The sequence below is a fragment of the Brienomyrus brachyistius genome, chromosome 1, assembly GCF_023856365.1.
Source record: "Brienomyrus brachyistius isolate T26 chromosome 1, BBRACH_0.4, whole genome shotgun sequence".
Lineage (NCBI taxonomy): Eukaryota > Metazoa > Chordata > Actinopteri > Osteoglossiformes > Mormyridae > Brienomyrus > Brienomyrus brachyistius.
In genome coordinates, this window is record NC_064533.1 from 36,181,512 (window position 1) to 36,299,466 (window position 117,955).

The window sequence follows — 117,955 nt, forward strand, 5'->3', positions numbered from 1 at the left end:
TTAATTCAGTGAAAAGAACATCACTCTTTCCACTATTTAACAATGATGTGCTTAGAGTTTTCTTCCAGCCTAGTTAATTGCTCATCTAAGAAGACAGGCAGCTTTTTGAGGATATTTTAAGGACAGGAGAACTGTTAAGACTAGTCTGAGCTTAACTTACTGCGCTGAGAGTAAATGTTTTGTTTTATTGTCTGGAGAGAACATAGAGAGGAAGTATATAGAGTTTTTCGTGCAGTTTCAAGTTTGCTGCTTGGTGTATGTCTTGTGTCAAAGACAGTTTGTTTGTGTGTGAGTGTTTATGTATGAGTTTGTGTGTGTGTGTGTGTGTGTGTGTGTGTGTGTGTGTGTGTGTGAATGAGAGAGAGAGAGAGACTCACTGAGACACCTGCCATCAATTATTTATCATGATTAGTAAAAACTTCAGCTAAAGCAAAGCAAAGCATCACCTTTGATGTGGAGGAAAATTCATTCATCACAGGGTTGCTGGAGCCAAACCCAGGCAGCACAGGGCATGAGGGCGGGCTGCCCCAGGTGGGATGCCAGTTCGTCACAGGGCATGTACACAATCAGACACTATGTGTAATTCAGGTCCCCCAGTTAGCCTAACTACATGTCTGAAAGGTATCCACACGACACGGGGATAACCAAAGATTGCTGGCCACCCGTTTGCTGATAATTATTATATTTCATCTTATTATTTAAAGAAAAGTGTTAAAAGTGGCTGTAACATTTTATGACACATGTACTGTAGTAGAAATTGTATTACCCATAATAATAGTTATAAAACGTCATGTTTTCAGATAGCTCTGTATCTTTAGCTCAGTTGAATTGATTGGGAATGATGAATTGAACTCAGCCTGATTAAATCTAAAAATCTAGAACTTCTAGGGTGGTTCTCAGAAAAAAAACATAACGTACTTGCACATAAGAGGGAGAGGAAGCAGGTGACAGAGTCATGAATGCGGGATTTCCTGTTTATCTAAACCCGTTTTGAAGTTCAACTAAAAGATCCCTTTTGTTGAACTCAAAGGCCATGCGGTATTTTTAGTAATCCTTTTATAACTCTACGGCGCCCGGTGAATATTCTAAAACTTCTACTCATTCATAATGTGTCAAAGAAGTATTTAATTTTTGCAAACATACATTAACACTAAACATGTATGCATTTGATGGATTTCTGTATGTAGGCGCCACGGGATTCAACATTTTCTCGTCGGCGTGGATACAGATGTGGGTATGAGACCCACCCCTCTGCCCCCCTTCAAATCTCAATCCATGTCATGAGTTACTGACACTGAGAGCAGCAGTAAACCTTGCTGTACCTCAACAGAGGAAACCACTGTAGGAAGATAACTTTTCCTCACTCGAATATGTATGTCATAAGCCCAGATTATAAAAGCCAAATTCTTTTCTACCAAATGGATGCTTCCTGCAGCTATGCACTGAACCACCATTTTACACCACACAGGTAAAAGTCCACAACTCTGCAAACCCTGCAAAATAACTGCATTCAATTCAAAATCAGCACTGAAATTCATTAAGCGTCAGGAATATGGGAGAATCCTTCTCGTTAACATTTTGAGACATATCCTCTGGATTTTTTTTGTATAGAAAATGCTATTAGCAAAGTGAATATCTATGCATGATCATTTTCATGCTGGATTGTACCTCGATTTCCCTGTTGTCAGGTTAGACTGCAGTGATGCACATCTTTCCGGCTGCATACACAGCTGCAACCAATGCTCTGCAACTAGCACACAAGGCTGCTGCTCAAACCAAATATAAACTGCAAAATTGCACTGCATCAGAGCAGCCAATGATTTAAAGTCCCTTAAGAACTCCATTCTAAAGGCTGGGCTTGCATTTATTTCTGAAACATTTACAGTTTCAGTTCTCTCTCGTCTCTTGAAGGTTTCTCAGTTTTCAGTTCACAAGAAAGAAACTGCCTGGTTATTCTTGAAAAGGCAAAAACAACCTCCACTAAAATGAAATACTTCATTTTTGTTTATCATGACCTTACAGCTTCCAAATTGTACAAATTCCAAATGTCTAAAAAAAACATTCCATCCATTGATCTGCCATCTGCTTATAATGATCAGGGTCACCCAGGTCCATAGTCTGCCTATGTGCCTGATCATTGACAAAAACATGTGGGGGGTAGGGTTCAGACCCATTATTTAAGCGAATGGTGCATGCCCAACGCCTCGATTGGCCTGGCTGTATGGCACAGAGCACTATCCTGCCGTAAAACCCAGTCATCACAGCTCAGGAACATGGTCTGAGAATATGGAGGCAGTTATTCTTGCAGCAACCTTATATGTTGCTTGAGTTACGCATCCCAGAGACAAATCTGCCTGATTCTGGCCTTGCTGAAATACCCCCAGATCATCAGCTATCTGCACCAATTTTCATTTTAATGTGTAAATACTAGATTGGGATGGGGGGGGGGGGGGTCCAACCCGTTATTTTACTATGTGGCTATGTGTCTGGGGTCACCTGAAGACTATTCCAGGCAGCTTGGGCCACCGTGCGGATACATGCTGTACTGCATAGTCCATTGCAGGGCACATATGCAACAAGCCATTTAGAGATGCTGATTAGCCCAACTGCATGTCTTTAGAATGTGGAAGGAATCCAGAACGGCCAGAGGAAACCTTTGGCACGCAAAGAGGGCATGCAAACTTCAAAGAGGCACTACCACATCACCCCTAAATGTACACACAGTACTGCAGTACAGAGAAGAAAATGCAGGTGTGAGAAAAACAGCATCCCTTTGCTTGATGGCAGATGTAACAAGTCTGCAAATGCTGTAATTTAATTTGGCAAGTTGTACGCGAATATCACGGCAGAATGTCCTCTCTCATCCATCCATCCATTTTCCAAACCGCTTATCCTATTGGGTCGCGGGGGGTCCGGAGCCTATTCCGGAAGCAATGGGCACGAGGCAGGGAACAACCCAGGATGGGGGGCCAGCCCATCGCAGGGCACACTCACACACCATTCACTCACACACGCACACCTATGGGGAATTTAGCGATTCCAATTAGCCTCAGCATGTTTTTGGACTGTGGGGGGAAACCGGAGTACCCGGAGGAAACCCCACGACGACATGGGGAGAACATGCAGACTCCACACACATGTGACCCAGGCAGAGACTCGAACCCGGGTCCCAGAGGTGTGAGGCAACAGTGCTAACCACTGCACCATCATGCCGCCCCGTCCTCTCTCATAAAAACATTAAATCACCAAGGACACAAGAATTCAATTCTACATCATGTAACACAATCATTAATTTTGATGGCAGTTTAGAAGGAACAAAGTAGACGACGTAATCATAAAATAGAACTTGTAGCATTTAAATATATATTTTATATATCGATATCATGTTTATGAGAACCATTAGCTGGTGCATATTATTATTATCATTATTATTATTATTATTGCATTGTATTAATAATTATGATTGGGAGATTCATAACAAATAAAACTAAAAAATGGGTTAAAATTTCAAGTGATTTCAAATCTCTCTGTGTATAAAGGTAAAGGTTCGAACACAGAAATTAGATATATATTTTAGATTTAACAAAACAATGTCTATTGGCTTAATGGCAGCATTGCTGCTGCCGCTGGGACCCCGGCGTCCTTTCATCACAGGGTACGGCGGCCTCGTCATTTTTATTAGCTCCGCTGATTAGTGGAGCCGGATTTCTGGGCCGGACAGGAAGCGAGACGTAGGGGAAAAGGCTGGAATCCCTGGCAGTCGTAACAGTGCTGGGATCGGGAAGCAGAGTCTCAGCGTGCGGCGTGCGGAGTCACAAAGGCTCGCCGCCGCAACAACTGTGTGCTTATGCGATCGCCGGTACAAGTGGACTTTCCTCAGCATTCATTTTTCCTGTTAAAGCTTTTTGAAATCAGACATCAGGAAAAGAAAAAACGTCCCCAATAAATAGAGCGTCAGTGATTTTCTTACAGTGAGTAGCAAATTATTTATATATATATATATATATATATATATATATATATTTATACATATATATATATATATATATTTATTTTAATCGATGCATCATTTATTCAAAATGATTATTGTAGCTTATACAGAAAGGTGTTTTATCAGTTTAGTTGCTAAAAGATGCTTAATGCGCTGTGATTTTCAATAAATGGGTTTGGGTTTTGGACGTTACATTGAAACAGGAGCGAAAACCTTTGGTGTGGTCGCATGTAATCTGGAGATGTCCGTGTTCATAACGGTGAGCTCGCGAGTGCCCAGTTTATAACGATAGCGCTGGGCAATTTTGACAATTAAATGTGAAATGGCAAACGTGCTGCTGCCAGTAGAATGATGGGAGTGTTTCTGGTTAGTAAAACGACGATATGAACATGCATGGGTGAATTACGGTGTGTCCTTTTCCATGGGATATGCGGGATGTGTGCCATAGGGAGACACAGGAATACGCCGCGGATGTTTGGAGGCCTGTAAAAACTCACCGGTATGAAATAACGGACCACTTATTAAGCAGTATAGCGTATGATCGTCATGTTCCTGCAGATGCTTTTTTTAAATTATGGAAATGTGCATGGGGAAAATGGGCAGTATCAGAAATAGCCATTTTTTGAGTATGGGCGTGTTCCTTATCTCTCGTTTATGATTTTTCTTTTAAATGAAATTGTTTATAAGATTTTAACCCGGTGAAAAAGCAGATACACTATGCTGTTCTTAAAGAGTAAGTCATTTCTATATGCGGTTTTTACATGTTAAGGCGAACAACGGTAGCAGGCAGGTCTCAGGGCGGAGCCAGGTGACGCTGGTCTGCATGTGGGGATCGCATCAGATCAGGGATGATCGGTCTCTGGAGCCTTTCTTATCGCATAGCTGTTGTTTTTGTGTATGTGAGGTGTAGATGTATATCAGCTGCATGGGATTTTCACTGACGTGCGTTTCCAGTCTTCTGTGGCAGGAGGCCCTGGAAGCGCTTTGCAAACATGCTGTAGGCGTTTGTCTCTAATCTGACCATGGTACGACATTGTACGACAGTGTTGGGCGGTAACTAATTGTTAAAAGTAAGGTATTTGATAACTAGTTGTAATCACCAACTGTAATGGGATACATATTTATAACGAGTGCTATTAGATATGTGGTTTGTTTTAATAGAAAGGACTTCTCCATTTTAGGGGTGTTGTAGGGGTGTACATCGTCCATTATAACTGTATTGCCCGTCCATGGGTAAGTAAGGACATACCAAAAAGTTGAATCCCTGCTGATCAACAAACATCGTGAAGTATGCAGTTATTTAAATGCAGCTGTCAGAAGCATCTCCCAAATTACTGACAGCGGTGTCTCTGTAATAGCCCTGGCCACAAGGGAACTGTGTGATGTTGTCTGGGTCCTTGAGCTGCACCTATATAATGCTCTAATTTTGTATTGGGTTCCTGTTTCAGAGTGTAAAAGATTATTGACTTGCACAGCTGAAACATCTAGCTAAAGAGCAACAGGTTGAGTAAAAATCCAATGAAAGTTTCAAAGGACTTGAAAATTTGTAGTAAAAAAACTTAACTGTAAACCTGTTATTGTTATGAGGGAAATGAGGTTTGTAGCCATAGTTAAAATATTAGTGTGTCTTAATAGTTCCTCATTGGTAATGGTAGTCAGGTTCCAAATTTCATTGTTTATTCACCCAAGAGTCAAAGCTGGTTATGATAGGAGGTAGGTAGTCTTAATTACTGAAATTGTATTTGTTAAATGTGCTCTACTGGAGAATAAACATATAACCTTTAGATGCCAAATGGATGATTTTCCGATATTTGCCTTGGAGTTTGAAAGAAATGATGCTAGATTGGCATTATATACATTGGAGACAGACAAAGGCTCTGGTAGTTATGGACAGTGTTGGTGGTTGTTAGCAAGACACTTTGGAGATATAACAGTATAGCCTGTCCTCACTATATTTGATAGCTCGGCCACAGAGCTGAATATTGCTCCTTCATGTTGCGAGGAAATGTCTGCTTCAGGAAGAAGTGTATTTATACAGTTGTGGTGGTAATTTGTGTGTGTGTCGTGGGCTTATCCACGAGCGCTCCTGTGCTCTTTTCAGCGGCCAGGAAGTAGAGAGCAGCTAAAAGTGGGCCCCCCTTCTCTTTGCCTTCTGCCCGCCTCGCCCTCCTCTCACACTGCCAGTTAGCTGGCACCGTGTGGGTAGGCGTGATGCCAACAAGAACTGCGTGCCTCCTACCACTGGTGGCCAGCATCTAATAATGGACAGCCAAGGTGTCCCGGCTGAATTCCCTTCCTAGCATGGCCAGGCTGATTTATAGAGCTGCTGGGGGCTACTGGTCATGCTGAGATGAGATGGTTCACATCTTCACTGTTTGCAGTTGCTCCAGGTCTCCGTCTTCACGCAGGGAGAGCATTCTTAGCGAGCCCCATTTCAAGTATAGGAACTAAGTCTGTTTTTTTTTTTTTGGTCTTTGCATTTATGTAGGTGATGTCATTAAAGAAATACTTTAACCAGGAGCCAGTGGCCCACAGGGCTTTGATGAATGGAGGGAATTGATTCCACGCACCACAAAAACAGTGCCCAAAGGTGCTTGCTGGCCACAAGTTGGGCTCATTTGGAAGGCAGGACTGTTGTTTTCTGCTTTTAGAATGCCAGGCTGTTATGACCCAAGTATCCACCCATTCGTTTCTAGGAACTGTTTAACCACAAGCCTGATAGTTTCCCTTTGATCTGCGATGATCATAAGTTAAAGAGCAACTTTTTGCCCCAACACCCAAACACACAGTCGCACATAAAGATCTATGTAGAGTCATGATTTATTCCATATTATGTATCTTTGAATTGCAAAAAGGAAACTGCTGTAATACAGGGAATTTGGATAAACATGGAAACAACTCTGCGAAGAGAGGGCTGGGGTCACTGGATGAACCTCTCAGCTGCCGCTATGATTAAGGATTAAAAAAATGAAGAATTCCTCAGGAGAGCTTGTCGCTCCCCGTCCTGTGGATCAGGTTCAGGTCACTTTATGGAGTCTTTACTGGCTGAGCACCAGTTGTTCCCCAGCCTGTGCTACCAGAGTGGTGCCTTACTGGTGTCTTGTTACCCAACTGTGTGCCTCATAAAAAGAAATGTCAGTTATCTTCTTTAGTGTGAACGAAAGCCAGCAGTGGTTGAGAAACCGGAGCTGGGCTGCTGGGCTCGAAGTCGTGCACTGGAGTCGGCTGTGTGATCGAGGCTTGTGTGCTAGTTATCTAGACCAGTGTTTCCCAATCCGGTCCTCGGGGACCCACAGACAGTCCAGGCTTTTGGAGTAAAATTGTGGACTGTCTGGCAGGGAGTAAAAACGTGGACTGACTCTGGGCACCCGAGGACCGGATTGAGAAACACTGATCTAGAATCCTGAAGACAGGACGAGGTACCTCCATTCATAAAGATGCTGGATAAATATGTTATCTGGTTAGTTTTATTATCTGGCAGGTCTGCTGAGGGTTTGCTGCACTCGTACCCTAGTTTGGTGGTCAATGGGTTGTGTGACTGAACATACTTCTCACAGCATAGATGGTATTGACTGACGTAGAGACTTCAAGTAAGCGGCCAAGTAGGGTTGAGCCGTATTTTCAAATGATAGCAAAATGTACCATGTGGGACAACTTTACCATGTAAAGCACAACTATAGCATGTATGGTCAAAATACAAAATATCCTCAATATAACGTTTGGCCAAAGCCACCTATCAACTTTACTCTATTCCTGCCCCAACAGACTTTTTTTTTCTATTTGTAGTAATATTTAATTTATTGGCTAGTGGGGACTGAGGTCTATTTTCCGAGAGGCATTTTGAAGGGAGGGGGTAACAAAGTACCATGGGCAGCGAATTGTTACACTTGAAAGTGAAGTAGCCGGTGGAAGCGTGTGTGAGAATTTAGCGTGGACTGAGTGTAACATTCCATTGTTGAGAATTTTGCAGGAAATGTTGATTAGAAAATTGTTTAAAATCATTGCAAAAATGTTCAGTTACGTAGTCCACTAAACCAGTGTTTCTTACACCCCCCCCCCCCCTATTGCAGTCCACGTTTTTGCTTGAAAGATGAAACATGGGGTGACTGTGGCAGTGAGATGAGAGAGAGCTGTACAGCAACTAACTTCATATAAGGCCTGCCATTGTTTTCATTGTTTTCCATAGCATAGCGCAGTGTTTCCTAACCCGGTCATTGGGGACCCCCCTAGACAGACCTCGTTTTTGCTCTCACCCATCTCCCCTTGAACAGCAAAGGTCAAAGGTCATCATTCTCCCTGAAGGGGATTTTTTTGTTGCAGTTCCAGCTGGAATTTGGATCTGGAGTTTGGACATGGAGGCTTGTCTGGTTGCCCCCGCAGCTACCATGTCTTTCTGCTGTTTCTACATCACTTGTTGGTCTGTCTCAGGAATAGGCCTGGGTATCAAACTTTGGTACTTTTGTGGTACCAACCAAAGTGCTCCAACCCTATTGAATATCGAAAAATTCCAATACCCAAATAGTAAATCACAGCATCTACGAAGTATTAAGCATGAAGCATACTAGTGTAAAAATCTAAAGTCACTGGTGATTGGCTGTCTAGCATGTTTCACGAACACGTCATATAGGTCGGGCGGAAAACGTATTCCCAGAGGCAAACTTGTGAACTGGTTTGCATGTGTGTGTTGTTCTTGTTTGTCACCTTGTGTAAAAAAAATATGCCTAAGAAATCAAGTGTGGCTCCACAGGGTTCCTGGCTACTAGCATTTAGCTGCATTTTGCGATCGTTTTTGGAGATGGCTCTAAAGCTTAATCCCCCATATAGTGACTTACCACAACATCATACAGCACGTGAAACACCCAGAAAGAGTGAGAATTGGTGTGGATGTGTATGCATGTGTGCGTGAGCAAGATCATTGGTCCGATTCAGTAACTCGGAGGCTCTTGCAGTGATTAACTTGCTGACTGCTTGACCACAAGCACCGGCGCCAACATGGAAGTTACACATAAGTGTAATTCAATAAGATCGGATACCTTTTGCCTGCGTTTCCAGTTGGTGCCGGCGCTTATTAGCAGGATAACGTTACATTGTTTTTTATCCTGTGGAAAATGAAAGATCGATCTGCTGGCCAGATTTATTTATGATTTATAAACATGTCGTATGTCATATCAATAAAATCAGGACTGTCAAGTCTCATGCATTAACCAGTTCACAGGCTCACACACCACACCTTGTATTTCTCACGCTGAGAAGTAAGGGATAATGTCCACTGAGGTGTCCCACTATATAGAATGAATGGATGATGTGCAGGCGTACTGAGTGCAGTTTTCCGCCGAGTTCATAGCTGTTCCGAGTTAGTTAATAACCACCTACCAGCCAATCAGAAAATAGCATCCGTTGCAACCACGTTATTACATGGATGCGCCCACAGATGCAGTGACAGAGAAAGATGGGATGAAAGCGGTAGGCAGGGCTCTACAGTGTCACACATTGACCGTGAGATACGCTAATAGATGTAATCTCACTTCAAACTTTTGATGAAACTTGACCATGGTAAAATATAACTAAAAGGGTGTGTGATTGCGATCGATTCCCCCCAGTACCAAACCAATAATTAAAAAAAAATGTTTAATGTAGAGATGCACCGATCCAGACCTATTTGACAGATCAGGTATCGACCATGCGTGACAGTTCCATGTCCTATACTTACTCATTTAGTTTTTGGCAGTCTCTGAAAAGATAGCTAATATTTCGTGTTAAGTCTATTTGTACAATCAATTGCACGACGGCTCTTTCCCATTTTACATGTGTTTTTTGCGGCATTCAAATCGAACGCTAACACAACCTCTCAGTCTTTTTTGCTACTCAGTAGGTGTGAGTGCAGTGACTTCCGCCTGCTGTGACGTCATGCGCATACCCTTCGCAGCACGAGGAGCGTTAGATAAGACGTGGCGATCTCGGGAGTATTTTATGCTTTTAACAGAAACCAGTAGCACAACGATTTGCAATCTTTGTAAAATGAAGTTTTGAGTGGTGGGAATAGAGTTTAATGGACAACCCCACTTAACAAATCGCACGCAACTGCGCGAGACAAAATAGCAATGGATGATTTGGAAGTCGCTAACTTGGACTGGTTGGCAAACTCACTGCAGCTTGTGATACAAGAGGGGCTGCCATCGCAACAAAGTATAACTGAGCCGACGCCAATGGGAGAAAAATTGTGTTAAAATTGAAAGCATTCGCCACGTGTATACTTGCTTTGAGGATATTCATATTGAACTGCAAAAACGCTTAAAACAAGACGTACAAACGAGGTGGAAAAGTGCATTATGTTTGTTTGTAGTAGCTTAATTAAATATTTTATCTTTTTTTTCCGTCTGTATTTACTCGCTTAAAAAATTAATATATAAAGTATAACAAAGTAAAAAGAGCTCTTGTATCGGTATCAGCAGTTGTATATCGGAATTGGATCGGAACTGAAAAATGTGGATCGGTCCATCCCCTCTTGTTGAAATTGTTTAAAAAACATATTGGTATAGAAAAAAGTATTGTTTGGGAACCAGTATCAAAATCAAAGTATCGTTCTGGTACTGGTATTGAAAAATTGTAAACGATGCCCAGCCCTACTTGGGAAGGAACTCCGATTACCGATGTCTTAAAGAAGCACTGGCCTTGAAAGGTCATAACCTCAGGCTTCTGGCCTAGCTGTCTAGCACAACAGTACACACCACACCACACCACACCACAGCAAACTAACAACCAAGAGCACCAATGCAAGCTGTCTACTTTGGCCTCCTTTCTGCCCATGTCTGACGTATCATTCAGGTAGAAGTTGGTGGTTCATCATCATAGCCTATGTTGCAATCTGGGACCTTGGAGTCTGGACCTTGATCTCCTGTGTGTTGTGAGAAACCACTGAAGCCAGAGACTGAAAGAGGGATGGTAGCAGAATTAATACAACGGAGTATTTTAGTGAGGAGAGAAACTCTATGGAACTGGTGGCTTGTACAGCGAACACAGTATAGCTGAAATACAGTAGTAAGATCATACATTTAACAGGAAATTCAATGCACAGTCTGCAAGGAATTATTTTTCAGAGTTTGTTGCAAGTGTCTGTGAATTGCAATTGGAAATAGTATATCAGTGCACTGGATATAGGGATTTTACCTTATGAGTGTGACAAAAAGATTTCTACAAATAAATGTGTAAATGCAATCATAATTTGTAACATCATGCCGAACGTAAGGAGTAACCTAACAGCCAACTATTATTATGCCATCCATCGAAGCTCTCCAGCAGATTAAACTCATCGATGACGGCTTGTATTGACTTTAGCAGACTTTCCCTCCTTTGACACCTGCCAGTATCTACCCGAACAACTGAAAAAAGGGAGGCTAGGTTCAGGTAACTTTATTTGTACCCATAGGTAAATTCTGGTTTGTAGTAGAGTCGTCGTCATCCATCTTGACACAATTTTTAAAACACAGACAATTGACACACATAATACCAGCTCAAGGTTTCAGGCCTTAGTAGCAGAATTAAGAGGAAGCAGTATTTGATACAAATTTGGATGAATGAATGACAGAAAAAGGTTTTCTTCTAGTGGATGTTCCGTTTGTGTTGCTGCATTGGGACATTTCACCTTTGAACTGAATGTGTGCTTTGCTTTTTCTACGTTACTGTTTTACCTTCAATTTCACCAGGGAAGCATCAGGATTATTACAGGTGCATATAGATGTATGGAAATAGAGAGGGTGGCTTCCTTTGGATTATCAGTACAGCAATCCCCTTTGTCATAGGTGTATCGTATGGTAAAGAGAGAAATGAAATGTTAGTGTAGTTGATTGGTTAGATGGCTGGCAGGCATGAGGCGCCTCACACATGTTCTGCACTGAAATCCATACCTGCATCTGATCTGCTATAATTGGCAGAAAGTGGAAACATGGGCTGCCTGGGAGACCTTGATGTCCAGTAGTAAAAGGATACCTTTGAACAGAAGCATCCCTTAAAATAATATATCGTGGCAACTGACATCTTAACGTCAGATTTCCCAGTCGTTATTAAGCTCCTGTTTTTCTTCCCAAGAGGCACATTTCTTGTCCATTGCTTGTGCTGCTGACAGGTGTAGAGGATTATGGGAGTGAGTGTTTCACCGTCTTACTGACGCAGCAGAGATCATAACCGTGAGGCGTTCATCTCCCTAGGGGAATATTAAACAATTGGTTCAGGTTGGAGAGACTGTCTAAACAAGGTGGATGGTATATGCCTGTAGGCTGAGATCAATATCCACTGGTTTATGTTGTGGTGTTTATGGTGTCGGTGTCGTTTTCATTGTATCGCAGAGCAATAATGCTTTGTGGAGCTTGAATACACGGTTAAACTCGGGAGGCTTCGTTCTGTGTATTAAATGCACTGCGGTGACATTGCTTCCACTGTTTAAAAATGTATGTCATCATTAAATAAACTGGTGGGGCCTCTCAGTGTTGTTTCGGTCTTCAGGGAAGGTTTATGTGTACAGTCTCCTTTAAAGATTAAACTGTAATTCTGGGGCCTGAGAGAGGCAGAGTTGTTAGAGGTTATTGAACTGGTGGTCTTTGCAGCATGTTATGGGATGTGATGGGTGCCGGTTTAAATCCTCCTCCTCTTCTAGAGCTGTTGATTCTGGTATTTCCTGTTCTATCTGTGTATGTGACCATCCGGTCTTCTCTCCTGCTCCTAAGTACCAAGACATCAGAGAACAACAGCAATATAGATGTGAAAAAGGAGGGCAGGTCTCTGCAGAGTGTGTGAGGTCTCCCCTCAGTTCCCGCAGGTTTTGCTGATACAGCTGTTAGTGAGACAGCTCATTAGCTCAGCTTTTGCATTACAGTGACCCTCTCTGACAGCATGTCTCACCTTGATATCATCAGGATTTAGTCTGAAATTTCAAAAATAGGTCTTGCAATGAATGAAATTCTGTGACAGGTTGTATAAATGAACTTCAATTTCCATTCACTCATGGCCCACACACTACCACTCTCACAGATCATTTGTTCTTTGGAGGTAACCCAGTCGACTGTAGAAGTTAGGTATTCATTGGCAGATGTCCTGTTGGGTCTAGTTCCTGCTCCATGAGAGAACTGCACTAGTCCAGGCTGAAATAGTGTGACTCGGGTTGGATCCCCAGGCAGCGACACATGAACCCCCTTCGTTAGCCATGATCTGTCATTTTTTTTCATTTCGTCCTATTTTGCCTGATTCTCTCGAATGAGGTCGTATGAGGACAGGGTTTCTTTGTTTTTTCAGTCAGGTTTACAGGCATTTGTGAAAGAATGGGCTGTTCGGAAGAGCTGTGATTTGAAGCATGGTATTGTCATAGGATGCCAACTTTGCAATAAGTCAGTTCGTGAAATTTTTTCCTTGCTAGTGTCTCATGGAATGGGCTTCCATGGCCGAACAGCTGCATCGAAGACTCCGCTTTTTTCAGTTCCGATCCAATTCCGATACAACTGCTGATACCGATACAGATTCCGATGGTGAGGTGTAAAGCACGCTGCCACTGCACTCTGGAGCAGAGGATATTCTGTGGAGTGATGGATCACGCTTCTGTCTGGCAGTCTGATGGACGAGTCTGGGTTTGGCCAGGAGAAGATTACCTGCCTGACTGCATTGTGCCAACTGTAAAGTTTGGTGGAGGAGGGATAATGGTATGGGGCTGTTTTTCAGGCGTTGGTTTAGGCCCCTTGGTTCCAGTGAAGGGAACTCTTAATGCTTCAGCATGTCAAGACATTTTGGACAATTCTATGCTTCCAGCTTTGTAGGAACAGTTTGGGGAAGGTCCTTTTCTGTTCAGGCATAACTGTGCCCCAGTGCTCAAAGCAAGGTCCATAAAGACATGGTTGGGTGAGTTTGCTGTGGACGAACTTGACTGGCTGCATAGAGCCCTGACCTCAACCCCACTGAACACCTTTGGGATGAACTAGAATGAAGATTGTGAGCCAGGCCTTCATGTCCAACATCATTGTCTGACCTCACAAATGCACTTCTGGATGAATGGGCAAAATCCCCCAAACAAACACCATGAACTTGTATAAAGCTTTCCCAGAAGAGTGACAAAGGGGGGGGGGGCAACTCCATATTGATGCCTATGGATTTATCATGGGATGGATGTCATGAAAGTTCCTGTAGGTGTATTGGCCAGGTGTCCCAATACTTTTGTCCATATAGTGCATCTTCGGGCCCCTCTTTGTCAATGAGTTCAGGTGTCGCTGAAGCCGTTGCCATCTCTTCAAGTCCTTCCTTTGAACAAAGTGTAAAAAGTACCCCGCCCTACCTGCCCTCCCTGCCGTCGCTCACGGTTGTTTCCCACCACGTCACACATCACTAGTGCAATGTCACCGCTGTCAGTGATGAGATTAAAGAGACAGATTCTTTTTAGCCAGATCAAATATCCCTTCTCACAGGAGTATCCATTTTGTTTCAAAATGCTGGTATTGTACCGTTTTCAAAACTCTATTAGCGCAGTTTTGTTCAGCACTGGTTTATCGTGCAGCCCTAGTACTGAATGGGTTGACAGAGGGTGAATAGCCCCCTTCCATAGGCAGAACTGGGGGGTCAGTTGAGCTGCTCATGTCATCGTGGGAACATTCCTGCCATTGCGTGTGGCCTGATTCCTACCATATGTTTGAGCGCATCTACCCTGACCTGACGTCGTTGGGTCTGCACAGGCAATCGACAGTAGTCTCATAAAATCTAATCCCTGACCCCGATATAGTGATATAGACCACTGCAGTGCCGACATTAGATTAGAGTCGAAGTTTGTGTGAGCGGGAAAGTGGGAAGGTGTCTCAGACCACTGTAACTGTCATCATCTCGAAGTGTGATCTGGGTAAATCTGGGTTGGGGTGCACTCTGGCCCCAGTGGGGTGCGGAGGGACACGACCCATGTGCCCTCACAGCCTCCCCGGGGTGCAGCTGGTTCAGGCCCTTTAAAGGTATCCAGCAGATCAATAGTAACACTTTTCTCCACCCTACATCAGCTGATTGTTCCTATTGATTCTCTGTTCACATTTTTCTGTTTTTTTTCCATATCTATCTTGTCCCGATTCACCATTACGTTTACAGTTATTTTAACTGAGTGTAGCTGTTGCTCAGACTTGATCAATATATGTTGCGAGACCAAAATGTTGCCATATTATTATGCAGCTTGCTGTTGCATAAAGGAATGAGTGATTACCCCCAGTGGCGTTAAAGGCCATGTGCAAATGCCCTTGCATGAGTCATCTACCAATCAGGCATTTACTTCCTGTAGCCCCTGATTGTAAATAGCAAGTGTATGCGTCTGATTTTTTTGTGGTGATGAAATTAGGTTAAAAGAATAACCAGAATTCCATACAGAATGTGAAGGCTTTGAGAGTTGGGTCCTTTGACCCTCTGAGATCTTTTTGATTTGTCCGCATGCCTTCCCAGAGCACTGGGGTCACCGAAGCTGGAAAATGTGCATAAGCTAATGTGGCTTTGGTGTGACACATGTTTAGTGTAGGAATTTACTTGCTTAGCCTGCAGGTTCACAAAAGAAAGACGGTGACATTCATTCTCTCCTCATTTATTCATCCATTATTTCATTACTCGGTAGATGGGAGTAACGTGTTTTTTTTTTTTTTCTTTCTGCTGTTGATCTTAATGTGTTCCAGTTAAGTGGTAGTTGGTTCTTTTGGTTGAAGGTGTTCAGCTATGTGGCCATGTGACCAGTGGGCTGCAGGACCACCATCTGGTCCTTCCGATGGACTCTTACGGTCTGTATGCCCCCTGAGGTGGGACTGGGGGGCTGGTTGTCACTCTCACATTTGCAGTGGCCTCCATCGCTGTAATTTCCCTTTCCACGTGTCCCCCCCTTGCTGTCCCAGCTCCGCCTCTGACCCCCCGCAGGACTCACGGTGAACAGGCCCCCTGAGTCTCGATCACTCACGCTACAGGGCTGGTCTGAGGCCCTGCCAGATGGCTGACTCTTAAATGTGTTTTCGGTCATGCTGTGTAACCTCAAACTTGTTCTGCTCATTAATTCTGGGTGATTACTTGGTCCAGCAAGGCCGAGGAATCTTCTGCATATTAGTTTAGCTTATTGCTGATGCCCCTCTAAAATTTGGCTTAGCTCCAGTGGACTTGTCCCAGATGAGAACCTATAAGACTTTAGAAGACTAGGTCTGAGCAGAAGCTGAGCATTTAAGGTCACCTGGTGCCATGGTGCTAAGTCAGTATAATTGCTCTTCAGCACTTGTATGTTTCCATGAGATGTTCAGTTATTCACTGGATCCCTTCAGACCTACTTAATGAAGTGGTGATATCCTCAGCTGTTGCCCCAGCTCAGTAAATGCATAGTAAACTCTAGCATGACATCAGAACTTTGGGCTCTTGGCTCAGAAGAGGAAATGGAGGAGGATGATGTCATGGGACACTTCTGTGGGCTGGCGACTCTCAGCATAAAATGCAGGAACACCCTGGCTGTGTAGTATATTCCTCGATATGCCATCAAATGTGTCGTCTTTAAATTTGATCAGTTATTGATAGAAAGAAACCTTAAGTTCACATTTTGTCTTTACGCTTCATTGCCTGGGATTTTCAAAGTAGTTACACCTGTCAGCAGTGAAACATTTCCTTTTTTTGTCCGCTTGTGCTATTCTTTAGCAAAGCCTCCTGAGGATTTGTCCCCTTAACCTTGTTTTTCAGCCTGTAGTGAATAATGACTGAATATAACAATGTAGTGTTAGAATAGCCACCAAACCCATGGGCTGTTTTACATTACAATTGGTAGTAAAACAAAGAATGTTGCTCTCTCCATCGCGCCAAGATGAGAAGCGTCACGTGAAGTTTTATCCTGAGTGCCCTCTGATTGGCTCTGAGCTGCAGTCAGGGGGCGGTACCCCTTTGACACCCCCTTTTGAGCACTGTGTTCTGGACCTCCAGGGCCGGGTTGACTCAAACTACCCCACATTCTCACACACTTCTGGCTTTTTCATGGTTCTTCCTTGGTTGTATACTTTGTTCTTACTGCATGCTTACAGAATGACTTGCGAAATTGGTTAGCAAAATATTAATGCTGGGAGAATGAAATGGTGTGCATCTCTCTATATCCTCTCTGCCTCCTGCCAGCACCTCAGTAACGCTTTACTCCAGATGAGTTTACGGCCTGTGAAATTGGCCGCCCTTTAGACTCTAAACTGTATTCCCGTTGAACTCTGGGTACTGGTGACCCATGATAGTGCTGCTGGCTGTTGTACGATCAGAGCTCCCATTGCATGGGGGGATGGGTGGGTAATATTCCTCTGGCATGGCCTTCCATCCGGTCTCCTGTCCGACGTTCCTCCCCTGTTTTTTTGTTCTCCTTGTCTCCCTCTCTCCCGGCAGGAAGCCCTCACCCTCACATGGCCATGGCAGGAATGTTGTCATGCGTGAGGATTCACAGCTGCTGGGTCCCACAAAGGGGCGGCTGACAGCTTTAGTAAGAGATGGACGGAGAGACAGACAGACAGACAGGCATGGCCGGTCGTGGGTCTGCCCGATACGAAGCGGCCGTCACACGACCACCAGAAATGCTGATAGCAGCACTTACAGCAGTAGCTGTGCGGTGAACCTCCCCACCAGTGTCTTTACTGGAACTTCCGCCAGCGGTCATCCGCAGGCTGCTCTGCTGATGGGATTTGTGTATTTTGCTGAAAATATCAAGTGCGTTTCTTCCAAGCAGCAGATGCATGTTCCGCATGATTTCCTCTTAGATGAAGTGCAAGCAGTAAAATACCTTTAAAAAAAAGTGGAAGAGTGATTGCAGAAGTGTGTGTGTGTGTGTGTGTGTGTGTGTGTGTGTGTGTGTGTGTGTGTGTGTGTGTGTGTGTGTGTGTGTGTGTGTGAGAGTGAGCATATTGTGTTCTGCTTCCTAAATGAGGAGGGGACAACATATAAAAAAAGACACAAACAGCCTGAATTCCTTCCATTGTAGCTAACTGTAATTCAGCTGTAGTAACGTGATAAACATGGATACATCTCTTCCTTGCCAACCAAATTATTCATTAGTGGTTCTATAGTAGAAGTGACATGTAGTAATATTACCCTGATATGTATTACATGTGTATTATCATTTCTAGTGTCACAGTGCCCCCCCAATGCACATATCCTCCCAGTAAGCCAGCCCTCTGTTCATTGGTGGTTCTCTCCAGATGCATGCTGGGAATAGCAGCCTGAGGTGAGCTTACCTTGGCACTCCGCTGCTGCCGCTGCCCGTCTTAGGAGCTCAGCGGGCTGCCCGGTGGGGTGTCAGCGTACCGTCTGGCCCCCAGCCGTGCCTGCCTCCGTGTTATTAATGTTGTCGTGCCTGTAATGACGAGGGTGAGCGTGCTGTGCTCTGCAAGCCTGTACTGGGGGGGGGGGGGGGGGGGGTTGGCCTCGGCTGCATGACTCCGTAAACACTGAGTTATGCACCCCCCCATCCTGGTGGTGTGCTGATAGGAATTCTTGAAATGCCAGAAAAAAAGCACATTCTTTGTAAATCTGCCTATCTTAATGGGCTGTTGGCGTGCCAGTGAGCTATGCAATCCTGTTTGCCTGTCCGTGCATCCAAATGTCCATTAAATGGTGGCCGTTACTGGAGCCAGTGAGGATGTTCGTATATTTATTTCTGATTTACTATAGATCAGAAGCATGCTGTGAAATCCCAATATGCCTGAATTGTGTGCGGTGGTACATTAGTTGCCTTATATATGTGTATGACTGATGGCCTCCTACATTATTTCTGTACGGTGGGGTGTCCTAATTTTCCAAAATTAACTGGATGTAGAGCAGCCGGTGTGACTGGGGGTGGAGCATGTGCCCATGCCTGAGCTGCATGTCTCTCGGCCCTGACCATCAGCACACATGGAAGCAGGAATCGGCACGAATGTCTGCACATTCAGGGATCGATTAACGTCGGGGATACGCTCTGAGATGTCGTGAGGCGATTTCGTCACTGTGCGAACATCACTTGGACAAACCTAGATGGTATAGCCTACTGCACACCTAGGCTAAATGGTATAGCCTAACCAATAAAAAGTACAATATAGTAAATACATAAAACAGCACTATAGTTATCATTATCAGGTATTATACAGACACTCCTGCTTACGAATCGCTGTTCGTAACTTGAAATGTTCGTAAGTCGTTATTCAACATCATTTTAAGGGCATACACAAGTACAAAGAACTAGGATGCTGGGAGTACGCACGCTACGCTGCTGAGCGGCGGGAGTAGCGGCCAGAAGTCGTACTAGGCAGAATTGGAGCGCAAATGATGTTGAGGACAGGAAACGGGAGCCCAATGAACGCAATTTGGATTTAGTCCTCTTCGTTCGTATGTCTCAAAGTTCATAAGTAGAGGAGTGTCTGTATACTGTACATAATTGTATGTGCTATACTTTTATATGACTGGCAGGGCAGTAGGTTTTTGTACGTGAGCATTACCTTGAACGTTGTGCTGCCACGTTACAGCGGCTGTACTAGGTGGTAGGAATTTTTCAACTCCATTATTGTTGTATGCGGCCAACGTTGTATGTGCAGTGTGTTGTTGACTGAAACGTTGTTATGCAGACTGAGTGCAGTCATTCACGGTGTGGGGTCTCTGATGTCCTTTACATCATCCAATTAGCTAATGTAGCTGGAATGCACTTAGCAGTCACTCCGCAGGTTCAAAGGTCTGAGGTGCTAATCAGATAGGGGGGCTGGGGGCAAAAGCTATCCCTTTGTGTCATCCTCTGCTTTGATTAATTTATTTGTAATCTTGTGAATAAGGCTGGCATGCCCCAGGAGCGTCTGGGGTGTCTTCATCATGGGGGAGGCGTGGGGGGATGGTCCACAGCTGCCTGAAGGGGGGGGGGCTAGCTGGTGATATGTGGTATTATTAGAGATGCAGTGTTGTTGACATATGGACAGTTTGTTTCCGTGCTCAGCTTTCCGTACTTTTAACGTGACACTAATCAGCAGCTGATGGAACCCAGAGACAAAGTTTATTTATCTGTTTGGCAATATGTCCAGGAATGAGTGCAGTTACGTTGAGATTCCTTGGTTTTCGGTATAAGCCGCCTTGCACAGGATCCTGAGAGACTCCCAGATACGGGCCAGAGTGCAGGGTCAGCTATTTGCCTGGATACCGTCGGGTAGTTTTTGGGCTGAACGGCCCCGTACAGTGATGTGCTCACGCCAGCCACTGGATTTCAGCACTGGCACAGATTTCGCACCCCACAGATCCACGCGGCGCCCGAGTCTGCGTGCCGAGGGAGCAGCTGTGATGGAGACAAATGTGGCAGCTTGGGGGGGGGGGGGACACGTGGGAGGCCTGTGTGAGAGAGGCACATCGCAAACGTTCATTCACACGCCCTGATTATCAGCATGACCCTCCCCACTGTGGTAACTAAGGACGGGCTGGTGAAGGGGAGCAGCCCGCCCTCAGCCATGCGAAAGCCTCCCACATCCTGCAGCGAGGTTCTGAGGTGCTGTCAGATAAGTGCCATGCTAACAGCCGGCCTCTGCTCTCACTGGTCGCTGTTGGGCAGATGTCCTTTCCAGGGTTGCTCAGTGTTTTGCCTCAGAATGGTTTTGCCTGGGCTGAGGGGGCGGGGGTGGGGGGAGGATTATGAACACCAGGTGGAATTGTGGGACTTGATAAGCATGTTTCTTACACCTTGAGCCAGAAAGCAGCCCGACACTCAGCGAAGGCTCATACAGAGGCTCTCTTAGTCTGCGTTCCTTGGGCAGTGATGATACTGCTGCTCTCCTTCAGGTTCTCTTTGCCAGCATCGCAGAATTCTGGGAGCCTGAGTATCGATTTTCAGCATTTGCCATCAATTTTACTGCAGATTAGGTTCAGGATCCTCAGCAGTTGTGTTTTTTTTTATTTTAATTTTCCTGTTTTTGCCCTTTTTTCCAGGGACTGCATATATCTGAGCTGAACACCTGGCGTTTAAATTTTGAACAAAGAGGAGAACCACACAGCATAAGGTAATTATGGCTAAGATCTTTGTCCCTGTGGGATCATATGCTGAGTGCATTCTTACAGACATGATTGCAGATCCTTACAGAATGCTTGCAGAAGTGACCGTCATAAAAAGATAGAGCCCAGTTTTGGGGGGCTGCTCTTTAAACTTGTCAAAACTGCAGCCTGTTTAGATACTGCAAGCAACTGCAGCCTTGCCTCCTGTCATCATATCTCATCTCAGCCTTAACTGAGGTTCTGCTTTGGTTTCTTATGCTGTTCTGTGTCTGTGTCTGTTTTGCGGTAATTCCACTCGGTTCCACATCCTGCTGTGTTAAATCTGCCTTATCGTGAGGAAGAATGGACCAGTTTCACTATCGGTTAAGTCCTACAGAATGTAAATCATGAAGTGAATGCGAGAAAGCAGAATGTGTTTCTAGAATCTTGTCAGGACCATCTGGATTGCATAATGTTTAAGTAAGAACATGTGACGCTTCATGGATGTCTGACAGGTGGTTTGATTTGTAAACATGGTGCTCTGGACTGTCCTGGGCCCAGTGTCACGAAGTAGGGTTTCTTGTCATCTCGCTATTTGTCAGGGGGGGGGGGGTGCAGTTCCTAGCCCTAAACCACCAGACATATTAGTTTCACAAGGTCTGTAGTCCCTGAGGGTCTTCACTGACTGACACTGTTCTTCAAGACCAGTGACTAGACCAGCCCGGTTTCCCTGAATAAGATCAGTAGGGTTATGATGTGCTTTGGGAGACTGTCTAAACCAAGGTACTTGGTTTAATAATTATTGATTCTGATTGGCCAGAGGCTTCACACCTTGTTCCCACAGAAAAAGGAGGCTGGAAAATCAGCAGTGTTCGATCCTTGAGGACCGTGATTTGAATAGTCTTGGTCTAGACTAAGACCCCTTTTAGCAGATTGATATCAGCTGTTCGCCTGTATGGTGGGTTAGTTTCTTGGTAGAGGCCTTTCTAGCCAGTTTAAATATGTATTGCATTATGGGAAATTTATATAGATTTATTGATGAAGAAATAACACAGTTGGGTGTCTTTTGATTAAAGATTATTTCACATTGAATCAGACTACACAACGTCCTCATTGCTAAGGAAGCTTTTGCAGGTTTTAATCTCATTTGTGATATTGCCTGATCTTGTGTGATTTAGAATTTCCACTACTGACCTTTGAGCTGTCTGGCTCTGACGTTTAGCTTTTCAAAGTTCTTATGTTTAATGGAGAACTGGGCCTTTTTCTGTTTTCCTGTAGAACTGCCTGGCTGTAGAGGCTATGGGGCAGTGGAGTGGGCAGCACATGGCTCATGTGGTATTTTACAATTTCACATTGACTGTAGGTTATATGCTTGTTTATAGGCGTTTGGGTGTTTGTGTCGTGTCACCTGTGTCTGGTCATAGCAGACCATACCAGATGTTCTCTTTTGTCTTTACTGGTGCTATACAAAGAGCAATACGAAGAACGCGTCAGTTTAAAGTCCCGCACATTTATTAAACATAACTCTATGCCGAGTTTATACAGGTCACTAATATTTTAGGCACACTTTTAATCCACTTGCTAAATTGTGGGCGTAAGTAAACGTCCGTATGGTACCGAAACGGCTGGTTCTGGACCAATATTTTGCCCATCATCCAAAACCCTGGTGATTATTGCGTCTGCATGCTTAGGGTAATGGGTAAACAGCTAGTGTTCTCTCTTGCTGCTAACTACCTACCCAGTTTCTCACTGTATAGGCCTCAGCCCCAGTTTAGACATCTCACTGCTGGCCTCCAGTTGTGGTGGTGCAGTGACACTGGCGCCGCCCCCTCCATCTGTCTGTGTGTGTGTCCCTTCTGCTGTCCTGGGCTCGGGGTCTCCCATGTGACTGACAAGGGGCACATGTGTTAATCCTCAGAGTGGGCTCTTCTTTCAGGGCAGGCTGTCTGCTTTTGTCTGCTGTCCCTTAAGCAGACTGTATCCTGTTATTTATGTTTAAAAGACCTAGGGTTAAGAACTGAGTGGATAATGCAAGAAAATTACTACAGTCTTCTCATTTAATAGTACTTCTTACCATTGTAAGTGTTTTTTTAAGCGTTTGTTGTAGTATCACCCTTGTCAGACTCTCTCTTGCGCTATTTTGTGTCTGGGTCTGTTTCGCAATAATTCCACTCAGTTCCACATCCTGCTATGTTAAGGCAGATTTATGGTTGATTTATGTGTTTGTGGATATCGATGTGCGTTTTTTTTTTTATGCGATTTTCCTACCTATTGTAGGAAGCACAGCCCTCACTGAGGCAGTCTGGAGAGGGACTGCGTAATATTGTATTTGTTACATATAAGACAAGCTTATTTATGAGAGCAACAGGTAATTCGGCTGCGTAGTGAACATTTTCATAATTTGCTTTGTTCCTAAATAGCTGCGTTCTGCCACATTAATTGGTGTCTAAGTGATGTGCTTAGTATTGACGGTTGTAAAACTGTGGGGCTTAAATTAGAGACAGGGTTGCTGACTGTTATCCTGGGCTAATTAGATGATTATTCTGGTAAGTAACTGCAGTGTTGCTTGTGGTAATGCTGGGTGATGCCATTTCCTAGATTGCTGTCTCCCAATCCGGTCCTGAGGGACCCACCAAGGGAGGGAGCAAAAATGTGGCCTGTCTGACAGGGAGCTGGGAGGGAGCAAAAATGTGGCCTGTCTGACAGGGAGCTGGGAGGGAGCAAAAATGTGGCCTGTCTGGTAGGGAGCTGGGAGGGAGCAAAAACATGGACTGACTGGGTCCCCGAGGAGCAGATTGGGAAACACTGTCCTAGATGGACAAATCACCCCACAGTTCCTCCTCAGCTGTGGCAGTTTGAGCCAATAGAAGGTGTCATTCCACCCCCTGCCACCCCAATTCCAAGCTTTGGACTAATGAGTGTCTTGATTCCTGTTTTGACCCCTCACCCCCGTGTTCCATGTTCACGCGCTGGAGTGTTCAGGCAGGCCGCACCCTGTGGACTTTGTATTTGCAGCTGTCAGGTTTGTGCTGCCCAGATGCACGTTTGCTGCGTACTGGTGACTCATGTCTTCTGGGACCTGCACTACACACCGCACCCTGTTGACTTTTGGTTTTATTTTTGAACGTCTTAGAGAGTGAGTGTTTACCTAAGGAGGAGACGTGGTCAAGTCTACAGACGGAAGACGTGTACGGTGAAACACCTTCTCGGCCTTGAAAATGGCAGCATGGCTCTGAGTGGAGGGGGGGCTGCTGGTGATTTAGAATTGCAGAAATGACTCTTTGAAAATATAATTCTGGGAGTCTGGATATCAGGAAGTTTTGACCCCCTATTGTATCTGTGCTCCTGTTCTTCTGATGTGGTGCCATTTGTGACTCGGCGTCACCAGTCTGGCCAGTTTGGGAGCGGAGCTTCCTGTGGGAGAGATGGGCAGCAGTTCCTGGCCACTTTCTGCTTTTTTCTGCAGCCTTCTCTGTGACTTTGTTCTTACTGCCCAGAGCAACCTTTTGCCGTCGTCTTCGATGCACGTCCTAGAATTGACTTTAGATCCATTACATTTTAACAGCTGCTTTGCCTAATACGGTAGTTAATATGTATTACTTATGACTCAGAAGTGAGGTAGACATGCTGTATGGACCGGACACAGGAGGTGTGTTCGTGGATATCGATGTGCGTTTTTTTATGCGATATCAGAGGAAGTGTTTTCCTAGCTATTGTAGGAAGCTCACTGAGGCAGTCTGGAGAGGGAGTCTGTTGCCATAGAGACTGCTCCACCAGTCAGAGTGTGAGGGCTGTGTCACTTTGTACACCGTGTCGCCCCAGGCCTTGGCTGCTTAGGGGTCAGTCGAGGGAAGGGGACACAGAGGAGAGCATTGAAAAGGCTTGGGTGGGGTAGTTCTGGTCACAGCTGCATGAAAGGAGTGGCTTTTTAGGGTGCGAGGGGTGGGGGTCTGTGCTGCCAAAATAGCCCGTGCATGAGTCTGTGTTTTAAGGGCTTTGTGTATGGAAAAGGGTGTTGCAGATTGAAGTACGATTATGCATTTATTAGCTTGATGGTTATGTTTCCATGTTGCGTTTATTCTTGACTGTCGTAAATGTGAGCCCATTTTTTTCAGGTCAGAATTAACAGACTGGCCAAGCTCTGTAGGTAATATCGCTATGGAAAGATCTGGGTAAGGCACGCAGAGTGCAGATCTAGCAAGCCAACACTACAGTGGAGTCCAGAAGACACAGATGGAGGGATGTGGAAAGCCTATGGGTTTCGAAGGCTCACATGGGGAATGTATGAATGATTTCAGTAGGACAGCACAGATGTAGGGGAATTCCAGCTGATAAAGCAGAACAAATGGCCCCAGAGTTGGAGAAGCATCTCGGCATGCATGCTGGCTTCTGCCGCTGTCATTAATCCTCACCAAGTGGTAGCAAGTACTGGGCTCGCGGCTTCGAATTGCATGTGCGGCTCTTTTTGGTTAATGGCGCTTACCAGATGCGTGTTCATCGCAAAGGCAGCTAAGCCACTTAGACACGTCAGGGAAAATGTGTCCCTTTGGCTTGTGGTGTATGATGCAGTGATTCCTTTGTAATTATTGTTCCCACGTTCGCATGTTACATGGCATCAGTCCATTACTGTCTGTTCTGGGAATGATGTGAGTTCTGTGAAATGCTCTTTGTTTCTGTACTCCTAAGTCAGTCTCAGGCGATTGGGACGCGCGTCTCCCCTTAAGCTAAGAAGAATGGGTGGAGATGGTCGAATGTAGTCCTGTCCATTCTCATCCTGGAGGGGTGAGTCTTAGAGCCTGGCATAAAAAGCAGGGTTTCTTAGCGCTTTGGGAATGTAGCTCATGAATTTCTCCGGATCTGTTTTGCATTCTGAACCAACTGTTCTGGTGTTTCGTCCCGTCTCTAAAAAAAGCCGGAGCAGAACTTCAGTCCGGCTTTACTGAGGCATCCCAGCCTTAACCATAGTGAAACGTAATTGACTGGTAGTTTGACCAGGTGCTCATCTAATCTATGCTTTAGGACAAAACATCAAGAGGTATTTTTAAGTTGCAGCGGTAAGAAACTGTCACTTTAAACAGAGGATTCTCTGCACAGTGCACAGATTCTCTAAATGTGCTAACAGCCAAACTTTATGACTTTTTCAGTGTATTTTCAAAAGCAATGCAGCATTTTGAAATCTTGGTGATTAAAACTAGCAGAGCAGTGAGGGGGTTCTGGCTAATTTTGTCTCCAAAATTTCAAAATACCACAGCATACCATATTTATCATAACAAATAGAAAATAACGTCTTGAGCAGAGATTGGGCCCGACCTCTTCTCCTTTTCTCCTTGATCTCGCATACTGAAGGATGGGTGAAAAGAGAAATACTCACCAAAATACAGCTGTAATACTACATACCTAGCTAGCTAAATGCCAAAGTGAATATTAAATCAATTTGTCTCTCCTGGTGATCCTTAGGGGAACCCCAGTGCATCTCAAATCACTGAGTCCAAGACACTGGCCTGTACATATCCAGTCTGAATCATAAAAATAGTGACCTGAGTCAGACTCTCTTATCCAAGTCCTGCACTCGAGTTATACAGCATTATAATTGACCCTTCTAGGAGATATGTACTTCTAAGGTGGGTCCCTTGTTAGGAATGGTGCCATTGGGTGTATTGTTGGTGGGGAAAGGTTTTGAGAAGTACCTATGACACAGTGTGAGATACTGATATGCATTCCTGCTCTAATCTTAAGTTAAAAGACATGAAGATGGATATAGGGAGTATCTAAGGGAAGCAAAGGTGTTATAGTTGATACGGGTTATAAAGACCTTGACTATGAAACTAAACCATGGCATTTTTGTGGGGTTCCCCTCCAGCCCCCTGACCAACTCTTGCACTTTTGCCTTCCTTCCCAGTGCTTTCCTGTCTTTATTTTCACATTCACGTGTCTGAGCCCAGTCCTTCCCAGCTAGCATGAGCTTGTGGTTCCTGTGGTTAATGGGTAGTGATTGTCATCATTGTACTTTATAATCTTGTTCCCTTCAGTACCGGGAACATATCTTCTATCTCACTGTTGCTTAGGTTATTTGTATGATCTGCAAGGTCTCCTTTTACTGTACTACTGAACTCCCAAAATACCAGCATGTGATCATACCTTTACATATTCCCATAGAGGATGGGAGCTGAGCATGGGCTATCTCTAGTAGGTAACCCAGGATGGCTAAGCAATTGTGGTGTTTGGGGGCCATCTTGCCCTTGAGGAATGACTGTCTAGCTAAGACTGGACATGGCAGAGGAGGGCAAGGCTCTTTAGTTGACCCCCTGTAGCTGTGTAAGAAAAAAAAAACAAGAGGAAGTAGCTGAGGTCATCTTCCCACAGCTGCAGTCGGAATTTTGTCCAGCAGCAAGATAGATAAATAGCTTCATATTCTGAGAGAGTCTATAGCTTCCATTGACTGTGGTCTCCTGGCATCAAACTCCATTTAAATGCAGTGAAAGAAATTCTATTCATGGAGCATAAATCTCCAAAAGGAGTATAGAGTTGGGGGCTCGTTCTGTTAATCTCTCCAAATAACATGGTGGGTTTGAAGGGCTGGTATATCTTTTGGCTTCTGATGATACTTTTGTGATTTTTTTTTATTTTTTTTATTTTTTGTTTTTGTGGTGTGGCAGCCCCCTGACAAGCACATCAATGTCTTTCTCTTCCCACATTAGTAGGAACTACGTGCTCTTTGGTCTGAATCATGTGTCTGTCTTAAAGGCTTGAGGTTTGTGAATGATGTGGTTTCAGTGGTGTGATACTAAAGCTTCTGTAGTTTGCAGTCAGGGTCAGACTGACCCCACACTCATACGATGTTGCAGACCAGTCAGTAATGTGTCAGTCTTATGAGACTTTGCAGCTTTCCAATATCTTCGGACAGTTTTTTTTGCCTTATTTACTGTGATGTGGCGTTTGCTCGCACCTCTGTATACGGGTAGTGAACTAGGCAATGAGAATATCAATACCAACAAACTGCGTTGGGTTCTAATTTGCATGAATTTGCTAGGGGGATCTTGCATGTGAATTTCACATGAATCTCCATTAGTTAGCCAAATAGTGAGTGGAGTTTCCCATTAAAGGCTTCACTGTAAACAGTTGAGCAGACATCTGTGGGGCCTTGTCATTGTAAGGGTCATAGTAGATTTTTTTCCCTATAACCCATCTATGGTGTCTTTTTGAAGGTTCTTCATCTTGGCAGATGCTCTTTCACCGCAAGTTATATCAAATTTAACATTTTCAGTTATTATATAAATGTATTATGCTACTATGTATCTGCACATGTAAAAAATTACCCAGATCATTATCAAACCAGAACCTTTTCCTGAGGCTTCTCCATGTTCCTCAGAGTCCAGTACTGTACTTCCCTATGCTTTGATTGAAGCTATTTGCATCATTAACTGATTAACTTGACAGTGATTTTCCCCTTCCAGGATCTGCTTTCATTGATTGCCCATTTCACACTTGACGTTTTAAAGGATGTTTATTCTACAGCTCTGTTTGGACCCTTAAAATTTAACATTTAACATACATATATAAAAGCAGAGGTGAGTAATTCAGTTCGAGAGTGTAAATCCAGACCAATATTTTGTTTCAATCAACCAGCTGAATATAAAGAGTCTGTCAGAAGTCAGTCAGAGTACTCAACTGGTTGGTTAACACAAAATCTTGGTCTAGACTTTTACTCTCTGGACCTGAACTACCCACCTCTGTATAACGGCACCCCTCTCAAAATTCACTGGCACAGAACATTGGACCCAGAGATGGCTTGGAGAATGCAAGGTGTCAGAAGCACACCAGGTTCATCATTTTCTAGGCAGAGCCTGGCATTGGATTAAAGTTAAGGAGATACATGCTAAACTCGCCCTGCAGGAACATACACCGAAATGGCCTCTATTTTGCAGAACTCATTGGTTCGAGAGATGACATCTCCATGCTGTCAAATCGGTCATGGCCAGGAAAGGAGGTGGTGAATCCGGATATGGTCCTCCTTGTTTGCTACTTGCTGTCACTTTCACCCAAAAATATAGATGGTACTTCCTGCCAGACCTTGGTATATGCTTTCACAGTATGATCATTCTGTATGCTGTATTTAAGTATGTTTACTGTGGCCATCCCAGCTTAGGCAAAACCTGCATCTGCTTATGGGTGACTTTTCCTGGCTTGGAAAACAGTATTTTTCCTGATTTGCGATCTGTTTTTATATGGTGCCATTCACAGGCTTGCTAAAGGAAAGAAGGGCATTACTTCTGTCTGTGCTGCTGAAAGACAGCAGGAGGAAGTGGTGATGGAATCGTCTGCCATTCATCTGTCTGTTAGACTTCGTGTGCAGGGGAAATTCAGCTCAGCACATCCTGAACTTATCGCTTTGCACTGGTTGTAGAACCCTTTGTTTTCTCTCATTTTCCAGTTACATGTTATGGAACACATGGTAGGATTTCCCAGCAACTGAGATGTTTCTCAGAAGAAGGCATCAGATTTTTTTTGCCCCAGCCTAATGCAGTGCTATCTCTCTATCTCTCTATATCTATATAGATCTATATCTATATAGATCTATATCTATATATCTATCTATATATCTATCTATATCTATATATATCTCTCTCTATCGCTCTCTCTATATATCTATATAGATATATATAGATCTATATCTATACAGATCTATATAGATATATATAGATCTATATCTATACAGATCTATATAGATATATATAGATCTATATCTATACAGATCTATATATCTATCTCTCTCTATCTCTATATATCTATATAGATCTATAATTTGAAAAGTAGACCATTCATAGTTGTGTTTTAAATATTTCTGTGGTGATACTCGGAACTAGTCTTGGGTGGTATGACAGTGTTACTGTCACCCCGGTGTTTAAAAATTCTAGAGGGATTATTTTTAATACCATTAAAAATACAGAAGCTCCTCTTTCTATTAAATTGATATGGTGATGCTATATTGAGGTGGTGTAGTGCAGTGCACAGTACTGGCCACCAGAGGTCAGTCTATTGGTTAGAAAGATGGGGCTGTGAGTGGTAACAATTATACAGGATTCGTTAAAAAAAAATGTTTCTGTTTGGGAGCAATTTGGATTTCTTCCCGATGGTAAAGGTGAGCCAGTTAGTCAATTTGTTTAATTTTCATTCTACATTGAAAATATTTGTGGACATTGTGTATGTATCAGTCCAATATGTCATTCTTGGCTAATAGTTTATCACCATTCAAAGTTAGCAGCACCAGAGTTTGACACACTGACTAAAATAATGCAGATGATTGCTCTGAATGATCAGCCATTTTCCGCAGTGAAGGGATTTTGTCGGCTCATTCCCCATGTTTATAATTCCCTGTCAATCTGCAGGCCAGCTTTCATCTTTTGTTTTCCTCAGAGAATTAAACGAAAGACGTAATGTCATTTCCTTAATCTGCCTTGGCGTGCTCGACAAGTTTCAGCGCTGTGAAGTTTGCGTTTAGGTTACCAAAATAGAATTATCGATTGATGGAATCGTGGTAGGAATTAAAAGGATTTCTGACGCATCTAATTATTTCCTAAATAATCGTAATTGGATTACCTAGGCACCCCTAATGGTCTGTGTGATGCTGGTATACACTGTCGGTAAGCAGGATGGGGCCCCCGCCTGCGGCTTCTTCCTTCTGCTGGGACTCCTTCCCAGCTCCCTTGAATAGTTTGCTTTCCAGGCAGCCTCACAAGTGCTCCATGTGCCTTGTGTCCCCCAGCCCAGCCTGTGAAGAGGCATTGACAGACTCACAGTGCCGGTTGTTTCTTTAGCCAGCTAAGAAGAGCCCTCTGGTCAGACTCTCTGTACTGTGTTGCTTTTCACATGCTTCCTCTGAGACAGTCCTCTGGGATCCCTGTAAGACAGATGGGAGATTCTTTGGGGATCTGCTTCCTGTGTGTGTGTGTGTGAGAAGGAGGGAGAGAGAGAGAGGGAGAGAGAGGGAGGGAGAGAGAGAGAGGGAGGGAGAGAGAGAGAGGGAGAGAGAGAGAGAGAGAGACTTGTAAAGTTAGGCATTAAACTGTGTTTTTGGAGAGTATCAAATCCAAATTTACTGGTTTGCTTTACCAGCAGCAGTGTAGCCTGATCTCAGTTAACTGACAGAAGGTGCAGCCTGTATGTGTCGTTGAGTTGATTAAACTTGAGGTTTTAGCAATTTCAGTTTGCTTCCTTGGAAGATTGTTACTAAACCATTCTCCACTAGATGGCGCCTTTTCTCTGCCGTTTCAGCTAGAATAATTAAAGTTCACTGCATTACTGCTCAGCACGTCCATGGTCCTTAGCCTGAAGCCATACTTTGTTTTAGCTGTATTCTATGTATAAAATGTTGGAATCTTTTGTGCATGTTGTTGCTTCTAAAGTACTCGATTATCAAAGCACTACTTTCCCATGATAATACAGCACGGTTTGTATGATAATATACATAAAGAGATTGTTAAAGATTTCTGGGTTCGGATCGCTGTACTCTGCATTATTTTTAAACTGTGATGTACTATACTGACTGCTCTCGTTCCCTTCATCTACAACTTTTACCTTCAGTTACCATAGCGACATTCCGTGCTGCACTGCACCTGATGGAGCTAAGTGCGTCTGCTGGCACTGTGCATTTCAGATGGATCAGCTTTCTGATGAAGAGCTGGATCATGCCGCAGAAGAGGACAGTGACAAGGAGGACCAGGACCTGGACAAGATGTTCGGAGCCTGGCTGGGGGAGTTGGACAAACTGACCAAGGTATGGGGGTATGTTTTGTAACTGGAAAAATTGACACTTGACACAAGTTGTGACACGAAATGAGTATTTCTGTGTGTTGCGGGGTTTTGCGTATCAAAATACACAGAATGTGAGGGTAGTCAGTGATGCATTGCGGCTACAGATAGCGATAGCATCTGTTTGATAAGCTTCTGTGAGCATCCGGTAAAGCTGTCGGCCGCATTTGAGAGTTCGCTCAACCCCTGCAGAGTCTGGATGATGGGAAACCAGAGAAGGTGCAGAAGGCCCCACTCAGACAGGAGACCAACTTGGCCAACTTCTCCTACCGCTTCTCAATGTACAACATCAACGGTGCGTTGGTCTTTTGTGCTGGCATCAAAATGCACAGAATTGGTATTTCCCCCCATAAATTGCTTTCTCCCTTTATATGATTTGCCATGATGATGTGGTCATTCTGATCCAACATGTAAGCTCTAGGAGGTCTGTGCCTATAACCTGGGTGTCTTTATCGCTCTGCTTTCAGAGGCTCTGAACCAGGGAGACCCAGTGGACCTGGACGCCCTCATGGCAGATCTATGCTCCATCGAGCAGGAGCTCAGCAGCATCAGCAGGCCCAACAGTGGCGCCAAGCTGAGGCAGAAGCTTCCGGCAGGCCGTGGCACTGGGGTCCGTCACGGCAGCGGGGGTGGGGGCAGCGGGGGTGGCAGCAGCGCAGGCAGCAGCAGCAGTAGCGCCCGTGCCTCACCAGCCTCCACGGTTCGGGGGGGCAGCTCTCATAGCCGGCCACTGGCCTCTAACTTCTCCTTGGATGACATCACGGCCCAGCTGGAGCAGGCTTCGCTCAGCATGGACGAGGCGGCCCGGCAGACCTCGACCTCTTCCTCCTCGGCCTCGCCCTCTTCCTCCTCCTCCTCCTCCACAGCTACCCTGCTCCGGGCCGCATCCTCTTCGCACCAGCACCGCAGAACCGGCTCTGCTGGTGCCATCAGCAATCATGAGGTCCGCTCCCTAGGGCAGTCGCCCCGCTCCAGCATCAACTCTGCCTCTGCCGGCAGCATGGATTCGCTGGATATGGACAAGCCTCTGCGTCCCCCTGAGCCTGAGGCCCCCCGGCGGCCTGACGGCCCCCCGGGACCCACCGCTCCGCCCACAGCCCCTCAGGACCTGAGCCCGGGGCAGTCCAGTTCAGAGGTGCGCATGAGTGTCCTCCCATCTTTATGACGGAAGCCCTCTGTGTCTAACCCTAGATTTCCTGATCCATGACTAGCTTTTGAAGGCTTCACTGAGCCATGTGACAGTGTCACCAGCCAGACCCATCAGACAGAACGGCAGCCAGTGGTCTCAGTGTCTGCGGATCACATCCAGTTCCCCAGTGCAGGATGTACCCAACTCTTTTGGCTGCATTTGTTCAATCGATCTATTGTGGATAGAAAATGCAGGAATATAGATGGCCAGAACCTCAACCACAGGCTCAGTGAATTTTTATTAAAGTCCACAGCTTGAAATATGCCTCCTCCTTCTGGAAGATGGTACAGGCAGAAAACGTGTATAGGAGGTTAGGGTTGTGCTTTTTTCTCTTTTTATTGCAGCCATGCGTAGAAGCTGACTGTTTTGTGACAATTTTACTTCCTAACTATCTCATGGTGGTGTGGCCATTGTAAATGAATGCTTTTTGTTGTAAATACGACAGGGGTTCAGATGGAAGCGGGGGCACCATATTTGAAAAGCAAACGGTCTTTTCTGAAAATGCTGTAGTGAAATCTAAACATCTAGTGCTGCTCGTTCACGCTCGCTGTGGACATCTTACTGTAGTGCCCACTCCCCGTCAGGAGTGACCAGTTCAGCTGGCTCTGAATATGTCACACACACATCTTAGGTCCCGCCGACATCCTCATGCTAGTGTTTAAGCAGAGCTGCATGTATGACTCCTGCAGATTTGAAATCATGCTCTGCTTGCTTGTTTAGGTATCGAGTCAAAGCTCAGGTCAGCGCATGATGTAAGTAGTCAGTCTTTGACTCAGTGAGGTTTTCTCATACAGTGAATAGCACTTTTAGTGTGGGATCTTGCTGTGTGCATGGTGGACACACACCTCTATGACAACCCCCCCCCCCCCCCCCCCCCCATTTTAAAAGTCTCGGCACCTCTCACTGACTGTCATTTGTGTTCGGTACATAGTGATTGTGTATTTTCTGAAGACCCTTGAAATCGGAAAACCCAGAATGGTATGTGTGTGGTTTGGGGGGGGGGGGGTCTACATCACAGTTTTTGGAGTCTGGTGGGACATTGTGCTTTTCTTAGTCCCCATAGATTGTGAATGTTGGGATGTTTACGTGAATCAGTCATGGATTTGCTGCAGTTGAACATCACATGCAGAGCGGTGAAGGAGCAGCTCTTAGGTTATACTAATAGGAAAGATTTATTTCCTGTACCAAGGTAGTTTATCACCATCTATGAGGACAATAATGTAAAAAACCATTTAAATTGTTCTAATTTTGGATGCTTAGCTGTTAAATTGAAACTTAGAATACTTTGGCTTCTGGGAAACTGTGCTGCAACATTTTTACTTCTGAAATGCCATTTTACCGATTTTTCCACTGATCACTATTTGATGCACAGCCATCCTGCGATTCTCTGCTTCCACGCCTCAGTAAAGGATCAGCTGCGGTTGTTTGTATTCTTTGACAATCATTGCATTAACTCTCCTCGTGTTTTTTTCTTCCCTTTCGTTTCTGCACCAAGCACTCCTATCTGGACAGGGAAACCTCCCTCATTCTGAAAAACATTGCGGGAAAGCCCTCTCACTTGCTGACAAAGGTGACGCCCTCTTTTGCTTGTTTGTCTTTCCCCCCCCCCCCCCCCCCCATGTGCTGCTTTGTAACCACCTGCGAAACAGGCCCCTTTTCCTAATGCTCGTTCATTCTCTCGCTCCTTCACTGTCCCCCTGTCCACCCCGCATGATCTCCTGTGCCTGGTGCTCCTCTTCTGCAGCTTTGAGCATTTCCAGAATCTTCCTAATGCATCAGTCTGCATCATGCTACCACTGGGGGGCACTTAAGAGGTGGTGTGTGCATGTCAGTTCAGTTCTTTACGTCGTGGCGGTGCGGTCTCACACTTTGGAGTACATGCACAGGTAAACCAGTGTAAAGGGGCATGAGGGCATGCATGTGCGCATTTGTGGGCATGCATGTGCGCATTTGTGGGCATGCATGTGCGCATTTGTGGGCAGTGCCGGTATGGACTTCATGCGGGCGACGTGCACTTTGGACCTACAGGTATTCTGTGTTTGGATAAGAGTGCAGAAAAGTGTGTGGGACACCATAGATTGAATACTGTGGTCTTTTAAGTTACTGTGGATTTAGCAGAATCTTTCATGACTACATCACAGACGGACAGAAGCAGATCAGAGGTATTTGTGCATGAGGTGTCGTTAGTGTTCCTCTGTAGGCCTCCTTGGATCGACCATGCAGTAATAACATAATGTGGCAGAGATCATGAGATGGACAGTTTATTAGATTCCTCTAATGGGCCTTGTGGTAGATACAGAGCGTTTCTTACAGTCCGCGCTTACTGTACAGGAGAGTGGTGGGCTCCCATATTCCCTTAATGCAGTCCTGCATTAAGGTCCTGCCCAGTAATGCGTACATATGTGAAAGCTGCTGTCTAAAGGTTATTTACCCTGCTTGAAAAGGTAAGTGGATGTCTTGGACTGTCTGACAAATTGACCTGAAAATACAGGCTGAAGGCGTCCCATTTAGCCAAGGGGAGGGGTCGTGTTGAGTCGCACTCATTATACAGGTATGTCAACAGGCGTCCTAACGACTGACGTCTGATCATATATATGTCTGGGGTTCGTAGTAGATAATACACACTGATGGGGAGACGCCTGAAAGCGGATGTCGTAGGACCTTGGCGCGCGTATCACTTAGTGCAGGATGATGAGTAACGCTGTCTACCTTGTAATACAGTTTGCATTCAGCAATGCGAGTGTGATGGACAGCTACAGTAAGCAGATATGATACGGATACAGTAATATACTGTGCTGTTTCATTGTATGAACAAAAACTTACTGTACAGTAAAACATTTTGCTGCAGCTTCAGGTCTCTTCTCAGCTCCTGATTTCGTGCTGCAATTCCTGCCTCATGTTCCCTGAAGCTTAAGTGCAATCTCTTTTTATAATAGTGTTATGATTTTATATTTCAGCTATTAGCTGTAGAGTACTGTGTGTATATCTCAGTACTTCATGCCTGTAGCTATGGAGCCTGGCGTCTGGTCTTCCTGCTTCCATATGCAGATACCTGTATATACATGCAGTTAAGGGCTGTTCTGTCTAAATCATCCTTTGTTCTATCATCTCATCCACAAAAAGGTCTTAAACTTCCCCTAACTACTAGCAAATATGTTATTGCTGTTTTAGTATTATTCTCATTGAATGTGGCGCTGGCTCAGTGGGTAACACTGTCGCCTCTTGCATCCAGGGTCTGTGTCTGTGCCCTATGATGGACTGGCCCACCATCCAGCCAGTGCCATTGTCTGGTACCCTCTGCTGACTTAAGCTTTTTTTAAACTTGGCTTATCTAATTCAGTTCAGTCCTTTTTGTGTAGCTCATTTTTACATTACATTGTCTCAAAGTGCTTAACAGTATTCCTGCCCAAAGCCCCCAGAGAGTAAGCCAGAGGTGACCAGTGATAAGGAAGTAACATTGGGAGGAGCCAGACCTAAAAGGGAAGCCCATTCAAACAGGACGTCCAAAGTAACAAAGTCCTGATTTATGAAGCAGAATTGTGAATAGTCCAGATATAAATGCAGAAGGTCCAGTGGAGTTATGGATGCAATAGATAATATTATGACGTAATTTGTAGTGCGGTGTGGAGATAATTTGACCTGCTGGAGACTCCTTAACTATGGCAGCTTAACTAGGCGGGAGAGGTGGGAGGGAACAGAGGCATGAGGAATCCCTGAGCACCAGCACTCAACACATGGGAGATGTAAAGCCAGAGTGACAGCACTGGGCACACAGTTCATCCAGTATCAGTGACACTGATCCCCAACCAGCTCTGAGCTAGACACTTACCCTGGCTGAGGTGAAACCTAACTATCAGCTTTGTCACCATATGCAAGACTAAACAAGCAAATTTGTAGCCTTGACATAAATGTCAGGAGTGAGTCTGAATCTCAGATATTTGCTGGGAGACTTTTCCATAACTTTGGTGCCCAGTAACGGATTATTCCAAAAAAGGTAATTTCACTGCAGTCATTGAGAGTGAAGCAGACGGACTAGGGGTTGTATGGAACCAGCAAAACTGCGGATGTACTCTGGTGCAAGACCATTCAGTGATGTTTAGGTTAGCAGTAACACCTTACAGTCGATACAAGACCTAACCGGAAGCCTGTGGAGCGAGGCCAATACAGGACTAATATGCTGCCATTTTCATAGTCCCTCTTAGGGCTCTCACTGCATCATTCTACACCAAGTGTAGTTTAGTAATGCAGAGGTGGCTCCGCAAACCAATAGGGCATTACAGTAGTTCAGATTAGAGACTTTTGCATCCTGAAGGGAGAACATTGTTTTAAGTTTTTCAGATTTGCTTATATGAAAGAAATCTGTTTTAACCATGTTATTTATGTGAGCATCCAGAGAGGAACCCGAGTCAGAAGTGACACCAAGGCTTGTAACCACCGTTCTTACATTGACTAGTCAGCCATCAAGCTTAATGCAATCAACAGCACCCTGTGCTCTTTTATGGCCCAGTTGTAACACTTCTGTTTCGTCAGAGTTTAACAGACGGAAGTTACTGGCCATCCAGCTCCGAACCTCAGCCAAGCATTTCTCAGTCTTTGACAGCTACGCCAGTTCTTCTGTTTCGCCAGATATGTACAGCTGTGTGTCATCTGCATAACGATGAAAACTCACACTGTTTCCTAATAATACCAGCAAAAGACGGCATGTACGAGGTGAACAAGATTGGCCCCAGGACAGAACCTTGCAGGACACCGGACCTTCCTCTGGTGGATTCTTTGTTCACATAGGTGAACTGGTGACGATCAGACATGAGCAGAACCCAGACAGCAGCTGCCTGTTGACACCACCCCAAGTTTATAGCCTTGGTCTCTCTGTTTTGGAATCATTAGTAATAATGCCGAAAAACCTGTAAAGTTTTTCCGGGAAAAAAGTTGGTATGTGTGTCATGTTACATAAGATTGATGTTTCAAAGTGTTAAGTGTTCTAGGTATTAAAATCCATGGCATTGTACAATATCAGTGCGGTAAGGAAAGACTCGCACAGAGAGTACAAAGAGAATTTAGATTAGATACGGAAAATGAAAAGTAAAACGTGCATAAAGTGCAAAGGGGGGGAGGGTGAAATACAAAATATTTGGTCCTTTCTGGACTCAAGGCTACAGTAATATATATATATTTTTATCAGTGTTAAATATCTTTCACTCCAGTGATTAAACTTTCATGAAAACCCAAAGCCGTTTTTTCTAGCATTGAGATGCACAGTTGCTGGTTTTACGGAACGGCCAAATCATTGAAGAGCAAATCGTCTGTATTCAGATGCTACAGCTAATTGGAATCTGCTTCAGTTCATTCTAGGGAAGAAAAAATCCTCACTTTTGCTGACACAGGGTGTGTGACCCCACATTGTGTAGTCGATGTGCCCCATGTACAGGGTGGCCTGCAGTCCACGTGCTTTTATGCTGAACACCCTTTGTGGCCTGCGTTTGTGTCATGCCAAGCCCCCCCAGCTGCAGCTCAGACCCTACAGTAGCTGCCTTTTACATAGTATTTGTTAGAACCATTTTAGCTGGTTTGCAAGCCTTTCTATAGCTGCGCTTATATGCTGCTAAAAGGCATAATTTATCTGCTTACTACATTTGTCATTCTGCTGTTGCTAAATCAGTTACTTACCCCAATAAGGGGGCAGATTTTCTTCCTGTGAGCGGTGGGGGGGGGGCATTACTTATAGAACACATGGTAAAGGCAGCTCCATCAGCACAGAGCATGTGTTTGGGGATTACTGCCCCACTCTCCCGGCTCCGCAGCTGTTTGAGAGAGAGAAGGGTGGGGGGGGGGGGGGGGGGGGGGGGGGGGGACTGTGAGAGAGGGGGAGGGTTCTGCACCCCACCGCTTGCCTGCATTTGTAGAGTCTGGCACGTCTCTCTGTCAGAGCTGCACTTGAAGGATCCACTGCCCCCATGCTCTCAATTTCGACAGGCAGCTCAGATCACGATGTCATCCTGACAGCTTCTCGCCCCAGCGTCCAAATCTGGCGTGATTCTCTCGGGGGCAACAGCGGCAATTCTACAGGCTGTAAGCATCTTACGGACGATCCAGGCAGTCGGGGGGGGGGCTGTTGGGTTAGTCTGCTTTGCTTTGTTGGCTTTGCTAAACTGTTACTGTTCTTGCTGGTTTCTGGTCTTAATGAACATCTAGGCTACCTGTGGCTGAATGTATAAGAAAGAGCCTTTCAAGAGCCAGTGAGTGTCAGCGCTTGTGGGCAGCAGTCCCACTCCTATGGATTGCTGCTCTTACTCTGGGGCAGAGAACTTCGCCACATCCTTTCTGCAGTCTCTGCTGAGCTGTATTCCGAACATCACGCTTCCTCTGTCCCACTGTGGATAATTCCAAAAACACTGGGTCTTCTCAAATGCAGCTGCGAAAGGAGCTGTGAAATGACGGATTCCCTCACCCGTCTTTGAGGAGGACTGCTCCGAACACCGTGTCTGGGAAGCGATGTCCGTGAGAAATTGAACGGCACGGAATTTGTTTTTCCTACCACGACCGCGTACGGAAACGGAGCCGGTGATATAGAGCGTTACACTATGGCTTCCTGTTGGAGAAGCCAGGTAAGTGATGGGCTGTCAGAAAAGAAGAATGAATGTCTGCTCCAGAGCTGGGCTTTCCATTCCCATTACGTGGAGGAACATGGAATTGCTAGGAGAGCCTGCATCTGTCGTGGAACAGGATTTTCCAGGATAGCACAGTTATTGGGTTCTTTGTGTGCATGCCTTTTAACACCGTTGTCTGTCTGCCCATAGGAGGAGCAGGCTGCCAAGCTGAAGGCGGAGAAGATTCGAGTGGCTTTAGAGAAGATCAAGGAGGCACAAGTGAAAAAGGTGTGTTTGCTAGTGCATTAGAAACCAACGTCATGGACAAGCATGCATGTATACACAGAGCCATAGCATGTCATTCTACTTTAAATCCTGAGCTGATGGAAGCAGTGTGTTTACAAGGAAGCTGCGTGTCCCTCACAGAGCTCCTGTGAGAGGAATATAAACACCAGAAATGGGTCATAGTAGCTTAAGTCGCCATGATGTCTGTGTGTGTCTGTATCCAATTGTTTCATTCAACACAGCAGGGCTGCAGCAGAAGTAATTACAAAGAACCTAATCGTGTTGCTCTTGATTCAACTGGAATATTTAATAAATAGGTCACTGTTTCTGTGCATTTATGATTGTGTAAGCTTCATGAATTGGATTCTAGTGAGCGTGTCTCTGAGGGAGATAAAAGCAACTGACAAAGGGAGGGAGGGAGTGAGAGAGAGACGAACACTGAAGTCTTAATGAGGAAGCTGGACGTCGTGACTGATTTAAACTGACAGGCCGGAGGGAGAGCAGGGGGCTCCGTGGGCATTGTGAGCCTATGAATGAGCCTTATGAAGCTGCTCCCTGATCCAGTCACCCAATGAGAGCAGCTCTTTATGGACATGGGGGCTTTGCTGTGTATGAGCCTGGCCGTGTCCCGCTCGGGTCTGTTCCACACACCCTGTTGCTTCTGGGCAGCCATGCAGAGGGCCCTTGCCCTGAGGAGAGAGTAGCTCTGCACCAGCCCTCCATTCCTGGATGCTCTAGCTGAATGTGGCACGTGCAGCATGACCTCAAAATCGCCTCCGGCCCTTGGCACGGATGTGGAGTAATCTGCCCATCAGAGGGAGCCGTGCCACATTTCCCTAGGCATTGTGGGTGGCGTGGATGGGGGGAATTATCACTCTAATCCCACAAGTTCTCCATCAGGTCTGCTTCGTCACTGCATGCTCTCATTGAGGGGTCTGTCATACTGTATGTCGCGTGAAGAAAGATTCTAAAACAGAGATTTGTGACTGGAACATTTATGGAAACTTTATCACAATAAACTGAAACTGTATCAGTGTATATCTGGCTGCAAATACATTAAAAATGTCTTAAGTATCAAGCAATGGGGCAACCAATGGCAGGTGAATCATTGCATGTCTTCAAGTAAGCAGTTTTGGTCCCATTGTTACAGCAGTTTTAAAAATTTCTTGTTCCAACATTTGCGATGATATACAGATGCTCCTCTACGATCTTTCAACTTATGAACTTTCATACATACGAACGAAGAGGACTGTAAGTCTAAATTGTGTTCCTTGGGCTCCCATTTCCTGTCCTCAAAATATATATGTATATTTTTTTTCTGCGCGCCAATTCCGCCTAGTACGACTTCTGGCCGCTACTCCCGCCACTCAGCAGCGTACTGTGCGAACTCCCAGCATCCTAGTTCTGTGTACTTGCGTATGCCCTTAAAATGATGTTGAATAATGATTTACGGACATTTCAAGTTATGGTTGTTCGTAAATAGAGGAATGTCTGTATATCCCAACAAACAGGATGCAACATTCCTGTGCAATACACTGCAAAACTACTAAAATGCACTGTTTTTAGGCCTGTTAGACAATTTAAGGTGTGTCTTGGGTGATGCTCCTGCTTGTGATCCTGTATACTTGGGCTCTGACTTTCAATGATCTGTCTTCTGTATACTCCCTACAAATTTCAGAGTAGATGTAGTGTTTTTCATATTTTTTGCAAACTGAACCAGGAAATGCACTTTTCCAACTGGCGTTTCCTGCACTGTCACTGCAGAATGTCTCGGTGGAGCTTTACAAAAACTTCCCTTACCCTCTCCATCCTAGCTGGTGATCCGAGTGCACATGTCGGACGAAAGCTCCAAGACCATGATGGTGGATGAGCGTCAGTCTGTTCGACAGGTGCTGGACAGCCTACTCGACAAGTCCCACTGTGGCTACAGCCCAGACTGGTCATTGGTAGAGACCATCAATGAACTCCAGATGGGTGAGTGTGAAGGAGTGTTCTTGGCAGCATGGAGTGCTGTACCTTACCCTAACAACACCACTGCACCTCCACCAATGTTGCCTTTGAAATGGATGGAGCTGGGTCACAGATGTAGGGGCCTGAGCTGGGAACCTTCTGAGCTGCTCTCTGATGCACAGTCTGTTTTAGGTCTTTCTTTAGAAACTTGTGCTGCAGTCTTAGGAATCTTGTGGTCTGGCACTCGTCTCTGGGATAATATGTGTCTTGTTGAAAAGCGAATGAGGTGGCATGTTATGTATGGAGGTTTCTGGGATAAGCTCGCTTTCCTCTGAGAAGTGTCACACACCTTTTTGAGGGGATGTGGCGTACGTTTTAATGCCTGAACGGCGAAGCTTCTTCCTCTGTGTTTGCCTGGTTATTAATGGCTGTGTGACTGTACCGGCATGCTTCTGGCATTGCAAGTATTTCTAATGTTTGGCAGGGAGCACTTCCTGTCAGTGCAGACATTGTCTGAATTTACTGAGTCGTGTTCTCTCTACCAAGGCACCCCTGCAAATGCTTATCCAGCTGGGTGCCAGCTCTGGGTCTCCTACTGCTAGGCCTGATGCTGTCCACAAAGGTTGGATAGTGCTGAAACAAGAAGTATTTGTCACATATGGCTTATTATAACGTGTGTGTTGTTCCTCGCATCCAGACTGGGCAGAGACTCGCACTGTTCCCCTGGAGAAGAGAAAGACGTACTGATCGTGATAACAGATCTGTAAAAACAGTGTGATTCCAATCACTCTGTCCTCAGCGCAAATGGCAATTAAAATCAATTTCATGCAGCTGGTGTCCTTCATAGGGATCCAGATGGATTAGCGACAGCAGTACTGTTCGCTCTGCTATCGTAAGTGGTACGATGTATTGCATTATGCTACAGAAAGTTCCCGAAGCACCATGATCCCTCTGGTACGGAGCCATGCTTCCAATGGCTTCCATTGGCTTCCATGCCTCCTTGGTCGCTCTCCCATGACAGCTGGCTTAGTCATGGCTCATTCCTGCTCATATGGCCCTCTGCGCAGTTCCAGGGCAGTCAAGCGCATGACCTAACCTACATGTCCAGGGCTGTGGGCTGGAGCAGTGTCAGGCCCACAGCAGGGTGGGAGGGCAGCCCATCTGAGTCAGATTCGGGGAAAATGTCTGGATCCCTAACTAAACCGGATGCAGACTGTTCTGTTCAAAGGCTGGTTGGGGTCTCTGGGACAGAAAGGACCGACAGCCACGTGGTCCGAAAGCATGCCTGGTACCGCGTGCAAGCTCCAGAAACAGCCGCACTCTGCTGTATTTCATACAGGGGCCCTCGTCCTCCTGCTGTTCCTGTAACTATGGGCCTGGGGAGCCAAGATTTCACTCCGCTTGCTTCTAAATTAAGCTCAGCCGAGCTGCTGCCTCATTGCATGATTGCCACTAAAATGTGTTAGCTGAGGCCTCGCTGTAATTTTATGTGTTAAAGTGAAATTAATCAAGATTGCATGTGCAATTTAAGATAATTACACGATACTTCTCTTTTACCACTTGCAGAAAAAGAAGCGAGATAAATGCTTAAATTCAATAATTTAATAATTGAATTAAGTCCATATTACCTAAGCAGTAACCATTTAGAAACTAATCTTCCTGTGACCCTGACCGGGATACATGGATGGAAGATGCATCCGATTCAAATCCGAACCAGTGCTGTTGTTAATGGAGAGTCTGATTGGGTGAAAGAGCAGGATTTCCTGAGGCTGTTGCAGAGTCGGCTTATGAGTCTCACCCTAAAGCTTCCTGCCCCACTGGGAGTGCAGATAAAACCTCATCCTTTCTGCTGGCGACACAAATAGCTCTTAATGGGTGTAAATTGAAGTCGGCATGGTCTGGTTCAGACACATTATGACTGATTATGGGCTGCTGAAGATGAAAATCTGAAAATACCAATTGCAGAGTGGCTGACCTTCAGAAGATCCAAACTGGAGAGCTGCCAAAACACAGTGCCGGCCCCCGTAAATAAAAACACGCACAGCTCCCCCAATAAATCTTTGCCTGTGATGCTAATGTGACTGTAGAGAGTGATTTATGCCAGAAAATCTCTGCGCATTGCCAGCTTTCTGGTTTTCTGTTAAAATGTGATGGAGAGTTTGGCCAAAAGTGACTCACTTTTTCTTGGAGTATCTGTAAGCAGAAACACAATTAACATGTTGCTAAAGTTTTATTTTAAGACATGATTCAGTCTTTAAATGCGTAATAAACTAAAAGTAGCTAACTCTCTGTTAATAGGTGTGTATCAGGAGGTTTCAGGAGTCCAAAGAACTTGTGTATTTGTGGTAAGAGTGGAATCAGTCTGTAAATGTGCGGTATGAATGAATGTGCAGGGCGGCTCGGCAGTGTTTATGGCGAGGGTGGGGGGGCTGTTGGATGGCGATGAGGCTGATGCGAGAGGAGCATCTTCCAGCTGCTTGGTCATGATGAACTCGCTGCTTGTTGTGACTGGTGCGTAAGGTGCGAATGGTGGCAGCTGTCGAGTTATCGGTTTGGTGATGGTAGCCAGTTAATGCTGAAGCTGTTGGTGGTGGTGGAGGTGTTGGCTGGAGATTGGGGTGGGCACCTTCACGTCATGGAATTGTGCATCTTTACAGTCAAAGTTTTCTGCTGCTGCTGGAATTCTTGTCCATAGTTTGTTGTACTATTGATTTTGTCTCCTTAGTTTCTTGAAATGTACTTCATGTACAAATGCAGTAAGAGGGCTTGTAGCTCTAATCATACGTTTTTGGTTTCCCATAGAGCGTATCTTTGAGGACCACGAGAACCTAGTAGAGAACCTGCTGAACTGGACCCGGGATAGTCACAACAAGCTGATGTTCATAGAGAGAATTGAGAAGTACGCTCTCTTCAAAAACCCACAGGTGAGGCTTTGGAAGCGCATTCCCGGCACACACATGCGTACGCGTGCGTGTACACGCACACGCACACTGCACACACGCAAAAACACTCTCACACAGGATATACGCAGCTGGTGTGTGCCTATGCGCAGATCTCAGCACGGCAACCTGCCTGCCGCTTGCTCGGAAAGTAGGTCACTAAACTGCATGTGAGGCTGAATAATTGATTGCATGTGTGACTGCAAGGCAGGTTTCATTCTGCATATTAAGAGTCATCCTCGCTCTCATAGATAGTGGTGGGGGATGTTATAGAACACGCAAGCAAAACACAAGTCGGTTTTGAATTTACTGATCTGCCAGTGATGACGTTAATGATAGTGTAATTAATCATTTTCTTGTTTAAAGTTTGGGGGCAGAGTAGGATAAGCCTGCGTGCTTTTGATTGGAAGGTCGCCGGGTTGAACCTGGCTTTGGTAGAATAGTCACATGACTATTCCGTGGGTCCTGGAGCGAGGTCCTTGACCCCTAGGTCCACAGGCCTCATAGGTGGCTGTTCCCTCACTGTGACCGCCAGGCTTACTGTCCCCTATATGTGTGTCTCAGTGGAGCAGGACGGCGTAGATGAAAAGAGAATTTAAAGCATCATAATCAAGTTCATTTGTGCTTTGAACTTACTGGTCCGATTTGTACCTGAAAGCTCACCTTTCTTGGAAAAGCGATATGTGATTGATTTAGATGGGTGGAAGGCTGCATGGTTACATAGACATCATTTTTCTGAATGTCACAGTCTGTCTGTGATTCTTATCTCCTCCTCTCTGATCGTCTGTTTGTCTCCCATGTCCCTGCCTATGTTACTGCCAGAACTACTTGTTGGGCAGGAAGGAGACGTCAGAGATGGCAGATAGGAACAAAGAGGCTCTGCTGGAGGTAAGGGACGCAGGCGGGGGGCGATGGAGGGCGTCAGGGAAGCCGTCTCGTGAGCCCGGCGTGTCCGACCATCATGCTTGTGGTGCCTTCCTGCAGGAGTGCTTCTGCGGCAGCTCTGTGTCCGTGCCGGAGATTGAGGGGGTACTCTGGCTGAAGGAGGATGGCAAGAAGTCGTGGAAGAAACGCTATTTCCTGCTCCGTGCCTCTGGAATGTACTATGTGCCAAAGGGCAAAGCCAAGGTTTGTGTCAGACCATGCGCACACAAACGTCCCATGGAATCCAGGATCCAGCTGAGTGGACCTTCTGCAGTCAGGACAGAGTAACAGGCTCATAGGACAAAGGAGGATTTTCTACTCCCGCCCCTCCCTAGTTGCCTTGAATCTGATAACTGCAGTTCTGCATCTTTCAATGTTAGTTCCCCTAATCCTCATGGCTGCCACCTTGCTTAGCTCCTCCCAGCACAGTTCACTAGGAGCACCACCTAGTGGAGGAAGCAGGGATTTCACAGATAGCTCCCCAGCATGTCTGTTCTGCCTATGTCTGGATTTGCATGTGTACACGCATACAGAGAAGCGTAGCCCCAAAGGCTTGTCTCCTTATTAGCATCCGCTTTCTCCCCAGGCCTCCCGGGACCTAGTGTGCTTCCTGCAGCTGGACCATGTGAACGTGTACTATGGCCAGGACTACCGCAGCAAGTACAAGGCCCCTACGGACTACTGCTTCACCCTCAAGGTGAGGTGTGCGTCACTGTGCGCTGTGATGCCCAGTTTCATAGCGCCCTCTCGGGTTCAGCCGGACATGCAGTTAACATGGCACATGGACAGTGGCAGCCGTCAGCTAAAAACAGGAGGTAATTGAGGAGGTAAGGAGATAATCACAAGTATTTATGTATAGGATAAAATATAGTAGTGAACACCATGTATGCTCTCTGCATCTTCAGGCGTCCACTGGGGGTCTTGGAACATATCCCCAAAGATTGGGGTGGGGGGGGCAACTGTAATTTGTTTGCTACCGCAAAAATATTAAGCTGTAAAATAATATTCTGCCGGGTTTGACACAAACAAAGTTTTTTTTTATAAAGCTTAAACATTAAGACACTTATCAAGGATGTCAGATGTAACAAGAAGCAGTTATTCAGAACAGTGTCTCATGCTCTCTTTAAATGAAGCAAAAGAAAATGTTATTCTGATATTAATAAATAAGAATAATACAGGCAAAATTGGACACTAAAATCTGAAAAAAAAATTCAATAACCAAAAGTAACACTTTGTGAAATAAATTTTCTGCTCTCACTCGCTATCTGATTATATCTCACGCTTAAACCCCTGATCATCGCGCTAAAAAGCAGAGATAGAGAGAGAGATGAAGGATAAACCTTCAAAATCATTCATTTTGACCAACATGATGTCAGTATATTACCCTGACTGTAAAGAGACTTAAGTCCACTGGCAGGTTGTTCAGTGTGTTTTTTGCGAATACGGAATTAGCAGGAGTGTTTTCTTTGCACCGATTTGTATGCAAACATCGAAGGCGACCCGCCCATTTCCAGGTAGGTCAGCTCTCCCCAGGCCTCAGCCTCACTTCAGACACACTGGCCGATCCTTCTGGCCTCTAGGCGTCACGGTTTACAGTGGTGTAATACATTTTACAATGTTACAATACTGAACGTTTGCAAAGAAGAGAGAAAATGTGTTTTTAAACTACAACAGGATTTTATAAGGGAAGGTATTTCAGTTATTAATTTCAGTCACTTATTTCATAAATTAATCCCAAATAGGAAGAGTAACACCAGCTCTGCCTCTGTGGAGCAGCTGCCTTGCCTGCAGACTCACACTGGGCTCCTTATGAATCAGAGGCTGTTCTAGGGCTCTTCATTACAAGGCTTCATAGTGGAGCTTTTGGTACCATTTGTCATTATACAATGTGGGGACATAACGGTGAACTTGTGTGCAGCGAATACAGTTTATGACTGCATATACAATAATCAGTCTCTACAATAATGCAAGCTGATGGTTTGGGGAATAATTAAAGCAAAACTGCAGAAAAAAGCAAAAGCATGCGTTTGACAGTTTTTCTCTACCCCAGTATCTTTTGAAAGATAAGGGAGAATTTAGATCAAAGTGTTGGTTTGGATAAGTTTTTGCTGCCATCTTGTGGGCTGAATATGTCATGCACATTATTTAAGAACATCTCTTGTTTTCTAAGCTGAGCAGTGCTCACCATGCTGATAGTGCACGCATGTTGTAATGTGCATATTTTGACACACAGCATCCTCAGATCCAGAAGAAGTCTCAGTACATCAAGTATCTTTGCTGCGATGATGTCAGGACTCTACACCAGTGGATCAATGGGATCCGCATTGCCAAGGTAATCACCATCAGGGATCTGCTCCACTCTCGGAGGCAGGGGTCTCCAACTCCGATCCTGGAGAGCTACTATCCAGTAGGTTTTCTATTCAGCCTGGCTTCTGATGAGCTGTGCCTTTGTTCCCATGTGCGGCTGCAGTACGGGAAGCAGCTGTATTTGAACTACCAGGAGGCCATGAAGCGAACAGAAGCAGCCTACGATTGGTCTTCCTTGTCCAGCTCCAGCATCAAATCTGGCTCCAGCTCCTCCAGCCTGCCAGGTGCTATGACAGAAAGATGGAGATCTCACACAAAGCTCTCACACGAGCAGTAGGTTAATGTATGTGTGCTGCGGCATGCAAACACTCAAGCCCTCCATCTGTTTTCTAGAGTCCCACTCCAACCATTCCAGCCAATCAGACAGCGGCGTGTCAGACACGGCCTGCGTAAGCCACGCCCGCTCCCAGAGTGTGGTCAGCTCCATTTTCTCTGAGGCCTGGAAAAGGGGCACACAGCTGGAGGAGAGCAGCAAGGTGAGGCCTGGCCATTTTTTCTCTTGGTCTCTTGCTTGCTTTCTCACACCCCCTCCACCCCCCCCCCAACATTATCCCCCACCACCCTGTCCTCCTGCTGCCCTAAGCCATCCATACAGCAGCAGGCAGCGCCATACATTAATTGCCTGTATTTTGTGGGTTACTGTATGCATTTGCAAAATGTGGACTTGCTTTGTATTAGTCTTTCAAACATTCTCATCAAGCTTTTGGATTCCTTCCTGGCATAGGATGAATCATGCAGTTCACCATGTCTTTGTGTGTCCTGAACTTGCTGGTCCTGAAAATGACTGGATGAAGAAGAACTTTTTTTGTATTTTCAATAAGATGGCTTATCTAGCCCTTCTGTGCTCTTCTGCACACGGAAGAGTAAGAAAGCATGCCTGTCAATGTTTTTACTCTCCTCATCTCTCTCCTCTCCCCTTGTCTACCCAGGGGTCGAAGGTCAAGTCTCGCAAAGCCATGCCCTTGTGCACTAGTGGAGATTGAGGTTAGGGGTTTGCCAGTCCTTTAACTGTGACCCTGGAGTCTGTAATCCGCAGCAGGGAGATTTCAATGAGCCAGCCAGCTTGTCCCGTCCAGCCTGGCTGGCTCCTGAAGCGGAATGCTCGCTCACTCTGCTGAAATATTGATTTTTATCTTGTTTTTTTCTTTTTCTTCGTCTGTTTCATTAACATAGTCCATTCACAGAGCACTTTTAATTTAATCCCCCCTCCCTGTTTGATGGGTCCTCCCCCTTATTGGATTAACCCAGCTTGTCAGTCTGTTTTATCCTCCCCGAGTGGGAAGTGTGATTTACTGAAGTGTGCAGGCAGTGTTGATGTGGTGCACATGTTTGCGTGCGTCACGTGACGTGATGGCGCCCAACTATCTGTCCTGGCAGCGATTCAATTCCACTGCAGTCTCCCCTGCCCCAGCCTGTCTGCTGACACACCCGTGTGTTCATCCTGTTTCCAGGCTGATCTTAGCTTTTCTGCCAGTGGTCAATCTGCCACCTTCATAAATCAGTCAGTGGATCCCAGATCCAGGTTTCCAAGTCAGTCCTCTCCCAGTGTGCCTCCATCATGGCGCCAGTCGAGCTGCCAGAGCTGATCGTCCCTCTTTCATTGTGGGGGGAAAAACATGCAGCCTTGTGGAACACAGATGCTGATTAGCCATCAGTTAGACCAATTTTTTATGTGTAACAGAGCAAGGATGGAAACTGCACATGTGCGAGAGCTGCAAAACACCGAGGCTCCCAGTGAGATGTTTACCTTGGCAGTCTGCCTTGTCTTGTTAAAAATCCGATTCTCTTCAGATGTTTCTCATCAGTTGTTTCTTGGTGCGAGGGTATTGTACCGGCTTTGTGTTGCTTAATGCACCATCTCTGAGCTTTGGTTGAATGGCTTGTGAGAGTTTTACTTCACACAAACATGTTCGGATGGCAGATTGAAAAATGATCGGTTCAAAGATAATCAATCAGATTGTAGAGCAGCAGGCTCGAAGAAACCAGAGGAGGCGGAACCAAGTCATCTGATTTGTTCTTGTTGCTTGAACCCACCTCCTCTTCAATCTGATTGGTTCAGAGAGATAACCAATCATTTTTCATTCTGCCCTCAGAACATTGTTGTGTAAGTAAAACTCCCATGAGCGCTTGAGTGAAAATCCACTGTTGCTGGTTACTTCAGGGTGTTTTTCAGTTTCTAGCAAGAGTGTGTGTTGGTACCTTATGTGCAGGAGAACTGAGACTTGCTTGCCCGTGCTGGCTTTAAAGAGAGGAGAGACCATTTGCTGCAGTTATGTCTCTCTTCCTCACGGTTTAAGTCCTGAACATTATCATTAATATTTTGTCTCTTGCATCCATGTGATTTTCATACTTGCATTTTGCTGGTTTATTTTCTGTTGTGCTATGCTGCCACATTCTGTAAGTGAGTTTTAAGCAGAATAACCACTATTTTGTTGTCATGTGTGGTGCATTGTGATGCATTATGGAAGCTGCTCTTCTTGGAAATCATTTTGTGGCTTCATTGTCCTTTTACATTTTAACTTCTGATTGCAGGTGAAGGCGGAGTCTGTCAAAGGTCCCTGCCTCCCCCATCCTGCCCCTCAAGCACGAAGCAGTCTGCCCAACGTCCCAGCGCACCCCTCGCCTCCACCCCCCTCCCTGGCCCACCCTATCCCTACTCCACCTCAAGCGCGGAGTAGTTTACCCAATGTACCTCCACAGGCATCACCTCTACCCCCGATCTTAGCCCATTCTGCCCCAGCTCCACCTCAAGCATGGGGCATTTTACCCCATGTCCCAGTGCACCCCTCACCTCCACCCCCTTCCCTGGCCTACCCTGTTCCTGCTCCACCTCAAGCACGGAGTAGTTTACCCAACGTACCTCCGCAGGCATCACCTCTACCCCCGATCTTAGCCCATTCTGCCCCAGCTCCACCTCACACATGGAGCAGTTTACCCCACGTCCCTGTGCACCCCTCACCTCCACCCCCTTCTATGGCCCACCCTGCCCCTGCTCCACCTCAGGCATGGAGCAGTTTACCCATATCACCTCCCCCGCAGACCCTGCCCCAGCATTCCCCACCTCAAGCATGGAGTGCCTTGGCCAGCAGCCCTGGGCAGCAGTCACCCCCACCCCTGATACCTGACATGCCAACGCAGCCATCACCTCCAACCCCAACCTCCACCTCATTCCCTCCCCCACCTCCAGCTCCACCTCAGGCTCGCAGCAGTTTCCCCAATGTGTCTGCTCAGCCGTCGCCACCGCCCCCCTCCCCCACCACCTCCTCCACCTCCACCTCCTCCACCTCTTCCCAACCAATCCCACCACGCCACCCCAACCATGTTCGCCAAGTACAGCACCATCACCCGCCTCAAGAATGCTTCACAGGCCAACAGCCAATTAAAGCCTTCCTTGCTGGCTCAGCATCTAGCAGCCCCTGCCCCACCATCCCAGTCCATCAAGCCCCAGCCACCAGCGGCTGTCAATGTCCCACCCCCACCTCCACCTCCTCCTCCACCTCCAATGCCGGCCCCTGGCTCTGCCATGGCTGTGCTGAAGCTGGGCCCTCCTGGCCATACCATGGCCCAGCCCACCACTCTGCTCCGCCCACAGCCTGTACTTCCCACTGCTCACCTGCAAAGCAATGGTTTCCCCCCTCCACCACCACCCCTCAGCAGCAACGGCCTTCAGCAGGTCCTTGCCCAGAGGTTTCCCAATCTTCCACTGGATATTTCACCGCCTGCCAGCCATGCAGTGACACCACCTCCTCCTCCCCCACCTCCGCCTCCTGCTCCAACTCCACCCCCACCACCGCCCTTACACATGCCAGCCCCACCCCCTCTACCTCCTGCTCCATCCCCACCCCCCTTACACATGCCAGCCCCACCTCCTCCACCTCCTGCTCCTGCCCCACCTCCCTTAAACATTCCAGCCCCACCCCCTCCACCTCCTGCTCCAGCTCCACCCCCCTTACACATGCCAGTTCCCCCGCCACCCCCCTCCACCACCCCCCTTACATATGCCAGTCCCGCCCCCTCCTCCTCCTGCTCCAGCTCTGCCCCCACCACCCCCCTTACATGTGCCAGCACCACCCCCTCCACCAGCGCCACCTCTGCCACCTCCCTTGCATGTACCAACCCCACCCCCTCCCCCAGCTAAGACCTTCTTCGGTGGATTTCCACCCCAGACTGCCCCAAAACCATTCGGCCTGCCATCATCTCCTCTGCCTTCTGTCCCACCAGCCCAGCATCCTGTGCCACCTCCGCCTCCTCCCCCACCTCCTCCCCCGCCTGCTCCAATGAAAAAGCAGTACAGTCTTTCTTCAAGTAAACCCCCACCCACCCTCCCTAAACAGCACAGCCTCTCCTCCAAAGTTGGGGTAACTTCCTCCACCCCTTCCCTGGTGAAGCAGATAGTCAGCCAGTTCCCTAAGTCTTCCTTGGCTGCCCCTAATACTTCTGATTGCTCGAAGCTCATGGGGCCACCATCGCCCCCTGCTGTCAAGGCTAAGCCCAAGTGGCAGCCGGGGGGGCAGCCCCAGCAGCTGTCTCCTGAGTTTCCCCCGCCTCCTCCAGAAGGCAATTTTGACTTCCCACCTCCCCCTCCTCCTGCACCAGCTCCTCCTGCTCCAGCTCCTCCCCCTCCTCCTGCTCCAGCTCCTCCTCCACCGCCTCCTCTCCCACCAACTATGGGGTCGCCGTTGAAGTCCACCCCATTCGGCAGCGTAGTGAAGAAGCCACCCCCGGCCCCCCACCGCAACACCAGTATCAAGTTTGGCTCTTCTGAGCACCAGGAGCCAAAAAAGGTGGAGAGTCTGGTGAGTAGGTTCGGCCAGCCATCTGCATCTGCTTCACCTACGTCCTCCTCTGGCCCTCCCTCCAAGGAGCCCTCTGTGGGCCCCAGAGCGCTGCCCAAACCAGGCAAGCTCAGCCTCTCCAACCTGCCCCCAGCCCTGCAGGCCTTAGCTGGGCAGAACAGCCAATCCGGTGGTGACTTCCCATCTCCACCACTTCAGTGTGACTACTTTCCTCCTCCCCCGCCTGACTTAGCGCTCCTGCCACCTCCTCCTCCGCTTCCAGCCGGCCCTCAGAACGGGTCCCCCAGGGTGGCCGTGGTCAACCCCCAGCCCCAGACCACCTCCCGGAGTAAGAACTCATTAACGAAGCCCCCCGAGCTCATGCTGTCCTGCCGCAAGAATTCCATGCCTGAACCCCCGCCCACCTCCCCACCCTTTCAGCATATGGTGCCGCCCACCTCCCCCAAAGGCAACTTCCTGGAGGACCTGAGCAGGACTCTGAAGCGCAAGTCTGTCAGCAGGCATGGTTCCCTGCCCTCCCCCCAGATCTCGGACCAGCTGGAGCCCATGGCCACCATGGATGACATGGCGCTCCCGCCACCCCCCCCAGAAGCGCTGCTGGAGCAGAAGCAGGGCAGCTGTGCTTCAGGGAACATCTCAGGCTATGCAACGTTGCGCCGAGGGCCCCCGCCTGCACCCCCCAAACGGGACCAGAGCACCAAACTGACTGGGGACTGGTAGCAGTGGAGCCTGTTAAGCCCAGATTGAGAACTGTGGAGCATATTTTAGAACTTTCCTCCCCATCATATCCCACCATGGACTGTGCAGTCTTCTCCTATTTCAACTATTCCTATAATCCTGTAAAAAGGCAAACCAGACCACTGATAGGCTTTTCTGTGTAATTGTGCCGCTCTGTATTAATGGTGATTTCACAAACCATTACCAAGAATGACGACTTCTGCAATATACTGGTACTGCATGGATTCCCCTACATGTATGAAGACAGTGACTGGGTCTGTGGAAAAGTGTGTTTAGACTATGGGCTGAGGCATCACTTTCATCTTTGCTTTTATATGAAACTATTTAATACATGTGAACTCTCTTGTTTTATTACAGAGATGCATTTTTAAATCCTGAAGAGAAGAAGCGGAGTCTAGCGGAGCGTAGCGCAGTCTCCGCTCTGCGTTTTGCGCTGCAGAGCTGGATGGGGAGCATGTGGCAGGTGATGGGCTGTGAACTGGGACAGGGGTCTCCCTGTGGCAGTCGCAGGGGCCTGACGCGGTTCCTCCCACATGTAGTTCAAGTTCAACCTGCTTTTTTTTTTTTTTTTTTTTTTTTCTTCTTCTTCCTCACAAAGGATCACACTTTCACCTACTGGGAACACAATCACTGTACGACTGGAGATGTGATGGCTTAACAGCCATCTGGGAGATGACATTCCTGAGCTGATGGGGTGGAGGGGGCTGTTGGGGGCTGTTGGGTTTCATGTGCTCTGTTTGCGTTGCTCCTGGTGCTGTCTGTCTGTACGCACAGCCGCCGCTCCTGGCGGCCAGGCATTCCGTCCTTCCTCTGTCGCAGGGGCATAAGGGACTAAAGCTGACAGCATGCTGTCGTGCCCCAAGAACACCTGCCGGCTTAGGGATGCGTGATTTGAGTGCAGTAGTTTGCTCAGATGATTTACCCGACAGCAGCCTGTTACTGCCTTCCGTGCATCTAACCATCAGCTCACAACACTACATCTCATGTGCAGCACGAAGTGGCCTCCCTCCCAGGACCGTTCAGCAGATTCAAGTTACGATTACAACGGCAATTACAATTATAATTCCACAATGGACCTGCCTGCCAATTTTCAACTGTTTTTAACCCATAACAAATGGAAACGTTCAAAGGACTCAACCCAAGAGAAGTAGCTGATGATAAATTACATGCATCTTGTTCCTTTGTGGGAGAAATTTGGTTATATTACAATATATCATTGTTTTTTTTCCCCAGCCTTCAATTATCTATATGTGAACTGAACATTAAGTTATTGAATATTGTATCCTATGTTGGAAACAAAGGGAGATATTTAAATTCAGGAACATCTAGCATATCTAAATAACTAAATAAATAAAAATCAGAATGTCTCTTGCATTTAAACTGAAGATCACAATATAAATGTTTAAATCCTACCACATGGTGTCGCTGTGGCTCCTTTGTTGTGCTTTACTGATTGTCTGACATCTTCTCATGAAATTAAAAAAGCTCAATGTGCGAGTCATATTTTGGAGTGTTACCATCTCTCGCACACAAGCTCTCTGTGGATTAACTAGTACATGGATTAGGGGTCTGATGGGGAGTTTTGTCAGAGCTGCAGGCCGGGTGTCTTAATGGTTAGATAACTTCTTCCACCATCGCATCATGGTAGCTGGGTTCCAGCGCCTGGACAGGTTGCTCAGCCTGACCTCAGGATTTCCTGGAGAAGCTTGCTACTGAAATTCCCCTCCTGCCCCACAACCAGTGGGGAACACCGTCCAGTTGTCAGTCATCACTATTCAACAAAAAATGGACAGTTTCTGTGGTCAGTGGGTGGAGTCTGCATGTTGTCACTGTGTCATGTAGGTCTCCCCAGGTGCTCAGATTCTCTCCCACCACTCCAAGATGCGTGGTTAGATCCATAGAGTACGACTGGGTGTGTCTGTGCCCTGTGATGGGCTGCCATCCCATCCAGGGAGGACCCCAGGCTTGTGCCCTGTGCTGCCTGGGGTCAGCTTCAGCCCCCTATGCAAATATCTGATGTTAAGCCAGATCTTTATGGCTTACACATTGCTTTATGGATGTTTGTATGATAGTATATTGTCACTGATGGTAGTTAGATGATAAAGCTTTCAAGGTAGACTTGAGGAGTCTAAGTATCGTTGAAGCTAATGGGTCTGATCACTAACATACCACACAGTTAGGGTGTGATTGTAGAGCGCGATGACAGTGTAGAGATGAACCTGATGCTTTTGACTGATCAGTGGGACAGACACATTCTCCCACCAGGAGATTCCATTATTGCTTACTGGCACTGACTGGCACTGACTGTTGTCAGCTCAAAGTAGCCTTTGTGGCGAATAACCTGATATCTTTGAAGGGAAAGTTCGAGAGCACCACGTCAACTATAGTATACTAGTTTATTTCTCAGAGTCTGTACCCCTCTCAAACATTTCAGGTTTCAGTGGGTTTGTATGCAAAATGTCACCCAGTAACAACAGAACCAGCCTATATAAGGATGTACAGGACAGCTGGATCAGCCCTCGTATCCATCACTGTTTTACTCGTGAAGACCCAGATCATTCTGGTTCAGTTGGTTATCTCTGTTCTGCCAGTCAGCTGTGGGTCGAGGCAGAATGGGCGGAGCCAGACCTGTGAACAATCGGTTAATTATCATATAACATTAAGTGTAATGGCACACTGCTGATCGCCAAGGTGACGACACAGTACTGCTGCTCACCTCCATTCCCATAGGGGTCCCATGGATCTGTGTGGGGCAGCCCGGCAAACATCTGTAGGTAGGGATAGTTTTACGTGCGCTTGCATCTTTCTTTCATATTATTTAGAGATTTTACAGTTTTGAAACGGAAGCTCTACATATCAGTCAAGGTTGATTAATCGATTAAGTGCGTCACAATGTAAAGCATATTCAAAATGAAGACATTAGCTGATTCCTTGCAGTCTCTAGGCATGTGGTTGGGTTTCCTTACACGAACCCTCCCAGGTGACCTGCTGAGGCCTGCCTTTCTCTTCTGCCTACCTCTTCACTGCTGGACTCAGAGCTGGAGCTGCTTGCAGTGGCACAGCTGATAGACAGGAGCTCGGTGAGGTCACCAGTCAGCCGCACCCGACTGGAACAGGATGCCACAGACTGGGGGGAGAGCAGGTGAGAGAGTGTAGCCCCAGAAAAAAAATCGCCATTGCCTTCCCGGAAATGTTTAATTTTGTGACTTGGTCCTGGAAAATTGGCACTGTAGTTGGAATTTGAGTGTTGAGAAATTGGACAGTTGATTTGGCTTTAACTAAGCCCTCCTCCAGGTCACCGATGAGAATCCCATCAGCCTGGGCTCCTGCTGCCAACACTAACAAAGTTCTGCAAATACAGCAAAACTCACCGCTGTACTGAACAGACAGGATGTATGAACCCTGTAACATCTGTACCACAGTGTCCCACGAGGCACCAATGCCGCATTTACAGGATTAACCGGCAGTACTGGCCAATATTACAGCAAATCATTAGAACCTCTAATAATTATAAGCCTTTTGAAAAATACAAAATTGATTTCATCCTACTGAAGAAATGACAAATTTGTACTGGCCAATTGTTAGTCATTTAGTCTGGAGAAACAAGGCAAGTTCTCGTCATTCCCATGTTTACTCAGTGCTGCAGGGCTGGCCTCTTTACAGCCATGCTGCTAATTCCATGCTTCTCACTCGCATTGTGCTCTGATCATACCGCAGAAATACCCGGCCTGACAGTGCAGGTCTCTGGGCTGACTGCAGATGTTCTGGGGCAGACGGTGTCCCTGATCCCAAACTTCAGCATAACCTCATAGGAATTTAACCCTTTGGGGATAATCTGCAGGGGAAGAGAGTGAGACATCACACCAGTTCGTGTAGCAAACATGCATATATTCCTATTCATAGATGGGCGCTGAGACAGAATAAAAAAATGTTTTTAATGTGTAGCACTTTCAAACAGATTTGAATTGTTGCTTTTGTGTGCATGTGCGCATGCCTACTTAAAATTACGCAAGGTTTTAAATTCTTAAAAAAAAGCGGGGGATCTAAGGTATTATATTCTACACAGTTTGTAAATACTTCAGTGCTTCGATTCACATATAACTATGACTGGGATGAAGTTCAAAGCAACATTACTCTGTACCAATGGTGCCAAAAGTTAAAATTACTTAAAATTAGTTTTCTATGAGAAAAATGAAACAAGATTTAGAAATGCAGGCTGGTAACAGAGCACAAAGAATTACAACCTTGACAGAACTTCTGGTCACTCGGTAGAGCCAGGATCCCTTGGCCTGCTGGTTGATGTGGTCGAGGGCCACCCCCAGAGCCTGCCGCTCAGCGGAGGGTGTAGCATGCCACGGCACCAGGAAGCCTGCCGCACCCAAACACGCCGGTCATGCGTCCAGCCCCACCCCGTGCAGCCGTTACGTATAAAACCTCAGCTTATATTTTACTCTTAAACGGAAACTCATTTTGCGACCGAATACAAACAGCGTAATGTAATATAGTGAGTGCGGGTCCACGCTGCTTAATAGGCTCAGCACGCATCACTCACCGGCAGAGCAGAGCGCGTGCAGTAACACCCAGAGAAGCACCTCCACCCTCATGTCTCTCGGAGGGGAAAAAAAAAACAGATTTTCCCTCCACCAATCTTTCCTTAAATATCCCTCAGCAGACACTCTTGGCCCACCTCGCTCGCTCTCACCGCAACACATAACCTTGGATATTGTTTGATTCCCTTCTTACACAAACAGTATCGATCCACAAGCAAACAGGCCTGCATTCCCAGGCATCACTAATCCATCACCCCCCCCGCACGTGTGCTGTTCTGAAAGCAGCTGGAATATGTCGCTTTGAAGGGGCAGACTGGCCACCAGATTAAACGATTTATCTGGCATAGAGTGCCGATTGACATTTCTGGCATTGATGGACCTTCTCTCACCCGTGATGACCGTTACAGGAATGAGGAGGCTGGCCTGGGATTTGTAGGCTCCATACAGCGGGTTTCAGCACCTTGTATTAGGCCCTATCTGGCTCTGTGGATCCGTAGGTTTAAATAGACCTGACCTGCCATCAGAGGACAAAGGGTGATATTAGTCACCGCATGGGCACATTACATCCCCCAGTCAGCTTCACCCCCCCATGCCTGCTGCTCCTGGGCTTAGTCTCTCCCTCCCAAAGTAACATTCAAGTTTTTCAGCCATCTGGGACCCAAACTATAAGACAAGTTATGCAAGACAGAAAAAAAGCGTTGATTAAAGATCACCAGCTGACTGAAGTCAGAATGTAATTCCTACAATCGATGAGCGTTTCTCACTTCGGCACATGCCCAAAGCAACACAGCGAGAAAGTGAGGAAAGCTTGGGGGTCAGAGAGTGGCGGCAGCCAGCATCCAGAACTCTGGAGCAGCTGGAATTAGTAAGACAATGCTGATATTACACCACCTGCCATGGGATTCAAGCCCACAACCTTCTGGGCAAAAATTGGGAAAAACAGAAATTTCTCTCGGTATTTCAGTCCCAAAGAGATGCATAAAGAGTAATTCATAGGCCAGGAGGGAAATAAAATTAGGGTTACATGATAAGGAAGAGCAATCTAACAGTATAATTAGGGTTAGAAGATTCACCTCCAGGGCTGCTGTGATCAGTCAGGCTCCTTGGACTAGTACATCATGCAGCTGTTGAGTCACATCGGCCCCTGGAGGATGGGCTCCCCCTTTGAGTCTGGTCCCTCCCAAGGTTTCTTCCTTCTAGGGAGTTTTTCCTTGCCACTGTCACCTTTGGCTTACTCACTGGGGGCTTTGGGTGAGGATGCTGTAAAGCGCTTTGAGACAATGTAATGTTGTGATAATGCGCTATATAAAAATAAATTTGTTGTTGTTGTTGTTAATCTGCTGTGTTAACCACTCAGTCAATCTCAGTCTGTCAGCTAAGAGTGTACACACACACACACACACACACACACACACACACACACACACACACACACACACTAAAAACTCAGAAAAGGGGTTTTAAAAAAAAAAGCCAGGACACCCATTTAGTCCCAATAGTTTTATTATAGACATCTCATTAATGTTTGTTCCCCTGCCTGCCCTCTGACTGAGGGCCACAGTTACATTTCTGTGCAGAGAAGGCTAGTTGCCCATGAGTTCCCGACTCCCCCCAGTGTTCAGTTTTGGGATGGCACTCGGGTTGATCACCGCAGAGATCAGAAGGTGCAAAACCACAAAATAAACACATGCAAGAGTCACAAGAACAGATCAACTCAAGGTGGGGAGAAAAAGTGTAAGATCTTTGACACGCTGATGAAATCGCTCACTGTGACAACTCAGCAAACAGCCAAGCTCAAACTCACTTCATACACCTAAACATGTATATTTATCCATCTATAATATACTCTTTGTGCATAAAACTTATTTTTTTCTGTTATTCCAAGAGCATTTTCCTGCTGTTGATTTCCATAGAATTTTATTTATGTTTTTTTTTTTTTTTTTTTACAAACTGCAATGTTCATGAGCCTGGGGAACAAATACACAACTTTTGTTACCCAAAAGTTCCTTTCTACAAAACAATGTGCTTTTGGTTTTGATAAATACTTTTGACGATAATCTCTACCCATTTTTTTTTAAGTGAGGGGGGGTGCAATAATATGCCCTTCAGTGGCTGTCAGCTTCAGAAATCTAGTCTTCATTTATGAATATTTCCTACAGGAAGTAATAGGGGGGAAATGTTATTTTAGTCAGGACTACAATTCCCATATACTCATGATTCTGAAGTCATGTTATGCGTTAATGTCCTGACTACAGTTTCAAACCAGTTACAGACAACCTCCGAAGTGTTACTGAGTAATAATAAAGCCACCCCACCTCACACACAAATCCATATAAATATACACAATATGGCACTATCACGGGCCCAGAACTCCCTGAATGTGACTGGAGATTCTCCTGTTATGCAGTTTCCACGTCATTGAGGAGTTAATAACAGAAAGACCGCTTGCATACTCAAGCCCAGGGAAGCAGAGGATTATGGTGAAAATGTAAATGATCGTTTGAAAATCAGTTTTAATACAGCATGCAGTCTATACAGCACTACATAAAAAGATCTTGTTAAATTCAACTGGGCATTTTGGTTAGATTCACTACACAATAGCTTGCAACCAAAAAAAAAAAAAAAAAAAAAAAGTCACAAAAATGTCAATACATGTTCATACGACACACTTAGCACTTGCATATGTGTGGCAGAGTGGGCTGCCAGGTACCCCTGTGTCTGCGGGAGGCCGGCGAGGCTCAGGCGCCGTCAATCGACCTTTGTGCTAATATAACCCACCCCCCCCCCCCCCCCACCCCCGGGCCGTGAAGTGAGCCCAGGGTGACTCGCTGCCTGCCCACTTCACTCAGCACGCCCGCTTTACACTGAACCGCATCCCTGGGTTCACTTAGAAAGCACTGCTTCGGGAGCGAAAATGCATGGCTCAGGGACGCCGGCGAACCCGGAACGCCGCCGGCACGCCCCATGACGGTCTCGGGTGGAAAAAAAACGGAATGTGAGCAAAGAAAGGAAAAGTAAAGAAAGAGCACAAGAATGTCTCAACTTCAATTATTTTCTCAAAAACGGAAAGATAATAAAATAGTGGTTACTTCTGTGTTTATTACAACAGCATTTGATGAAATATTTAAATTCTAACTCACTTATATTCGTTCATTTTTAATCTTGGATACCCCTCCCCCCTTAAACACAATGAAGCCAAATAAGGTGTTCAGATCCCAAAGTCCTTGCCATTTTATTTCCTCTCCCTTCCATCTTGCCCCCCTCCAGCTACCCCTCTCCTCACATGCATATGTATTCGTGTACAGATACATCAGAGGTGCATGGAGAGGGCAGATGGCGAGGGCGCCCCCTGTGGCTCACTCGGCGTAATGCATGATGGACTCCACGTAGTTGCCCGGGAAGAGCCCCGTCGTGCTGTTCATGACGCCCTCGTACCAACCGTCGTCGTTCTTCTTGATGACGTAGATGATGGCGCCCTCCTGGAAGGAGAGCTCGTCCTCCTTGTCTCGAGTGTAATCGTAGATGGCCACCACTGACGGCCAGGGAGAGAGGACAGGATGTCAGTGCAAGAGCCAAACCGTGCAGACAGCCCATGATTAGAGTGAGAGAGGACGAGAGAGAGAGAGAGAGAGAGAGAGAGAGAGAGAGAGAGAGAGAGAGAGAGAGAGAGAGCACCTTTTTCCAGATAGCTGCGGGGGGCCCAGGGGGGATCCTCCTCCGCGTAGGGGTCGCTGTACTCCACCACGGCCGACTCGTCTTCCTCGTAGTCTTCTGGGGGTGGCGGCGGTGGGGGAGAGTCCTCAAAGACTGGCTCGTCGACAGGAGGAGGCGGCGGGGGCGTGGCCTCTGTAACTGGGCGGAACACAAGCGATCAGACATATAGGTGCGGCACCGGCGACCTGCGCTTGCCCATGCGCTTGGTTTAGGCTGCCGGTGAGAACGTGGTTCCTGCAGAGCGGGGGGGGCGGCCATGCGAGGGGTTGGGAGGTGCAGGGAGCCTGGCGGCGGACGTGCGTGCGTGGACGTCACGGCGAGGGTCTGCATGCAGAGCTCGCTCCTATTCGTCAGATCTCCGGGAAACTCGCCAACGACTAACAAAGCCTGGTGGGGCCTTTTCAGCAACTGAGGTAATTAGTTAATCTAGCGATAAACCTTTTATAAAATTTAATATTAAAAGTTCTTGATATTCTAGGCTCTAAACTAATTTATGTAATTTAATTACAATTTGCAAAGTGAATTTACAAATCTTGCCCACATCATTCTATTTAGTTCTAAGATTACACGGACAAAAAATAGATGCTTATTCTGTTCATGGACTATGGCTCTCACAATTGGCTGGGTCAGTAATATCCAGAGTTGGGAAATTCAGGTCCAGAGAGCAGAAGTCCAGACCAAGATCTTGTTTCAACCAACCAGGTGAACGTAGAGTCAGTCACAGTCACAGAGCACTCAACTGGCTGGTTGAAACAAAATCCCGGTCTGGACTTTCTCTCCGGGCCTGAATTTCCCAACTCTTAATACTATCAATATGACTTGTAATGTAAGTAATGTAAATTAACTACTTTTCATTTTCCTAACTCACTTCATGCCTGATAAACTACCGTTTCCTTTATAAAAAAAAAAAAAAAAACAGGTATGACGCAGGAGGAGCTGAGCCTGACCGCTAAACTGCTAATGGCGCTAAACAGCAAGCCAGGCATGGGGACAGGCATGGCACTGAACCACATGCATGGAAAGGAGTCAAAAGCCACTTACTGGTCTCCTGAACGCGAGCCACGAAGCCCACCAGGGGGAGCTGTGGAGTGACGGAGGGGGGCGGGGCCACCAGCGAGCCTGCTGCTCGCAGCCACATGGAAATGAGCGCGGGGGTGGGGGAGATGGGGAGCACGGTGATGGGAGGGAAGGGAGTGACAGGTGTGGCCCAGCAAAAGGATGGCAGGAGAAAGAGAGAGAAAAGGGGACACAGAGAGACCGAGAGAGAGCGGGAAAGAGAGAGGGAGAGGGAGGGAGGGAGAGCACAGAAAGGAGAGCTGCTTAGTTTAGTGTGCAGACACGACTGCGTGAGGAACAAATGCCCTTTGGCAGAGCAGAGAGAGCGATAAGAGTCAGTGACAGAGCACCCAGTGACTCTCGGCAGCGTGCGTGACCGTGAGCCCGGCATTCACCACTGTGCCGCTGACTGCCACACAGCCCTGGAACCGGCTCCGTCTCATATCCTACTATAATTAAACACGAGCCACACTCAGCCATCAAGAGCATACATTCCTTTTTAAAGTATAGTCAGTGTCACGGAGGACGGCAGCACGGGCGTACCTTGGTTCTGGTTGAAGTACGGCCCACCGTTGACCTGGCTCTGGGGCAGGCTGGCCTGGCCGGTCGCAGAGGGGGGCCGGCGGTACGGCAAGGATCCCCCCACCGCTGGGGCGTTATGCCTGGACACTGGCCGGTTCATGCTGTAGAACTGAGTGGTACCTGCAGTAAAACCACCAGGGGTCGCCTGTGAAGCATCCCATAGGGCCTAAGCAAACAACAGTGGCTAACAGCTCATCGAAGACCTCTCTGGTCGGTACATTCCGGACACTAGAGACCACTTTCATTTCCCGATTTTCCAAAGAGAGTGAGTGAAGCCAAAATTTAATGTCCAGATGCTGCTGCTTTGGCACAGTACTACTCACGATGCTTACTTAAGCACACAGTAATTGAGATGCCATGTTCGGTTTTACCCAAACACCTCTCAGTACAGAGACTGTTGCTGAACCAGGACATTCGCCACTGACTGCTCACTATGCAAACAGGTAGCATCTCTAAATTGCTTTGTAAGAAACACTGTACGCAAATGTTTAGCTAGGCTGTAGTGCATTTAAATTATTTTAAATACTTTACGTATTGTATAAAAACCTCCTTTCCATTGTCCAATTTGTTTTAGATTTTTAACCAGCTTTCATTTAAATGAAAAATCAGTGATACTCATCCAAGCAAAATTTGACTGAATTTGGCACATGTCCGGCGTTTCTTAGGTAAGACTTTAAAACAGCTGAAGCTCGTTCATTATAATCATTTCACAAAATCTACGATTCAAGAAAAGTTACGGCCTTCACAATAATTTGTCGAAAGCACTACAGAGAATCAATCACAATCAGGGTTCTGTGTGGAAATGCTGATGCTTTTCTAATTTAATCTGGCACAGTGTTAGAAGCTTTGCAGATCCAGCTGCTGCTTTTACAGTGAAACCTATGATGGGGACAGGGCAGACTGAACAATCAGACTCTGATAGGACAGTGGCCGAGGCGTAAACTCAGCAAGCCGGCCTATCAGGTCGCTCCGACAATCCATGCAATTCCGACATGCAACACAAAGAGGCAGAGCTGCTGCATTTCACACAGATGAAGACGAAGAAGCTAATGCAGACGAGGCTGGCACGGGGGGAGGCGGCACGGAGGGCGGCGGGGAGGCGGCACGATAGGCGGCGGGGAGGTGGCACGGAGGGCGGCGGGGAGGTGGCACGGGGGGAGGTGGCACGGAGGGCGGCGGCACGGAGGGCGGCGGCACGGAGGGCGGCGGGGAGGCGGCACGATGGGAGGCGGCACGATAGGCGGCGGGGAGGCGGCACGATAGGCGGCGGGGGAGGCGGCACGGAGGGCGGCGGGGAGGCGGCACGGAGGGCGGCGGGGAGGTGGCACGGAGGGCGGCACGATAGGCGGCGGGGAGGGCAGCGGGGAGGAGGAACGATAGGCGGCGGGGAGGCGTCACGATAGGCGGCGGGGAGGCGGCACGATAGGCGGCGGGGAGGCGGCACGGAAGGCGGCGGGGAGGCGGCACGGGGGCGGCGGGGAGGCGGCACGGAGGGCGGCGGGGAGGCGGCGGGGAGGCGGCACGGAGGCGGCGGGGAGGCGGCACGGGGGCGGCGGGGAGGCGGCACGGAGGGCGGCGGGGAGGCGGCACGATAGGCGGCGGGGAGGCGGCACGATAGGCGGCGGGGAGGCGGCACGATAGGCGGCGGGGAGGCGGCACGGAGGGCGGCGGGGAGGCGGCACGGAGGGCGGCGGGGAGGCGGCACGGAGGGCGGCGGCACGATAGGCGGCGGGGAGGCGGCACGGAGGGCGGCACGATAGGAGGCGGCACGGAGGGCGGCGGGGGAGGCGGCACGGAGGGCGGCGGGGAGGCGGCACGGAGGGCGGCGGCACGATAGGCGGCGGGGAGGCGGCACGGAGGGCGGCGGGGAGGCGGCACGATAGGCGGCGGGGAGGCGGCACGGAGGGCGGCACGATAGGAGGCGGCACGGAGGGCGGCGGGGAGGCGGCACGATGGGCGGCGGGGAGGCGGCACGGAGGGCGGCGGGGAGGCGGCACGGAGGGCGGCGGCACGATAGGCGGCGGGGAGGCGGCACGGAGGGCGGCACGATAGGAGGCGGCACGGAGGGCGGCGGGGAGGCGGCACGGAGGGCGGCGGCACGATAGGCGGCGGGGAGGCGGCACGGAGGGCGGCGGGGAGGCGGCACGATAGGCGGCGGGGAGGCGGCACGGAGGGCGGCACGATAGGAGGCGGCACGGAGGGCGGCGGGGAGGCGGCACGGAGGGCGGCGGGGAGGCGGCACGATGGGCGGCGGGGAGGCGGCGGGGAGGGCAGCGGGGAGGCGGCACGATAGGCGGCGGGGAGGCGGCACGGAGGGCGGCGGGGAGGCGGCACGATGGGCGGCGGGGAGGCGGCACGATGGGCGGCGGGGAGGCGGCACGGAGGGCGGCGGGGAGGCGGCACGGAGGGCGGCACGATAGGAGGCGGCACGGAGGGCGGCACGGAGGCGGCACAGAGGGCGGCGGGGAGGCGGCACGGAGGGCGGCGGGGAGGCGGCACGGAGGGCGGCACGATAGGAGGCGGCACGGAGGGCGGCACGATAGGAGGCGGCACGGAGGGCGGCACGATAGGAGGCGGCACGGAGGGCGGCACGATAGGAGGCGGCACGGAGGGCGGCACGATAGGAGGCGGCACGGAGGGCGGCACGATAGGAGGCGGCACGGAGGGCGGCACGATAGGAGGCGGCACGGAGGGCGGCACGATAGGAGGCGGCACGGAGGGCGGCACGATAGGAGGCGGCACGGAGGGCGGCACGGAGGGTGGCACGATAGGAGGCGGCACGATAGGAGGCGGCACGATAGGAGGCGGCACGATAGGAGGCGGCACGATAGGAGGCGGCACGATAGGAGGCGGCACGATAGGAGGCGGCACGATAGGAGGCGGCACGATAGGCGGCGGGGAGGGCGGCACGATAGGCGGCGGGAAGGTGGCACGGAGGGCGGCAGGGAGGCAGCACAGAGGGGGCCATATCCGGGCTGGGTCCCTGTCCCCCTCCTCCCTTTTCCACTGCACTTGGGCACAGCAGAGACCCCACATGAAATATCAAGAAGTATTTATTTCGTCGCCAAGATTTCAAAATACCACAGTATGGCACATTACTGTGATACCGCGCAAACCAAGATCGTTAAAATTGTTCGTAAAGATTTACCTATTTCACCACACTGCTTGTATTTGTGTTTGTTGCAATACATCTGCCCTCTGCTTGTCTGGTAGAATATCACTGCTGCATGCATGTGCAGATATAGTAGGTACACAGGAGTACATGCCACCATAACGGCAGGTGTAAAATTGAAGAGTGAACTAGGCTTAACACACCAACATTAACGTTGCTAGCTGGTGATGTCATTATCAGTAATTCACGCAGCACGCCGCAAATATGCAACCAATCAATAAGAAAATTTGTCGGCAGCTACTTTTATTACCGATTACGATCAATGTTATCGATTAAATGTTGTGGACTTACATGTATGCATATAAGCAGCACGACTTCTGATGTACAAAACTCCACAAGTTCAATACGCAGAGCAAAGAATGATTTCAGGACAGCTAAACGAATTCTCTAAACAACACCTCCCCATTATCCAAGGACGGAATTCTATAAATGCAACAATTAATCTGTGGAATTGTTGACAATGCACAACTCAATCCTGAACTACCTACTTATGATGCGGCTCCCTCAGCCCCACCTCCCTTCCTTTGGCCCCAGTGCACTATGGGATTTACATCTATCAAGCTGCTATATCATCATGCTATAAACGAACAACAGACATCACCAAAAAAAAAAATGGAGCTGGAATAAAGAATGTGGACACCGAACAGCCAATGAAGGGCAGGGGGTGGAGGAAGCAGGAAGTGGGGGTGCTGCAAGGGGGAGGAGACTCACCTGCTGCAGGGGCGGTGCTGGTAGCAGAGGAGGCAGCGACAGCAGGAGGGAGGGGCTGAGAGGAAGGGGTGGCCTCCGGTAGAGCTTTTGGGGCCTCGGAGGGAGGTGTCGGAGAGGGGTCAAGGGTGGGAGGTGGGGCATTGGGTGCGGTATTGGGTGGGGTACTGGGGGTGTCAGAGGCAGCGGTAGAAGGAGGAGTGGAGGTGGGGGGCAGAGGAGGGTTGGCTGAAGCAGGAGGGTTACCCGAAGAGCCAGTAGCCGTGGCTTACAGAGGAAAAGGCGGGGGGGGGAGAGAGAGAGAGAGCCCCAATGAAAAGATAAGAGACAAGTGCTCAGTAAAGGAGAGCAGCAGCAAGAGACCGGCGCACTCTGCCCCCCCACTCCAGCTGACCAGCCTAAATTTGGTGGATTCTATTTTTGTTACCTGCTAATTCACATGCCACAGGTAAGGGGGGGTAAAAACCTAGATCATCGGGGGCCCTTAGTGGAAAACAGGATTTAAAAATTCAGAGGAAGAATAAAATCACATTAAAGGCCTCCATATGCAATGATATGAATTTTATGAAATATGCTGCCTGTCTCTGTCACAGACACCTTCTGGAAATGAAGCCCCCTTGTTAAATAAATAAATTAATAAAGTGCTGATTCAATGGGACCCGAATACAGCGACACCAGAACCACCCGAAGCCGGTAATGCTTCAAGGCTGAAAGCAGCTGGTGTATGGGGAATGAGGCAGTGGCTGATTGGCCAGAGAGAGATACTGTTCGCCAGTAAGGGGGGGGCTGGATGCACGGCTTACCTGGGAAGGCGCTGGGAGGGGATGGCGTCGGCACGGCGATGGGCACGCCCACACTGCCGCTCCCGCTGTTCTCACGGCTGCTGCTGCGGCTGCTGGGGTGGCTGCCGCCGCTGCTCCCACTGCTACTGCCAGGGAGCGAGGGCAGGGAATGACATACTGGCCATGGTGTGCGCGACACTGCTCGGGGCCCTCTACTGGCCGCCACTGGAATCGCAGCGAATCACACTACTTCAGAACCAGGCACAGCAGCAGCCACAGCCAAGAGAGGGCGGGGCTCCGGCATCCGAGCGACGATCTCTGAGTCAGGCTCACTGGCATGCAGGTATCACAGCGAGGCGGTCGCACGCGAAATCAAACGGACGATGGCGTGGAAAAGTAGCGTTAGCACCAAGACACGTGGGTCTCGACTCACGGTGGGGCTTCATCGGGCGCTGGGTGCACAGGCTCCTAAGGAAGCAAGCGCTACACCCTGAGCTGGAGCGGAGGCAAAGGACGCCCACAGCAGCTACGCAGACAGAGACGGAACCCAAGCTGGAGTTAAAGTGGAAATCTACCCCCCTTTCAGTGCTCAGACAGTCAGTCATTGAATAGACCTGGCCAGCAGGAGCCCCACCAAGAGCGCAGACTACCCAAAAAAAAAATTAATAATAAAATAAACGATTAAAATGCCGAGGAGAGTCAGAGAGAGAGAGAGAGCGCGAGAGAGAAAGAGAGATTGTTAGTAAGATGCTGCCAGAATGGGGGCTGTCACTGAAAAAGCCACATGGAGATGCAAGGCTTCTGAGATGAGAGAAAGGCAGCCGATTAGAGACAGGGGTAGGAACACAACACGACAAAGGGGGGGGGGGCACACAAAGGGCGAATTCACCCACAGGTAGCTCACCTGCACAGCCTATACTGAGCCTCCCCCCCCCCCCCCCCCCCCGCCACTGTGCACATTTTGTATGACAACTAACCAATGAAAAATAGCCTGAGGTCAAAGAATCAAAGAGTGAAAGGCATCGGGGAAAAACGGGCCAACGGACGGATGAGTGTGTCGTCTGTGACAACGCAGGGGAAGGCGCAGCCCGGACCGCTGTCGCGGGGAAATGCGACCGGCGGGAGGCAGTGGGGCGGCAGGATGATCCCAGCGGGTCCTTATTGGTCGGCTAGCGAAGGACCCCGTCACGCTGGGCACCCTCGCGGCTGACATTCCAGCTTCAAAGGGAGCAGGTGGAGCCAATTCCGGGGCGATACCCTTGCAGCTATACTACCAGCCAAACAGGTGGGGGCGGGATCTTCTAGGACCTCCAGAAAGACCACATTTTTGTTTCCTCCCAGCTTTAGTCCACCCCCCTTCACAGCCCCCACTCTGGCAGTTTACAGGGGCTTCTCCTCAACAAATGAAGTAGCAGGTAAAGCTAAACCACCCCCCACCCACCCCAGATGGGGGTGCAAACACTGGCTAGACTACCAGAAAAATAAGGCGTTTTTTTTTTTTTTATCAAAATTGATGCATCTGCGTAGCCTGAGGAAGCGAGAAGCGCGCCTCAGTGTAGCGATTGGCAGGGGAGGGGGGCGTATGCCGACCGCGTGCTCCAGCATGTATGTGCGTGTCTGCTTGCGTGCGCGTGTCCCGGTACCTGTACGTGCGGTTCCTCTGGTTAACGGACGCCGTGCGCACAGGGCTCTGCTGCTGTGCTGGCCCCATGCTGCGGGTTGGGCTGGGGACGTAGTCATTAGGGACCACGGGCGGACGCACCGGCTCGAGCGTCCTATAGGGGGAGTGCCTCCTGTGAGGGGAGGGGGGGGTATGACAGCATTTCAACATCCAGTGGGCGATGCACTCAAAACGGAAACAAAACTGAAAAATGTGCACGTAAAGTAAAAGGCACAAGCAACAGACTGATAAAAGGAGAACAGGGAGGTTCTGTGCTGTATTCTTGGTGGCACTGTGGAGGGGGGGGGCAGGGGGCATGTTCCTGTACACACATTAATGGGCAAACGACAGGAGCGAGCTCAGCCTTCAGCCCAGCGCAGAAACACCTCAGCTGCCTTACTTATGACCTGCAGTGTGCTCGCTTCAGCACGAGCCGCGTTACATAAATGTCACCCTGCATAATCACTAGCAGGGAGAGAGATCATAGCCATCGTGCTGATGCACTAGTGTAGGCTGGGGAGACGGTCTGCAAACTGCATTTACTGCACCCCTCACCCCAAGACATCTGACTTCTGAGGGAGAACAAGGTCGATACACTGGTGGCACGAGGACGGGTATGTGGGAAGACACAGCTTTCAGAATGAATACAGACCACCGCTACCCCCCGCAGACACACGCAGACGCACAGACAGGCACAGACACGACCACCAGGCGGTCAGCTTCTGGCTCTCGTTCTGCTGAAGATGGTGACAGCCTTGCATCTCATTTAAACACATCCGGCTTCAGAGTGACACCTTTGCTGGCAGAGTGTGCGATCCGGCTGAAAATTAAAAAGCCGTCAATGTGAAAGCTCAGCTGGCACTGGGCCTAATGTCACTAATGTAGATCGGACCACTCAGTTTGAGAGGCACTTTCAGTCCCTCCTCGTCCAGCTGAAGCAGTAGTGGGTTCAGACAGTGACAACCATTACACTCCAACTACTCAGGCGTGGAACAAAGGCAACATTTTTTTTTTGTTTTACTGTAAAAGGAGGTGAAAAATATTGTTCATACAAAATTGTCAAAATCACATTTTCATACTTAAGACAAAGAGGTAGTATATATATATATATATATATATATATATATATATATATATATAATGGAACATTCAGACAAACAAGTTGTTCTTCAACAGTCTGGCAAGAAAAAGATGACAGTACAGTGACAGTGTCAGTGCACAGAACTGGCGTCTCCAGCTCACAGCATCTGGAACATGTGATGGGGGAGTGAAAGGAGAGAGAGAGAGAGAGGGGGAGAGAGAGAGTCAGCTAAGGTCAGAGCCAAGTTTTCACCATTCCCACAATCCTCAGCTTGGTGAGAAGCTGCGATTTTCACAGCCCAGACCCACTCCCAGATGGCAGGTCAGCATAATAAATAAATAACACACAAGCGTGAGCAGTATGAGGGGAATGACACACACGCGCACACAGACACACACTGATATGGTGTGAGTGTTTGAGAGACGCAGGCCATGGCCACAGCAGGACCCCTGGCCCATGGCTTCTCCTGGCCTGGTTCCACAGCAGCGCCTGTCCCAGGCATGTGAGGGAGCGCCGAGGCCTCAGGCCCGGCCAGCTGGCGGGGGCTCGCTGGGGAAATGAGCTCAGACTCCACAAGCCCCCCACCCCCAGTAAGCTAGTGTACAGCTACCCAGCAGGCATCACACCCCCACCCTGGGGTGGGGGGGGGAAAAGGGATAGTGAGGGTCAAGCAGGGTACCAACGAGCTGTCAAAACGCCATCAAACCCCCCAGGCATTCTGACTGGTGTAGCCAGCAATCTGGAAGTATAGTGAAGGCCTGTTAAACTCGAGGAATAACAGACACCCCCTTCAGTTTGGGCCTCGCCCGACAAAGTGGTGCTGTGCCCATGCTGAAGGTCACGGAAGGGCAGCTCACCCCCCCCAAACCAAACTGCAGTGCAGAGCAGAACAGGGTCCATGGGCCTCAATTCGGGTGCCAGGTTGTAGGGAGCGTCCTGTCTGAAGGTGCCAGGGGAGCTATGAAATTGTGGGTAGCGTCCCCAGGAAAAGGGCCTGGGCCCCCGCCAGCATACATACCCAATGGTTCCCTTCCCAGACACAGGGGGGCTTGGTGGCTTCTGGGTCGGGGGGTTGGTGCGGGGCATTCCGCCCATCTTCATGTTCTGGGTGCTGACCTGCAGGACGTAGGGAGGTTAGAGGTCACATGGCTACTGGACTGAAACGTCATGGCCGAAAGCAAAACAGGAAGAGGCGGAGCTACAAGAGGCACACACAGACAGAGATCAGAGTGACGCTGACAAAGGAGCTCCGTGGCGGGGAGCAAGGCAAGCGCCCGGACTCCTGCCGACACCCCCACAGCCGGCCAGTCATGCAGTTCCGGCCAGGGGCTGCCGACTCCGGGTTAAAGCGGCCAACCGCATCCAACCGCGACAGGAAGCGCTGGCCTGCTCTCCACAAAGAACTGCCACCGGGCCAATAACCTTAGCAAATGTGCTACACAAACCGTTATCCAAATGGTGCCACATCTCCGTCCCTATAACTGACTTTTCGGGCCTGTTGGGCAGCACTGACTGCCAGGGTGGTGGCAGGAGAGCCGGGCTGTGCGCTACGGCAGGCTTTAGCACCCAGCTCAGCGGTAGCATGCATCAAACAAACAGCATGAACGGTGCCTCCATCATCATCAGTGTTGCTGATGTCGGAGGCGCTATTCAAGACGTGATGCTAACACAACAAAGATGACAGCAGCATGATGGGAGAAAAAAATAAAGCTATCACATGACATGAAAAATCAAACCATCACACACGAGGACGCTAAATTATAAAATGAAAAAGAGCATTTCTGCTGTATAGGAACATGTAACCTTGTAAAAAAAATCCTTACCTTAAATCTAAGCAACCACTAAAAACAGGGCAAGAAACAGCCAAAGAGAGAGAAAAGTGTTAAAAGGTCAGGGTTAGAAGAGGCGAGAAAGGGTTAAAACATCAAATAATCTGGTTAAAGGAGCAGGAAACGCCGTTTTAATTCATTCAAGAAATTTCATGCTTTGATCAATTCACGGTTCTTAAAAGAAGTGGTCAGTGAAAAATAGATGAATTCACTGTGCTAATCAAGCATTCACTGTCCGCTACATCCCTTCACCCCATGTGCGTGTGTACCAGCACCCTACCTCCACCCCATGTACGTGTGTACCAGCATCCTACCTCCACCCCATGTGCGTGTGTACCAGCACCCTACCTCCACCCCATGTGCGTGTGTACCAGCACCCTACCTCCACCCCATGTGCGTGTGTACCAGCACCCTACCTCCACCCCATGTGCGTGTGTACCAGCACCCTACCTCCACCCCATGTGCGTGTGTACCAGCACCCTACCTCCACCCCATGTGCGTGTGTACCAGCACCCTACCTCCACCCCATGTGCGTGTGTACCAGCACCCTACCTTCACCCCATGTGCGTGTGTACCACCACCCTACCTCCACCTCATGTGCGTGTGTACCAGCACCCTACCTTCACCCCATGTGCGTGTGTACCAGCACCCTACCTTCACCCCATGCCCGATGTCATCCAGCGAGTTGTAGTCGATGGGCTTGCGGATGTAGCGCACCGGCCGCTCGGGGTTGGCGGGGGCGATGATCTTGTGTGTGCGGGACGTGTTCTTATTGGTGGTCAGGATGCCGATTTCCCGTCTGGCCACCTTCTCCTTATGAATGTCCACAGTCTGGCAGTGGGAGGAAGGGGGAAACCAGTTATTCATTACCAACAAGGTCTCAACGACACCAGCCGTTACTAGCGGATGTGTTACGAGCGATGTCACAGTCTCCGAGCATGTCCCTTTAAGAACCTGCGAGCAGCATCCACCATTGCAGGGAACCTGCAGGGCAGAGAGAACCCTGAAAGAGCAGCTAAGAAGGCGAAGGTCTGGTCTTGGCAAGAGCAGCAGCCCTGGCTGACACATCCAGCTGAACTGGCTCCATGAGCGCTCATGTCCCAGGATGCACCAGGGCACTGTGGGAATGGCTGGCTGACCAAGCTTTGAAGATCCCCAGTGTGTAAAGGCCAACCTTTAACTCGCAGTGGTGCTTAAGCTAACAAGCAGGCCCAGGCTGTGAGCGGCTCCCAGCTCCCCAGAACCACCGCAGCGTCGTGCCCCCAGGCCACCTCACACCTGGCTTTGAACTATAAGTATCCAATCGCTGCATTGCTATAAATGCAACTGCACAACCCCTTACAATGCACAACTGTGAGCAGCCGTCTGATATTTAGCTGACCTTCAAGGGTTGGCCTCATTTTGCAGTTCTTGCATAATCCTGAAGGCTAACTGGGTATTTAAACACAAATGGGAGCTGGACAGCCACCAAAAAACATCAGCAGACCTGCCAGCCACATGAAACGCGGATCTCCATCATGTGACGCAAAGATGGAAAATCATCACCAATCACACTCGGGGTCCTAAAAATGTGCTTGTTGTCTCTAGCTAAATGAGTGATGTAAGCCCCATGCCCCCAGCACCGCCAGCCCACCCAAACATTACAGAGATGATCTGCATCCTAAGCCTTAGGTTCCCACATAAAAATGTCCTCCTCCATCTTTATGGAGGGTGGAGGATGTCGACGTTCATTGACACCAATGAGGACACTAATAAAAGCTCAGGGCCAGGATGTGGAACTGAGAGCATCTTCTGCTTCGGTGCCCTCAGAGGCGCAGGACCGACCTGTGAGATGTGGTTGATGGAGGACTCCATGCGGCGTAGCTGGGACGCCTGGATGTCGAGCATCTGCAGAACATTGTTGGCCAAGGTGTTGATCAGATAGGCAACGCTGGCCAGCGACTGGGTGGTGTAGTTCTTGGTCTCCTCGAGGGCTCTCTGCTTGTCCCCTGACTGTAGAGACACAAATGGTGGCCATGTCAGCCATGTCTAATTTGACACCAGTTTCTAAAGAGCAAAAACACTGTTCACATGCAGACAACTCATAATCTCATTCCTGCTGGAATAAAAATAAGCGTGAAGTGAACTGTGAAGGACCAGTATCCTATCTGGAGAGTTTCCCTGTTCCCACTGCATCCTGGAAAAGGAGTCAAGATCACAGCAGCCAGCCACAGGATATGAAGAGCTACGCTGATGTAAAGATTAATGTGTCTGGAAACGACTGATTCAGAAATCATTTCAACATTTGGATGGATGGATGCATACTACTGTAAGAATCTCCAGCACTTTGCAGTGTTCATTAGTCATCATGTACACATGCGTGTCCGTTAAAAGCTGCACTACTGAAGGATTTCCATAAGAACAGCCCAGTACCAAGCTCACACATACAAGTTCTGAGAATCCATTCTGTTTCCTTATATCGGGTTTCAGGATCCTGTGACAGAGCAGCCCTGACGACGCAGATAGCGCAGCCCTGACGACGCAGATAGCGCAGCCCTGACGACGCAGATAGCGCAGCCCTGACGACGCAGATAGCGCAGCCCTGACGACGCAGATAGCGCAGCCCTGACGACGCAGATAGCGCAGCCCTGACGACGCAGATAGCGCAGCTGTGGTTCTCCCCGCCCCTTGCTCACACTTACACACACGACTCCAGGAAATCAGAACATGCTGTCAGCACACGGCACGACCCCCCACACCCCCCATCAATGGGATGGTGCGAGGGTGCCTCTGCCTCCCAGGGACAGCCCTCCAGCATGGGTGGGAGGGCCAGGCTCCCTCTTACCGGAAAGGCTCCACAGCGCTGTCATGGGACCCTCCCCTTCAACAGGGGGTTTGGTACAGTCCTACCCCATCAGCCGTAAGGACAGCTGAAGATCACACCACCAGTCTGAGAGGCTCTTTCTATATTCATTTGATTCAATTCATTTTTGTATAGCTCATTTTCATTGTCTCCAAGTGCTTTACATTACTCCTGCCCACAGCCCCCAGAGGTGACAGTGCTATGGAAGAAACATTGGGAGGAAGCAGACCCAAAAGAGGAGCCCAATTCCCTGGGGCCAGCAGAGGAAATAAAGACCCCAATTGTGAATAGTCCAGATATAAATGCGGAAGATCCACTGGAGTTACGGATGCTCACTCCTGGACAGGAAACGATGGTGTTGCCGTCAGTGGGATGGGGGAGGGGGGTGTTATGGTCCAGCCTTAAGCAGGAGAGCACAGGCAGATGTGCAGTCTGACTGGAAAGGCAGGCAGGGAACTGTCCATCATTCAGATATAAGCGACCAGCTGCTAGGGGTGGGAATCCTTATTCAACAAGGACGAACACAGACAAGTTCTCACAGGTGACCCCTGGAGGAGCAGCAGAAAAAACGGCAACATTGCAGCCATCCGTAGGAAAGCATGGACTGACCTTACAGCCATCGCTGGTGACGGTACATCCACCTGGAGAGTCCCTACCTCACACTAGTCCATGCACACCGCGTCATGCTTTATTAATGGGCCCACACAGACCGGCCCGCTCTGTCAGGTTCCTGCTGCAAAGTAAGGACTCTGAAAAGCCAATGTTAAAGTGGGGAACCAATGAAAAGCGTACGCTAGCAGTAAAGAAAGAGGCAGAGCAAGCAGCCGCCCGACTCACTTTCGCTTCAGTGTCTGCAGCGGTAAGAAAGAAAGAAGAGCTCAAAATAGCAGCGCACGCAGGGAAGAGAGTCACCCAGCCCTGCGCCTGATTCTCAAACCTCATGTTCTCTGCTCAGCACCACCGACTGCAGCAGACGGACTGGTGATCCCATGCAAACGCTCAAGGCTGTGAAGAGTGCCATATGCGCTTGGGGGTCCCTGAGCTCCATTAGAAAGAGAAAAAATTAGATATGTATTGGCTGAAAATACACTTATCAGAACAAACACACACTGATTTAAGCTTGTGTTCTGACTGCTGCAGCACCCTCTGTGGCTAGTACAAGTAACAGCCTCCTCGTCTGCAGTAAACAAGCAGAAGTGCAGCAGGCCGGCCTGGGAGAAAACATCTTTTCTCAGTACAAGAATCAATGAGACAGCATCTTTAAATCAGACGCACTTTTTTGCTGCTTAAGCAGGACAAATCAAACGCCTCTAGTTCCAAAAGTCATTATTACAATGCGGAAGCTATCGATCCCTCTTCATTCGATGCGAACTGGAGAAACTAAGCTGGTCTATTTAGTCTGTTCAAGTGAGAGTAGGAGAAGCGTTCACCGCGTCCTACTCAGAAGAGAGAAATGGGTAAGACAGACTGGCCACAGAGGGGCCGCATATTCAAGGCTAATAATATCCAGCTGCGGAAAAGGATCAGAAGCCTGTAAGGCACTAGGGGGGGCCCTCCAAAGGTGCTGCTACCACCACTACCTCCATGCTGGGAAGGGCAACTGCTCTGTTTGTCATCCGACTCCAAACCCAAGCCATCATTAGACTGTCATTAGGCTACACCACCAACGAACAGTACGAGACAAGCCCCAGGAGCTGCAGCTGATTTGCGTTTTCTGAAGAGGGCAGGACAAGATGGAGCCCCTGGATTGCACTACTTAATCATTTTCACAGAGGATCGCAGTCAGGGTCCCTCGGAGAGTCTCATATCACGCATGTCTCTGTCGTGCCGTTGGTTCCTGGCAGACATTACTCAGCGCTGACTCAGAGTCACGCGGCCTTGTCTCTTTGACAGAAGACACAGGAAATTGGCCTCAGATTGGGGGGCTTCCGTCTGGGATTGGGGGGGGGGGGGGGGGGGGGGGGGGGGGGGAAGAGAGAGAGTACAGCCAAGCTGCTGCTAAGAGACGGTGAATAGATTCCATAAAGAACCACAGCATGACCTGATCAAGAAAAGATCAGCCCACCAGACGCTGGCAGGAGGTTCCTCTTTGCCTCAGAATGGATTAGAACTGAGAGACCAGACTTGGCAACAGGACAGGCATCAGAAACGACTGTCAGAAAGGGCACACGCCCCAAGCCCAGGAGATTCCTGATTACTGTGTTTGAGTACAGCCTTGACTCATAGCTTTGACAAGGCAAGGTTCCCCAAGTTGCATCATGTGTTAAACATCACTAACATCAGGGCAAAAGAAAGTCCACCACAGTCAATTGAGTATAAACTCAATTTTTTTGGCTAGAATATTTATTTCAAACTAGAATGTAATTCTAAACTGCTTTACTTGGATACAAAAAGTAAACTTTTCCATGTAAAAATAAAATATTTCCATATGTAAAACAAACTCAAATCCTACATGCCTCAAATCAAGGAACATACTGGAAAGACTTATCAAGCATTGCTACCAGGACTAACCATGTGTGCATTATGTAATCACACTAACCTCAATTAGATCATTCTAGAAACCCTTCCAAAGAATGCGTCAGAACTCTTTCTTCATAACCCTTGTGCAAATACTCATCCCAGGTGTTTCAAGTTGTAGGCAGACATCCTGGGACGTTTAAATCTGCCAAAGTAATACAGCACACAGCTGAACAATCTATGAGAACTCGTGTGCCTCAATGTTATTTCGAGGAACAAATTGGTAGAATTTACATTTTATTTAGTAGATGCTCTTAGCCAAAGTGACATACAATTGAGGAGAAGGGTCAGCCAGTCTGGAGCGACTGAGATTAAGCGTCTGGCCCAAAGGTGAAACCACTTCTAGCAGCCACAGGATCTGAATTCGCAACCTTCCTAACCCACAGAATCACACATCATCCCTTAGAGTTCTAGTGTTTGCCCAAATCATGGTTACAACTTCAACTAAACACAGCTGGATCCAAATGCCAATTTCTCCCATATGTCTTTTGTGTATGGCACAGGTATCAGGTATCACACTTCGGAACTGACAAATCTAGATGTGTGGAATGTCTGTGTGTAGACAGCTCCTACTTGGCCATTTCCATTCCAGTACACATTTCATTCCTCCAATGGGTTAAGTGTCACATGCAGCAGCTTCATTTCTAGGTTATTCAATTGTCTCCCTGCCTCTTCAGTGGTCCACCATTGTGACGTCCCAAATATTCTCTCTGTTCTGGAATTCCTCCTCAGCACAATCAGAAATGGAAGCCCTGAGATGTAAAGCCATTCTGGAATGTATCACTGCCCTGGAGCTCAGGAGTAAACGTGAATCATGCATGAATCGGGTGTATGGAGGCCGCGACCGCATTGTTCACCCTTGGTGTCTTCTATGCCTTCTAAGTGCCGGCATCCAGAACCCAGCGCAAAGTACAAAACTTCTGTCTACGGCTGGTAGCCAAAATTATAGACGGGTGTTGCTGGCATTAAGGCAGCAGCAATGCAACAGGAAGAGCTGTCAAGAAAGGAAGCCTATAGATGGAGCTTGTGGATGCAGAAATATGATACTGGTATATGCAGTCTCTCAAGGCACAGCTGGCCGGCTCGCTATGGGCACGCCTCATCGTAGCATGCATGGCATCCATCAGCGGTGACTGCAATTTCAGCACTCAATGTCAACGTTCAACATTCCCCAAATTAGCATTACCTCCACCGGCCTCCAATCCTCTGTACACTCTAAGATGCCTTGGCACAGAGTCAGTATGTACAGCTGGGTCAGACAGAGAACAGGAAACATTACATTCATGCCGGACTCTCACTTGAATTGTAGTAAGCGTACAGCAATAAGAAAGCCAATTGAACAGGACCTTAAGCACATTCCCTGTCTTCCAGGGAATGAATCATTTCAGTGAAATAACATCTAAAGTCACGCTGCGCCAACTCGCATCTTAAGAGAACAAAACACCGAACAACAGGAGCAATTTCTGCCCCCCATTTATCAGCGCAGCTGCGGCTCTCACAGCTATGGATTCTGACACTGGCCAGCAAAGGTGAAAAATAGACAGTCATTCTTGCAATGTTATACTGCTCATTGATTTTTTTTTGGTCTTCTGCTTAGGGCACTGCTGGCTTTTGCAGTTGCTATGGTAATACCTAAGCAGCAACTCATCGAAAACAGACAAAGCCCAGTCTGCACTGGATGCCATTTACTCGGATTGCCAACACCTGAAAGCAGATTTCACCCAATTTAACGAAGTCAATGCTGACAGGGCTCTTACACGACAATTCAGGGTTTCACATATGCAAGAATGTTATCATTTATCAAGTCAGGCATATGTTTCAGTTAGTACTTCATGTACATCGAGGGAAAATGGAAAATGCACAGTTCCATAAATAACTATTCATTGAAATATATTTCAACTTTAGTGAAGACTGTAGCTCCAATACCCCACATCTTTATTGATGCTAAGCATCATTCATTATGGAAGGGCTCTTATTCGGGATAATGGATAATTCACCAACATAAAGAAAGTGCTGATTGATCCCAGTCTAAGCAAAAGAAGCGACAATAAAATGTTCCAGTAGAACCTGCCCCTTATTCGCCATCATGGACCAGTGATCGGCCTACACCAACCGTCAGAGGAGGAGAATAGCTGGACTAAGTGTGACCTACTTTGAGATCTGTTTTACCAGGTCTAAGACAAGCGGTCACATGGAGCAGAGTGAAGGAAAAAGAACCCAATCATGCTCCGTAACTGGATTACACTATAACAAAGAGGAGCACTGGGGAAGAGGGAGAACTTCCCTGAGAATTCATTTGAAAGACCAATGGGTACCCATTTGGATCTGCAGTTCAAGGACATCGATTCTCATCTGCATTCCTGCTTCTTGTAACCCACTGCACACCACCCGTTCTCACCCTGCTGCACCTTGCGGCCTGCCTCTCATTCCATCATCCATTCCAGACTCCCTCTCCACCTCCAAGAAAAATGGGCAGACAGCGCAGTGGGAGAACACAATGGATAAACATGGTTTCATTTGCTATTCTCCATCCATGCATGTTTCCACATTATAAAAAGCAGGACCTGGAGATACCTTCTGAAAAAGACGGCAGCCAATCTCCTTGTGTTCCCTCTATCCCAACTGCATCCCACTTCCCACCTTTTCTGGACCTAAACAACCAAGCCGGTTGGAATGTTCCATCTGTCCAGTGTGTGCCGGAAAAGAATGAATCAGCCCTGCCAGCTTCAGCTGTACAGCCAGCTTCAGCTGTACAGCCCCTGTGGTCACAGCAGATCAGAGAGAGAGAGAGAGAGAGAGAGGATGAAGCCTGCTGCTGTGCTATTTTACTGAAATACTCATGCCCGCAGTCCAAAGCTTTACAGTAGGGGAGTTGCCACATACGGAATGACAAGGTTTTAAAACTATTGAATTTCTGCAAGAATAGCTTTACAGGGTATATTAAGTCAAATTATTAACAAATGTGTACAGGCAGTTCTCAGGTTAAGAATGAGATCCATTCCTTAAGTGTAAGTGGAATATGTGGGACAAAATACAAAATTATACAGTTATAAAAGTAATTACATATGGTACAGTACATGAAACCGACAAACCGTGATATTTTTTCACGAGCATGACAAAGTAGTGAGTGATATTATGAACTACTGTATTCTACCCGAATTTATAGTAGGTTTTATGGCAGTCGTAAGTACAAGCTGTCCTTGTGTCGAACGTTTTAAACCCAGGGACTGACTGTACATGCATTTCCAAATATCAGAGTGGCAAATATGTTACATTGTTCCAAACCCCTGAACAAGAGTCATTTTTCTGATTAAACTTGCAGGATAAACTAAAACAGGGGAAAAAAAACAAATGTAAGTGAATCCCATTGAAAAGCAAAAAAAAAAGTTTCACTGTGAGCTGTTTGGCTTCTTCCAAACCATAAACAATTAATAACATAATAAACAGACTCTACTTACACACGTCACATTGAAGGCACCGATTCACAGATGGCAGACACTGAGATGGCATTTTGGCCTATTCAAACGATTAACAAATAAGATTAACTCAATCAACAAAGGCTAGTCAGTCAATGGTCAAATTGTTTTCTTCTGATGCAAAGACTGGCCAACCAGCCCCCCCCCCAGGCTTCCTTAGGCCTTGAAGACCTGCTGCTTAGCTGAACTGCACATGGTGTGAGGAAATGTATATTGGCGCCTCAAGTTCACCAGTGTCTCGTCATGACAAGTTTCTGTAATGGGCGTAAGTGACGTTACACGCACAAAACGTAAAGGAGTAGATGAACAGAAGAGCACCAAGTGGAGCCGACTGCCACAAGAAAGAGCAGGACTCCCAGCCAGGCAGAGAGCATGGCTGCTCTGTCATGTCATTCACAGCTTATTACCTGCCTCGACTTCGTTAAATATCTAGCACAGGAAACGGTTAGACTATATGCGTTTTCATCTTCGCTCGCCTATCTAACAGGTGACAGAAGCTATGCTACCTTAATGCCTCAGTTTTCCATACTCCAGTGAGTCTCTATTCAAGCTCGTCAACATCAAAACCTTTTTTTGCCTTTCCCCTCTCACAGACTAATTGAAGCTGTACTTGAAGAGTAACGTGACATGACACATAAAAGACGAAGAAAAGTCTCAAGTCGTCTTGTGTGAATGCGCTGCACAGGCTGCACTCAGCGGGTCGCAGTTAAAAACGCAACCATGCGCAGTCTGCCTGCTCAAAGCATTCCCACACTGCTGCAGGCACCTGAACCCACTACGGGAGCCAGATGCCCTGGGGCCTACAGAGCCACAAACAAAAGCTAAGGTTCTGCTCCCTTGCTAATAGCTGGCAACGAGAGAATCAAACCCAGCAAGGAGAACCGCCGCCGAGCCAAATGCCTTGAGAGAGCAGAAGGCCAAACATCTTGCACTCCGAGGGGGCTGCAGAAAGCAGGAAAATGGGGAGGGGGCACTCGTCTGAACGGAGAGGTTTCTGTAATTAAACTCTGTTTAATTGGTATCATTCCTGATGGGGAACCAGCTCAGTGGGGAATCAGGCTGAAAGGGGATAGGAGGAGGAGTTCAGAGAGGAGGGCTGTAATTAAAGAGTCAGCGAAAGCACGAGAGAGAGATTGTTGGGTGGTGGGTGTAGCTACCGGACGCAGACAGCAAACAGGTGGAGGCGGCTTCTGCTACGTCACGCCGCTGCCTCCACGCTGGCATCCAGGAAGGAGCCAGAAAAGAGCAAAGCCTCTCCCTTCTGACTGGCCAATGCAGCAGTTTGGAGAACATGGTCAGAGCATGAAGGGAGACTCTGCGTCCATGTGTGGGAGATTTTACTGAAATACTAAAGAATTCTTAAATAATAATCATGCATAAACACAGAGATACAGGTCTATTTTGGTCCATGACAGCACCCCACAGCTGAACTCTCATTCATACTGAAAAGTCTGGCCTATATGGCTGAAATAATCAGTGCGACTATATCAAACGGTCCCTGAAAGCACATCGACTGCTACACTTATACCATCTCCAGCAGGCAATGAAAAAACCCAGCCGGTCGTCTCAGTGAAAGAAGATAGAAACCAGCAACTGTAGGAGTTTTGCCCTAATAAAAAAATCACTCACACACACACACACACACACACACACACACACGACATTTGTTCCGAACAGCCTACAAATGCCAAGACATAGGAGTGGAAGGATTCCACTGGTGAACTGTTAAATCACCATTCATAATCATGGGTTTTTTCTTTCAAGTGGTTTCTTAAATGCACTTTGAATGAAGGCATATCAGAGTATAGATTACACAATACCTCCCCCCCCCCCCCACCCAGAAGCTCCATTCAGTGTGAAAGAAACACTGAAACACAGAAGGAAGCTACAGGAAATCCAAGGGGGGGTCCCACCTACTTTCAGGTCATGCCTACCAGCTCCATATCTCAGGAGCACTTTCTAATGTACCACAGCATGGAAGCACCAGCAAGCCGAACTCAACGGCAAGTCCATAAGCGGTGCCACATCCCTGCCACATCCCTGCAGGTCCAGCGAAACGCTGACTGAGCCTTGTTTTACGGCTCATAAAACCAAGCATTGTGGCTGACAGAGTCAACAGAAAGGTGACACTAACAAAGCACTATGGACGAGACAGGAAGACTTTAGGACTCCCCTCGCAGCATGGGGACACGGTCCGAAACGGGAACAGCTTGGCCAAAGAGGAGTAGCAGGAGTGGGAGCGTGGGAGGGCATGGCTCCCCGCCAGCCGGGGGGTGTGGGAGTCCCTGCTTCTGGCTCCTCTTTGCCTGCAGAGAGCGGCCATCGCAGGAAGCCGCACGGCCTCCCTCAGGCAGGATCAAAAAGCTCTTAAGCACCTTTTAATTAGCTACTGACCAAAGTCACGGAGATAAAGGGCTGCATGACTCGTGATCCATGCTGAGGCTTTGAAAGGGTGATGGGGCCCAGGGGGGCTATGGGAAACGCAGCCGCAGCCACTGCAGCCGACGCAGCCACTGCAGCCGACGCAGCCACTGCAGCCGACGCAGCCACTGCAGCCGACGCAGCCGTGGCCAAGGGCTCAGCCGGAGAGAGCAGAGTCTGCGCTAGGGCCGCGATTTGAATAGCTTGATCACATAGAAATATAAAGAGCACATTAACGGCCGAACAGGGCCTCCATGTGGAAAGCAGGGCGGGGAAGCGATATGTACACTTAGTGAAGGGACTGATTTAATAAACATGCAGCACCACTAATGTGCTCATTTTACCACAGCAGTATTTATTATTCTAAACTCTACATTAGAGGGACACCAGAGTCTCATAAGACCAAACCTAACAGTTCTGGGGTATGAGCTACAAAATGTACAGCCAATGCAGAAATACACGCAACATCACTGATCACTGGCTCGGCGTGACGTCAGTACTCTGCTTTTGTCCCACACCTGACTGTTTGAAAAGCTGAAATGCCTAAATATTTCAGGACTGACGCCTGGTACACCAGTGACGGTGGGGGGCGGGGCAAGCTTTCAGGAAAAGTACATTGGGGGGGAGGGAGAGTCTAGGCCTACACAAGGTGACTCTTCTCCAAGGCCCATGTGCAAAAAACACCACACCCAAGCCCAGATCGGCCCACATGTGACCTTTTTACTCAGCTCTACAGGGTATGGAAGAAATCCCAGATCCAACAGGCGGAAGCCCCAGGAGGACCTGCAGATGCCCATGAATCACGGCACACGACGGCCTGGCTGGAGGCGGGGGCGCACGATCAAAGAGAACCGAGAGCAGAGCGACAGCAAGCAAGGATCTACTCGCAGATTAATACTCAAGGAGCAAAAAGTAAGCGATGGGGGAGAAAGAGAGGCAGAGGGAGAGAGGGGGGGAGAAAGAGGTAGAATAAAACACCCCACATGTTCTTGCTTAATGGGGGGGGCACATTCACTCTACTTGGCACCTTCATTCAGTTAAATCCAGCCATCCATTTTCTGACACTGCTTGTCCTATTCAGGGTTGCAGGGGGTCCGGAGCCTATTGGCACAAGGAAGGGAACCCAGGATGGGGCACCAACCCATCATAAGGCACACTCACACAGGCACAGCTATGGGCAATTAGCCTCAGCATGTGTTTGAACTGTGGGGGGGAAACCGGAGTACCCGGAGGAAACCCCACAACAAACATGGGGAGGACATGCAAACTCCACACACGGAACCTTTGCAGAGACTCGAACCCGGGTCCCAGAGGTGTGAGGTGACAGTGCTAACCACTGCCTCGTTCAGTTAAACACGCATGATAATTAGCACATTTTATAGAAAGCTTGTGGATGCAGGTGTAGAAGTCCAAGCTGAGGGGCATCACCAGGACTGGACAAAACAGCACCCTGATGCACCAGCAGTAGAGAGCTTAAATGACTGAAGATCACAAAGCCTGTTCAATGGCACTTTGAAAGGCAGAGGTGAGGTGGCCCTGTCCCTCGCCATCTCCTACATTTAAGCATAAGGGAGAGCCTGAAAGGATAGCAGACCAGCAGCTACCTACCCGATATCCCCACTCCAGCCTGATGGTACAATCACACGGAGGCAGTGGAAGTTTTACAGAGAGCGATCTCACATACGTACAGCTTAGCTTCTCCTCTTTGTCCCTTTCAGTGAACAGCAGTCAGCCCCAAAGCTGTGAAAGCCGCGGATGACGGCAATTCAGGAGCCCTAACAGCGCCAGGCTCTGCATTGGTTTTTGTGTCAAACTGCATTCTACATTCACAGGGATCATTTAAAACGCTTCCGAAGGAACAGCAATTAAATGCTCCTATGCGTGTAACTAGGACATTGTCGGGTGAGTGAAAAAGTTCATAATCAGTTCTGTGTTATACTGCCGGATCTCTGACAACACCAAACATCTGGGCCCATCAGAAACAAAAGACAAGGATTGTGCTGTATTGCTAAATGACTACTCCAAAGCCAGGAGAGTAATGTTCTTAGAAGACAGGGCAGCTTCTGTTCACACTGACTCCTGTAGTTCATCTTTCAACGCCTTACACAGAGGCTAACAATGAACCACCCAAACATAGACCCTTCAGAGCATCATTTCACACAGTGAACAAGGGGCAATTTTCTTTGCCTTTTGTCAGACATTCTGGCAGAGGAGGCCTATCCTATACAACTGTGGCCTTAAGCTGAACGAGCAAAACAATCCAACTCTGACACAGAACCAAGAAAATTTTATGATAACCTCTATGTCAGAGTTAATGTATGGTCCTGGGAGTGGGTGGAGTCTATTTCACAACAGCAGGAAGTGCCCCAAGGAATGCTGGTGCAGTACATCTAAAAATACCCAAAAGAGAAATAAAAGTAAAATAAAGCAAAAAAAATGTGAAATGTCAAAGGGCTGATGTGTCTAACTGGAATACAAGAGCTCACTCAGAGGTCCAACAATGTGGCGTAGGACAGTGGCTATGCCAAGCACACACCAAAAGCAGGAAATTAAGCAGGAGGATGTGTGGGCGCTATTCCAGAAGAACCAGTATTTCAGCACCAGGCGAACTTCCCCCGTACCACAAAGCCCTCAGGCCCGTAACACACACGGCGTGGCTGAATAACCGGTTTGTGACATAGAATCAGCTCTGCCTCGTGCGTTCTCAGCAAGACTTGGCGGTTTCTGGAATCACACCAAAGCCTGTCGTACTGAGCAACTGCACTATACATGTCAAGTACATAGGCAGAGCTGTATCAAATGACATTCTGTACTTTGCCCATCTTCACTGGAGAGCTTGAGTTGTAAAACAACCTTGTATCAGATAATGAGAAAAACCAGCTTTGACTTTTGATTATGCTTCATAATACAATGAGAATGACCTCAGGCCAACACACCCAATAAGATCTCAAGTTAAACCAACAGAAATCTTACTAACAAATCAGACTGCAGTGACAGTGAAAACAGTGCAACTGAAACCTTGCAGGACCGTTCACTCGGTGTTAAAGAAGCGTTTCCGCTGGAATTAAATAACTCTGATGCATTTCAATGGACAACAGGGAAATAGTATTTCCCAGAAACAGACAAACGGTCACACGGACCATGGTGGCAAGCATCCATGTCATCAAAGGCCCTCCCAGTGCGCGCGTGCGCACACATACACGCACGCCCTAGCAGGTCTACACACGGACATGCACTCACAAGAACCGTGAGTCAGAATCACACATTCACACGGTCATCAGAATCGCCTTCAGCAGCAGCTTGGTCTACGGTGATGTCTATCGTGCGGAGATCAGGCTCTTTCAAGCATTACACTTTTCTTTCAAAAAGTGATAAAATAAAAACAGAGGGACTACAACAGCCACCGGAACACTGCTGTTCAGTCGGATCAATTTTGAACAATTTCCCCTATGAGAGAACAGTGAGAGCTTGGCCTGCAATGGCATTGGTGTCCGTTCAGTGCCTTATAGTGTCCTCACAGTGTCTTGTATCACCTCCTCCACAATCCAACTGCTACAGAGATGCTGCTGGTTCCCCAGAGCGCAACACAGAAACAGCTCCTGGCCACAGGCTAAGCAAGGCCACAGGCACATATTATGAGATGTTTGTCAACCAAGCAAAGCCCTTGCAGGGTCACTTTCAAGCAAGCCGAAAGAGACTCAGATCTTCCTGAGCAGAAGAGGAAGGGGTCCCCTGCAGCCTGCCTCTGTGGGTGGCAGAGGGAGACGAGCATGTGCTGGAACCCACAATGCCCCTTTCACATGGTAGATGCATCTGTCCACGGCAGACTCTGTGTGGGCTGCACAATCTGTGCGAAAGCACAGCTACTCCCCCACCCTGCCACCCAGTAACATCGAGGGTATCCTCCCCACCAGTCAAACCACACAGCGAAATTTATCCCTTAACAAGTGGGAAAGTTTTAATGAGACAATGGAAAACTAACAGACCAACTTCCATATATAAGAATTTGAGTGGACAATGCAATATACCCCTTTACTGTTGGTGTGCAAACATTAAGAGAATACGAGTCGCCAGAAATGAAATATAATTACAAAACGAAACTGCAGTGTGTGCTAATACTGACCAAAAGGCACTAGACCTGCGGCAGTTGCATTTAAGCAAATATATGACGTAAGAAAAAAGACGTTTAAACTATTTAGGCGAGTTCATTATCAGACTGCTTGGAAGTGATGGAGGGGGAAATGAAACAGAAGTTAAACATACAAAAGTAGAACAAAATAGATTGAATCAGAAATATGCATAAAAGATTAATTTGTTCTGCACCAATAAGAACTTAAAAAAATTATAATATGACAGATATACCACATTAAAGCCCAACTTTCTGAAATCATACTCTGAACAAACAAAACAGAACCTAAATCAGCCTCTCGATCCTTATTTCCAAAACAAAATGATTGGATCTGCAGATGGCTTCACATATTTAAACCATGCTACAATTTTGGAAGACACGGAGACATGAGTTCAACTGCATGTGGTCCCTAGCTGATTAGACAGAGCTATGCTATTGAACAACCAGAGATGGTTCAGGGAAAAAAGGCTCTCTGCCTTTCAAAAGATCACCACACATACCAGTAACAATACGCTTAGCCAGTGAATGCAAATAGAAAATCCAGACAACTTCAAAACTGACCAGGAAAGCAACAGCAATCACAGTAACCCGTGCTTATTCCAGAACAAAAACGACATTGAAGAACCTAAGCTGTCATAATTGAACAGCGTTTCATAATGATATTGTTTACAATTTCAACTGCCTTCCAAAATGGATCAATACTTGCTATAAAGGATTTCCTAACTAAAAAAAAAGGGCCAGCACCTAAAATCCATTTTTACCTGAATCGCTACACCATTCTTACTCAAAGTCGGGCTGTCTGTTACGTCACAAATACTCCGAATCACTATGACGACCGTTTACCGCTAATAGTAACCGATATGTCATCCATTTCGGACTACGCACTTAGGGGTACTTCGTATATTTCACATACATTGAACGTCTACAAAGGGCATATAGCGCGTTAACCGCATAACTGAACTATTTCCACCGAAGTGAAACCATGCCGAGTATGACAGGCATCACATCACAGCGAAGAGATTGCGTAAAAGATTTTTTATTTAACATACACATACAGTCAAAGCGATCTCGCAGTAATGCACAAAATTTATCCCGTTGATTTGAACCCTGAATTCGGGTCTTCAAAGGAGTTTAATCGTCATTTTTTCCCACATGTAAAAATTGAGTAATTGATTGGCACACCAAAGCACTGAAGGACTCGTATCAAACTCCCGGTATTTCGATACAGCCTCCGCAACATCTTCCTCTAAGCATCGTATCTTCATAGCTATCGCACTCGAAATCCACCGCCGAGGTTTTACCCGGGAAATATATTGAATACGGTAGAGCTATGATTCGAAAATGTTGCATAACATTATTTCAATTGGGTCTACACGGGGATGTGTCTCGTAAATGTTGCATCAAAACACATACTAAATGACCGAACTTCAACGAATTGAACGACACTGAAATGTATAATTTAGCTCCCTATAAATGGAAATAAAAAGCGAGCCCGTTTGTGCTGGGGGGGCCGTTAAGATCGCTGATTACTTCACACCATCTTAGCCATAAGTAGGATACCTTCCGTGTTAGTTCCCTAAGAAGTGATGATAATATCAAGATTTAACAGGCAATCAGTCCGTTTATTCTTTAAATTAACCGACAAGTGAACTATTTTAATGTATATCTAATAGACTTATAAACAAATATGCTGGTGAGTTAAACTGGATAAATCAATAACTCCAGTTAAAAAAAATAATAATAGTGACTTCGGGGGTGATCGAGTGACACCCCAATACTATTTTCCAGCAGCTTCCACCCATTACAAACGCTTGATCCACATGCCTAACAAACGAGAAGCAGGTGGGGAACGTCCCAGACCGTAATTTCACTACGATGAAGTTAATGGGCTATAATCAAACGCAATTTCCAGAACAGGGTAGCCAGCAGCAGTAGAGCGCATATGGTCGCGGTGCGAAGGGGAACCCAGCAGCAGAAAGCAGCGTTTCGCCCGCCGCAGAATGCGCCGCTCCGCGCCGCGCTAACGCCCGCAATTTGCGGCAGCCGCCGCTCCTTACCTGAATGTAATTGTTTTCGCAATACTCGGCGACTCTCTCGAGGTTAGTAAAACTGTCCAGCAGAGCTCTTCGACCTGCTGGAATCTCCTCTTCCAAGAGCATCTGCAGCTCCGCCATCTTTACATCTTTTTGACACCCTGATGCTCACAGACAGGAAACGCTGGGAATGCTACTTCCTCTACTGTCCGTAGCCGGAGTCCTAGCCGGCTGATAGCCTCCCATTACGTAATGGGCTTTTGGGCTACGGAGGAACCGCTGTCCCGGTGCCCTAACTCCGCTTACGTGCGCGTTCCAGTTTGGTTGATTTGATCATTTTGGAGTGAAAGAATATAATATACTGTTTATCTGAGCTGTATCGTAATCCCATCACTGAACCGTGGAGGTACGGCAATGCAGATCAGACACGCTCAAAGTATTAGCCGCTTTTCCATTGACAACAGTCTGCATCGTGCTATCATTATTACGTATATAGAAATGTACAATGTGTTTATCTGAAGATCGCAAAATAGCTGGATTTAGATCACTTACAGCTATTGGGAAATTTGGTTTAAATGTTGAGACATTTCAATGTTAAAACACTGATAACGGGTTCTGTGTGATTCTTACTATTACAATCAATTACAATAGGATACCGCTCTATAAATGAATTTCAACTGTTAATGGCATAAACCAGATCATCTATGAGCAATACGCACTGGTCGGTTTTCAGCCTTCAGCCACAAAACTTTTGGCTCAAGCAAAATGATTTATTCAGTGCACGGTTGGAGTGAGCCTGGAGTCTATCCCAGGACCAACGTTCAGTCTATAGACAGAAATTTTAAATCACCTGAACAGGATCCGTGACAGGAAATCCACAGGAATATGAGAAAAATGCAAACTTAACACAAACTTTAATGTATAAACCTGGGCCACCTATCAATTCTCGTAAATGACTTGATACTGATACAATAAGGACTGATACAATAAAGAACTTTCGACTTTGACGTTGTATTTTGCAATATGAAAGTTCATGACTGACATGTGATTTTCACATTAATATAACAAATCTAGCCCTCACCTGTTGCTAAAAAATCATTTAAAAATGTATGAAGTTTCCCTAAAGTTCTTATTGTCTGTATTGTATGAATTAATAGAAAATGTTGTTTTCTGGTTGGTATTGCTGCTACAGAGTTAGTAAGGCACAGCAGCAAGGAACTAGAGTTCCATAAGGATTTCTCTCTTTTCCCCATGTTACTCCTTCCTCCAGAATTATCACAAAGTGGAATAATCTAGAAATATATGGAAAACCCCAAATAAAGTTCATTCCTTCATCTGAAATATAATACGTATATTATACAGACCCTTTCCAAAAAATTAGAATATCATGGAAAAGTTGATTTATTTCCATAATTCCATTCAAAACGTTAAACTTTCATAGATTATAGATTTAGGGCCCACAACTTAAACGATTTGAAGTACTTAGTTGTTTATTTGTACATAGTTTGGGCTTCCAGCTCATAAAAGCCACAAAAACAGGAATTCAAAACATTAGAATACTGTGAAGACATCAGCCCAAATTTTACAGGGCATGAATGTTGTAAACTGAGTGTCACACACAACTCATCTACTAAACTCAAAGCACCTGCACAGGTTTCCCCAGGTGTCATTAAATTGCTTCACTTTGGTTCAATTGTCTCAGGTTCAATAGGATTCATTAATGCTTAGCTTTCTCGACTTCTGCCATGCCGACTCAATGAACTGCACCAAAGTTTCTAAAAGCATTTCACATTTTAATTGCGGGCTCCTTCCATGTAAATTAATTACAGCTCAATATTATTTACACAATAAACAATCGGTTTAACTAAAGTGGAAGTTGAAATACAATTTCACGGTTAGTGAAAACTGACGAACTTGACATAGAGACAAAATTAAGTCAATTATCCAGCAGGGGGAAGAGAGCGTCACACACCCACTTAAGCACATATGCTGGGCCTGCAGCAAGTCCTCCTCCATTAACAATCATTCTGCCCAAATCACGTTCTGGATGGAGAGGGTCGTTTCCTATACATCTTTTACTAAATGATGATTCTAGATTGGGGTTCTTTCACTTTCCAACTCACATGTACCACAATAGAATATGTGCTCATATTACTATAAAATGCCCCTGTAAAATTAATGACTAGCATTTTATTACTTGTTTAATAGTCTATAATGTAAACTATAACTAGTATGTGAACAGCTGTAAAAAAAATTAATTTGAATTACAGATGTTTCTTTAAAGAGCCAGACCGATTTGGCAATGAGCATCTTTTTTTGACACTACCAACCACACAAGCTGTCTCTATTGCAGCTTTAAATGGAATGATTGAGCCCAGGCTATCTCCATTATAATTACATGTTTCACCAGAATTACATTATCTTCTAGATAAGGCCTTGTAACAATTTCACAATCTCTACCATATCTGTTAGTCAAGGTTATTTCCAATTGCTTGGAAATAACATTTTAGGACATACATTTTAGGCAAATAAGTAAATAAGACTCTAATATACAAATGTGTTGGTTTATCAGTTTAAAAAAAAAACAGCAGCAACACTTTACTTAAAGTAGTCATCTAAATGCATTATACATGCCCTCACAATGCATTGTAATGCATTCGTAAAGTATTATAAGCACGGCTATAAATATCTATAAAAAGGCATAATGTATTATGGCCATGTTCATTACGCATTATGAATGCTCTCAGATATAATACAGTATAAATACCTTCATAATGCATTATAATGGTCAGTAGGACAAAAAAAAACATCTTCAATCATTGAGTAGTCTGGGCAAAACTAATATATATATAGATATAAATTGTACATAAAATAAACCAGCAATGGCAGGTCTCTCTGTCAGGCTGGGATTTCCGGATTCCCCTTTTTATGTGGCACCTCATCTACATCCATCGTCCTTAAGAATTCTGAGGAGGGAACATTCGTTAGCTGTCCATAGCACAGTAACCTAGCCTGACAGGACAGAAACTTTCTACCGAAGAATGATGTTAAATGTTCCATATAAAACTAGCATTGCTACTTTTATAACAGTTTTACTGTTATAGATCATTGCTAGTCTATTGTTTAACATGCCTGCTTTTCACTTCTGTTCTTACCCTCAGTGTAATCCAACTCGGGTCGTGTACAGAGGAACGCCCAGGCCAATCCCACCAACACTGCCACCACTAGGTTCACCACAATCCAGTTCTGCAGGAACCTTTGTTCTGAGCCTGTGGGCCTGGGAGGAACATCGTTTGCATGGAAACCCAGGGAATTATGTATCCACAGCTCAGTTCCCAGGACATAATCCACACCTTTTTCCAGAGAAAGGTTTTTTTTTTTTTAAATGGCAATCATTGCAATTACATGAATATTATAAAGAATTTCACTGCTGTTAGTTTATATTTTTGCTGCTGTGCTACTCTTTCAATTCAGGACTGGTATGGATAATGTGGAACAAAAATGGGTGAAGTAGACAATCTTGATAAATTAGAGACAAAAGCTTGTATACCACAAGGTCCCATTGCCAGAGTTGTAGAGATTGATTCGGTCACTGGTCATCTGCTGGCTGAGAGAAAGGATCAGGGCTGCAAAGTACACTGTAGGGAGATAGAGTTGGGTTAACCACTGCATGCACACTGTAAGGTGCTGCAGGGACAGAGGATAGAGCCATTTAAACCACTGCATACACACTGTACAGGCATTGCAGGGACAGGGAATAGAGCCATTTTGACTACTGCATACACACTGTACAGGCATTGCAAGGACAAAGAATAGTGTTCTTGTAACCACTGCATATACAATATGCAAGCACTGCAGAGGGAGAAGGCAGCATGCGCATTACATACGCTACATGTGTAGAGGAGACAAACTAGGTTAGTCACTATATATATTCATAATATAAACATACTGCTGCTGCACATTTTAATGTAAAAGAATAGCTGATGTACTCTTTTTGTAAAAAATTACAAAAAGTACAAACGACTGCTTAACCACTATTTTCCACCACAGTTTGCTGAAAATCTGAAATTCATGTACGTACTTATTCGCAGTGCGAGGTAAAGTTACTTTTACCTTCCAGAAGGCATATTATTCAATTAATTAAAAAAAAGCGGTAAAATATACTAAATTTCCTGGAATCTGAGTACGATTTAATGGGTTATTTAGATTTCCACAGTGCAATGATAGTGGAGGACTGTGAGTGTGTTTGCCAGGAGTTGGTTTCAGTGACTGTTACTCACAGATGGAGGCCAGTGCTGCTGGCTCCAGAGTGAGGAAGCTCTTCATTGCCACAGAGACCTTGGCCAGGTTCACCCTGAGACGGAGAAAGGCACCAGGCAGGATAAGGAAGGACCATGCTGCCCAGACATGCATAAAACCCACAAGGCATCAAACAGAGACAAAAGCCGCTTTCACTCATGAACTCTGGACATGGTCCGGAGAATCGCGTCCAGACATTTTCCAGAGTTGCCCTTTCACACATGTGGCACACAAGCAGAGATTGTCTGTATCAGACATGTTCACAACTACTAGAAATAGTTCCAATTGGTTTAGACAAGGGGTGATGCTTGAGTAGATCATACCAGAGGCAGGACATCATGCAAAATGTACGTTGTAGAGATCGCAGTGTTTTGCATGTTTACAGCACATATCCGCAATGTCAGCGAAAGAATGCAAAGCAATATACAGGCAAGCAGAAAAGAGTCCGATAGAGACACAGTACTTGCACAAAGTGTAAATGACCCTTTGTGTGTTAATGACCCTCCTTCCTTGCCCTTAACATGTTTGTATTTTTCCGTTTTTGTGCCAGTCGCCTGACAGAAACTTGATCAACACCCTACTCACTTGCGACAAATTCTCTGGAAATTCACACAGGGTGGGGGGGTGCAAACAGAAATGAGGCGGACTTTGTATTAGGGAGCTAGCAGGGTGAAGTTTGTTAAATGTCTAGCATGATTTTTTTTTCATACTGACTTACAGCTATTCTAAATAATGTCTAGAAAAGTTCAGGGCGGCAGTGTATGTCTGAATGAGGTTATAGATAAAAATCAAAGCACCCCAGCACTTAGAACATAAGAACATCAGAAATTTACAAACGAGAGGAGACCATTCGGCCCATCAAGCTCATTTGGGGAGAACTTAACTAACAGCTCAGAGTTATTAAAATCGTATCTAGCTCTGATTTAAAGGAACCCAGGGTTTTAGCTTGCACTACACTAGCAGAAAGACTATTCCATACTCCAAGTACACGCTGTGTAAAGAAGTGCTTCCTCAAATTCATTTTAAAATGTTCTCCCACTAATTTCCACTTATGGCCACGAGTTCTAGTACTTTAATATTAAAATAGCCATTTGGCTGAATGGCATCCAGACCTGTTAGAATCTTATATATCTGGATAATGACCCCCCTTTGCTCGAGGTTAAAAAGATTCAGCTCAGCTAACCTCTACTCATAACATTCCTCTAAGACCAGGAATCATTCTTGTAGCCCTACGCACCCTTATCAATGCAGCAATGTCCTTCTTAAGGTATGGTGACCAGACCTGCACACAATATTCTATGTGGGGTCATACCAAGGAATTATATAATTGTAGCATCACTTCCCTTGTCTTAAACTCCGCACACCTAGACATGTAACCCAACATTCTATTGGCTTTTTTTATTGCTTCCCCACACTGGCGAGAGTGCGACATGGAAGCATCAACATACACAACATACACACCGAAGTCATTCTCATAATCAGCTTCCTTTATTTCAGGGGAACCCATAAAATATCTGCACTTTATATTTCTGCTCCCTGCATGGATTACCTTACATTTATCTATGTTAAATTTCATCTGCCAGGTATCAGCCAGGTCGCTAATTAAATCAAGATCCCCTTGTAGCCTCTGTGCTGCTAGATCAGTATCTGCTACACCACCCACCTTGGTGTCGTCTGCAAATTTAACCAGTTTACTGTATGTATTAATGTCAAAATATCATTAATGTAAATTAGGAACAATAATGGTCCTAAAATTGAACCCTGTGGTACCCCACTATGAACGCAGGCTTAAAAAGAGAGTGGACATACACTTTCACACAGACACAGATACACACACATAAATATCATCCATACACACATTCCCCTGTCCAGAGGGACATTATGCACCTCCAGATGGATCAAGCACTCATTCTCTCTCTGGCACACACACGTGCATGCAGCAGAGAGGCCATCCACAACAAAGAGGCAGGGCAAGCCACCTGTCGAAGGCAGAGACGCTACTGAGAGCCAGCAGCAGGTAGAGCAGGGACTGGGCTGGGTAGGCCAGCGTGTGGTACCGCTGGAGCAGGTTGGCCAGGCTGCTGAGCTGCTCCCCGGCCAGGATGTACACCACAATGGTGTTCCAGACAGCATACCCAGCCAGGAAGCCTTGTGTGAAGAGACCCACCACCCTGAGGACACAGTAGCATGCAGACACTCTATATTAGCTTATCCATTCTCATTCCACTTAGCCATCTTTTTATGTTGAATTAATAATGGCTGATTTAATGGTGGGTGGCTTGGTGGCTCAGAGGTGAGTACCATGACCTCATTCAGTACCTCCAGGTCTGTGTGTGTGTGTGTTTGTGGATTAGGGTTATATTACATTGTGGGGACCAAATATCCCCCACAATGTAATAAACACCTGTCATTTTCATGTTGTGGGGACCGTGTGTGTGTGTACTCCCTAGAATTGCCCTGACATTCCATAAAGACAGCTACCTGCCTTATGCCCCCTGCTTACCAAGGAAAAGCACTGCAACCCAATACTAGATAACTGCTTATGTTAGATAGCTGCAAAGATAACCGGATCACTTAATAATGGCTGGCCCTCAGTGGGTTCTCTTCATAAGCTGTGCAGTCACTGACGTGTCCCCTGCTCACCTGAACCCACTGTGTACTTTCAAGGCCACATCCCGGGTACTCCAGACGGATGTTATCTCCAGGTAATCATCTGTTTCAATGCTGGGCTTGTCCAAGTCTGTGCGAGCCGTGGCTTGGAACCGCCCTGCACACAGCAAACCCAAAAAGCATCCTGAGCTTTGTGTCACATGGTTATTTACCCATAAATACCCATTGGCAGTACAGTGAGTCTTTGGTGGCTTTAGGTTCTTCGGACACTAAAATGACAAATGGCCAAAAAATGTAAACAGTTACTGTAACTCACTCATACATGAAGTAAATATCTACTCATCTCATATCAGAATGAACTTTTTGGAAAATAGTATAATAGGAACACAAACGCAAATAAGTGCTTTAATGGTAGATGTTTGTACTCACGGTTTCTCTCGACAAAAACCTTGCTGATTGGTTGACTTTGTCCCAGTGGGGCAGAGAACAGGGAATGCTGGGGGATGGCGGCAGCTGCGTTGGTGATGACATCTTCGTCCTCAACGTCTAGCTCACTGGAGTGCAGCCTGTCACCGATCTTCGGCTTCCTGCAGTGGTACAGGCATGCTCTGACACGAGTTCCATCAACATTTAGCTCTCCTCTTGACTGTGCCACTGATTTATCAGGAAATATACATATAAGACACCAAGGCTATGCACAAAGCTTCTGGCAGTCCTCAGGACCATACGGCAGCCTATCCTTGTGCTCACTTCTTCTCTCTGGCCTTTGGGGCCTCGGCCTCCTCATCCACATGCTGTTCCACAGCAGCACCCCCATTCGCCATGTCCCACTGGGCGCGGTTTCCTTCCCGCTCCAGATCTGGAAGGAAAATATCAATTCATGCATGTTATTATTTTGCTACATATCAACACATATATCGTGTGGTGATATAGTGGTGGGAAACATCCCTGGCCATGCTGTGTGTATAACACAGAATGGCATTTGAACTTGTCTCGTTGGTCACCTAGAGTTTGGATTTTCTTCTTCTTCTTCTTCTTTTTCTTCTTCTGAGGTGGAATGTCTTGGGGCTCTGGTGCCGTCGCCTCCACTGCTGACTCTGTCCAGAAAACACAGCAACAACTGATATTGCTCACCTGCTTTTTCCATATCAAGACAAACAACCCAAATCCCAATAACGGTGCACCACGATGACCATGATATCTACATCACAAGCAAACCAATGGGTTTATCATCATTCTCTTCTCACCGTCTCCATCGTCAGCTTCATTGGACTCTCTTTTTGGCTTCCTTTTCTTTGCTTTAGGCGGTGGCGTTTCATCTAAATTAATGTTGGAAGGAATGGAAGAAGAACAGGCACAAAAACAGGAGTCACTAAATAAACCATATGGGGAGAAGCTGTCGACTGGCGAGATGCATGACTGATACTTAACTATCTGTTTCAGTTGATAATTCAGGGCTTTGAATAAATAAACACATTTTAACTTGATAGTAACCCTGTTCCTAATGTCTTTATATGAGATACACCAACAAAAAGATGGGACCACCAGCTACGTACAAAAGGAAAATGTTTGTCATTTTATTTTGAAAAATTATTTTCATTTTCAGCTGTTTTGAAAACAGAAATGGGGATTAATCTGACACTTAATTTTTGGATAGCTGATTATAACAAGAGCTATGACACTAAAAGAGTATAACTACAACTTTTCAGTTAATGCATGTGCTAGGAGCAGGTCATATAATGCTGGTTTCGTAATTACCAATAAATGTGTGCTTACCTCCCATGTCCAGACTTTATTCATCCACAAGCATGAAACAGAGCACAAAAGTTAAATGTGCCAGTAAGTTTAGTACACACAGGTCTAGTGTCAGTTTTCTACGGATAATTTTCTTTGTCTCTTATTGATTAATCACCAGCCTCAAATGGGAATTCTCTATGAATTACTTGCTATATGTACTGACTGGCTGACTGTACAACGCAGGGGTAAGAAACTGAAGTTTGGTATCAGCTTGATATAGCTGTCCAGAGCTATGGATTATCTGGCAAATCAGCTCGGTGTTACAGCTTAAAATTGTATTTTATGGTAGCCAATGTGCCTTTCTGTCCAAGTATCCAGCACGATCTCAGCACATTCAGGGCACCATCCTTCAAATAAATTATTAATACTCTTTACACAAAATAAGTTTATTGTATCTATACAGACTGCCAGGCCCAGGCTTGCCTCCAGAAAACTCTGATTAGGCACTAAAAAGATTTAATTTATCCCCAGATTTACAATGTGTCTTATTTTTCATTATACTGTAGCAAGGCATTTTCCTAAACACACGTGCGTGTATTCAGAGAAATACATAAAGAAAAGCACAGCAGTAATAATTATATTTCACAGTTTTAATTATACAAAGACTTTCTCTTATTACGCCACTTTTAACCAGAATCAATGCAGGTATCAATTTTGATACATTTGCTTTCAGCAGAAGCATTTTGGGAGTTTTCAGAAGAGGTAAATACAGATTGTGTTACTCTGTATATCCATCTGCTATGTTCGCATAAATCAGTTGCTCATGGAAGTTTTACTTACACCAAACTGTTCTTACACCAAACTGAGAGCAGAACGAAAAATCATTGGTTATCTCTCTGAACCAATCATATTGTAGAAGATACAGGATCAAACAATCAGATGTCTTGGTCCTGCCTCCTCTACAATCTGATTAGTCATCTGTATGAACTAATAATTTTTTTTCTGCCCTCACAACTTTTTGGTGTAAGTAAAACTCCCGAGAGCAAAACGCTCCTTGCACCAGATATTTTTTCATGAATGGTCCATTGATTGTGGAAGATGCCACCTAACAAAATTTTAGATAAACAGTAAAAAGCAATTTCTTCCACAAACACCTCAAATAACATCCTACCACTGAATGGAACAGTTGCTTGGCTTTACTGAACGTTCCATTTTATTACTGCATGTAGACTTAAGTCTGAATAGCTTTTAGTGCTATTTACTTGAGTAGCTTTTCAAAACATTAGATTATGACTGTTTAGGAATACTACCTTATACTTATTACAGGTCATTTGAAGCTAGTAGTTGTATCTCTATGAGATGCATGGTTGTGATTATTATCCTCTTCACTTGTATGTCATTTTGCGCTAAATAAATATTCTTAGGCGCATCTCACAGTAAGATTCAGGCAAAATGGAATATACTATTTGTTGAACTCCATACTTTAAAATACATGGAAATAAATGCACGTTGCTGCGTCTGATGTATTATATAAATAAAAGTAGTGGTGGCGACCTTCACACACAGACCCACCTTGGCATGAGTGGCAGAGCACGTGGTCGAAGCTGAAACAACAGAAAGAAATGAGCTGCAAAGACCAAAATCTTTGCATTAGGCCCCACGCGGTACAGCGCTGGGAGTCTCAGCACTTCACAGCAAGCGCAAGGATAAGAAAAACCATGGCAACTGACAAAAACCAAAAAATAAAATATTTTCTCAAGAGTTACAGCTGCATTTCATGCCAGAACAAACGACCCTGTTTTACAGCATGGTATCAATTTTTTAATTACGCAGAAAAACACACAAAAACCAAGAGGCGGCACATGACCTAGTTACATCAGAGGTCGCGATGCAGTTAAGATAAACAAGATAGCCTCACTCCGTCTCAGAGAAACTCTCCAGCTACTGACTGGCACATGTGGAGAAACCCTCCCACACAGAACTGGACCCCCCAGCATAAAATGGGCAGCAAGAATGCAGTGCTATTGCCTGGAATGTGTGTGGGCCAAACCAACTGAATCCACCCCACGTGGAGCTGCCAAATTGTGGGTGTACATGCTGGGATTTCTAAAGAGCCCACTGGTAGGCACACTGCAGCACCCTGGTGTGGAAGCTCCTTTAGTCACGGTAAACAGTGCAGACATCAGCACTGCGTTTACCAGCTAGGTCTTTCCTCACATGTTGTTTCCAACAAAATGAAGATAACCGATTCCCACTAAGCACAACATGGCGTATACTCTCAGTATTCACCCACATCTACCTCAGCAAACAGACGTGGATGCTTATAAACTAATCCATCCTTCCATTTCTAATTGTTTATCCTGGTCAGGGTCACGAGACAATATACTAACCTTTATATTTAAATATTTGACTTAGACAAACTTTCATCTCGTAGCACATGTGAATCACAGTGGTATTACCTTTCAGTTTAGTATTGACTTAATTTTCATATCACTGATTACATAATAGCAGGTCCAACTTCATTTTGTTTCTACCATTTTAATTATTTGTTTATTATGAAATTCTAGCCGGATAGATTTACTATTGAAAATACATAAACAAAAGGACAGCATGAATGCAATACGAAGGACCTCTAGAGAAGGAAATGAGATCATCCTTAAAATTTATACAATCAGAAATTCCCCCAATTCATAGCAGAATCAAACACTACTCCTCTGGTTCCTAAAGACCACTGATAAGACCACAGGGGACTTACCACCTGTTCCTCCTTACTTCTCCTCTAGGAATAACTGGGGGAATCTGACTACCAAACTGTTCAGAGGATTGGAACAGGGTGTAATCCCTGACTAAAGCCACATGTCAGAACACCTGCCAAGTTGGGGATTACTGTGCTGTAGATCACACTCAGGGTTCAGTGACTTGTGGGGAAGAAAGAAAGCAGGGAAAGAGACGCTTCGTGCTGTAAAGAGCGTCACAAAAGCAATCCCTGCCTTTGACACTTTCCAGCATCAGATATAAAACCAGCTATTAGAAGCATATTCAGCACCTACATGTGTACAAGATGACTGGTCTGTCAAGTGCATATCTCATTTCTCCATTAATGCATGTTCCAGAAGCAGACCACTCACACAATCACCATGGATAATTTATAAAGCTTTAGAAACTCAACACAAACACACACACACAGGCGAAAACATGAATCAAAACAGGCAGGAGTAAGGCTATAGTGCTACCCACTGAGCATCTAGGATTAATGTTAAAATTACTCAATAAATAGTATACATGACTCGTGTAAATTAACACACACACACATATAAAAATGTTTTACAGCTTAGACAGATAATACAAGGTATTGTGAAAATAAAGCCTACAGTAATGTGCACATTACACATTTTTATACCTTTTAAACCTTGTGAGTGTGAAAGTGTGAAACACAGTGTGAAAGTGTGACACACAGGCATGGTACAAACATATATATACAAGGGAAAATACATAAAGGAAATGTACTTCCTTCAATCCTCAGACTGAGGTGTAAAATGACCAGGGTCCTTTTTCAAACAATACACATAACAGATGTTTATGGAGGCATTTTTACATACCATCTCATATTTTGCCTGTTCTTTCTCTCTCACATATTAAACTATCTAGCAAAATACACTTTCCTCAAAGGCAGCAATACCTGACATGTGACACCTGACTTACTGGAGGCAGATGCTGATTGGTCACTGGTTGCAGTGTCCTTGTAGGCTGGGAAAAACAATTACAGTGTGAGAGCCACAAAAAACAACCACAGATACAGGAAAAACAGCTTCGTTTAATCATGCAGCCAGTCAGATTCTGGAGAAAGATCTTGCTTGTCTGCTGATAAGGAATACCTGACATGAACACATGTATAGGTGGAAATGTGAGCTCTAAAGGCATTTACAAGGATTAAAATTAACGTTAAGTGCATATATATATATATATATATATATATATATATATATATATATATATATATATATATATGCATTTAAGGAACTGTTTCTGTTCTGTTGCAATGCAACAGCTAACAAAACAATCACATGCATGTGACAATTAGCTAGCTAGCTTCTTACCTGGGCTTTTTCATTTTCCATCGTTTGACATTTAGTATTATACAGCATACACACAACGAACAAAACACATAGAAAACGTACAACAAATCAGGTACTATAACTAACGGAAACCAATCCCCTTAATGGCAACGATGCAAACACCTGTTACCAAGGTGTTGCTGACTGTTGCCATTGGAGATGTAGAAAGAGGTAGGGATTACTTTACTTCCGTGTCAATTCACTGCCTTTCGTATGTCTCCAAATATATGCGCAACGTGGACAACTGCTACCGTAATTCCTTAAGTATATACATAAAACATAGTGATACAGCGCACTTCAGATTATATTGGGTGACGATTTATCATATAGCAATTACAGACTTATTAAAGATAGCTCTCCTCCAAAATACCCATAAGAATATTGAGGAAACGTGTACACTTCACACGGGAAAGTAATTTGGTAACTAAATAATAAAAAAATATATATCCATACACTATATGGACCTGGCCATTACAGTGATCCCAGCCTATCGTGGAAGTTACGTTCCAGACCCATCAGCGATAGGTGAAAATTCTTTTTTTTTTAGTTTAAGTCTTAAAATAATAATTATATGTAATTTTCATACATATATATATATATATATATATATATATATATATATACACACACACACAAATTTCGCAGAGGACGGTGATGCGTCAGGGAAAAATCCACGATATAGTGAGGGCGCGATAGCTGAACTGCAATATAGCGGGGGATCACTATACACCTACAAGAACTTTTATGACATTCCATTTTAAATCCCCAGGTATCAATATAGAGTTGGTTTGCATCTATAACAGCTGCCACTCTTTTGGGAAGACTTGCCACAAGATTTTGGAATATGTCTGTGGGAATTTTCATTTCCTTGGCCTAGCCCAACCCCTGAAAAATAACCCCATACCATTATCCCTCTTCTATCGCACTTAACAGCTGGCATAATGCAGTCAGGCAGGTAACGTCGTCTTGGCATCTGCCAAACCCAGACTAATCCATCAGACTGCCAGACAGAGAAGCGTAATTTATCACTGCACAGAAAATGTTTCCACTGCTCCAGAGTCCAGTGGCAGCGTGTTTTACACCCCATCCATCTGACATCTTGGTGATGTGAGGCTTGCATGCAGCTGCTCGGCCATGGAAGCCCAATCCATGAAGATCCCAGCACACAGTTTTTGTTCTGGAGTTAATGCCAGAGGAAGCTTGGAACTCTGCAGTTACAGAGTCAGCAGACAATTGGCGATTTTTACACACTTTTATGCAGCTCAGCACTCAGTGACCCCTGTCTGTCACTTTATGTCTCCCACTTTGTGGCCGAGATTCTGTTGTTACTAAACACTTCCAATTTGCAATAATACCACGTACAGTTGACTGTGGAATATCCAGCATGGAAGAAATTTTACAAACTGACTTATTGCATAGGTGCCGTCCTATGACAATATCACACTGGAATTCACTGAGCTCAACCTATTCTTTCAGAAATGTTTGTAAACTTGACTGCAAGCTAGGTGCTTGATTCCATACACCTGTGCCAATGGGTCTCAGTGAAACAACCTAAATTCGATGACTAAGAGGTCTGTCCTGTCATGCCCCCTGATTGGCTCGTACGATCCTCGTGTGTGCCACGCTTCCTGATTATCCATGTGTGCTTCCCCAATCTAGCCCAGCTGTGTCTTATTATTTTCGCCCAGTCCTGTCTATTTCAGTCGATGTCCTGTCTTCTTTCCTGGTCCGTCATTGACGTTGTGTTCCTGTAAGCTATGTTCCCTAGTCGCTGTTACCCCGGTCTCCCCAATAAAGCCCCGGTTTTCCCCGTCCTTTGCCTGCCTGCGTCGTCCTTCCCTACCTTCTGCCTGCCAACCTGCCCGCCTTCACCCGAGGAACGTAACATGTCCCAATACTTTTGTCCATATAGTGTATATTATAGTCAGCATCCCAAATCAATTGAACTGAACAGTTTTTTTAAAAAGCTCAAATCTGCTTCAAAACATACACACATTGTCATAAAAAATAAACAGAAATTTAGGAAGATCTGTACTGACATACAGTAATGAGTATGAAATCGTTTTTTTTGCATATTCATTTATTATCCCACCATGGTTTCACAATATCCATATCCAATATGAACATACCTGGATGAGTTATCATCTTTAGTATACCTACTGTTATGTTATATTAGCTTTTCCAGAATGAATTAAATTATTTAATCTCGGGGTGTACCATTTTATTGTACAGAATGAATGAAACTTCAATTATTATCCTGCATGTTTGTTGTGTTAATGGATTATATTCCCATTCTTTATGTTCCTCTACCTTTATTATTCCACGCTTGCTCTTCCCCCCTACAGTTTCTACTCATCCCACATGGCCTGTCTTCTCTGTCCTTCCTATCATCCCAGCTTCTCTGCCGAGGAGTCTACTGTGGGGCGGATCCAGCTCGCAGGGACCCACTGGGGCTCCTTCTGTGCTCGCCTAATGGCCTCCAGCAGCTCCAGGCAGGAGTCCTGCAGTCCGTTGTTCACAATCACTTCGTCAAAGAATTGGCAGTAAAAAGACTCCATCTTTGCTGCTTCCTCCACCTCATCGACGTCTTCATTCTGAAAAACAAAACCGGATGACCGCAAGAATGAGTAGCTGACCATTAATAAACTTTTTTTAGAATGGAGTCTTCGGACTGAAGTGGTGCTGTGGAAAACGGAGGTATCGACAAAGAGTAACGACGCCGCACAATGACAGATGTATTCTTATACATTTCCACCAGAGGGCAGTATCAGAACAACAATATTACATCCATGTCACAGGATTTCATAAAATAATGTGATACTACGCAATTTAGCAATATGCTTAAATTCACTTGTCACCCAACAAAATGGCTTTGAAAAGATTATATTTATAAAGTCCTTACAGTAAGATCAATCGGAACCAGATTGAATGATGTTTGACATAAGAATGCTCACCCTGGAGGGACGGATGTCAGCAATCTGGGCTTTTGCACGAGTCTGCTTCATGTGGGCTGTACTAGGCGACTTCACAAAGATGATGTAAGCCTTGAGTTCATGTGTCCTAATCGCCTGTAGACCCTGTAATATACAATAGATATAGTTTCCCTCCTGCCTGTGTTGTCTCTCCTGCCTGCCCTGTTGTCTCTCCTGCCTGCCCTTTTGTCTCTCCTGCCTGCCCTGTTGTCTCTCCTGCCCTCTTGTCTCTCCTGCCTGCCCTGTTGTCTCTCCTGCCTGCCCTTTTGTCTCTCCTGCCTGCCCTTTTGTCTCTCCTGCCTGCCCTGTTGTCTCTCCTGCCTGCCCTGTTGTCTCTCCTGCCTGTGCTGTCTTTCCTGCCTGCCCTGTTGTTTCTCCTGCCTGTTTTGTCTCTCCTGCCCTGTTGTCTCTCCTGCCTGTGTTGTCTCTCCTGCCTGCCCTGTTGTCTCTCCTGCCTGTGCTGTCTTTCCTGCCTGCCCTGTTGTTTCTCCTGCCTGTTTTGTCTCTCCTGCCCTGTTGTCTCTCCTGCCTGTGCTGTCTTTCCTGCCTGCCCTGTTGTTTCTCCTGCCTGTTTTGTCTCTCCTGCCTGTTTTGTCTCTCCTGCCCTGTTGTCTCTCCTGCCTGTGCTGTCTTTCCTGCCTGCCCTGTTGTTTCTCCTGTCTGTTTTGTCTCTCCTGCCCTGTTGTCTCTCCTGTCTGCCCTGTTGTCTCTCCTGCCCTCTTGTCTCTCCTGCCTGCCTTCTTGTCTCTCCTGCCTGCCCTGTTGTCAGTGATTTACTTCCTCTGCCGGCCCCAGGAGGTTGGGCACCCCCTTGGGGTCTGGTTCTTCCAAAGGTTTCTTCCTATTAGGAAGCTTTTCCTTACCACTGTCACCTCTGGCTTACTTTCAGGGGGCACTGGGCAAGGATAATATGAAGAGCTTTAAGACAATGAAATGTTGCGAAAATGCATTATATAAATAAAATTGAATTGAAATAGTTACTGTAGAAACAACAAACAGCGGCACAGCAAGTGCCTTTTTTGATCTGCTTCTGCTCACGTGTGGATCTATGTCAACGATACAGATCTTCCCGCTGTCCAGGACATTCCTGATTGAACTGATGCTTATGCCATAAAGATGCCCTTTGTACTCCCCATATTCCAAGAACCTTAGGGGAAAAAGAGAGATACATTTAGGAGAATTTAATTCAAATGTATTTGACTCAGACAGCTAACTGTACACATAAAATTACGGTGCTGACCAAATTTGGAATGTACTGTTTTCAGTTGTAAATTTATAACTGTCTCTGAATAGCAAAACTTTCCAAAGGTACACTGATATCTGAAAGGTTCATGATGTGTGAGCATGTGCCCTGTGATGGACTGGCATTGCATTGTGGGCATTCCCTTGTCTAATGCTCCACACCCAGTGTCGGTCAACTCATTTGGTGACAGTGATGGCTACCTAGAGCACCCTCCTCAAGGGGGTTGCCAAATTAGCAAGCCAATTTCACATTGTCTCAGACAGCGCATGGCAGTGAAACTTGCACGAAGCTCTACATGGGCAATAACCAGTACTGCCTACACTTCTTCAGAAACGGTCCCTTTCTGCTGGATAAGCACTCGGAAGTTCGATGAATGGAAAGGCAGAGGTACATAACAATAGTCTTATCATTGAACAATGCAATACCTGTGGTTGTACAACATATTCTCGAAGAGTTCTCTGCTAATGAAGTGGTACTCTCTTCCAGACTTCTCAAAGCACTTTAGTGGCCGCGTTGTGTCTGATAAAAACAACCAGAAAAGCTGCTGAGAGACAAACTCTTACTGTACATTTCAAGACAACAAGAAAGTTGAAGTAACCTATTATTGTGCAGGGTGTCAGGGACAGAAGTGGCACAGTGATTAACAAACACCTGGAAAAACCCTTTTTTTTTGGAATGGTGTACAGATGCACAGGACATGGAGACAGCTTATCAGCGTCACCGGGATGCATCAGTGAGGTGAACTGAGCAACATGCTAAACAGCTATTTCGCTTTGTATCTTAGCAAATAAAACCTAAAACCGTAAGAACTAAGCCATTGCTGTGTCTTGTTATATAGCCACACACACACACACGCAATGAACTTGTTTTATACTCTTAAAACAACAAGTTACAGGTGATTAGCAGAGATATTGTATACAATGTACACAATGAAACAAAGCATAACCGAATGAGCGATCAGTTACCAGCACAGTCTTTGGCCCTACAGAGAAGCATACAGCACACACACAGAACAGCAATACATACGAGGTATGGGTCCTTGGTAAGTCTTAGGGTCGACTGCGATTAGTCTTCTCCGGAGTTCGTTAATATCCACACTTCGCGGGCCTGAGCAAATGAGACACACACAAGTTTTTCAATCTTTTTGCACGTAGTGTTTTGCGAAACCCTGAAAACACGGTGGCAAAAATACATACTCCCGTCAGCTCATGTATGAATAGATGCAGACATACAGATACTCGGTCGAGGTGCTGGAGAGGCGGAGTCTCACCCATGAGGGCGATGAGGCGCAGCTTGTCCTCGGGGTGCCGCTGGTAGCGCACCATCTCTTCATAGGGGTTTGCCAGGGAGCTGCAGCAGCTGCTCAGGCAGCGAGCGTTGCATGACTGCATGCGAAACCTGCGTGCCTTCCTCTGACACAGGCGCAGGCTGCGACGGAACCCGGCTGCGAAGGCCAATGAAGCTGTCCGTATTACTTGACTACACATCCATCAATGCACACAAATACTCATAAATGCACCCCAGCAATATAAGACAACAATACTCCAAATGGAGATGGACTACAGGAATCAATGTGTGCCTTACGGTTCACTTTACATAGCAAATAAAAACAGCTATGTTGCTCATTTATATCCAAACCTTGAAGACTACATACCTACCTAGATAGATTCCTTCAGAATTTCTGCTACATTCGGCCTCCTCTGTACGCAAGAAGCGAGGCAGAGAGGCCATGTTACAAACATTGCTGCCTCCAGAGTATGAAAAGGAACATGACATGCAGACAGCTGACTTTCTAAACAGCCAATCAGGCCTGTGGTAGGCACTTCTGAGACCTTCAACCAATGACAAATCAGATACCATTTGCCAATTATGTGAATGCCAATTACATGAAATGACCTAGCTTTAGCCAATGTGTGCCCAAGGTTAACGTCTGATCAGAAACAAATGAAAAGATAGACAGTCATGCGGTAATGGACACTTATACACATTCATGTCACCGAGAACAAATCACAACAAGGTGATTTACCTGCTTCAAAACAAGCGTCATCTAAGTCTTCATCTGTAATACAAAATATAACAGGTTCTTAAGTGATTCACATGAAAGGTTTAACATCTACTATTTCAACATCAGGTTTGAAACATATTTGCTATTGTCATAGAGATATTAACAGTACACAGTGGATGATGTACACTGATTGCAACTGACTGCAAACCCGCAGACACTCACCTTTGTCGACACTGCTCACTTGAGGTCCACAGGACATAGAGAAAATAAAATTTGTGATGTCGGTGAGTAGCAGTTTAATTGGCTGGAATGCTCTGACCAAGGGTATGGTGGTGTTAGGTTCACGGAAAAGGATAGAGACAGCAGGACCATTACTGTCACGGGAAAACCCCGCTGTCTCTACCATATGCTGTCTTTGTGTTGGGAGGAGTTAGGATGGAGGACGGGGGCAGCGAAACCGAGAGGTGTGAGAGAATAGTGCCAACTCACTGACTGGAGTGCAGGTGCCTGGCTGCAAAGCCTGCGACCACCACATCTCCCTCTGTCTTCTGATAAAACAAGGAAAATCAAAGTCAAATAAAGCTGACAGATTTATATGAGCCGCTGAATGTTCAGAATGCCATGAGATATTAGGACCACTAACAGTATAAGTAAAATGTATCAATACTGAAATACTGTAATGTAACAACTGATACACACCTCCAGCAAACAGGTGTACATTTAACATAAAACTGGAATATGCACATACATTATATGACACGTTCAATTAGGAAAGACTTAATAACAGTAATTGCTATTAAGTTACTGGTCTCTCAGCATGCTTGCATATTATGTGAAATGTAGGACTATATGCTGAGTTCAAGAGTGTTAGCCCTTCCTTGGCGAGCTCCATAATGGATCGTAGCTATTGGAGTGGCAGAAGAAATACTGTGGATTTGACCTTGGTGTCCTCAATGGTAGGTACAGCCACGGTGAAAGGCATAAGATTTACACAAGACTGTGTTGGATATATGGTGTCATAGTGACCAGTAATGGCTTACGCCATAGTAACGTGCTTCCTGCACCTTCTCAGCAGGTCAATGGAGGGTATGAGGCCAGCACAGGATGAATTGCTTGGCATGTTCCTGCCCTGCCACCAGAGGGCATCTGTCTGGTCCACTATCTGCAGCACATCTCCCTTTCGAAAGGCCATGCCAGCATCAGCACAGGGGATAGTAGGGTCCTGGAATGGGCTGTAATCTATCATTGCCCTGACATAGACCTGTGAGACAGCAAAGTGCAGAAATCAAGTCAGATTATAAGGCAAAACAAAGATATAGAAGGAACAACATAGAAATGTTTCAAAATGATAGCTGGGGTCAGGACAAGTCTGCATATAAGCTCACCAAAGTTTGGCTGTTCACTGGCCGGTCGGACATGGGCACCACTTTGAACATGATTGTCCCCTGGGATTGCGCCTGAATATACAACACGTTTATAAAGAAAATCAAAGTTTATAAAATCTTTAAGGATCAGAGATCTGAGGGTTGCCAGATAAGCTCAAGGAAAGGGCATTTTTTTCAGACTGTGAAGCCCTGTGTATCATTTGTTCTTATTGACTTAGCATAAAACCCTGTACGCTAATGCAGGTAGGTATAAGAATTGAAGTGAGCTGATGCAGTCACATACAGAGGCATGCGAGGGCACTCACCAGGATCTCTATAATCTGCTCTGCCTCCAGGCCCTCCACTGGCTGCCCATTCACCTCCATAATTTTGTCACCGGCATAGAGCAGACCTGCACCACACAGAGAGGCAGGTCCCATACATTAACGGATTGCCGGGCTGGACTGGTCATCTGGAATATCAGGCATTTTCCTGGTGGGCCGATAGGTATGTCGGCACCCAAAATTTGTGGCGGGGGATCTCCCCCCTTGGTAAAAATTTACCGTGGGGGACCCTAAAATACAGGGCCGTTTTTCAATCCCAGTACAGCCCTGACTGAGTGAGTGACTGATTGATTATCAATCACAACAGAAAACGTTTAATCAGAAATACGGATCTGCCGTAAACCTGTACAGGATCAGCTGCGAAGCAAATCTACAGCCCCTGTATGTGCAACTCAACCCTTGATGCACATTTTAATGCGTTTAACACCACAGATACAGGTCATGCTCTCCATATGCCCTGTCGGTCACAGAGAAACACAAGGGCCATGAGAGCATGTAGAAGGGCAGCGAAGGTGGACTGACCGCTGCGCTCTGCCAGTCCCCCACGGATCACTCGGGCCACGGAAATCTCTCCCGTCAGCTCGTTCCTCTTTATCGTAGCTCCCTGGAAAAGCGAAGACCCTGAGCCTGAATCTCTCATCAGAGGTAGGCAGAAAGCTAGAGTAGAGTGCTTCATGAATATTTCCCGTGTACTTTTTACAGCTTTAATGTGAGAATAAAAAACCAGGTAACAGCAAATGTGAATAAAACTCGCGCAAAAGCAAGGAGAAAAATGGCTTTCCAAGAAAAGCATACTTTCTTTCTGCGGCACTGCACAGAGGTCAGCATTCATACCACCCTGTGGTGAGGCGGTGACCGTCCCTCGGAAAGTGATGACTCATTCTGGCCCACTACCACATGAGATACATTAATCCGAGTGGATCTGTGCCGTGTCCCCCGTGTTGTTTTATGCTAATTAGCTCCATCCAGAATCATAATCGTCTCTTTGTATGAACTGGCCCAACAGAATTGATCATATTGCAATTAAGGGAATGGGCTATTTAGTGCAATAGCTTTGAAAAGACTTTGACGGACTGGCCAGGGGCACCCTGCCCCGTACTCTGTGCTTCCAACGACAGAACCCGGGCTTAAAGTTTGATGATCGGTTATGGAAAAAGGACGGATGGATGGTTTTCCAAAGAACTGCGTCAATGAGAAACTTCTTATTGACCAGAGAGTCTACGTCCATTTTCCAATGAAACAACAAACACAAACAATGGCTGCATTCATTACTGCTTAATGAGAAAGGCCACACGATAGGCACGTCTACGGTCTGCGTCCTTTGGACAGGAGGTTCTCCAGATGGCAAAGTGCCCAGCATCACTGCACAATGTCACAGAAAGGCAGAATCCTGGCCACCTGTGCTAAGGCTGCGCCGACAGTATCCTCCATGGAAGCAGGCAGGGAAGACACAACATGCTAAATGGCTATAATGGACTGTTGATTGTAAAGCAGGGCTGAGTCCGAACCATGCAAAATTGATGGAAATGGAGAAAAAAACTCCATTTTTGGATAATTACAAAAATTTCAAAGCTGTAGAGAAGATAGAGACCGAAGAGTTACACCCTGAATCCCATAATACATTGCTTTGTCGTCCTGTTTTCAAGGTCCCTGTCATCTTGTGACAGCACAGCAGATGGAGATGGTCTGAGCCCCGGCAGGAGACTAACCCTTCTCTTTAAACAGCAGGTAGACTCTTCTTGGAGAAACATTTAAATTGTTCTTCCAACGTTTGCCTTGTGTGGCATAAACAAGGTCTGGACCCTGATACCAGAAAACTTTGGCTGACATGAAAGGTCCCCCATTAACGAGATTGTGATGGTCAGTAAATTGCGTCCTGTGATTGGGCCAGAATTTCAAGTAAATCCCAAAATGCCTTGTTCATTATTCCAAATATTACACGAATGACTACAGAAATATTATGTAACGGTTCGTACAAAGAACTTTTGCTCCAGAAGTAGGTCCTTCAATTTGGCAAACAGGAACTCACCAATGGCTGATTGTTCTTGACGAGGCACACAATTCTAAAAGCCTCTTCATCATCAGGCAAATTGTTTGGGAGAGGAGGTAACACCGGTCCATAGCTCTTCTGGGCCACAATGTCATGGGCAGATAAAAATGCCTATGGACAGAGAGCTCTAATGACAGACTTGTAAAAGGAGTCCGCCTTCATATTAATGTCACAATAACTACACTATCGCTATAGCTACATAGGCGGAAAATATTGCTTTAGAAACTGGGAGAAGTTTAAAACAAACAAAAACTGCAAACTGACCCTGACTATAGGGCAAAGTATATTCATAGTGAGGTTTGTAGCTGATTTGCTCCTCTTGTTATGCTTTGTTTCCACTACTTACCTGCAGATGAGGATCTCTGAGCAATTTGTAGAGCTGCCTGGCCTCGGAGGACGGGGCTGCTACCCCTCGCAGGTCAGCCATCATCTATTACGTATTAGAGTCGTGATGTCACACAAGGCCTTACCCATACAAGAGGGTAAGACAAGTGGTGCCAGAGAGCAACCAAGGCTACCACAAGCCCAGTTTAGTATTACTCCCTCTACTGGTTGAAGTGGGAACTGACCTGGTGGGAGAGACTTGAGGCAAAAGGGAAATATGGACTAGGGGGGGCCCTCATGTACCATTGCAGGCGCTCATATACCTGGGGGGAGAACAAACAGATGTCCTGGTTAAGACTGCTTACCTAGTTAAGTACTCTAGCTAACACACATTTACAAATTAAATATAAAGTACTGAATGTGGACTAATGGAAAGAAGTGAGTGATACGTCTGGTCTGTAAAAGCGGTGGTTGATGCTGCCGTGAGCTGACCTTAAGCAGAGACTTAAGCCATGGGGCATTCAGCAAGCTGTAGAGGAGGTCAGCTCCGCTGATATCCCTGCTGATGGAGAGCTTCACTTCCTCCACTACACTGGCCAAGATCTGAGTCAGGCCTGAAGGACATATTTCAATGACCTCAGTGCAACATGGTGCAACATTCAACCCTTAAAATCCATCAACCCATCTTACAGCCATTTATCCTGGACAGTGTTACAAGGGAAGCCAATCAGGCAGCAATGGTAGAGGTGCACCCTGGAGGGGATGCCAGTCCATTGAAGAGCACATACATAATTTCAAGACCAAACTGACCAAACTGCATGTCTGAGGACTACAGGAGGATAACTGGACAATCTGAAGATGCAGCTTGGAAAGAATATGCAAAATCCATACAATGGAAGATTACAACCCCCAGCCCTAGATGTTTGATGTAATAGTGCTACCAAATGAGCCACCATGCTGCTGGACCTTGGGCAATGAAGTCCAAAATCACATGATAAGAATAACTACCAATCAGTGCTCACCATCTTCACGGAGTGATACTGACTTGACGTCCCTAGCCTGCCTCATAATGCTGACTGTGTAGATCTTTGGTGCGAAGAATCCACTCCTTCTCAGTGATGCCTTCCTGAAAGTCAACTAGAGGGAAACAGGCATACGTTCAGACACTCTTTGCTTGTTCAGCAGACTGAAGATTCACTTAAATCAGGCTAAAGAGAAATAAATGACTGCGAACTTACATGCCCCTACGAAACAGAAGATTAAATGCTAATTCATATGTCATACCAGCAGCTATGAATCTAATAACTCAGCGTGATTTAACAGGAGGTTATTCTGGGTCTGATTAAAGGAACCCCTCAGTGTTTAAATAGTGGTTCTGATCTATACTTAATGGCAAATTATACTAAATAACTAAATACTAAATCATTTATGGGCTAGGTAACTGAAAACGACGCACCTTCAGGAAAGCTAAAAAAATAAAAGCTAGCTAAAATGTTCATATCGTAAGGGTGTGAAAAACGACCTGAATATTATGCAAAGATCTCCTGCTGTCAGTGAAGCGAATATTGGCAGACAGATGCCACACTGTGGGCAGTATGCCCCTTCAGCGGAGTCAGTCCCAAGGTCATTTCAGTAAAAAAAAAAACTAATAAACAACATTGTTTTTAAAGCAGAAAATAACAACAAAAGGAATGCAGATATAAAGTATAAGGAAATATTACCCACAATGTCAAAGGCTTGCATCAAACTTAAGGATTCACACTTTGGAAATCATTACTGCACTCTCATGTTACAAGATAATTACTGTACTCTTAATGTAACTGTACTCTTATGTATTCTCCAGTTCCAGATCAGGAAATGAAGCTGGACAGTTGAGTACGAATGTTCTGTATTTCCAGACTTCATTCCTCTCTGGTTTTTTTGAGTACTGTATTACTCGTAGCATTAAAATGATTGTGTTTCGCCTTTAAACAGAAAAACAGTGTGTGCTTTTACTACCATGATTATTTTTACACTGTACCAGGATCAGAATCAAAATTGCTGAATTGATAAATGGACGAGGACACAACCTTACTCACCAGCCACCAATTTCTCCTGCAAGATTCATTTTTTGACCTCCTACTTCACCCTAGATGTATTGATTTGCAGCAGATGACAGAGGATCACTGCAGGCTTTTGCTTCCAACCGTTGGCCAGCACCTGCTCCCCACACACTGTTTTCCTGTGAGCTGTCCCGGAAGAGAGGCCTCTAATCCCTCAGTATCCCATCTAATCCGCTAAGAGCTCTCTCTGCTCTGCTGCACCTGCATTGGCTGGCTGGGCTCTCAAAGCTTCTTACTACTTTCTGTTCTTGGTTCACATAGGAAACAGAACATACACACCTTGGGTTTAATCAATAAGTATATGCGATGTAATGAGCAGCCCTAAGGAATGAAATTAATGGTTGGGGTCGGTGGTACAGGGGCAGTGCTGTGGCGCAGTGGTTCACACTGTTGTCTCACACCTCTGGGAGGGTGTTTGAGGCTCAGCCCTGGCTCCATGTGTGTGGAGTTCGCATGCTCTCTCCATGTCATCGTGGGGTTTCCTCTGGGTACTCCTGCTTCCCCCCACAGTGCAATAACATGCTGAGGTTAATTGGAGTTACTAAATTGCCCAATGGTGTGAATGGTGTAAGTGCCTTGCACTGGGTTGGTGCCCCATTCGTGGTTGCTCCCTGTGTAGCAGGTGGAGATGTTTTGATTTGTGGGGGATGTGTTGTGTGCTCAGTCTGTTAATCAATTATCCACATGAGGGCAGCTTATATAAGGCTTTGGTGCCCAACGTGGGGCATTCCCTGATTTGTCAGCATTGATACTGCCCACTTCTGGGTCGCCTCATTCCCTTCGCCAGCGGCGTGAGTAAGGTAGTAGTAGTAGCTGTTTCGCTTCCTATCAGCTATGTTTTGCCGTTGATTGTTTGTTTGGATAGTGGTACCACGCAGTATCTCTGATTGAAGGCAGTGTGCACGCCGCTTCGTCACAGGTCAGTCTTTTTCCCAGTGTGACACCCGTATGGTGTGTCTTCCTCTCTTGCGTGTGATTGAGGGCACTGACTGAATGGTATGTATACCTGACAAGGTTATCGGCTTTGCCCTTTTCCTTGACTGTAGCACATAAACTGCATTTACTTTTCTAATAGATGGTGCCTGCCTGATGTAACGGCTGCAAGAACGCTGTGGGGACTTCGTAGGACCATTGCTGTTCTGTTCGATCTGTTTCTGTTTTGGTTTTATGTTTCTTTTCATTAAATGTGTTTCGTGCTAAGTGGTTGATTTGTATTTTAATGTTTAAACTTTTTGGTGTGTATTATTTTGTAGTGAATTCTTTTGTTCTCTCTTTTGACAAACTTTTGGGAGTGTCCGTTTTTTCCGCCTGTGTGTGGCGGGTCATTTTAGCGCGTGTCTAGAACTGGCCGAGGTGGGGTTAGTGTATCGGGGGGCTGGCGTTTTGTGTGTGAGCTGTGTGGGTTTCTTTTGGATTGGTGTGAGTTTTGCTTGGTTATTTATTTTTGATTTACGGGGCCCTTACACCTTGACCATCTATTCCCCAGTTTATCTGGCTCCTCGCTCCTATTTGGTGTCATTTGGGATGAAGCTTTTGCACTTTGCTGTGTTTTTAGAGTTTGGGTAATAAAAGTATTTTGTTAATTGGTATTGCGTCTCCTTCCTTGGCGTATATCGAGCCTGGTTGCCATATTGTGTTAGAGGAGGATTAGTTATTTCCTTGGGTGAAATTCCCAGGGTGGCGTAGTTTGGCATGTTACCTCTCCTTTTGGGGCTGTGAGAAGGATGAATGGTATTTAACAAGTAGGGAAAATAGACTTCTTTATCATATCGCCACTGTTTTGCGCCCGTAGCCTCCAGGATAGGCTCTGGGCCCCCACAGCTCTGAATAGGAGTTACAGAAAATGGATGTATGGATGCTTCTCTTACTCCATCCCCAGCCTCAGCCGCAGAAGACCTGCCCCTGGTTCTCAGAGCACGTCCTCGAGACTGAATTACTTTACATCACACTCCATGGTCACTTTAGCAAAGAAATGGCTTAAGTGGGGCATACGGAGCCCCCCCAATGAACCCCAGGTAGCCCCTGACATGTCAGCCAACAGAAGAATGGCATGTGCTGTGGATTCGCTCTCGATTGCAGGCACCTTAAAGCAGACATCCCACCTTAGGCATATTGATACCAGGGAGGTGGATGAGGGAGGTCGCTGGCGCAGTATGACAGTAATACCATAAATATTCCACATTATTTTTATTTGAAATTGTGGTCCTGCTGCTGCATGAGTCAACAGTACGCACCCCTGCAGGCCCAGTTGTTCCGGAAAGAACTATGGATGGCAATTAGCCAGACTGCATGTAGGGCTTCAGTACTGTTGTAGGGAATGTATTGTGTGAGGAACACTGGTGAGCAAATAAAACATTCCCCTATTATTCAACTTCTACTGGATATTAAGAACCCCATATGCATTTACTGTATGTAGGGATCAAATGAATGGGAGATGCAGAGAGGGTATGGATATGTCAAGGGAGGGCATGTGGAGTGCTGTCCCTTCTACTCCTCTCTGATTAACTGCTATCTGCACTCCATGAGTTTGGCCTGTACATGAGGCCAATGGCCTGCTGGCTTTACTTTCTGTTCATTTTAGTTACATTAATTTGTGCATGGTGGCCAGTTCGCCTATATCCCAAGGGTGACAAGAAAATCACCCTGTTCCATCCTCCAGCATCCCATGGATCTTTTCTATTCCTGCATTTCTGCT

At 46.5% G+C, this 117,955-nt stretch overlaps 5 protein-coding genes across 23 annotated transcripts; 1 reads left to right on the top strand and 4 right to left on the bottom strand.

The window, feature by feature from the left end:
• The first annotated feature begins 3,724 nt into the window (after positions 1 to 3,724).
• LOC125745019 (ras-associated and pleckstrin homology domains-containing protein 1-like) lies at positions 3,725 to 54,955 on the top strand. The gene is given in 18 exon segments (XM_049017402.1): positions 3,725 to 3,971; positions 20,918 to 20,988; positions 31,614 to 31,733; positions 31,961 to 32,063; positions 32,236 to 32,903; positions 34,453 to 34,527; positions 39,755 to 39,832; positions 41,644 to 41,803; positions 44,582 to 44,703; positions 45,541 to 45,606; positions 45,703 to 45,846; positions 46,229 to 46,339; positions 47,876 to 47,974; positions 48,113 to 48,233; positions 48,343 to 48,485; positions 50,542 to 51,249; positions 51,251 to 51,831; positions 52,136 to 54,955. Coding segments are annotated over 16 exon segments (4,689 nt in total). The 5' UTR covers positions 3,725 to 3,971; positions 20,918 to 20,988; the 3' UTR covers positions 53,526 to 54,955.
• A 970-nt stretch (positions 54,956 to 55,925) lies between these two features.
• Positions 55,926 to 58,260, bottom strand: spp2 (secreted phosphoprotein 2). The gene is made up of 6 exons (XM_049017392.1): positions 58,096 to 58,260; positions 57,788 to 57,912; positions 57,256 to 57,378; positions 56,560 to 56,670; positions 56,260 to 56,311; positions 55,926 to 56,171 (listed from the first exon to the last, which is right to left on the bottom strand). Exons 1-6 carry the CDS (start codon positions 58,253 to 58,255, stop codon positions 56,080 to 56,082), a joined length of 663 nt encoding a protein of 220 aa, XP_048873349.1. The 5' UTR covers positions 58,256 to 58,260; the 3' UTR covers positions 55,926 to 56,079.
• Positions 58,261 to 59,578: 1,318 nt separating this feature from the next.
• abi2a (abl-interactor 2a) lies at positions 59,579 to 90,346 on the bottom strand. 17 transcript variants are annotated; one of them, XM_049007400.1, is made up of 12 exons: positions 90,120 to 90,344; positions 74,502 to 74,669; positions 73,332 to 73,508; positions 72,672 to 72,689; positions 71,867 to 71,964; positions 69,751 to 69,900; positions 68,129 to 68,253; positions 67,329 to 67,592; positions 63,407 to 63,565; positions 62,849 to 62,929; positions 61,769 to 61,945; positions 59,579 to 61,625 (listed from the first exon to the last, which is right to left on the bottom strand). In XM_049007400.1, exons 1-12 carry the CDS (start codon positions 90,234 to 90,236, stop codon positions 61,450 to 61,452), a joined length of 1,710 nt encoding a protein of 569 aa, XP_048863357.1. In that variant the 5' UTR covers positions 90,237 to 90,344; the 3' UTR covers positions 59,579 to 61,449. The 17 variants fall into 17 exon arrangements, with proteins under 17 accessions (XP_048863357.1, XP_048863461.1, XP_048863365.1 ...); XM_049007504.1 differs by lacking the exon at positions 67,329 to 67,592 and adding an exon at positions 66,188 to 66,353 and having other exon boundaries at positions 63,407 to 63,611; positions 68,104 to 68,250; positions 90,120 to 90,342; XM_049007408.1 differs by having other exon boundaries at positions 68,129 to 68,250; positions 90,120 to 90,341.
• Positions 90,347 to 91,867: 1,521 nt separating this feature from the next.
• LOC125749059 (transmembrane protein 237A-like) lies at positions 91,868 to 103,042 on the bottom strand. 3 transcript variants are annotated; one of them, XM_049025930.1, is made up of 14 exons: positions 102,839 to 103,042; positions 102,444 to 102,488; positions 100,314 to 100,345; positions 98,781 to 98,794; positions 98,252 to 98,323; positions 98,009 to 98,101; positions 97,755 to 97,863; positions 97,434 to 97,591; positions 97,038 to 97,161; positions 96,452 to 96,565; positions 94,376 to 94,449; positions 93,646 to 93,733; positions 93,251 to 93,372; positions 91,868 to 93,061 (listed from the first exon to the last, which is right to left on the bottom strand). In XM_049025930.1, the coding sequence occupies exons 1-14, from the start codon at positions 102,884 to 102,886 to the stop codon at positions 92,994 to 92,996; spliced, it is 1,161 nt and encodes a 386-aa protein (XP_048881887.1). In that variant the 5' UTR covers positions 102,887 to 103,042; the 3' UTR covers positions 91,868 to 92,993. The 3 variants fall into 3 exon arrangements, with proteins under 3 accessions (XP_048881887.1, XP_048881877.1, XP_048881897.1); XM_049025920.1 differs by having other exon boundaries at positions 96,374 to 96,565; XM_049025940.1 differs by lacking the exon at positions 96,452 to 96,565.
• A 1,965-nt stretch (positions 103,043 to 105,007) lies between these two features.
• LOC125750974 (MAGUK p55 subfamily member 4-like) lies at positions 105,008 to 115,364 on the bottom strand. Its single transcript, XM_049029370.1, has 20 exons — positions 115,237 to 115,364; positions 114,181 to 114,295; positions 113,651 to 113,772; positions 113,404 to 113,481; positions 113,181 to 113,264; positions 112,814 to 112,945; positions 111,307 to 111,388; positions 110,767 to 110,852; positions 110,462 to 110,533; positions 110,141 to 110,337; positions 109,570 to 109,624; positions 109,299 to 109,485; positions 109,098 to 109,130; positions 108,730 to 108,771; positions 108,342 to 108,515; positions 108,098 to 108,178; positions 107,497 to 107,590; positions 106,867 to 106,975; positions 105,811 to 105,933; positions 105,008 to 105,450 (listed from the first exon to the last, which is right to left on the bottom strand). Exons 2-20 carry the CDS (start codon positions 114,224 to 114,226, stop codon positions 105,244 to 105,246), a joined length of 2,004 nt encoding a protein of 667 aa, XP_048885327.1. The 5' UTR covers positions 114,227 to 114,295; positions 115,237 to 115,364; the 3' UTR covers positions 105,008 to 105,243.
• Positions 115,365 to 117,955: the final 2,591 nt, after the last annotated feature.

Coding starts and splice junctions, on each gene's coding strand:
- spp2 (XM_049017392.1), bottom strand. CDS start 58,255: ATGTGTTGCGGTGAGAGCGAGCGAGGTGGGCCAAGAGTGTCTGCTGAG. Junction 57,913..58,095: donor GCACGCGCTCTGCTCTGCCG/GTGAGTGATGCG, acceptor TGGGTGCGGCAG/GCTTCCTGGTGCCGTGGCAT. Junction 57,379..57,787: donor TGACCAGAAGTTCTGTCAAG/GTTGTAATTCTT, acceptor CTTCCCCTGCAG/ATTATCCCCAAAGGGTTAAA.
- abi2a (XM_049007400.1), bottom strand. CDS start 90,236: ATGGCGGAGCTGCAGATGCTCTTGGAAGAGGAGATTCCAGCAGGTCGA. Junction 68,254..69,750: donor CAGAGGAACCGCACGTACAG/GTACCGGGACAC, acceptor GCTCCCTGGCAG/TAGCAGTGGGAGCAGCGGCG. Junction 63,566..67,328: donor CAGCACCGCCCCTGCAGCAG/GTGAGTCTCCTC, acceptor GTTTTACTGCAG/GTACCACTCAGTTCTACAGC.
- LOC125749059 (XM_049025920.1), bottom strand. CDS start 102,886: ATGCTGTATAATACTAAATGTCAAACGATGGAAAATGAAAAAGCCCAG. Junction 98,102..98,251: donor TGAAGCTGACGATGGAGACG/GTGAGAAGAGAA, acceptor TTTTCTGGACAG/AGTCAGCAGTGGAGGCGACG. Junction 96,566..97,037: donor AAAGTACACAGTGGGTTCAG/GTGAGCAGGGGA, acceptor CTGTGTCCTCAG/GGTGGTGGGTCTCTTCACAC.
- LOC125750974 (XM_049029370.1), bottom strand. CDS start 114,226: ATGAGGCAGGCTAGGGACGTCAAGTCAGTATCACTCCGTGAAGATG. Junction 108,516..108,729: donor TTCTGAAGGAATCTATCTAG/GTAGGTATGTAG, acceptor TGGCCTTCGCAG/CCGGGTTCCGTCGCAGCCTG. Junction 105,934..106,866: donor TCGTTGACATAGATCCACAC/GTGAGCAGAAGC, acceptor TGTATATTACAG/GGTCTACAGGCGATTAGGAC.